General features: G+C 46.4%; 1 protein-coding gene and 1 non-coding gene across 3 annotated transcripts; one reads left to right on the top strand and one right to left on the bottom strand.

Annotated features, from left to right (window-relative positions):
- The first annotated feature begins 14,898 nt into the window (after positions 1–14,898).
- IRF2 (interferon regulatory factor 2) lies at positions 14,899–115,492 on the top strand. 2 transcript variants are annotated; one of them, XM_003933848.3, is made up of 9 exons: positions 14,899–15,103; positions 72,098–72,190; positions 82,704–82,803; positions 83,561–83,737; positions 84,080–84,126; positions 94,896–95,013; positions 103,850–104,014; positions 112,028–112,074; positions 113,706–115,492. In XM_003933848.3, exons 2-9 carry the CDS (start codon positions 72,104–72,106, stop codon positions 114,012–114,014), a joined length of 1,050 nt encoding a protein of 349 aa, XP_003933897.1. In that variant the 5' UTR covers positions 14,899–15,103; positions 72,098–72,103; the 3' UTR covers positions 114,015–115,492. The 2 variants fall into 2 exon arrangements, with proteins under 2 accessions (XP_003933897.1, XP_074252793.1); XM_074396692.1 differs by lacking the exon at positions 72,098–72,190.
- Positions 68,794–68,878, bottom strand: LOC120363804 (small nucleolar RNA SNORD79). Its single transcript, XR_005579242.1, has one exon. It is a non-coding gene; the product is annotated as a small nucleolar RNA SNORD79 (small nucleolar RNA).
- Positions 115,493–121,826: the final 6,334 nt, after the last annotated feature.

The raw sequence follows: 121,826 nt of genomic DNA, 5'->3' as shown, positions 1-121,826 counted from the left end.
GAGGATCTGGGCGGAGAAGCCCTCCTCTACTGTGTGTGTGTGTGTGTGTGTGTGTGTGTGTGTGTGTGTGAGAGAGAGAGAGAGAGAGAGAGAGAGAGAGAGAGAGAGAGAATGAGAGAGAGAGAGAAAGGGAGAGATCCTTTTCTTCGTTGGCCTCAAACAAGATATTCTCGTCTTTCCTCTTCTGCTGATCTGGCTGGGTATGGACATTGAGAAAGTGAAACAGGCAATATGATAAGTAAGTGCCAGAAAGAAGACCAAAGGACAAATCTAACATAGATGGCTGATATTTTTCTTTGAGTCCTCATTCATTTTTGTGATTTAAGAAATTGAATTTGATTGCTAAGAATATGGTAATTGAAATTTAATGTAAGTGAAATGAAATGTACAATTAAACAAGACACTTCCGTTGTTACAGGTTTCTTGGAATTCTGAAGCACATTTAAAACATATTCATCAAAACAAAATATTATTTAGATAGTGATGATAAACATGGGATGTATCATTTATTGATAGCTGTTGAGCTGGTCACACATTAATTGGTGTTATTTTTATACTTTGGGAGCACTGAATCCCAGAGAGTTTGTTCCTATACTAACTTACATTATTATAAGTTCGTTTGGAGAGTCAATATTTGAACTGCCAAGATAAAAACAAATGCTTTTAAAAAGGAAGCATTTTGATGAAATGAAAGACTGGGAGAAACTATACAGCATTTGTAGGAAAAAATTATCTCTAACTTGAATATCCATATAGATTTAAAAGTTCTTAAAAGACTATAGCTCAAGATGTCTTGGATGTATTAATCAGTGCTTTCTTTTTTGAAGCACTATGAAAAACCAGCTAAGCATTACAGGCAGTGAATATAAAAAATCATAAGCATATCAGGGATAGATTCTGAAATCACCTATAACATTATTTAATATTCTGTCTTTTTGTTGTTGTTGAGATGGAGTCTTACACTGTTGCCCGGACCAGAGTACAGTGTCACAATCTCGGCTCACTGCAACCTCTGCCTCCTGGATTCAAGTAATTCTCCTGCCTCAGCTTCCCAAGTAGCTGGGATTACAGGTGCCCACCAGCAATCCCAGCTAACTTTTTGTATTTAGTAAAGGCAGCGTCTCACTATGTCGGCCAGGCTGGGTCTCAAACTCCTGACCTTGTGATCTGCCCGCCTCAGCCTTCCAAAGTGCTGGGACTACAGGCATGAGCCACCACGCCCGGCCAACATTTTGTCTTAATAAAAGCAAAATCTATTCTAAAAAATGTTAACTTTTCAATAGGAAAAAGAATCACCCATGGCCCCATCTCTCAGAGACACCCACTGCTAATGTTCTCATGTGCTTCCTGTGGTTTCATGTATGTGAGCATCTTTACAGTGGTCATACTCTTTTGCTTTTACTCCCAGTGTACAGCAGAAATATTTCCAACTAATACACTTTTAAAAATAGGTTTGTAATAAGCCAAAGTATCAACAAATGAGGATGTCTATGTGGTAAGATATTTCTAAGCACTGTGAGAGATGACAGATGAGGGATAACGTTCCTCTAATTTCTCCATCCGCAAAAAAGATTTGTCAGAAACTGTCACAACAGTGTGACGTCAACTGCACACATTGTGAAACAAATGGCCATAATGCTGTTGGTTCTGTGGAGTCCAGATAAGAAATCAGCAATGAGGAAGGGGCCCGAGTGGGGCAGAACAATGAACAGTTGTGAGAGGTGGCTAATCACAAACATTCGTGGGCGCAACGACACCTGCTTTGCACATCATCCCCTCCAGCACGACCCTCTAGAACTTCCCTCCAGCCTCTGCCTCTTTGCAGACGGCCCCTTTTCTGCTGTAGTGCCTGTTGCAACCTTGCAACGTATTTTCCCACTTTCTCTAATAAATCTGCCTTTTTTTTTTTTTTAAATCTGCCTCTATCTTGGTAAATCCCTTTATCAACTGTGAAGCCCACCCTGGCTAGTCGACACATTCTACATTACTGGAAAGATCAAAAGATCTTCTCAAGATAGGAAATAAAACTCAAGAAAAATGGAGGCATTTTGAACACGATTTGATGATGATGTCCCTGTAATGTGGATATCTCACAAGGGCTGGATCTGCCTGGCTGCCCAACGAGAACTTGCTAAGGTGACGCTGGCAGAGGCTTCTGCTGTTGGCTGTGCTGTTTCTTCTCTCCTTCAGTCTTAGGGCATTTCAGTCATGCTTGTTTGTGTTTCCTTTCTTCTCTCCAATTATTTGAAAATGAAGTAAAACTAATAGTTGATATATATATATATATATATATATATATATATATATATATATAATTTTTTTTTTTTTTTTTTGAGACAGAGTTTCGCTCTTGTTACCCAGGCTGGAGTGCCATGGCGTGATCTCGGCTCACCGCAACCTCCGCCCCCTGGGTTCAGGCAATTCTCCTGCCTCAGCCTCCTCAGTAGCAGGGATTACAGGCTTGAGCCACCGCTACCGGCCTAATAGTTGATATTAACGACTTTGATTTTTTTCCTATTTTTTAAATTCTTGGAACAAAATATAATTGAATACTTGTTATAAGCATGTTTAAAAGAAATATGGAGGTAATCACTAGAAATAAAACTGAAATGGGTAATAGAAAAGATATGGAATCAACCCAGGTGTCTATCAACAAATGACTGGATGGATAAAATGTGGCACATACATATACATGATGGAATACTATGAAGCCACAAAAAGAATGAAATCATGACATTTTCTGCAACATGTATGGAACTGGAGGCCATTATCTGAAGTGAAACAATTCAGAAACACAAAGACGAATGCCACATGTTCTCACTTATAAATGGGAGCTCAACAATATATACACATGGACATAGAGTGTGAAATGATAGACACTGGAGACTCAATAGAGTGACATACTGGGAGGAGGTTGGATGCTGAGAAATTACTTGGTGGGTAAAATGTACATTATTCTGATGATGGATACACTAAAAGCCCAGGCTTCACTACTGTAGAGTATGGCCACGTGACAAAATTGCACTTGGAACTCTTAAATGTATCCACATTTTAAAAAAGCTGAAATGGTTAAAAACATTCACCTCTGGAAAGGAAGGGAAGAATCTCAGGGGAGGTGGCACAAATTGAATTCTGAGGAATGTGTTTGCAGCAAGGCAGAGGTTAAAAAATAGAAAAGAAAATCACGTGCACAAATCTAGAAGCATTTTGTTAACACCGCTAAGACAAAGAGGTATCTTCAGCTACTCAAAAGGCTTGCTTTCATCCAGGAGAAGGCACTTTACCTTACAAGGTCACTTAATGGCACACTTAAAAGCGGAAGTTTCTAATAAAACCATAGTAGCATTTTCTTATCAATAAAACAGCCATGGAAGGTGCTGGCCACCCTCTAGGAGTAGCACTTAACAGGAAACTAAATGTCCATCTTCAGGGAATTTCTTCATGGAATTCTTTGTGGAGTAAACAGTTGGTCTAACGGACCCCACCAAAAATTTCTCCCAAATCCAGAAGTCTATGAGTATCCAAAAGAAAAACGGAAAGTAGTTTTACTTATAAACAGATAGCTCTAATGGAACCCATCCTTTCAAGTTAACTGGTTTGTGATGATACTGCTATTGTGCTTTCTCAGTAGGGTGGGTCTAACTCCATAGGGACAGCCATGAATCACTGTTTAGCACGAGAGACACCCTTCCCACACTTGTTTAAAAAGTGCATACATACATACATACATATATTTATTTATTATACTTTAAGTTCTGAGATACATGTGCAGAATGTGCAGGTTTGTTACATAGGTATACACGTGCCATGGCAGTTTGCAGCACCTACCAACCTGTCATCTACATTAGCACAGCATTTCTCCTAATGCTAACCCTCCCCTAGCTGCCCACTCCCCGACAGGCCCCAGTGTGTGATATCACCCTCCCTGTGTCCGTGTGTTCTCACTGTTCAACTCCCACTTAGGAGTGAGAACATGTGGTATTTGGTTTTTGGTACTCGTGTTAGTTTGCTGAGAATGATGGTTTCCAGTTTCATCCATGTCCCTGCAAAGGACATTAATTCATCCCTTTTTATGGCTGCATAGTATTCCAAGGTGTATATGTGCTACATCTTCATCTAGTTTACCATTGAAGGCACTTGGATTGGTTCCAAGTCCCTGCTATTGTGAACAGTGCTACAATAAACATACATGTGCATGTGTCTTTATAGTAGAATGATTTATAATTCTTTGGGTATATACCCAGTAATGGGATTGCTGTAAATGGTATTTCTAGTTCTAGATCCTTGAGGAATCACCACACTGTCTTCCACAATGGTTGAATTAATTTACACTCCCACCGACAGTGTAAAAGTGTTCCTATTTCTCCACATCCTCTCCAGCATCTGTTGTTTCCTGACTTTTTCATGATTGCCATTCTAACTGTCGTGGTGGTATCTCAATGTGATTTTGATTCACATTTATCTAATGATCAGGGATGATGAGCTTTTAAAATATGTTTGCTGCCTGCAGAAATGCCTTCTTTTGAGAAGTGTCTCTTCATATCTTTCACCTACTTTTTGATGGTTTGTTTTTTCTTGTAAATTTGTTTAAGTTCTTTGTAGATTCTGAATATTAGCCCTTTGTCAGATGGATAGATTGCAAAAGTTTTCTCCCGTTCTGTAGGATGCCTGTTCACTCTGATGGTAGTGTCTTTTGCGGTGCAGAAGCTCTTTAATTAAGTCCCATTTGTCAATCTTGGCTTTTGTTGCCACTGCTTTTGGTGGTTTAGTCATGAAGTCTTTGCCCAAACCTACGTCCTGAATGGTATTGCCTAGGTTTTCTTCTAGGGTTTTTATGGTTTTGAGTCTTACGTTTAAGCCTTTAATCCATCTTGAGTTAATTCTTGTATAAGGTGTAAGGAAGGGGTCCAGTTTCAGTTTTCTGCATATGGCTAGCCAGTTTTTCCAACACCATTAATTTTTTCCTATTTTTTTAAGCAACATAATCTTTTTCCTAAATGGCAGCCTACCCAGAACTTCAGTATGTAAGACAGAAAAAAGCAGACCTTCGTTGTTTGGAAAGGAGTGGTGCCTAAAGCCAGGATCCACAGTTTTCAGGTTGAAAAATATATGATGGGCTCTTGAAACCAGTATTTTCTTTCAAATTATAGCACATTCAAATTTTACTTATACTGATTGTTTTGGCAACAAAAATTCAGTTTTGTAGAAACTATTTATCACACAAGGAGTTTCTGATGGAAAAATATGAAAGCTTTTAGAAATCAAAAAAGTGAAATACATTTGAAAATATTACAAGTTTGAAATGAATGTTGGTTTTGTGGTGACACAATCTCTGAAAATTATTACTGTTCATTCAAGATGGAATGAGGAAAATAGTGTGTGCCTGAAATCCACAGTTGAATATATCGTTTTCTTTTCTTTTTTGAGACAAGGTCTTGCTCTGTTGCCCAGACTAGAGTACCATGACATCATTGAAACTGACCCTGTAGTTCCACAGACAGTTTTTTTCTTGGAAAAACATAAATTGATCCTTCTGGTCTTAAAAGCTTGAAACTTACATTTGTTTTATCTGAGCTTCCTTTTCAGGAAAGGACCCCCAGGTCTGGCAAAAAGTATCTAAGAACTGAAACTTACCAGATCATTGCATCCAGACAATGAGATGCCAAGCCCTCATTCATCATGATTGCTTCCTCCCTAGTTCCTGCTTTCTTACACATTATTACACTTCTTCCCTGCTACATAAATCCATAATTTTAATGGTCCGGGAGATGGATTTAAAACTGATCCCCCATTTGGTTGGCTGCAACACCTGATGAAAGCCTTCTTCCTTGGCAGTAATTGTTGTCTAGTGATTAGCTTTCTGGGAGGTGAGCAGGTGATCTAGACTGAACCCCTAGCATGTTGGGGACATGATTACGGCTCACTGCAGCTTTAAACTCCTGGGGTCAATAAATCCTCCCATCTAAGCCTCCCAAGTAGCTGAGACCACAGGCTCGAGCCACCATGCCCAGCTAATTTTTTTTTTTTTTTTTGTAGAGATGGGCTCTGTCTGTGTTGCTCAGGCTGGTCTTGAACTCCTGGGCTCAAGCAATCCTCCTACCTTGGCCTCCCAAGTGCCAGGATTATACATGTGAACCAGCACACACACGTGGCCTGGCTTTTTTTTTTTTTTTTTTTTTTTTCTTTTAAAGTAGCCTGTGTATGTGTGTGGGTGTGTTTGGTAAGAGAACATTAATAAACTTTATTTATTTTTGGAAATAGAAATTGGAGAGAAAGTTAAAGGGGAACAAATATTTTGACTCAGAATTCAAAAATAAAAGTAAAAAGATTGGATTGATTTAGAGTGTTATAAATGTGTAAAGCAATAGATTGAGAGGGCAGTAAAGACTGGCAGTGCCGTGGCTCACACCTATAATCCCAACATCTTGGGAGGCTGAGGCAGGAGGATCATTTAAGGCCAGATGTTTGAAGCCAGCCTGGGCAACATAATGAGACCCTGTCTCTACAAAAAAATTTTAAAAATCACCCAGGCATGGTGGTGCATACCTGTGGTGTCAGCTACTCAGGTGGCTCAGGCAGGAAGAACACTTGAGCCCAGAAGTTCAAGGCTGCAGTGAGCTGTGATTGTACCACTGCACTCCAGCCTGGGTGACAGGGAAAGACCCCGACTCTAAAAAAATAATCTGGGGGCTCGGTCCCCACTCGTTTCTCTTCTTGGGTGCAGCTGGTATCTGTGAAGGGTTGAATTGTGTTCTCCTCCTGCAAATTCATATGCTGAAGTCCTAACTCCCAGTACCTCAGAACATGGCCTAATTTGGAAATAGGGTAGTTGGAGATAGAATTGGTTAAAATGTGGTCATAGGGGAGTAGGGTGGGCTTCTTATCCAATGTGATCAATGTAATTGTCCTTATGAAAAAAGGCAATGTGGACACAAACACACGTGCAGGGAGAATGCTACGTAACCATCAAGACCGAGCTTGGGGTGCTGCATGTACAAGCCAAAGAGTGCCCAAGCTTACTGGCAAACCACCAGAAGCCAGGAGGTGTGGAAATCTCCCGGAGCCTTGAGAAGGAACCAATTCTGTGGATGCCTCGTTCTCAGACGTGCAGCCTCCATAAGGATAAGACAATAAATCTCAAGGCCGGGCGCGGGGGCTTAAGCCTGTAATCCCAACACTTTGGAAGGCCGAGGCGGGTGGATCACGAGGTCAAGAGCTCGAGACCATCCTGGTCAACATGGTGAAACCCCGTCTCTACTAAAAATACAAAAAATGAGCTGGGCATGGTGGCACGTGCCTGTAATCCCAGCTACTCAGGAGGCTAAGGCAGGAGAATTGCCTGAACTTAGGAGGTGGAGGTTGCGGTGAGCCGAGACCGCACCATTGCACTCCAGCCTGGGTAACGAGAGTGAAACTCTGTCTCAAAAAAAAAAAAAAAAAAAAAAAAAAAAAAAGACAATAAATCTCGATGCTCTAGGCCACGCAGTTGGGGGACTTTCTTATGGCGGCCTTGGCAAACTAATACAGGACCATCTCACACTCCACGTCCTGGCTTAAATCTCATTTCCTCAGAGCTAGCTTCTTGACCACCTAGCTGGCACAGTATTTTCTACAAAGCTTCCGTTGGTTTTCCTTCAGAGCACTGAGACAAACCTGTAACGATTGTCTTGGTTTGCTTGTTTATTTGCCTGTTGCCTTCACCTGTCACTGGAGCTTCGGGGCACGTGCACAGGGGTCATGTTGGGCTCTTGCTGTCTTCATAGCAGCTCTCAGAGTGCCGGGAACATCCCAGCGCTTAGTAAACATGGATGGTAAATGACGCCAAGCTGTATCAAAGGTTAGGCAGACTGCACCAACAGCTGATATGTGAATGGCCATGCATATTTTGTATTTAGCAGAGATAAAGTTTTTTAAGGAAGTGAGAACATTTTAAAATACTCTCAATCCTTTGTTTTGTGACCCTCTTCTGCCTTTCTGATTGGCAAATTTCCAAACATTTTCAAATAGAATTAAAGTGTATTATTCAGAATACTATGAAGTTTGGGAAGGAAGAGAACACACTGAACATCATCACGCTTCATACGCTGTGACCAAAGGCTTACAGAGAAATAGTGAAATTTGTAGCAAATGAGCGAAGAGCCTGAATAGACATTTTCCATACAAGGCGTTATCAATGGCCAACAGGTATATGCAGAAGTGCTCAACATCATGAATCATCAGAGAAATGCAAATCCAAATCACAATAAGGTATACCTCCCACCTGTTAGAAGGGCTAAAAAAGGGAACCTCTGCACGCTTGGTGGGAATATAGATTGTTGTAGCCATTATGGAAAACAGTATGGAGGTTCCTCAACAAATTAAAACGGAATTACCATTTGAATGAAACTAACAAAGGGAACCGCCATGTGATCCAGCAATCCCACTTCTGAGTACATATCGAAAGGAAATGAAATCAGCATCATGAGGAGATGTCTGGTCCTTTTTGTTCACTGCAGAATTATTTCCAACAGCCAAGATATGGTAGCAACCTGTGTCCACCAATAGATGAATACCTATGTACAATGGAATATTATTCAGCCAGAAAAAGAGAAGGAAATCCTATAATTTGCAACAACATGGATGAACCTGGGAGATGTTATGCTAAGCAAAATAAGCCAGACAGGGAAGGACAAATATTTTAGGGTTTCACTTCTATGTGGAATCTAAAAATGTTAAACTTACAGACAGAAAGTAAAATGGTGGTTGTCAGGGATTGGAAGTGGAATGGAGAGATACAAAAGATATCTTTTTAGTCAAAAGATACAAAACTTTTAGTTACATAATATCAATAAGTTCTGGGATCTCATGCACAGCAGGGGTGGTGGTGGATGTTTTAATTCATTTGTGGTAATTGTTACACAATATATGTATATCAAATGATCATGCTGTTTACTTTGAATATATTTAATCTTTATTTGACAATTATTTTATTTTTACTTAAGAAAACTTATGTATGTATGTACGTAATTATTTCTAGACAGGGCATCCTCTGTCACCCAGGCTGGAGTGCAGTGGCATGACTGTAGCTCACTGCAGACTTGAACACCTGGTCTCAAGGGAGCCTCCTGCCTCAGCCTTTCAAGTGGCTAGGACTATGGGTGCCTGCTACGACACCCTCCTAATTTTCTTTTTTTTGTAGAGACAGGGTCTCTCTATATTTTCCAGGCTGGTTTTGAAATCCTGTCCTAAAGTGATCCTCCTGCCTTGACCTCCCAAAGCTCTGAGATTACAGGAATGAACCACCATGCCTGGCCGACAATTAAATATTTAAAAATAAGAAAACAAATACAACCACTATTAAAAATTTCTTCAAATATACAGATAACCAGGGAACCAAGGAGTCTCCTGAATTCAGGTTACAAATTTGAAATGTATTCTTTAAAATATCTTCAATACCTGAACCTATTACAATAATTGCTTCTATAGAACTTCAAGGCAAAGCTATAGATGCTGTGTCCATCTGTCTTTAAAGGTAAAAGGACTACTTTATAGTTTGTCACCATAGAGAAATAATGAATATTTCAGAATATTTCACAGCTATTTGGGAAATTATGCCAAAAAACACTTCATGAAGTTTTCAAAGTTGAAAGCCTTCCCTTGGGAAAGGAAGAACTCTCTCTCTCTCTCTTTCTTTCTCTCTCTCTCTCTCTCTCTCTCTCTCACACACACACACACACACACACACACACACACACACAGAGAGAGAGAGAGAGAGAGAGAGAGGGAGAGGGAGAGAAGAGAGAGAAATCTAGGCAATTTTAGAGAATGTGTTTTACCTTCAGAACCGGACAGAAGGAATATTACTAAACACTAGCAATATATTATTACTCAATGTAAACTCATGATTTTCAGAAAATAGTTGCAACAAAATGACCCCACTTCCCAGTTTCTTGTAAAATGGAAGTAGCCATTGCATAAAGTAATAGTCAAGCATCCTCAAGAATTTTCCAGCTTGAGGCCAGTGACCCTGAACTTTGACTGACGGCTTTTCAATCCCAACACAATTCTATCCTCACAACTCAAATGGAACTTGGCTCTGTGTTTATTCAACTTGGGACCTCACAATCATGTTCTTTGCAATGCAGGACTGTTATCTGTGGCTTTTGTATTGGCAACTGCTCTCACAAGCATGGAACCTTCCTTTTCCATGCCTTTATAACCTCCCGAATTGCAGCACCTTAGCGGAGAGCCCCGGTGGCCAAGACAGAAGTGGTCCCAGTGATCCTGGCGAGAAAACTGAGCATCTGCTTGCAGACCTGAGCTTCCTGATGGAATCACAGCTGTACATACTTAGGCTTTCATTTATATGCCTTCATGTTACGCTTCCCTGAGTTGAAGGTACAGGTCTACAGGCTGTGATTATAGGTGGAGATGATGTTGGTGCCATTACTGGGATGCCCGAGAGGAAATGAACATATCAACCTACCAGACTGTAAGAAAACGTCTTAGAAGGCTGGGACTTTCATTCATTTGCTTCACTGCTATATCCCAGTGCTGGGAAATATCCCTGAGCACTCATCAAATGTTAATTGAATGATTATTTTATGAAACTTTTTTTCAATTTTAGGAAACTATCAAATAGAAAACCCATTTAAAAGGGGTCAACTTTGAATGTGTCTTTGTATTTCTTCCTTAGTTAAGATCCACTCAGAGAGCGATCTGGCACTAGTATGCTCAAGTAATATTGTCCTTACCTGACTCCCCTGAAAAGAAATGAGTCCTGACGCAGCCAGGCAGATCTTTTAGGATGTTTCATTCCACAGGTGAAATATAAACACGCTTCACCCAGGTGATGACTCTAGTTTCACTCTACACGACCTTTCAACTTTCTTCACATCAGATTGAAGTGTTGGGTCAGATTTCCTCGGTATGGCAAAGGTTACTTTTTTCTCACAGCCTTCCAAAAAGGCTTAGTTTCCACAGAGATTTATTACTATATGCATCTTATTAAAGGGCTAAGAAATAATTCTTGACTGTGTATATCAATACCATGTAGCTGTTTTGGTTCACCTGAACATTTTTGGTTTGTAGTGACATGTCATCAAGGACCTAAGAACAGAAATACATTCTATGTTTCACGAGTTCAGGGGCCTGGAAAATTGGAAGCAACATCCGCGCTTCAGGGAGGCCCAGAGACTCAGGAAAAAGGGGAGTCTATGAGTCCTTCCAGTTTCCCAGATAGTCGATGAAGTGACCAGTGCAAGGTTGTGGAAAAGATGGCATCTCTCATTTGGGACATGGATAATTTGTTGCACTGGAGGCATATCTAGGAGTTAATGTGTCCAGAGCTCAGAAGTTACAGATTTTGGAGTCATCACCAAATAGTGATATTTGAAGCTCTGGGCGTGGAGGAGAGAACCCAAAGATAAAGCATGCAGAATGAGGAAATAAGAGGGTTGAGGACAGAACGCCTGGAAACACCATAATTTAGGGGGCTGGCAGCAGATGAGGAGCCAGCCAAGAGCTAGAATAGGACAGCAGGCTGTCACATGGGCATTGCAGAGAGCAGGCAGCACAGTCAGCATTCTTAAATCCTACACAGAGACGGAGGAGACGAGGGTCGGAAATGGTCCCTTAGAAAGATCACTAGAAGGAAACACATTAAAACATCCACAGGTCTGTTCCTGACTGGTGGGATGTCAGGTGGCTTATTTTCTTCTTTCACCGTTCTTGCATTTTCTAAATTTCTCTACAAAAAAGTTAGTTACATTTATATTAAAAAGCTGATAAAATAGAAAACAAACGCTCTGATCAAGTCTGAAGTATTTTATGGGAGCTTGATGAAAAGATCAAGTAATTATTAATTCACGAGTATTGCAGTGCCTGTGTGCTCGGCACCAGGCTAAGGATGAAACAATGAACAAGGGGACGGCTCTGTTGTTTGACAAAAAGGAATGGAGGCTGGTTTGGCAAGGGAGGGACGCAGGGCTTGCGGGCACAATGGCAGGAGATGAGGCTGGAAAGGTCGTTTGGTGCCAGATTACAATGGGCTTTATGTGTCTTATCAAATAATATGGCCTTTATTCTGAAGGCTACAGTGAGGCTTTTGAGTGGGCAGTGTTAGGATTGGAAATGTGCTTTACCTGAAGTTAACTTTCGACTGGATTTTGGCAGTAGTGTGGCTGCTGGCCTGGGGGAGCTGAAGCAGGAGACTGGGTCACGGTCGGCGGGCAAGTGCAGTAACTGAATGAAGGCAGAGCTCTGAGCGCCGGCCAGGCCGAGATGTTTAGGGGTAGCATCAATAGATTTGACCGACTGGATGTATGCAGCACGAAGTAGGATGTTAAAAATAAGGAATGATAACTTCTTCCTGCTTATCGAAGACCAGAATTAGGGCAATGCCCTTTCCGGAAACATGTTCCTTGGGAAGTCAAGCATGAGCATCACAATAGTTTGGAAGCTATCTGCACCCAGCCAGTGTTTCCAGTGAGCCTCATGCATGGCGACAGGTGGTCAGGATGCAGGACACAGGTGGGTGGCCCCAGCCCCGTCTGGCTCCCCTGAAAATATACAACAGAGGCATCTGCCTTTCATAAACACAAGGAGGTTAGTGCTAGCTGGTCCAGCTAGACCTCGTTCTCTCTCCCACCTGGGGCCTGTGCACAGAGACTGCTGGCGGGAGAGTGGAGTCCCACGTGTGCAGTGAAAGAAGTTCAAAGTGACACCCTGCATTTGTCCCTTCTTCTCCAGTCCTCTCTTTCTGCTCCAGAAAAAATAAAGGAAGATGATTGTTTTGGTACAGAAAAAAAAAAAAAAAAAAAAAAAAGAATGAATACTAGGTTTTTAACTCGTGTCTCTGGGTTGGGTAAAGAATGACAACTATTCTATAGTTTGTACAGAATTTCCCTTAGTGGTCATTGTTATATGACATAAGAAAATGAGTGGCTGGACCAGGCACTGGTGCAGGCCTATAGTCCCAGCTACTTGGGAGGCAGGAGGATCGCTTGAGGCCAAGAGTTCAAGGTGACAGTGAGCTACGATAGCACAGCCTGGGTAACAGAGCAAGACCCTATCTCTTCAAAAAAAAAAAAAAAAATGAATATTATAATAGAAGGGATAAGAAATAATACGTATGTGAGGTTTATTTCTGAGACCAGAGCCAAAAAACAGGATCCTGAACTCTTAGCTATTTCCTTACCACACACGTTTACTTGGGTACTTTCATTTTTTCAGTGTATATAATTGAATACTTCTGTGACAGAGAGGTGTTGGGACTTATTTTTTTTAGGCAGCTGTTTACATACAAACAGCTATGGTCTCCCAGGAAGGAACTTTCTCTGTTGAGTACAGAGGTCTGGGAAAAGACTGATCTCAGCTGACCTCAACCTCTGCCTCCCGGGTTCAAGCAATTCTACCTCAGCCTCCTGAGTAGCTTGGATTACAGGCATGCGCCACCATGCCTAGCTAGTTTTGTATTTTTAGTAGAGATGAGGTTTCCCGCTGTTGGTCAGGCTGGTCTTGAACTCCCGACCTCAGGTAATTCACCTGTCTCAGCCTCCCAGAGTACTGGGATTACAGATGAGAGCCACCGCACCCAGCAGTGAATCTAAACTTTTTTTTTTTTTTTTGGAACGGAGTCTTACTCTGTCACTCAGGCTGCAGTGCAATGGCGAGATCTCGGGTCACAGCAAACTCTGCCTCCCAGGTTCAAGCGATTCCTGCCTCAGCCTCCCGAGTCGTTGGGATTACAGGCATGTGCCACCGCGCCTGGCTAATTTTTATATTTTTAGTAGAGACGGGGTTTCACCATGTTTGCCAGGCTGGTCTCGAACCCCTGACCTCGTGATCCACCCACCTCCCAAAGTGCTGGGATTACAGGAGCGAGCCACCGCGACCTGCTGGCAAGGGACCACAAAGGGGTAGGTCCCAAGGAAGCTGCATTGCTTGCTGCACCTGTCATGCGGGCTGTACCGTCTTCTCTCATTTATTTCCATTTACAGCGTTGAAAACTGAGGCCTTAGGCTTTGGTTGAAAACCGAGGCCAACGGTGCCCAGCTATGAGTTAAGGAGGCCCAAGCCGAATTTGGCTGGAAGTGCTCCGCTATAAGCCTCTCTTCAGAACCAGCCGCCACCAAGACGTCTTTAAGTCGAAGCAACTCACACCCTTGTCCACCTCGCCCTGCAGTGAAGAAACTTCGGTCGTACAGGCTCCATAACTCGTCTTGGCGTGGGCTGTGACTTACTGAGGAATGGGCCTCCTTCTCGTTCTCGATCCTAAGCGGAGAGGAGCGCAGCGCCAGGTGGTGTCAGAGAGGGCGGCGGCCCCTCCAATGGTGGCACCCTCAGCCGCGGATGGCGTTCCAATTCGGTAAGGACGCAACTACTGCTGTCCTTTCGGTGGACGGCTCCTTTTATTCCTTGGAGGTGGTCAGTGTGACAAAACCAGTTTTCATCCTGAACACTCACACCAGCCCTGCTAAGCGGAGGGTCGGAGCCCCCTGCCTTGGCCGGACGCCCTCCTGGAACCTTCAGGCAGCCCTGAGGATGGAGAGTCGGGTGTCCGCGTTCCTCCCCTGCGCCCCCAGCCCCGGACCCCGACTCGGGCGTTCTGGAGGCGCGTGCGGGCGCCCCTGGGTGCGAGCCACGGACTCACGAGCCGCCGCTTGTTGCTCCTGCAGCCGCGACCTGGGGAAGCGAAAATGAAATTGACTTTTCCGAGAAATGATGAAAGCGGCGCTGCCCGCCAATGAGCGGCGGCGGCGAACTTCCGCACCTCCCGGCCGGGCCGCTCGCGCCCTCCCTCCGCCTCCACCTCCCGGTTGCACAAGCTTGAAACAAACACTGGGGAGGAAGGGCGGAGGGAGGAGGGCGGAGAGGGGAGGCGAGGGAGGGAGCGCGGCCGGAGGAGGGCGGGGGGTGGGGGGATTTCCAGCCGCGGCTCTTCGCAGTTTCCTCTCCCTGTTTTGCTTTCGATCTGGACTGTTCTCAGGCAAGCCGGGGAGTAACTTTTAGTTTTGCTCCTGCGATTATTCAACTGACGGGCTTTCATTTCCATTTCACACACCCTAGCAACACTTATACCTTGCGGAATTGTATTGGTAGCGTGAAAAAAGCACACTGAGAGGTAACATTTTTCAAATAATAGTTGTGACTGTGCGTGTGTTTCTCTCGAGGGCATGTTTCTGGTGACTGTGGGGGGCCGTGTGTGTCTGAGTGTCCTGATGCCTAGACACGGTGTTTTGCAGACGGGAAATGCCGGGGTTCATAAATATTAGTACCGGTTTTTGGAGGAACAGTCGGCGCAATTATGGATCATCTGATTTTAGGGGAAGCAGGTTCTGCTGCTATTGCTGCTGCCACTGGGGCTGCTGAGGCTGCGAGGAGGAGGAGGAGGAGGAGGTAGAGAGGGAGGAGGAGGAGGAGGAGGAGGTTGGTGGAGGTTTAATTTCACTTTTGGATTTGCAGATGCGGAGAGGTGGCTCCATGGACACAGACCTGCTGTGTGTGCTTTGCGCCCCAGGTGTTGTGTGTGGGGGTGCAGGTCCGCTGGAGTCTGGCCTCATTTAAAACAAAATTGTGTGTGCGTGTTTGTGTGTGCGCGTGTGTGTGCAGCTACCGCCGCCAGCGGATCCGAAGGAGGGGAGCGGGTCCTCGGTGCCCGCGGCGGCGCCACTTCCAGGCTGCCTCCAGAGTCCATGAGCAGGCACCGCCGCCCGCCCGGCTGCCCGCGCCCGCGCCCCGGCCGGGAGGGGCGCCTCCAGCCACCGCCAGAGGAAACTTGCTGGGGCGCCCCGCGGCGGTCCCGGGGCTCGCCCGCCCGCCGGGCTCGGGGTCGGGTCGCGGGCGTCGGGTGCCAGCAGCCTGGGCCGGAGGGCGGGTTCCGAGCCGGGCCTGGCCGACGCGCCCCGCTTCCTGGGGGCTGGGCCGCCGCCGCAGCAGCTCGGAAGGGACGCGGCGTCCTCCTTCCCGCCTGCCAGCGCCCGGCCGGGCCCCGGGGCTTTGTCACTGCACTTGCCCCGGAGCGCAAGGGGCTCGGGAGGCGCGTCCCGGGAGAGCGCGGCGCCGAGGGGTCAGCCGCCCGGGCCGCGGCCTAGCGCCGAACGCCCCCGGTCCCCGCAGGCGCCCCCGGCCGGCCTTGCGCGCTGGGCCTGACCCGCCTCGGCTACGGAGCGGCCGAGGTGGGGGCGGGGAGGCTCCGGGGACGGAGTGGCGCCGTGGGGGCCGGCGTCCCCTCGGGGTCCCGGGGCGGGGTGGGGACGCGAGTGCCCGCCCCGCGCCCTCCGACCCGGCTCCGGGCGCCGGGTGACATTCGCCCGCTGGCCGAACGTGGTTGGTGCAAAGCCGCGGCCGCCACTTCCTTTCCGCCTCGCCGGCAGGGCTCGCCCGCCGAGTGAAGCCGGCCCCGGCCAATCGCAGCGTCCGCCCTCTCCCGGTGGTACGGTCGGGGGGCCGGCGCCCGCGAGGGCTGGGGACCAAGTTCCAAGGGTCGCGGGTGTGATTCCTGCCCCTCCTAGCGCGCGCGCCGGCGACTCCCCTGGGCCGCCAGTCTGGGTGCGCTTGCAACCCTCTCCTCCTTGGACCGTAAGAAGCGGGGGAGGGGAAGGAGGCTGGCAGCCCAGGCTGGGCTCCAGGGCCGCAGCAGGGCACCAGGTGAAGCGCGGGTCAGTCCGTGTGGGCAGGACCCTGGCGATCGGCTGCGGGTGCGATCCCGGGGACTGGCCTCCCCGGCAGCTGAGAAGAGCGAGGTGGCGTTCTCTCATTTGTAACCCGGTACTGTCTGAAACTTGGGGACGGATTCCCCGCCCCCTCCCTCTTCAGCCTCCTCGCTCCAGTTGCGCCTTGTCCTTGGCTATGGAAGGAGAGAACGCAGTCGTTCTCAATGATGAAAAGTGGTGCAGGCGTTCGTCCTCAGCCGCCGGCCTCCCTGTGGCTGGGACTCGGTCTGCTTTTGATGAATGGCCAGGCGGGATGGAAGATAGTTAGATTTCCGGTCGTGGATTTTCAGGAATCCCAGAGACTGCTGTCAAGCCTGCAGTCATTGACTAGTTTTCGTATACTGCAGGTTTTCTTCGAACTGAGCAGTTCAGCTTCTGGTGCTTAAGGGCAGGTCCACACGGGGGTCTGGGGTTAGGCCGCGGTGGATGGTCATGATGCCAGGCAGATGCAGTTATCCCTACCAGGCCCCGAGGGTGACTCTGCTTAACTTCATCGCGCACACAGATTCAGGATTCGCTGATTTCCCCAACTTTCCTTTATTCTTGTTTTAGAGGGAGAAGGGGCAAAAATACAAACCTAAAAAATCCTGGGAAAACGTGCCTTTTCTGAGGAAACTTGAGCAGATGGAATATTTAAGACTTGAAGTGGCATCTCTAGGGGGAAAGTTGGAACATCTATTGATTGATGTGTCAAAGTCCGGAATTTCACTGTAATGAGTGAACGATTATAACTTACAGCTTTGCCCGTTGTGTAAGAAATCAGATTTTGCTCCCTTAGATCCAAGAGTTCTTGTCTGTTATGATTTGTAACTGCTTGTTAAAATTAAATATTTACATATTTGATTCTCAGTGAGTTGTCATTTTTCTGTTAGAGAAAGTTTCAGTAATTTCAGGTTTACTTCCCTGTAAAAATGTCATCGTAATCAAAAGTAAGGATTTATTTATTTATTTATTTATTTATTTTTTTGAGACGGAGTTTCGCTCTTGTTAACCAGGCTGGAGGGCAATGGCGCGATCTCGGCTCACCGCAACCTCCGCCTCCTGGGTTCAGGCAATTCTCCTGCCTCAGCCTCCTGAGTAGCTGGGATTACAGGCACGCGCCACCATGCCCAGCTAATTTTTTTTTTTTGTATTTTTAGTAGAGACGGGGTTTCACAATGTTGACCAGGATGGTCTCGATCTCTCGACCTTGTGATCCACCCGCCTCGGCCTCCCAAAGTGCTGGGATTACAGGCTTGAGCCACCGTGCCCGGCAAAAGTAAGGATTTATAGTCAAACTGGAAGCAAACCAGGCCAAACACACACTCGACATGAAGTTCTAACAGCCTTATGAACTACGGTCCCACTTTTGTCCCATTTTCTGAAACACTTTATTAGGCGAATAGTGTACCAGAGTGAAAGACGTTTAAACTTACTGGAAAAATGGAAACTTTCGATGTTTCACATTTGATGTGCATCGATTTTTCTCATGTTACCAAGGACGTTATATTCTTTTTTTTTTTTTTGAGACGGAGTTTCGCTCTTGTTACCCAGGCTGGAGTGCAATGGCGGGATCTCGGCTCACCGCAACCTCCGCCTCCTGGGTTCAAGCAATTCTCCTGCCTCAGCCTCCTGAGTAGCTGGGACTACAGGCACGCACCACCACGCCCAGCTAACTTTTTTTTTGTATTTTTAGTGGAGACGGGGTTTCACCATGTTGAGCAGAATGATCTCGATCTCTTGACCTTGCGATCCACCCGCCTCGGCCTCCCAAAGTGCTGGGATTACAGGCCTGAGCCACCGCGCCCGGCCAGGACGTTATATTCTTAACATCATCTTGTACAAAATTCTTGTTTTAGAGCATTTTTCACGTAATACCCTTTTGATAGTGAAAAACCACACTGTACTCTAAAGTGTTATGGTTCACTTCTCTGCCTTATATCAAAAAGGGCCTAATGCAGACAAGAGAATTTATGTAGACACCCAAATATCCGTAGAACGTCTGTGATCAGCCACAGTGCTAGTCTCCGTGTACTCAACTGACAGGGAGAAAGACAGCTTCTTCACATGGCGTTCTACGTAGTGACAGTGTTCTATGTAGTGAGCTGACCACAAACAACAAAAAATATGTTCAGTTATTACCTTTTGGGGTTAGCTGTAAGGAGGGTAATAATAAGTCTTAACTGTATCTCATAGGGTTGCTTTCATGAACAGTTGAGATACTGTATATGAGAACATCACATACATTATGGTAGTCTTCCAATATGTAAGGCGTTAACTTTAAAAATTTTATCAGATTATTTTAAATGTGAAAGGCCCAGATAATCATGACTGGCTTAGACACTGTCTTTCTCATAGAATTTCCAGCAAGGAGGGATTTTACTTCTGAGCATATATAAATAATGATAAAAGATTAAACATGGAATAACTTTTATGTAAAGTATCAAGAAAATATTCAACAGTGAAATCCCATATTGTCAGGGAATTCTTTCCTGTCAGAAGGAAAGTTAGATGGTATCCATGGAGACCAAATGATATGGAAATAACAGACCAATATATTTTCCCTCTTTAGAGCAGATTAGAAAATCTTCCCAAGCCTCTCTGCTTTAGTCTGACTCTTCTTCACTCTTGTGTCAGATTCTTCATTATCTGTCATTGCAGGTGGGCACTGGGCTGATTTTAGCTTTTCCCTTTTTTTTTTTTGGAGACAGGGTCTTTCTCTGTCATCACCCAGGCTGCAGTGCAGTAGTACAATTTCAGCTCACCGCATCCTCTGCCTCCCGGGTTCCAGCAATTCCTGTGCCTCAGCTTCCCGAGGAGCTGGGATTACAACTGTGCGCCACCATGTCGGGCTAATTTTTGTGTTTTTAGTAGATGAGGTTTTACCATGTTGGCCAGGCTGGTCTCGAACTTCTGACCTCAGGTGATCCACCCACCTTGGCCTCCTGAAGTGCTGGGATTACAGGTGCGAACCACCACGCCCAGCCTGCTTTACCATCTGTAGAGAGACTTGGCTCACGTGCATTTAATGAATGCTTACTGTGTGCCCAACACCATATATGTGACAACATACATGGAAGTAAATTTAACTGATAGTATATATATTTATAACATAATATATAAAATATATAATATATGCAAGTAAGTGAAATTGCAGTGAAATGTCAGTCATTATTAGTAAAAATTATTCTTTTCATCTGTATGGGGCACGATGTGCCTTGCTGCACAGGGGTAACTTCATGTTACCAAGAACATTATATTTTTCTTCTTAACGTCATCTCATACAAAAGTCTGTTGTTTTTAGAGCATTTTCACATACTGTTCTTTTGATAGTGAAAAATTACTTTACTCTAAATGGAGTATCTGGGTTATGGTTCCCTTATCTGCCTTATACCAAAAAGGGCTTAACGCAGACAAGAGAATTTATGTGGACACTAAATAAATATCCGTAGAACATCTATTATAAGCCAGACACAGTGCTAGCCTCTGTCAGGACCTTCCGCCTCTGCCTGCTCCATTGGTGCCCTGTGTCTGGCCCGAGTGTGATAAGTGGTTGGTGCTTGGTGCCAGCTTAATGCATAGTTGAGGAGTGGCTCTGGTGGGGGGGGGTGACTGATGGAAAAGGGGGTGAGGAGGTTCCATCAAATTTTAACTTATCAACAAAGAATGATGACTAATATATAGGACCCGGAATGAACATGAAGCCAGTATTTTTTTATAGAGTACCAAGGAAAACACACAAGCAGGAACTGCAGCTCACAGGTCCCCCTTGTTCCCAGGACTCCATGTGGGGCTTTGGATTCAGAGCAAGCAGCAGGACTTGTAGTCTTGGCATTGACCTTCAAAGATCCCCTGAAAATAATTTTCTCCCTCAGAAGCTCCATCTTCTGACAAACTGTTTCTAAAACAAATTGTGATTATTTAGGAAGACTTCATGTACCCCCCCCCCTTTTTTTTTAGAGTCAAAGTTTCACTCTGTCACTCAGGCTGGAGTGCAGTGGCTCGATCATAGCTCACTGCAGGCTCAAACTCCTGGGCACAAGTGATCCTCCTGCCTCAGTCTCCTGAGTAGCTGGGACCACAGGCATGTACCACCCGACATATTAAAAATTTTTGTGTGTGTAGAGACAGGGTCTTGCTGTGTTGCCCAGACTGGTCTCAAACCCTTGGCCTCATTATCCTCCCTCCTCGAAACCCCAAACTGCTGGGATTACAGGTGTGAGCCACCGTACCGGGCACTTGTGCCCATTTTCATTGCTCAGAAACACACACGACGTCCAGTCAGATTGCCTTGAAAAAACTGGTATTAAATCTAGTTCATCTCATTATAGCAAAGGTAGAGACACGCGGTGTGTTGGTCAGGCTGGTCAGCTCCATGTGAGAGAAACTCACCATCCCGCTAGGCTTTCTGAGGCAGTGAAACTAGCCAGGACCCTCCATGAATAACTTGAGGTCTGCTTGGGGATCTAGGGACCCCATGCGATTATTTTAAATGAATAATCGATCTTGTTAAATGTAGTAACACATGCAATAGTTTTCTTAAATGCACACGTTGTGTTATTCCATTTATTTATTTATTTTATTTTATTTTATTTTATTTCTCTGAGATGGAGTTTCGCTCTTGTTACCCAGGCTGGAGTGCAATGGCGCGATCTCGGCTCACCGCAACCTCCGCCTCCTGGGTTCAGGCAATTCTCCTGCCTCAGCCTCCTGAGTAGCTGGGATTACAGGCACGCGCCACCATGCCCAGCTAATTTTTTGTATTTTTTAGTCGAGACGGGGTTTCACCATGTTGACCGGGATGGTCTCGATCTCTTGACCTCGTGATCCGCCCGTCTCGGCCTCCCAAAGTGCTGGGATTACAGGCTTGAGCCACCGCGCCTGGCCCATTTATTTGTTAGTATTTGTTGACAGCCAGCTGTGTGCAAGGCTCTGCAGTGGAAGGTGCACGAACTCAGATTCCTGGAGTGGCCTTTTAATTCTCTAATCAATTCCCCTTTTGGAAGTTTGCACTCTGTAAAATGTGGCTGGAGGAGACAGAACCTATGTGTGTTATGAAAATTGCCTGGGGAAGGGATTTTAGAAATTACTCAGGACCCTTTAGATTTGAGACTGTCTATAGCCCCTTTCCCCTCCTGCCCCAATAGGGAGCCTCTATTCACCACTGGATCCCTGTCCCCCAGTCTCACTGAGGTATGTGGCCAGAGCCAAAATGGAAAGCCACTGAATCAAGCATCTAATTGATCTTATCCTTGGCTCAGGTGGAAACCTCTTCCCACATTTTAAAGAGCGCTTTGGACGGAGGCCTGTGGTCACTCTGTTGGCTTTGCCCACGGTGGCCTTCCTTGTTATAAAGAAATGGGACTCCTGTTAAGTTTGTGATACTTTGAATTTTCCTTTTTTTTTTTTTTTTTTTTCCCGAGACAGAGACTTGCTCTTGTCTCTCAGGCTGGAGTGCAGTGGCACAGTGTTGGCTCACTGTAGCTTCCGCCTTCCAGGTTTAAGCAACCCTCTTGCCTCAGCCTCCTGAGTAGCTGAGATTACAGGTGCCCACCACCATACCTGGCGAATTTTTGTACTTTTAAGAGACGGGGTTTTGCTATGTTGGCCAGGCTGGTCTTGAACCCCTGACCTCAGGTGATCCACCCACCTTGGCCTCCCAAAGTGCTGGGATCACCAGCGTGAGTCACTGCGTCCAGCCGAATTTTCCATTTTGAAGAGGCAAGAAGGACTTTATTTTATTTTGTGTATTTGTCTCTTTGTCCAGATAGGCCATGGAGAATTAGGTGCTTGGTTTTGTTTTGTTTCGGTTTCAGTTTATAGCTCCTTTATCAGTTTAATATTCCCTTTTGATAAGCAAGAAAGAGCGGAGTTGACAAAGAATGTCTGCGGATGAGAAACAGAAGGTGTGTGAGGTTCTTCGTCATGATGGACTCAAAGTATATTTATCCCAAAGGCAAGACTAATTTATTTCAGCAAAATATCTTAATTTAGGATTTCATGTGATAAAAGCCGATCCTGTTTTCATTAAATGAAGATTTTTGAGAATTAACTGCTTGCTTTGTAATTTTCATAAATAATTTCGTTTGGGCATACTTAACAATCTGTTGCTGTCTGCTGAGGGCCTTTGATACTCGTACACATAATGTGATCAAGGGAGAGATGAGCATACATTTTAATTTGTTCCTGTTGAGCATACATTTTAATTGTTCTTACGAATGTCGGAGTTTTGGAAGATCCAAAGAGTACTCTGTAGATAGAATATGCTGTCCTGGTCCCCTAAGCTTAGAATCTTACTTATTTTCCCATTTCATGAGATTGACCTTTTAGATGAGGACGAACTGCATACAAATTGCTTTATTTCAAGGACTATCTACCATGTTATTTTTGAAAGTTCTTTTGTCCTTTTTACCCTAGCTCTGTTGCAGAAGATGAGAAAGATGACAGTGGTGATAAGAGAGTGTCTTGACACCTAGTATGATGGGTGTGTCGGGTGAGAGGGTAGGGATGAAAGGCTGTTGGAAAGTGAGAGTTGGGGGATGGGGTGGTGAAAAAGGAAAGTGAGAATTGTGCTTCCTGGATTCTTGAATGGGAGAGAGTGAAGAGATAATCGGGCAGGTAGATTTTTCTGTCTTTACACAAATGTCATCGAAGGAGTTTTAGAGGTCGGCGGGGCAAGTTGAAGTTGGTTAGGCAGTTAGTGGTAACTCAAGGACCAGGCGAAAGACTGGAGGACCCTCCGCTTCTGACTTTGGGGTTAGAGCCTTTTGTCGTGGGGATGATAAAGGCGGATGGGAAGACTGCCAGGCAGCAGCTAACGTTCTACTACAAGGATACACGAAGTCGTCAGTGGCCACCTTTAGAGTACAGTGATGTTACTGCATCATGACATTTAGGTTAACAATGGAGCACATACATGGCAGTGGCTCCAGAAGATCATACCATACTTTTACTGTACCTTTTTCTATATACAAGTCCTTGCCGTTGGGCTCCAGCTGGCCTACGGTCCTCAGGGCAGTAACCTGCAGCACGTGTGTGCAGCCTGAGAGCCACAGGCCGCACCAGCAGCCTGGGTGTGTAGGAGGCCACACCATCTAGGTTTGTGTGAGAATACTCCGTGATGTTGAAAAAATGACAGAATTGCTTAATGGCACATTTCGCGGAATGTGTAACTGTATTGATGTGGATGCATTGTTTAGGGATGGGAAAATGCATACCCACTATGTGAGGCCCTCAACTAAATGTGAAATTGCCTTTGGGGGTAACCATGGACTCCCAGCTGATAAAATTTATCAGAAATACTGTAATAGCTATCTTAGGCCCTTCTCCCCCACACTGACCCTCCTTGGTACTGTTTTTATCTTATTTTTAAATTCTTAAATTAATACATAACAGATGTACATATTTTCAGGGCACATGTAATAATTTAATGCATTCATAGAATTTCTAAGGATAAATCAATGTAATTGTGCTATTCAGATTATGGGAGGTAAATATGGAATTGGGGAATAGAATGGGCTGATAATATGTTTTCCTAAAGAACGGACGGGACAAGTGACAACTGAACTATGAATTCCATAACTGGGTAGTGTAGGCCACTGATTTGGGCACTCAGAACTCCACAGTGGCTGTAGCTGGGATTCTACATTGAAATAAACTTTCTGGAATTTACCTTGGTGCTATATACTTAAAGTCTTAAAAATGTTAAGCTCTCTGTTCCAGTAATTCTGTTTCTTGGAACCGAATTATGTGAAGAAACCGGAGATGAGAACAAAGATTTATGTACAAGGATGTTTATTGAATTAGCTTTTGTTATGCAAAAACTTGGAAACACCCTAAATATCCAACAATGGGGACACATTTGAACAAATAATGGCACATCCAGACAGGACAGGTAGCTTATGAAGCTCATGTTTTCAAGCGGCGGTTAGTGATGTGAAAATATTTATGATCTATGTTGGTTGGGTGGGGGAAAAAGGATATGAAATTGTGCTTCTAATTTTATTTTAAAAACATATGTGTATATTGTGTATTTTTAAAAGCCTGGAAGAAAACATATCTTTCTGATGGTGGATTGTGGGTGTTCAGCTTTTTTTTTCTCCTTGAAACATTTTTGTATTTTCTAAATTTAAAACAGTAAGCAAAATTACCAGTTAATCCTTTAACCAGAAGAATATTCTCAAGACAGTGCTAACAGGTGGTCTCTGCCCTCACCTCTGGTCCATGAGGTTAGAGACGCGCTGGGCCATCCTCCAGCCTTTCACCTCCACCTGTGGACCAGCCTCTAGAGCTACTGCTGACCCCGCCAGGGCTAGGAGGTGCCCTTGTCCTCAGACAGCTGTGGCTACTTGAGGACAGTTAGATTGGTGGTGGTTCCTTAGTGAGGCTGGGATCTAATGTTTTGTCAGGAACTGTGAAGGGCTTGAGACGTGGTCTAACTTTACAGTTAACGTTCTTTGTACATATGAATACTGCAGAAATACAAAACTCCTGGGTAGGTAAAAGACTTCCTTGTTGATCTTTACAACCGGGGCAACAGCCGGAGTGAGACTGCCGTGCCAGGCCCCTAAACCTTGACCCTTAGGTGACGCTGAAAACTAATGGAATGTAGGTGTGGGCTACACTTTGTAGACAGGGACAGCTGCTTTGTCCAAAAGGAGAGAGAAAAGAAAAAAGAAGAAGAAAAAGGAAAAAAATAAAAACCTTGGCTCCCCTGACATGGGATGAAAAAGTTCTGGGGATCTCTCCTAACCTTTTAGAATGTGAGACGCTTATGACCTGGAGATGTCTCAAAGTCTGGTTTTCATTCCTTTTGAAATGCACATCCTTATGGAGATAGGTCTTCCCAGAGTCTTGGGAATCAGTTGGGGCTAAAAGTATTTGGTCCTCTTGAGGACATGAGAGGTTTTGTTATCCTTTTGGAAAAGAGCATTTAATGTACATAAATGGCTACAGATGTAATGCGCGTGGTAAGTGAAGTGTCAAATGTTTGTAGGGGAAGTGACAGGATTTCCTATCTTCAGGTCCTGTACAGTCCCTGTCTTCATGTCTGTACATTCCCTCTTCATATCCAGTATGGCTTCTGTCTTCATGTGCCATACATTCCCCACCTTCATGTCATATATGGTCCCTATCTTCATGTCCTGTGTAGTCCCCATCTGCAGATCCTATACAGTCCGTATCTTCATGTCCTAAATGGCCTCTATCTTCATATCCTACGCATGCCCTATCTTTACGTCTTGAACATTCCCTTTTTTTTTTTTTTTTGAGACGGAGTTTCGCTCTTGTTACCCAGGCTGGAGTGCAATGGCGCGATCTTGGCTCACTGCAACCTCCGCCTCCTGGGTTCAGGCAATTCTCCTGCCTCAGCCTCCTGAGTAGCTTGGATTACAGGCATATGCCACCATGCCCAGCTATTTTTTTGTATTTTTAGTAGAGACGGGGTTTCACCATGTTGACCAGGATGGTCTCGATCTCTTGACCTTGTGATCCACCCGCCTCGGCCTCCCAAAGTGCTGGGATTACAGGCTTGAGCCACCGCGCCCGGCCCCTACGTCTTGAACATTCCCTATCTTCATATCCTGTTGAGTCCCCATCTTAATGTCCTATACATTCCCTGTCTTCATGTCCTAAATGGTTCCTGCCTTCATATCCTATATATTCTTTTTTTTTTTTTTTACAACAAATCCATGGTATGTGTCCCAAGCTCCTTCTTCCTCTTCCTTTAGTGCAACATGGCGCAGCAGCCTCATGGATAGGGTCTGATTTCAAAAGATGTTCCTGAACCGTCACCTACAGCAGCACTCTAGGGGTCCCATTAGGGGTGGCTCCCTTTTTCTTCTGCAGCCGATTCTGAACCTTTCGAGATTTTACTACTTTCATTCTCACCTCAAAAACTTCATGAATGGCCTTCCGGAAGCAATGAAGATTATAGTCCATTAGCCCTTTTCTTTCAAAGCTTTCCTCTCTGACATATTCTTTACCTTCATATCCTAAACGGTCCCTATCTTCATGTCCTGTCATCATATCATCCGCATTCCCTGTCTTCATGTCCTGTATATTCTTTTCCTTTGTATTGTATTCATTTCTGTATCTTAGAGGGGCGAAGGGATTTTATAGGAGCTCTGAGGAGTCTGGAAAGAAGTCCGGGAAGTTTTATTTCCCCACACAGCTGCCTTTACAAGACGCCTGCTGGAGAACGACAGTAGAACTTAATCAGAGTGTGACCTCTGACTTTTCACAACTGACGCCCTCAAATCTCCATTTGTTTTTTTGTTTGTTTTTGAGATGGAGTTTTGCTTTTGTTACCCAGGCTGGAGTGCAATGGCGCGATCTTGGCTCACCGCAACCTCTACCTCCCGGGTTCAGGCAATTCTCCTGCCTCAGCCTCCTGAGTGCCTCAGCACATGCCACCATGCCCAGCTAATTTTTTGTATTTTTAGTAGAGACGGGGTTTCACCATGTTGACCAGGATGGTCTCGATCTCTTGACCTTGTGATCCACTCACCTCGGCCTCCCAAAGTGCTGGGACTACAGGCGTGAGCCACTGCACCCGACCAATCTCCAATTTTTATCTGAAAAAATATTAGAACAGTTTCACTCTCTTTGCGAACATGGAAATGTTTTTAGATGGCTATGGAAGTAGGACTGGGTGTAACCATTATGAGTTTGGAGGCTGAATGCCATTGCACATCCCCCGCCCCGCAAAAGAATATATACATACATACACACAACATTGTCCAGCACAAACATAATGTGAGGGCATGTATAGCTTTAGTTTCCTAGTAGCCACTAGAAAAGTAAAAAGTAGGTAAAATTACTTGCAACAATGTATCTCATTTAACTCATGTTATCTAAAGTATTATCTCAGTATGTCATTAATGTAAAGATATTAATGAGATACTTTGTATTCTTTTTTCATAATGAGTAGGTAAAATCTGATGTGTCCTTTGCAACTACAGCACGTCTTAATTCAGCCTAGCCACATTCCAAGTGCACAGTAGGCCCACGTGGCTGGTGGCCTCCGTCTTGGTTGGTGTGCCACAGGGCGTGAATGAAGGCGTGAAGAGAAGAGAGAGAGAAAGTTTTATTACAGGGAATAACCCTAGGAGGACTGAAGGAGAGCGGAGTTGGAGTGGTTGCTTTGGTCATAACTGCTTGAATCTTGTGCCTCTCCCCACAAACCATACCTAATCTCTTCAGCCTGAAACATGAAATGCTCTGAATTTCTGTAGAAGCAGCATACTCTATGTCCCATTGCTAAGGTAGTTAGCTATCTGCATCTCGATGAGATGAATGTTTTCTAACTCTTGAACTGTTAACGAAGATCTTTGATTATTTGGATTTTTTCATTTGTATCACCTATGTGGTAAGCTGTTAGAGAGCCAGGATCCAGCCTGATTTCTTTACATTCCTCACCAGTGTTTGATGCCTTTAAGAACTAGATAAATACTTGTTGATTCGATTTTCACCTGTAAAGCAGAGGTTGGCTTGGAAGGCTGAATTCCAGCTCAGGAAGGATGGCACAGATCTAGTTTGTACTGAAAACCTAGTGGGATATGAATTGAACACACAAACATTAGGATTTGTCACTTTATATAAGGGGTTCCACACCCAGAAGGTGAAAAATTGTTTGGTTTTTCTCCTTTGTATCTAGTCCTTTTAAAAATCTCATAAGTTCATTCCTTTGATGTTTAAGTTCCAATGATGGTACTAATACCTTCTTGTATGTATAAATAACTATATTTGGTGATGAACTCGAGATAAACATTTGGAAGCTGCTACTTTTTCCATGGGTTCTTTGTTAATAATAACTTTGTTATTAACAAACACAGCCCATAACAACTATGCGGTGAAATTCTTTTGAAATCAAGTACACTATTGTACATTTGCCTTCATTTGTTCTCTTTGACTGTAATTGTTGGGTTGAAGTAACAGACTTATCCGGAGAGCCAAGGCAATTTATTTTTACTGAAGCCTACCTAAGAACTGCTTAGGTAGCTTTTCTCTGCAAGATTAAATGCGACCTTCACGGAATCGTGTTAGCAGGGCCAGCAGCTAGAAAAATAAAGACTAAACCAAACCTTCAGCAACGAAATTCCCAGCTGCTCAGGGGCTCAGAGCTTTCCTGATTACTTTCTTCCAATGAAAACACTGTAGATTAGTTTTAAGTGAATTCCAGTAGGTTTGGGGATTTGCAACTGACAGAAGAACAGCAAAGCATAATCTCACTTTAAAATAATAGTCCTGAAGGTAGATCTTTATTGGCTCTTTCTTGGGATGCTGGGATTTTTGTTCGTATGGGAAAACTCAGCTCATACACACTGTTGAGCTGACCTTTGAAGGTAAGGCCCTCAGTGTAGGAAGGAAGAAAGGGGACAGAGAAGGCAGATGGTGGCTGGACACCTGGGATTGTGGGGCAGGACTGCTGCTCCCCTTTCTTCTCTCCATTGCAGCGGGGTGGAAACTTGGGGAGCCTGCGAGGAAGGCCCCTGTAGGGATTGTAGACGACCTGCTCTTTCCACTATTGGGTGCCGTCATCCTGACGATGGCTGAAGTCAGGGTGAATTGAAAATGTTACAGGAGAGGATTTACTTCTCTTACAGGTGCTTTTGACGCATTACATTTTTTTTTTTTTTTCCTTGAAAGTCATTGCAATTTGGAGATGGGGGTAGAGGAGAGCGCTTAGCTGAAAGAGTTGACTATTTTGATCATTCATCCTTTCAGTCATTTATTTAGCAGGTGTTTATTCAGTGCTCTCCATATGTAGAGGGAGCTATAAAACAAAAGAAAAGTAATCAGCTTGGATTTGAGTCAGCCAGGTGGGTAGCTGGGCTGCATTCCTCAGAGTTAGCAGCCTCATTTCTCCAGATAGAGAAAACACAGTCCGGCCATTAGGCAGATAACATGACGGTTCCAGAAACAATTTCAGTTATCTGTGAATCCCTTTCAGAGTTCTTCCATGGACCCCGTGGGGTTGTCTCAGATTGTAGGGGAAGCCACGGTGCTAATGTGACAGATTTTTTTTTTTTTGGCCAAGTGTATGCATTTTATTTAAAAAAAAAACAAAAAACAAAACAAAACAAAAAAAAACATGGATTCTGAATAGACTGTAAAATAGGCATAAAACAACAACACATTCTTCTGTTGTTCTTGCTGTTTCTCCACAATTCTCCCACGTAGAGTTTGGAATGTGGAACAGTGGCCTGGTGTCTTTTGTCATTCAGGAAAACGGATGGGCTAAATCCTGCTAATTATCTCCCCTCTCTGCTTCCCCTTCCCTGGACTGCAGAATCAGTTGTCCTGCTCCCCACGGTAAAGTGAAGGAAGCTGATGGCACTCTTGGTACTATTTTTGAAAATTTTAAGTGGATTTGAAATAATTTCAAAATAAAAAGGTTTTTTTAAGGCTTCCCATTAGTATTCAGAGTTACTGTTGCTTATTTAAAGTAACAGCCTAATAGAGTATATTTGTAAGTTTCTTTGGTCACCCACATCAATCTAAAAGGGATTTCTCATAGATCTTTTTCTAGGTAGGTCCTACTTCAGATACCATTTAGAACCCTCTCCTCACAGGGCTTGAGGGGACATCACCTTGAAGGGGAAACTGGCCCTTACTTAGTTTTGAAAATGCCTCATTTTCTCCATTCTCTCTCTCTCTTTCTCTCTCTCTCTCTCTCTCTCTCTCTCTCTCTCTCTCTCCCTCTCTCCCTCCTCTGTGTGTGTGTGTGTCCCCGTGTGTGTGTGTGTGTGTGTGTGTGTGTGTGGCCCCAGTGAATACTTTAAGTTGCCTGAAATTAAAGAATAATTATCATCCATAAAAGCACTGAAGAAAACAATGACAGCAAGTAGGGAATTCATACATGCATATTAAAGCATTTGTTGTGGTGAAATTTACGTAGCAAAATGTACCATTATAATCATCTTAAAGTGTATAATTTGGTGACATTAATCGCATTCACAGTGTTGCCTGACCAGCACCACAATCCATTTCCAGAACTTTTTCTATACCTGGATCAGAATCTCTATACCCATTAAACAATCACTCTGCTTCCGCAGCCCCTGGCAGCCCCCATGCTGTCTGTGAATTTGAACACTCGAGGTGTCTCATGTAAGTGGAATCATACAGTCTTTGTCTGTTTGTGTCTGGCTTATTTCACTTAGCAGAACGTTTTCCAGGTGCATCCATGTTGTAGCACGATCAGGACTTCATTCCTCTTTAAGACTGAATAATATTCCCACACTTGTGTTCATCCGTTCATCTGTTGGTAAACACTGGGATTCTTATTACTTTGCCTATTGTGAATAAGGCTGTTAAGAAGATTTTATAAAAGTATGTTTGAGTCCCTGCTTTAAATTCTTTCAATCCTGTTGAATGCTGGGTCATACGGTCATCCTATACTTAACTTTTGAAGAACCACAAAATTGTTTTCCAGAGTTACATCCCCATCAGCAGTGCTCACAGGTTCCAACTTCTCCACACCCTTTAGCAATATTTGTTATCAGCATATATTTTTTTTTTTGATAGGGTCACCCTCGTAGGTATGAAGTAGCAGCTCATGATGGTTTTGATTTGTATTTTCCGGGAACTAATGGTGCTGAGCATCTTTTCATGTGCTGCTTGACCATCGGTGTATCTTCTTAGGAGAAATGTGTACTCAAGGCCTTTCTTCGTTTTTGATTGTGGTGTTGTTGTTGAGCTGTAGATTTGAGTCATTCTTTTTACAGTTTTGAAAATGACACACGAGTATGGTCTGAAAAACTAACCAAGATTCTCCCCTGTTGCAGTCCGTGTAGCATGTGGCACAAAGTTCTGTTTTCGAACTTTGAGACACTGTAAAGCCGGTGAAGCACACTCTGGGGAATTAACTTATGCTGGAGTGAAGTAAATCAGCAGGCATGGGTAGGCGAGAAATCAGAAAGTACCTTCCCTTCTCACACTGTGCTGGAATTGGGAGTTTCTGTAGCAACTAGTGCTGGCCCCTTCCCTTCATTCTTTCGGCTGGAGAAATCAAGTAGCCTGCTCAATGTATTGTGACCAGGTTAAGTACTTAGTATGTTTTGTTGAACTGTGCGGTAAATAATTACTTTTTTTTCTGTTGCATTTTAAATGCAGAAATTTCTTGTGAGAGGAAAAATAGCAGTGCTTGAATATGGCAGCGAATTTATCGTAGTGGCAGCCCTTGTGGGAACCTCTTGGCTTGAGACTCATGAGAAAGACCTTAGGAGTCATCACTTCGGTGGTATTTCAGGATAAAGATCAGTAAAGTCAGCCTCAGAATAACATTTGGGAGCTTAAGAGAATTTAAATATAATCCATTCAATAATGGTTCAATACTATTACTGAGTAGATGAAAAAAATATTGCCATAATAACATCTGTTAAGTAAAATGAATAAAAGCACTGATGTATTTATTGTGAATTACGGACAGAACGAGAGGCCATTCATTTGTTCTTACAAGAGCTACAGGAGATGAAGAAATCCAGTGACAGACACATCACAACTATTTGGTGGCAGATTCATCATTGGTCTGGTTTTATGTCCTGCAGAAATTTTTCATTTCACTCAATCCCTTTGAAAAGTTGAACTTTATTGAATAATATACCCTGGCAGGATCATGTGTGGGTTGTAACTGAGTTGTACATAATTGGAGGAAGAGACATACTCTGTGTGCTATGCCACGGAGTGGGAAGAGGGGTTGCAAACATTTTTATTCTCTTGAGGCTTGGGGCAAAGATTTTAAAAAATCTTTAAAATTAGTTTTAAGTACTGTGAAAACAAACCCGATAATGATGAAATGAAATTGAAGACTCTCTTCTGCAAACAAATAAATAAAACCCTCAGAGGAATTCATTCCTTCAGCAGACATTTAACAGCTGTGTGTGAAGCCCTGTACTGTGAACATGTAAAGCTGAAAATTTCGGATGCATGCTCTCAAAGAGCTTATCGTTTGGTTAGAGAGACAAGCAGATAAATAACCATCCGTGGTCGTGAAAACAATGAAAGATGGACTTCATGGAAGCACCGCAAGCCAAAGTCTGAGGGAGCGAAGAGGAAGAAGCTGTATTTTCTTTTTATTTTTTTAAATTGCCTGGAGCTACCCATCATGAACTAAGAGCTATCTCTTTGACCAGAGAAACGGGCAGGTGCTTCACCACTGACTTCCCACTGGCCGGAAGGAGGAAGGCAATGTCATCTGGTGGCCAGTGGGCGGGCTGGGCGTTTTTGGTTGAAAGAAGAGCAGGAACAAAGACACGAAGGGTTGACAGTTTCTTCCGCTCCTGGTGGATGGACCAGGTTCTCCCGGGTGGCTGGAACAAAAACGGATGAAGGAGGGAGTGTCTGGGCCAGTTCCTGGTGGCCACCAATATCTCACTCAGGACATGTGTTCCTGTGTCACAGTAAGGAAGGGTTTTGTTCCAAGGATAGAGCCAGCTTTTTTTTTTTTTTTTTTTTTCCGTTTTTGGAAGATTATTGAGGATTTGGAACATTTTCCCCCGTGCATTTCAGAAGATGATAGCTAATGACTGTTAGCAGCGGGGCGTGTCGCAGCTGTGCACCCGCAGCGTTGGAGAGGAGCTGGAAGGCGTTTGCGTTTGTAGAGTCCGTGGTCCATTGCAGGAAGGACTAGATCGTCCCTTTGATAATAGCCAGGCCTGTCTTTGAGGTGCTTTCATAGAAGTTTCTAAGAGGAAGTGATGAATAGGTACAAAAATATTTTTTGTACTCTCTTTTATTTGTTTTGAATGGGTTTGTAAAGAGAGTGAAGTGATTATGAGTAAGTTTATAATACTCAAATGAGGAGGAATTAAAGACAGTTGACTCTAATCCAGGTAAGAAACCCAAGTTAGAGAATCAAAGATAATGGCAAGGTCCCCCAAAACAATGCCTTTGCAGGACAGAGGTTAGGACAGGGCTTCCTGTCTGCCCAGAGTGTCCCCAGGTGACCCCACACCAGGCCACTGGAAGGGCTGGGAGAACACCTGAGGTTCAAATCTTAGCCAGCGGGACTCAGAAACTGGAGGGAGCCCAGAGCTGGTCATACCACATTGAGGCTTCCTCTCTACATTGGGACCACCCGGATGATCCAGGAAAATTCCCCTCTGTCAAGGTCAACAGACAACGCATATTTATTTATGTATTTATTTCTTGAGACGGAGTCTTGCTCTGTCACCCAGGCTGGAGTGCAGTGGTGCGATCCGGGTCACTGCAACCTCTGCCTCCCGGGTTCAAGCGATTCTTCCTGCCTGTCTCCTGAGTAGCTGGGACTACAGGCGGGCGCCACCATGCCCAGCTAATTTTCGTATTTTTAGTAGAGACGGGGTTTGTTTATAGCCAAGATGGTCTCGATCTCTGACCTCATGATCCGCCCGCCTCGGCCTCCCAAAGTGTTGGGATTACAGGCGTGAGCCACCGCGTCCGGCCTTCAGACAACCTTTAAATCACCCGCCTCCTTAATTCCCGTTTGTCACATAACACAGTCTACCGACGGGGCGCAGAGGCTAGCATGTGGGACGCTTGGGAGGCGCTATTCCGCCTGTATCGTGTTTGAACCAGAGCCCCTCACACTCCTCATCCCGCGCAGCTAGAGTGACTGGGGAAGTGGGGCCCTCGGGTGCGGAGGCGTCACAGCTGGGGTGTCCAGCTGCCGCGGTGGCACTGATGGAACGTTTGCCCGACTCTTCACTTCCCTGTGCGGGGGAGGGGGTGAGGTGGGGGGGTGGGAGGGGAGATACATTGGAAGGTGTTATTCAAAGGCCTAGACATTCCTGTGGTCTATGTCAGTCTCTCACCGTCTACACTCTGTTAACTATCACTGCGTTTTTCGAACCGGTTATTCGTTGTAGAGGGCTCAGCGACATGCCTCGCGTAGACTCAGTACCCTCAGCCCGTGTCGGCTGAATTCAGCTGCAGTGATAGATGTGGTGCTTCAATGGTTGTTTCCTGTGCAGACACAGAGACGCCTGCAGCACCCTCGCGCAGGGGGCTCAGGCAGCGCGTTTCCCAGCGGGGAAGGCGGAGCGGGCCGCAGGTGGAAGCGCTTGGCCGGATGTGTGTCCGCTGCAGGGTGTGCGCCTTCGGTCAGTGTGTGCGCCCTCAGCCGGGTGTTCGCCCTCAGTCGGTGTGTGTGCCCTCGGCCAGGTGTGTGCCCTCGGCCGGGTGTGTGCCCTCGGTTGGGTGTGTGCCATCGGCCGGGTGTGCACCCTCTGACGGTGTTCGCCCTCGGCCGGGTGTGTGTCCTCTGCAGGGTGTGTGCCCTCTACCGGGTGTGTGCCCTCGGCCGGGTATGTGTCCTCTGTCAAGTGTGTGCCCTCGGCCGGATGTGTGCCCTCGGTCGGTGTGTGTTGTCGGCCGCGTGCCCTCGGTTGGGTGTGTGCCCTCGGCCGGGTGTGTGCCCTCGGCGGACTGGGGCATTTCCTCCACGCAGTCGGCAAGGGACCCTCACTGCGGTGCAAGGACATGTGGCCGACTCTGAACTAGCAGCCTCAGGGAAACTGTCCAGCAGTTTCTCCACCTGTTTCTCGTGTTCCTGTGGCGCAGCTTCTCCGTATCACGAATGGCTCAACCAAGCGGTCGTCGCCCTCCCCGCCCGTCTCTTGCCCTTGTCGTTATTCCTCTCTTAGTTGGGAATGTTCTTCCTTCCCTTCCACCTGAGGTTCGCCCTGCTTCCATGCCCAGATCAGATGCCCCGTCCTTCCAGAGTTCTCTGTTTCTCTGGGTTTTTACATAAAATATTAAAACTCCCGCATAAGCCTTTGAAAAAAGTTCTTTTTTTTTTTTTGAAACGGAGTCTCGATTTGTCGCCTAGGCTGGAGTGCAGTGGCGCGATCCTGGCTCACTGCAAACTCTGCCTCCCGGGTTCAAGCGATTCTCCTGCTTTAGCCTCTCAGGTTGCTGGGATTACAGGCGTGCACCACCACGCCCTGCTCATTTTTGTGTGCGTGTGTTTTTTTAGTAGAGACGGGGGTTTCACAGTGTTAGCCAGGACAGTCTCGATCTCCTGACCTCGTGATCTGCCCGCCTTGGCCTTCCAAAGTACTGGGATTACAGGCGTGAGCCACCGCGCCCAGCTGGAAATAGTTCATCTATTTAAAGTGTAGAGTCACATTATTGTGAGGCGAATGAACTAATGGGGGCGAGTCTGATGCAAAGAGCTAACCCTAACCAAATGTGTCAGATGCCTGTGATGAGTGATGGTGGGTGCGCTGCCATAGGGCAGGTTCCTGCCCCAGTGTGCCCATCCCCGCCGTCTCACCCCACTTCCAGTCTCACCTCCCGGATGCCAGCTTGCTTTAATGCTGATGGGCCTGCCTTGTCTTTGCAGGGTAAGCCCTTTGAGGCTAGGTGATGTTGGTGTACTCCGCGGAGCTTTAGATAATGCTTAGCACACAGTGATTTTCATGCGGTTGGCTCCGTGAGGTTTTTGGAACGAAAAGTTGAACCAATGTAATTCAAAAGTGTATTAACATCCTCAGCTGGACTCACTGGGAAAATGGCACGTGGATAGTAACATTTTTCTTTTTTGGGTTTCATGCTTTCTGTAGTCATTTTGTTTCCTTTGCTTACCATTTGTTCCTAAGTTTATCCGTGGCAAGGTATAGTTAATATCATCTGCCATATCCTCCTCGCCTCTTGCCCTCAGTGAGTTTTCCAGGAGAGATTAATCCACTTTCTTATCAATGAGTAATTACTACATGTCATTATGTGCAAGCTACTGTGCTTGATATTTTGGGATGAGTGAGATGGGACTCCTCACAGGATTTTAAACAGAGGTAACGCCTGTTGCCAAGTACCAGAAGCCCTAATATTTGGTTGCATCAGAAGGTGGAAGAGTGCAGTGGATTATGCCTGTAATCCTAGGACTTTCGGGAGGCTGAGATGAGACGGGAGGATCATCTGAGGCCAGTAGTTCAAGACCAGCCTGGGCCACATGGAAGACTTCTGTTTCTACAAAAAGAAGAAAAAAAAAAGGAAAAGAAAAAGGAGGCGGAGAGAGGGAAGAGGAGGAAGAAGGGAATCAGTGGGATAAGAAGTTAGAAGAAGAAGGTGGGGGGAGTCAGTGGGATAAGAGGTTCCAATGAGAGGTCAGAAGGGTGGGATGGGGATGAATTATGTAGCCAGCAGTCCAGCTTTTATTTAATGGGCACTGTGGAACCGTGGAAGGATTTTCTGCAAGATCAGGAGCCATTTGGGGAGATTAATCTGGCCAACAATGTGCAGGGTGGGAGAATATGCTTCTATTACAGAAGGTAGACCCTGGGTATCGCCCCACTCCTTGTGAGCACCCTGGCTTAGTCACTGCAGTTAAGTGGAGCACAGGCCTGTTTAAAATTTCTCTGGGGACGTCTTAGGGGAGACCAGTGAAATCTAACCTCCTACTTTTCCTCATAACATAAACTATCCTTTATCTATTTCTTCTCATGGTAGCTCTGCTAAGTTGCTGTTAAGATCTCTGTTTAGTGATGATGAAACTATGTGTTGGAGAAGTTAAGGGTTGTGAGCAGTGAGGTTCTAATTCAGGTGTGCTTGATGCCTGAACTGAGCTCCTGATACCATAGTGCAGGCGTCCCCAAACTACGGCCCGCGGGCCGAATGCGGCCCCCTGAGGCCATTTATCCCCCCCCCCCCCCCGCACTTCAGGAAGGGGCATCTCTTTCATTGGTGGTCAGTGAGAGGAGCACAGTATGTGGCGGCCCTCCAACGGTCTGAGGGACAGTGAACTGGCCCCCTGTGTAAAAAGTCTGGGGACGCCTGCCACAGTGTTTCAACAAGGAGGGGGAAAGAAAATAACCATTTCGGTCCCAGGAGGGGTTGGCAGAGAGGGGAAACTGACCAGCCGATGGATGCCACAACCAACCATCCAGCCTCTGGCTACCATTTGGAAATTGGTGAGAGGCAGTAGGTTTCTTCCAAAAATACTTGAAGACAGTTCTGCAGCTTGCAGGAGAGACATGCATTCTTGCTTTGGAGGTATTCCTGTACTTAGAGTGGGCAGCAGTTTTGGTTCTGCTTTTCCAGGTGGAATTCATCGGTAATCGGGAGGGTTTATCCCAGGAAGTGAATCAAACTAGTGGAAACTGTGGTGCATAAGTTTATAGTTGGTGTGTTGGAACTTGATCTGATTTGAACATGGAGAGTTACATTGGATCTCTCCATAATAATTCATAATAAGAATAACACCAATAATAACTGCTAACCTTTATGGAGCGCTTCCTGGCAGAGGGGACAGCTCAAAGGACATCCTCCAAGGAAAAGTGGCAGCAAGAATCAGACTGTCAGGGCCAGCCTGTGCTTATCGAGTGTGGGGGAAAGAATTTATTCTCATCTAGGGGAAAAGACAGTGCCCCTTCAAAATCAACCTTTCAGAATAAGTTATTTTCAGGCAACCGGTTTTTGGGAAAATGTTGGTTTTCAAGGTAGTCTGCTAGTGATGTGTTTGAAATCAGTAGCAATTTTCTTCCTCTATGCAAGTAGGTTTTCGACTCGCTGTGTCACCAGACTGGAGTGCAGTGGCACAATCTCGGTTCACTACAGCCTCCACCTCCTGTGTTCTGGCGATTCTCCTGCCTCAGCCTCCTGAGTAGCTGGAATTACAGGCGCGTGCCACCACACTCCGTTAATTTTTGTATTTTTAGTAGAGACGAGGTTTCACCATGTTGGTCAGGCTGGTCTCAGTCTCCTGACCTCGTGATCCGCCCGCCTTGGCCTCCCAAAGTGCTGGGATCATAGGCATGAGCCACCGCGCCCAGCCCCAAATAGGTTTTCCTGGGCTCCAGTTCCAGTATGCTGGCTCTTTAAGAGTTTCTGTTACTTGACTTTTCGCAAATACTGAACACATTGACATCTCCTCTCTCTTGTCCCCTCGTCTTTTCTATGTTCCTGATGGGGCGAAACACACCTTTTGAGGTCTGTGGAGCTTCAAAAGGAAGTCGCAGGTGATGGGGTGACATAAACTTCTAATTGAGATCCTGCCTTTTCTGCCACGCTCCTCTTCCTCAAGCTGGCAGGGCTCAGTTACCCACTTTGATGTCTGCCCTTTTCCCACGTGCCTCCCCTTACTGAACTTGTTCTCTATACTGTTGCTTTCCCGGTGTCTGTACCAGAGGACTGGGTGGTCTTTTATGGCTTGCATACTGCGGGCTGACACAGTCTTAAAGTTGACTCCCCACTGCACTCCGAGGAGGGGAGTTGTGCCTTCCCGAGTGCCTTCACTGCAAAGGCAGTGCTCAGAGGACGTGCTGATTAAGGGAAATATAGGATCACTTCTTTTCCCATTTTCCATATGGAAAGAAGCTTTGAAAATGCAGTATGTGCCTGAGTCCATATGCTTCGAAATCTGTGCATGATTCTTGCTTTGCTGAATTGCAGAGGCTGTTGCCATCTAGATGCTTCGATCCAGGTCCAAACACACCTAAGGGTCCCAGCATGAGTTTAAATTTATAAAATACTTTAAAAGGTCGGTCTACACTTTTAGGTCTTAATTACCTTGCATAAATTTTTCCAGAAAATACTCTTTCAAAAAATGATAGAGTGAAAAATACTCTTAGATTTTCTAATTTACATGTATCTGGAAAGTAATTTATCTGCAATTCACAGTTTTCTCATGTTATCTGTTTTTTTACAGAAAAGAAAATTACATTTCTATCTGCAGCCAATTTAATGATCATTGTAGATTTTTTTTTTTTAAATTTTAAGGAAGCATGTTTCATACATGATTAGATTACTTGGGAAGCGTTCCTGAAAGTGACAGGGCTGGGTCCAAGGGTGTGTTTTTTAAATTTTTGATACCTATGGCCAAGCTGCTATTTGGAAATTTGGTACCTATTTATACTCCCATCCATAGTGCATGTAAGATGCAAAACACTATTCTAGATACTTTACGTCTCCCCAACCCCCCTTTCCTTATTTTTTGAGACAGGGTCTTGCTCTGTTGCCCACACTGGAGTGTAGTGGCATGATCATAGTTCACTGTAGACTCTACTTCCTGGTCTCAAGCAATCCTCCTGACTCAGCCTCCCAAAGTGCTGGGATTACAGGTGTGAGCCACCACACTGCCTTATTTTACATGCTTCTTTATTTAATCCTCACAAAACCTGATGAGAACCGAGAAGGTCAGTAAGCTGCCCCAAGTCACAGCTGGATGACAGAGCTGGGGGTGAGAGCAGGCAGTGCAGCAGACATCCACAGTCCATGCTCCTGGCCCGCTCTGAACGTCCATGGCCGCCAGCATGAGAACATGAGCAAAGGGAGGCTGCGATGAGACTCCTTCCTTCTGGGAGCCCCTAGATATGAATACGGCCTCGTCTCTCACTCTCCTCCTTGATTCATCAGGTGGGATCGGGGCAGAATGCTTTTCTTGGGGCAAGGCCTGAGATCTTCACATTCTTTGTGCAATGGTATAATCTGGAAAGCAGCAGTGGTCAATTTGGAGAGCCAGCCCCTTTCCTCAGCTCTCCTGTGCCCCTGTGCTCCTATCTTTGCCCTTGTCACCTCTGCTGGCATCATATCCCATGACTAAGGTGCTGGGGGGCTTGGGCCTGGCCTGGTTCCCCACATCACCTGAGGAGGGTCTCCAAATAGAGGGGTGAAGGTTTACAGAGCTTGTGTAGGGATTTCAGGCTTTAAACCCATGCTTTGTTTACTGCTGCATTTGGTGCGATGGATTGCAAAAAATGTGTCTGTTTTCATCGGTGAAGGCTAGGGTCATAGAGGGTCAAAAGACTTCCTCTTTTAGGAAAAGTCCCAGACAGCTGCTCACTTATCTTCTTGTCACATCCCTGTTTGTGGGTGATGTGTATTTTTAATTGTCTTTCGCTCTGAACAAAGACTGAGCAAGCAGAAAGTGTTGGGAAGGGCCTCGGGGAACATTCTGGCTTTGTGTTTTCTTTCTGATCTGGGGGCCTGGGGTACTTCAATGTTCATGTTCCTGACAGGAGGAGACAACCGTAGGAACTAGTGTGGTGACCAAGGCCAGCTGGGGAAGCACACCAGTTTCCTACCATTTATGTTTGAGGACCAACCGCACATGTAGAAAAATACTATTTCCCAGGGGGTTTCTGTTACTGAGAATACCCCTGAAGACGAAGCCCATTTTTGGATGCTCAGTTCTCAGGATAATGGAGTTTGATGACCTAGAATCAGCTTTGGCATGGGCTAAAGCAGAGCACCCTCTTAAAATGAGGACAGTAACGAGACCAACCCCATGGTGTTACTGTGAGGGTAAAATGAGGTAATGTATAGAGCTTAATGCTGGGTGCCCCGTGGATGCTTAGTAAATAGTCATTGCTCTCACAGTCCCCACCACCACTATTATCTCCTGAGGCATCAGGAGAGCATTTCTGTGAAGCAACTTTGGACTTTTGCTTGTCTAAATCTATAAACAATTCAGTGCCTGCAAATGTAGAAGCTGATTTAAGTACCTTGGCCCTTAGGGTAGGAAGGTTTCTGGGGTTACCTTCAGTGGTTTTCCTTTCTTCACTCTTTCATAAGGAAGAATGCGCCTCTCTGAACTGAATTTCTACCCAAGTACCGTGGAACCTAAACAGTTCAGTGCATTTTATACTTCTCCTGTTGCATGAAACATTTGCCTTTGCATTCAAAATTACGTGATAGAAGAAATGGAGGAGGTAAACGTGCCAGACAGTTCCTCCTGTATGTTTGAGTTTGTGCCTCTAGGTATTTGTATTTTTGGTTTTGCACCAAAGCTTCCGCCGAGTTTTGTTGTTGTTGTTTTTGAGATGGAGTCTCACCGTGTTGCCCAGGCTGGAGTGCAGTGGTGCGATCTTGGCTCACTGCAACCTCCGACTTCCAGGTTCAAACGTTTCTCCTGCCTCAGCCTCCCAGGTAGCTGGTATTACAGGCATGCACCATCATGCCCAGCTAACTTTTGTATTTTTAGTAGAGATGGGGTTTTACTATGTTGGCCAGGCTGGTCTCGAATTCCTGACCCTGTCATCCACTAGCCTTGGCCTTCCAAAGTGCTGGGATTACAGTTGTGAGCCACCACACCCAGCCAATAACTTTAGTTTTTAAAGCAGATATTTAGAATGTCATGGAGAAAGAACAATGATATTACAAATGCCATCATAAAGGAACCATAGGGAGACGATTTTAAAGAAATTTAGAATCTAAGTATTTAAAGCTTTTCTTATTTTTTAATTAAGTATTTTATGTATTCCATTGGTAAGGTAAAGCACATACAGATCGTTAAGTAAACCCGATTTAAAGGAAATAATAATTTTCAATGGCTACTTAAGATTTCAAATTTTATAAAAATATTCAGGAAAAGTATTTTTCCACTTTCCACTAAGCAGAAGTAGTTTGCATTACACTTTTTCATTTCAGAACTAAACAGTGCTATTATTCACTACATTAAGCATCATGTGTGCCAGATTAATTTGTAATATAAATACAGTTTAAGGAAAATGATGCTGATTTTTCTGTATTGCATGATAACAATAATATATTCCAAGGATTGAAATAACTTGAAATCTACTGCAGGCCCCAAATCCCTGATTTGCAATCCAAAATGCTCTGAAACTGAAAGTTATTATCATGACTCATTTGGCAGGATAGTCTGCCCTGAATTGACATGAAGCTATTCATAGCTTTTATTTATCCCAATCAGTGTGAATGTTCATGTTTTTCGCTGCAGAAATATTACTGTGTTGGATTAAGGGGTTCTGCCCTTGATACTTTTTGGAGTGTTATGTTCCTTGTGGTATACAGTATGTTTACTGTATTATCTTGTTAAAATCCACACACTTTGGCATTCTGAAGACTTTATCTGGCCGCAAGATTTTGAATAGAAGATGGCGAGCCTGCATCAGTGCACCTAGCCCCTACAACCAGAGGCGTGGCTTTCCCAGGGACAGTCCCTGTTTGTGTCTGTTTCAGGTATAAGTATTAATGAGACCCCACTCACACCCAGAAGTGCTCCATTTTGAACACGGTCACCACACTGACCACAGACCATAGTTCTTGGTAATGGCCAACACAGTACTGGTGAACATTGACACATTTCCAATGAATTCCCATGTATCTAATGAACAAGATTGCGATTGTCTCTTGAAAACCTAAAATAATTGAAAGCGTTATTGGTCAGGTATCCCCCACTGCCTGCCTAGGCAGCATTTCCCACGCGTGGGTACACGCTCCTTTTGATGGTAGCTCATATTTAGTGGGCATTGGCTTTTGCCATACTCTGGGCCCTGGGAATAGCGTGATGAACAAAACAGAATTGGTTTGGGTCCTCATGGGGATTCTCGCCTATGGATCTGGGGCCTGGCCTGGGGAGATGCACAAGGCTTGCTATGGAGTGACTTTGAAGCCAAACCTGAAAAATGAGTAAGAGTTAGCCTGTGAGGGGGGGTGATCTTGAGGCGGAGGGGTGACAGGCGCAGAATCTTGGGACAGACCCTCGCTGGAGGCTTGTGGGGTAAGGACAGGCTTTAGGCAGCGGAATGACGAGATCCTGTTTGTGCTTTTGGAGGGGTGTTCTGGCGGGGTCGGGGTTGGGGGTGGAGGAGGGCAGTCTGGCCGGCTGGCCCAGGCTTTGTGGAAGGAAGGAGCAGCTCTTCACCTCTGCTTTAGGTTTCTGTTCTGAGTGTGGGACCGTTCTTGGACAGTGCTGTGTGCTCTCCTCCAGGGTCTCAGGCCAGGGGAGTGGCCGCGGTATTCAGCCAAGAACGAGCAAGTGGAACTGAAGGTTATTCAGGCTTCCGCCTTGCACACGTCGAGGCCACGTGGAGGAGAAACCGAAAGCAAGCCCTTACTCACAGTGGGTCTTCTCTGAGCCAAGTGCTGGAAAGGCCGTGGGAGTGGGACCTGTTGTCATGAGAGAAAATGAAACTGTTCTGGGAATGCCAGCTTTGGGGCGCTGGGAACACTGAAACTTCCTGCAGAATTGGTGGCGGAGGGCCTCTGGAGGACAAACATCTCAAATCTGCAAATCAGTGGCCCAGCAACGACACTTCTGGCGGTTTTTCTTGCTTCCACCTTAACTTCGAGGTGAGGCAGTGTACCCGGAAACCAGTTCTGTGCCTTAAAATAGAAATAACTTCTATTAAATTAGCACAGAAGTCTGACTGGGGGTAAATCTTTGAGGCCTAAATCTGAGAGCTTTCTCTCAAATACGCAGGAGAGCTCTTTGGTAGTCTTATTTTTCCTCTTTACACAATCGAACAATTTAAATGAATTATGGACCATCCCTCCGCATCTTCTCCAGGAAATGAAGCTTAGAGGCTCCTTGTTCAGCTCATTGTGGCTCGATTAAGCTGCCCCTTATGGATGGAGAGATAAAGAGACTGAGGCATGTGCTTATTAATACCGTCCTGGGGCACGGATGAAGAATAAACCGCCAGCAGCTTAATTCAAGCACCACAAAGGGGGCTTTCTAGAGTTTGTTGTATTTGCAGAAAGGCTGTCCTCTTTCCCTCTGTACTGGAAATCACTTACCTACTCTGGTATTGTCTTTCTCGCCAAGTCTTTTTCTTTTGAGCTAATTTCAGACTTCCACCACAGTGGTAACAATAGTACAAATGATTTTTCTGCACCTGTGGAGAGGAACTTGCCAGTAGGGACATCCCATCACTCCCGAATACTCAAATGTGTCTTTTCTGTAACAAAGACACTCTCCGTTAGGACCACAGCATGGCCGTCAGAATCAGGAAGCTCGCGCCGGTGCCTGAGTCCCCTCTCACCCGCAGAGCCCCCGTCCCGTTGGAACGTCTCAGTCATTTCCCTTGCAGCAGGAGAATCGGAGGCAGAGCTAGGCGCTCAATTTTGGTGCCCTGCCTCCTTCTTTATTCCTTGACTTCCATTAACTTGACACTTTTGACAGTGACGAGGCAATTATCTTAGAGAATGTCTATCCCTTTGGGTCTGTTGACGTTTCAGGCTGTGCATTTCTTATAAGAATATCATGGGGGGGAGGCGCTCTTCTCAAATCCTTACAGGTGATCTGTGCTTTTGATTTGTCCCTTAATAGATAACGTTCATTTGATCTTTTAATTAAGGAGTCATCAGTCAGGCTTCTCCATGGTAAAGTTAGTCTTTTTCCCTTGGTAATAAAAAATATTTTGTGGGAGGTATTTTGAGGCTATTTAAGTACCACCCTTTTCACCAACCTTTTTCTCACTGGTTAGCATCTGTTGGCTGCTTTGATAGCTACCAAAGGTCGATCTTCTAAGTCCATCATTCTTTCTACGTTTATTTGTTGGCATTCTACATTATGGGAAAGCTTTCTCATTCCCCTGTTTATTTATTTGTGGAATCCTATTTTGTTCAATGATAGAAATACATTTCAGTCATGTAGTTGGGTGCTCCGATTGTCTTAGATGTGGCCAGTAGGAGCCCCATCAGGTTGCCTTCTGTGTGTCTTTTTTTTTTTTTTTTTTTTTTTTTTTTTTTTTTGAGGCAGAGTTTCTCTCTTGTTGCCCAGGCTGGAGTGCAGTGGTGCGATCGTGGCTCACTGCAACCTCTGCCTTCTGGGTTCAAGTGATTCTCCTGCCTCAGCCTCCGAAGTAGCTGAGATTACAGGTGCTCACCACCATGCCCAGCTAATTTTTTGTATTTCACAAGTAATTGTAGAGATGGGGTTTCACTGTGTTGGCCAGGCTGATCTCGAAGTTGTGACTTCAGGCAGTCCACCAGCCTCGGCCTCCCAAAGTTCTGGGATTATAGGCCTGAGCCACCAGGCCTGGCCTCTTGTCTTTTTTGATATGTTGTTGTCACCTTTTGAGTCCTTCCTTACTTTCTGTCACAGGCTGGGCTTATCTTTTGCTTTTCCTGGCCCAGCTCTGGAGTCAGCCATTTCTCCCAGGAGCCCTGAATCCTTTAGGTGGAGGATGGTGTTTGGAAGGCAAGATCCAGGCTCTGCCAATGCTCATTGCTGTTGGAGTCTTGCTGTTTCTGGGCCCTTTCAGTGGCAAGGTTGGAGAGGATGTGTACTAGTTACGGATCCACTTACACATGTGCATGCTTTTTTCCTCTGCATTTATCTCTGTGTTTACTGAGATATAGGAAAAGCCACGAATTCAAATCAAGCCCTCTTATTCTAGTCCAACAGCCTGCGTTATTACAGTTTGCTTTCCTTCTGTATTTGTAACTTCCTCCTCCGGTAGTCACAAACCTGGCTCCCATTACCCTGGTGTATAATATAACCTACGCAGCTGCCCGTGTGTCTGCGATCTTGTGTCCGCATGGCTGCCCCACCGCAGTGACGAGGCCCTCCTCACCTCCTGCTCCAGCTCCCAGCCCTATGCAGGGCTGTGGTCTCCCTCCTGTGTCTATTCTCGCTGCCCACATGGGCTTTCGGATTCTGTGTGCCAGGCTGCCACTGCCCCAGCCTTCCTCACAGGGTCCCTCTTTCTGCCGAAACCTACCTCGGCTGCACCTGCCCTCCACCCCTAGTCTCTACTCTGTGAATTCCCTGCGGCTGCCGTAATAAATTACCACACACTGCGAAGCATGAAACAATGGAAATGTATTCTCTCACGGTTTTGAAGGCCAGAAGTTTGGAATTAAAGTCTAGGCAGGGTTGGTTCCTATTGGGGACCCTAAGTGAGAATCTGCCCCGTGCCTCTCTCCTAGCTTCTGGTGCTGCTAGCAATCCTTGGCCTTCTTTGGCTGTTGGAGGAGTCACTGTAATGCCTGCTCTGTCTTCATACCACAGCCTCCTTTATAATAACTATGTGTGTCTGTGTCCAGGTTTCTCTCTTCTTATAAGGACGCCAGTCATATTGGATTTGGGGCCCATTCGAATCCAGTATGACCTCATTTAACTTGATTATTTCTGCACAGACTCCATATTAAGAAAAGGTCACATTCACAGGCTCTAGGGGGACGCAAATGTTGGCAGGGGAGGGGGGCACTGTTCAACCCAGTACATCTTCTTTGCTGCATTGCAGTGAATGGACTTTTGGAGTAAATCATTCATAAAGGAAGGCTGGAGGAAGGAAGGTTAGAGGGAAACTCGGTTGTTTTGAGGAGAATATTTTCTATTATCATATTGTTCTTACTTTCTTTTCTTTTTGAGATGGAGTCTCGCCTGTCACCCAGGCTGGAGTGCAATGGCACTATCTCAGCTCACTGCAACTTCCTCCAGGGTTCAAGTGATTCTCCTGCCTCAGCCTCCCAAGTAGCTGGGATTACAGGCATCTACCACCACACCCGGCTAATTTATATATTTTTAGTAGAGACGGGCTTTCACCACGTTGGCCAGGAACTCTTGGGCTCACGTGATCCGCCTGCCTCGGCCTCCCAAAGTGCTGGGCTTATAGGCGTGAGCCACTGCGCCTGGCCTATTGTTCTTATTTTCCCACTTAAAAAATTAGGACACCCTGCTGACGTCAGCACCGTCTTGGAAAACTCAGGACTTAAGAGTCAACACAGGATGGCACTTAGTGTGATGACATCGGACAGTTCAAGAAACATGTTCACCTTCTGTGCCGTGCCAGCCCGGCGTTGGGGCACACCCCTGCCCCCCAGAGGCCCAGTTCCAGGTCAAACAACTGTCTCTTAGTGCATGCTGTCAGCCTGGGCATGCTCTGAGTTCTGTAAGTGTGAGTGAACGGAGAACTCTTAACCATCATTGGTGCTGTGGGAGAAGAGAGCAGTGTGTCCGCACGTGGACCCAGCCGGCCGTGGGGCAGCCCCGTGGTGTAGCAGGCCCTGGAAGTTTGTGCATCGTCCTTGGTTGCCCTGGTGGTTAAAACCACCTGCTCCATCTTTTTTGCATTGTGTTCTGTGCATTCCTGCACAAATTAAATAAATTAAGTAAACAGTAGTCCTCCCTTACCCATGGTTTTGCTTTTTGGTGGCCGCAGTTACCCATGGTCAACTGAGATCTGAAAATATTAAATGGGAAATTTCAGAAATAAACGATGATAGGTTTTAAATTGTGCACTGTTCCAAGTAGCATGATGGAATGGAACATCCCACCTCTTCCTGCCTGGGACACGAGTCATCCCTTTGTCGAGATAAGGGGGTCTGCTGTAGTCCCAGTACTCTATTATTTGACTCGATTACATTTTCTTTAAACATCTTCCCACTGTCTGGTATTTTCGGATTAGTTTGGCTGTTATAAATAATGCTCTTTGAACATCACTGACCATAAATTTGTGTCTGCAGAAACTATTGTTTGTTAACTATCAACTATTGATGGATCAGGTACTAGGCGAGGCACTTCCCACATCTTATTTAATCCTTATCACAAACCCTGTGGAAGTTACCCCGTTTTACAGAGAAGAAACTGAGGCCTAAGGGGCTTGGGCTTCGTCACCTTCTGTGTTTGGTTCCTGAAACAGTGCCCTGGGAAGTGGCTGTAGCTGCCGGATGGAGACCTGAACGGCTTCTGTAGTTGAGGAGATGGCATGTTGATTTCTCATTTAACGTCACATGTTCCTATCCTCATCTCATATACAGTCTCGTGGTTAAAAAAAAAAAAAAAAAAAAAGCGCCACTAGCCAAGGCTGGCTCCTGCCCACTTGTCACGGAAGTCAAGTGGAGCCACTGAGTCAAGTGTCACGGAGCCACTGAGGTCTTCCGTGGTCTCTGCCCCACCCGTAGGGGGCTGTGCTGTCCTGGAGTCATGTGGCTGTCAGACTTTGGGTACCATCCTGAGTCCTGCATTGCAGCTGCGTCCTACTCCATGATGAGGAAGGATAGGCCTATGAAGGGCCTCATCACTCATTAGGAAGTTGCATGTTGTCAGATTGATGAACTAAGGGCCAGACATGATTGATCACCATTAATACCAAACCATTTCTTAGGGCCGTCGTCTCAGCAAGAGTTGTGGTCACAGATAAGTCTACAGTGGCTGGGGAAAGCTTTCTGGGATGGGTAGATTTAAAACTGTCTCCTGGATTTCTCAAAGAACTAAAAATAGAACTGCCATTTAACTCAGCAATTCTGTTAATGAGTACATACCCAAAGGAAAAGAAATGGTTTGACCAAAAGATACCTGGACTTCTGTGTTTACTGCAACACTATTCACAATAGCAAAGGCATAGACTCAGCCTAGGTCCTCACCGGCAGTGGACTGGATAAAGAAAATATGGTATATATATACAGTGGAATACTACGCAGCCATGAAAAGTTTGAAGTCGTAGCTTTCACAATAACAAGTATGGAGCTGGTGGCCATTATCTTAAGTGAATTCATACAGAATCAGAAAACCAAATACTACCCCATGTTCTCACTTATAAGAGGGAGCTAAACATTGAGTGCACATGGACATGAAGATGCAACAAGAAACACTGAGGATTCCAAAGGGGAGAGAGAGGAAGTAGGGCAAGGGTTGAAAAACTACCTGTGGGGTACTATGTTGACTACTTGGAAAGGGGGATCCTAGGAGCCCAAACCCCAGTATCATGCAATATACTCACGTAACAAACCTGCACATGTACCCCCTGAATTTAAAGCTAAAAGCAGAAACAAAACTTGTAATCCCAGCACTTTGGGAGGCGGAGGTGGGTAGATCACCTGAGGTCAGGGGTTTGAGACCAGCCTGGCCAGCATAGTGAAATCTCATCTCTACTGAAAATACAAAAATTAGCTGAGTGTGGTGGCACGCACCTGTAATCCCAGCTACTCGGGAGGCTGAGGCAGGAGAATCACTTGAATCTGGGAGGCGGAGGTTGCAGTGAGCTGAGATCACGCCACTGCACTCCGGCCTGGGGGACAGAGCAAGACTCTTTTTCAAATAAAACAAAACAAAACAGCACCCCCACCCCCCACACAAAGTTATCTTCTGAAGACCAAGAGAGAAGTACTTGGTATCAAGTGGTAAAGAACAAACAGGGCTGAGAGATTTAAGTAGGATGGAGTAAAGCGTTTTGGGCACAGGGGTTTTATACTTTGTAGAGGTCCTGATACTAAAAATGAGGTCATTTTTAGAGTGGGAAGCAAAATGTCCCCATAGTGAGGTGTTTGCTCTTCATAGGCGCTGAAATGGCAGGAGATGGAAATTGACAAATACTAAAGATGTTTAGTACTGTCGGTGGTTTTCAGTACCTTAAATAAATGCCAGTGTGAAATTAACGTTAAGATAGTGGAGCATTTGCCTGCTATGGGACTTATTGTGCTCCTGAAATAGTTCTCCAGGTTAATCAGTAATGGGCTGGTCAGGGCACACTTTCCTCCCCTTCTGCCTTCCAAAGACCCTGTAAGCACCCGGGTGACCCTGCTTTATGGCAGAAGCAGCAACTAAAATGAAACAACTGGAGAATACACCCCAGCGATGCAACGCAAGGAAAAAGCCCCGCTGGTTCTCTCTTGTTGTTTGCTTAAAGACAGCATGGAGGTGAAGGGGTGGAGCGTGGGCGAGTCTCTTTATTTTGGAGTATGGGACTGTTTTCCTACTCCAGACGACAAAAGGAAAGCTCTGGCTGGCCAGGAAACGCAGCTTGTTTTGTGGATGCCCACTGGCCAGGAAAGTATTAAATGGGGCAGGAAGTGTGACTTTAAAAGGGGCTACATGAGGGAGGCTGGGAAACTGCTTCCTGTGCACCAGGGCCAGCCCAGAGCTGGAACGGCGCTTGCCAGGCTGCGGGGATCTTGTGGCCCTGGCTGTGTCCCCTTCCACACAGGCTTCCAGTGCAGATGCCAGGTCAGACGGAGGTATGGGGCCCTCTCTACCTCTTGATGGGAACCCCAGTTTTTCCTGCCTGTGTAAGCCTCACATCCAAAGGGCCTATGACTCCAGTTCAAATATGAGTTCTACCACTCAGTAGCTCTGTGACCTGGGGAAGTTACTTAACCTTATGTGCCCCAATTTCCTAGTCTCTAAAATGGGGACCACAGTAGTACCCACCTTCTTGGGATGCCATGAATCAGGTGAGCTTATCCTCCTAACGTGCTTAGAACGTACCTAACACTGTTAAGCACTTAATACTCCTCAGCTATTGTCAGTACCCTCATGGTGGAGGATATTGACAATATCCTGGTACGTGGGACACTCCCTGCTTGCCAGCCGGTATCATTTTCAAGGATTTGCAGGTCTAGACTTGGATCAGGCAGGTACTCACACAGAAGCTCCCCTGCTTACCAACAGGTTGTGTTCTAAAGGTGATTAAGCTTTCAGAGTGTGCGTTGGGCATTTAAAACTAAATTTTTTTTCTCAAAACAGAGCCGTTTCAGTGTCAGGGGTGTCACAAGCAGGTATCTTCTTTCCAGACACCTGACCACTGACTGTGATTTGGAAAGATTAGAACTGGCTTTGAAACAATGTTTCCATCTTTGATGACAAAGTTTTCCTCATTTATAGTAGCCACCTTTCAGGCATTCAAGAGCTGCCTTGTTGACTGCCCTGATAAATAACAGGTCAACTATTGCAAAATGGCTACTGGATAGTGCTGGTCTATACTCACTGGGTGTTTGCTGGGTGCAGAGCACAAGACTGCTTCGGCCTACTTAGTAGACAGCTTTCCATCTCAAAAGGAGCATTGGTCTCCGTGGATTAAAGCACGTAACAACTGGTGACTTTAGGGCAGTGTAAGATGTGTGCTCACCCACAGGTAGAGGCAGTGAGTTTTCTGCCTTCAAGAGAAGGGGGCAGGTATGTGTCTTGTATTGGTCACGCGAGGCATTGTGGAAGAGATGGTATTTGAACCGTCTTCCAAAGGCATGGCTGGACGTCTCGGGGCTGGACCTTTCTCCTGAGCTCCAGCCTCATACCTCTGCTAGCCCAGCCGACACCCCTTTTTGGATATCCCATAGATCTCAGACTCCGTAGGCCCCAACACTCTGAGTTCCTCTCCTCAGACAGCCACATCTTGGCTGTTACAGAGTGGCCTTCCTGCCCATCCAGACTAAGAAAGGGGAAAAGGTCACACTCAGAGGAGTGTGAAGAGGAAGGGAGGTAGACATTCAGAATGGAGAGCCCTGTAGATCTCTTTCCTCTGTGAAGCAGGAGGCCCGGGGGGATCTGAAATTGCACCCATGGAAAATGGGAACAGGAGCAAAAAGGATCTGCAGAGGCTCCGAGAGCTCAGATGAGGCGATCGGCCGTCCATCTGTTGTGAGGCTCTCCAGCCTGTCGTGAATGTTTGCAGTGTGAGCGAACAAGAGGCAGGCATGAGGCCCGTGTGTAGTGGGAAAGTGGTCAGGCCACTCTGTGGGAAGGAGAATGGGGCCAGGGAATGGGCATTCTAGGGAGGGGGGCGGGAGGCTTCTGGAGCTGGAATCCCATGTTAACATTCTTGCCCATGTTAATATATAGGTCTACACAGTCTTGTACTCTCGTCCAGCAGATGCGCGGTAAGTATAGGCCTCCACCGTGTGGAATGTGGAAACGGGTTGGAGGGAGGGCAGCTAGGACAGGGTTGCTGCAGCAGCTCAGGGCAGAGCGGAGCAGCCTCTGAACGGGCCGCAGCGGGAGCATGGAAGGAGCCGTGGGTAACAGGGATGGTCCGATGGATGGAGACCGCACCCCTTAGTGGCTGACGTGGCGAAGGGTGGGAGGGCCAGGGAGGTGGCTACTGAGCCAGGAGAAGTCAAGAAAGTGTCAGCAGAGAGGTCTAGCTGCTTTGCTACTCACGTTCTTGCACTGTATCTCTTACCTCTGCCTAGGGAACTGCCCTTTGAAAGCTTGTGGGGGCCTTTCTCAGAATAGCACGCATGTGGGTGAACGTAACACGGTGCGTGCATTTTTAAGGCTTGATCTCTGGATGAAGATTTGCTGTTCTTGTTCGGCTGCATTGAGAACTGTTTTATAAAATGACCACTGGGTCATCTGCAGAACCAAGATCCAGTGATAGACAGGTGGACAGGTGGCTTTTGTACACACACATAGAGGCCCTAAGTCAGTTTGTTCGATTACGGTTGTGATGCCTCCCATGGTATTGTGAGGCCTCACACCGTAAAAATCACACTGTTTCAGGTTCCAGAGGAGTCTGTGGTCAGAGACAAGGTAAGTTGTATAAAGTAGCTATAGCTGCAGGAATAACTTCAAAAGGATACAGGAAACACTCCTAATAGGAAAATTGTGCATAGTGTGGCAAATATGTGAAACTATAATCTTGATGACTTTCAGCCTGGGAAACTAGTTTTGTGGTATTTAAAAGCATTATAGACTTTTAATTTCATATAGGTTTATAGTCCATTAAAGATGAAACCTCTTCACCACCGGCCTCCTGTTTTCCCATGACTCAACTGGAGATGTTTATTAAAACATCTGCAATCTGGATTCCTTTGGGTCGATGGATACTAAATAACAGTGATTTTCATACTTAATTGCTTATCAGAATTACTCTAGGATAATTAAAAAAAAAATTCTCAGTTCTTGTTTCATTAGAGCAGGGCCAGGGATTTTTTCAAGTCCCCCCCCCCCCGCCCCCGCTTTTTAAAAGTTTTAAGGCAGGCGTCCCCAAACTTTTTACACGGGGGGCCAGTTCACTGTCCCTCAGGCCGTTGGAGGGCCGCCACATACTGTGCTCCTCTCACTGACCACCAATGAAAGAGGTGCCCCTTCCTGAAGTGCGGCCGGGGGGGGGGGGGGCGGATAAATGGCCTCAGGGGTCCGCACGCGCCCCGCCTGCCGTAGTCTGGGGACGCCTGTTTTAAGGTGATAGCATTGCAAGGCGGTTGTGGGACAGTGGTATGAACAGGGTTGTGATGTATTTGGAGTAGGAGTCTTGTCCCATCCTTCATCCCGAAAAATCTACGTAGTTGGAGAATTCGTGGTTGAATTGCTTAAAACTGGATGGGGAAAACTGGCTGGAGACTCCCATTCTTAAAGGAATCTATGATATATATCTTTTCCAGTTCAAGAAAATAAAACAATAATTGCATGAAACGAGGATTATATCAGTGATACAATGGATGTGCTATAATTGACTTCCATTGCTTAGTAACTTTTCTACAGTTCAACAAAACTTACAAGAATCAGTTGTGCCTTGGTGGAGATAGTGTGTACACTGAGAGGCATGCTTTTTTTCTGCGTCTGGCCCTCCATCCAAACGTTAAACGTCTTTCTGATTTCAGGGCTGGCAATGGCTGACTTTGGCCTCTAAGGTCCCACCAGAGTCTGGAGAGTGATTTGGATGGTGCCGGCAGAGTAGGATTAAGCATGGCCACATGGGAAGGTCCCAGGGCACCTCTGTAATATACAAGGTCCTGTTATCTTTGCTCTGAACATGCTATTTTCCTGCCAAGCACGTGCCACGAAGCTCCTCTTGTCCATTTTATTTCTACCTCTTAGCAGTCAGGACAGCTCTCAGGGTCTGCTTCTCCTTGTTTTCACATACCCTTCGTTCCTGCATTCTGCTTCCCACAAGGCCCCCCACTGCTCTCCGCCGGCCAAGTGCTCACACACACCTGCACACACACCCTCGGGAGGCAGCCCAGCCTAGTGCAATGCTTTTCATGCCCTTCAACCCCAGTACCAGTCTAATCCAATGCGACTTGACATTAAATGGGAGCAGACGTTTCATAAAACAATGCTTACTTCACTTTTTTGGGTGCTCTCTCGTTTTCCATCCTATCACACCGTAAATTAAAATTAAATTAAAAGTGCTAATCTCAATGCGGTAAACTGATTCCATGACCCTCCAATGGGTTGTTACCAGAGACTTGCAAAACACTGGTCCAGAGGTTTCTGGAATATTCTTTGGAGTCAGATCTAGATCTGAATGTTTGCTTTACCACTTAATGAGTGTAAGTGGAGCTTTGTAAGGAGCTTCATTTCCTCTTCTGTAGAATGGAGGAGATTAGCTACTCTGCCTCGTGTGGCTTGTTGGAAGATTAAATGAAATAAGCGTGAAAGGCATTTGGCTGAGGGTCGGGCTCCTAGGAAGGGCTGGAATGGTGATAATGTTGGAGATGATCATGATGATTCCATTTCGAACTCAGCTTTCTCTCAATTCATGTAACTTTCATGGAAATTCTCACTTTTGCTGAAAAAGCACACAGAAGTCATTATGAGGAACTTGCAAGAGGAACCTGCATTTGGGAAAAGACTATTGTGTGCCCAGGAAAAGTTATTACTAAACACTGCCGTTAGAGTCCTGTACATGCATCATCGCGCGTTTGTTTTGGTTTTGGTACATTTCCCATCGCCACAGTCCTGAGCCAGAGCGGTGGTTTCTAGCTCGCCTCCTTTCTTCCATGTGGCTCTGCGTAGAGTGCTGCATGGCTCAGGAGGCAGAAGCATGGCTTCTCCCAAGTCAGGCACTCAGAAGTCGTTAGCAGCCGGCATAAACAAGCTCAGATTCCGGCTGCGCATCCGAGATCCCACAAGGTTCAAGCCCTGGCGCCTCATCTAAAGGAATGGTGACTTGGACATTTTCATTTCTTTCTTATTTTTTCTTTTTATTTTTTGTGGGGGCTGCCTTTTTTGGCTATGCTTTTCCTCCTCTCTAAAACGAAGATAATAGGCTGGGCATGGTGGCTTATGCCTCTAACCGTAGCACTTTTGGAGGTCGAAGTAGGAGGATCACTTGAGGCTAGGAGTTTGAGACCAACCTGGGCAACATAGGTAGTGAGACCCCTCTTTCTACAAAAATATTTTAAAAATTAGCTGGGCCTACTGGATACATCCTGGGTACTTGAGAGGCTCAGGTGAGAGGATCTCGTGATCCCAGGAAGTCAGGACTGCAGTGAGCTACGATTGCACCACTGCACTCTGGTCTGGGTGACAAGAGTGAGACCCTGTCTCAAAAATAAAATAAAACAATAAAATGGGGATACTAGTATTTAACTGGTTAGAGCTATTGGGAGAGTTAAAGATGATTGATGTGAAATACTCAGTGCTTGCTTCTCACACACCCGTGACTCTTATGAAGACACCCATGTTGGTGCATAAGACGTTTGCTCTGCTCACATCAGCAAACACATCTTCAGTCCTGCTTTGGCTGCTGATGCCAACCTTTTACCTCGCCTGGCTCGCCTGCCACCTTCTCCCTGCCTAGACAGCACCTCCCTATCCATTAAAATCTTCCTCTACCATAAAGCTTTCCCTTACAAGCCCATTTAATAATGATTTATGTATTCCTTATGAACTAGCTAACTTAGCTGGCAATTAATAAGATGCTACCTTTTGATCTTTATTACATCATCTTTTATTATTATAATTATAGGATTATTAGTTGGCTTTATGTGATTGATCTCTCACATCCTCAGTTAACTTATTCGTTCCTCGAGGGTAGTGATCATGTCTTACCCGTCTTTGAATCCCCACAGCACTCAGCACAGTTCCTCCTAATAATATAAATATTTGCTGATCCACTTGCCTGACTGGGTACCAAGAAAACATATGCCACAGAACGAGAGTGCTGGTGCTGGTGGTGAGCACTGAGAGAGAAGGTTTGATACGTCAAAACACACTGGAGCTTGCTTTTGTTGGAAGGGTAAAATATCTGTAGCTTGATAAGAGAGGAGAGCATGGCCTGGCACGGCGGCTCACGTCTGTAATCCCAGCACTTTGGGAGGCCAAGATGGGAGTATCACGAGTTTATGAGATTGAGACCATCCTAGCCAACATGGTGAAAACCTGTTGTCTACTAAAAATACAAAACTTAGCTGGGCGTGGTGGTGCATGCCTGTAGTCCCAGCTACTCAGGAAGCTGAGGCAGGAAAATCACCTGAACCCAGGAGGTGGAGGTTGCGGTGAGCCAAGATTGTGCCACTGCTCTCCAGCCTGGCGACAGAGCAAGACTCCGTTTAAAAAAAAAAAAAAAAAAAAAAACAGGGAAGGGTACATGGCTATATAGGAGGGTAATTAGGTGACAAGAGCCAGTTTTAGAAATGATGTAGCTGCAAAAGAAAAGGAGTAGAGCCCTGCAGGGGTCAGCCTCTGCGACACTCGGATCGAAGCCCTGTCAGTGACTCAGTTCCCAGCCCTCTGCCCTCACTCTGGCCCGTGTTGAATTGTCTCCCACGACTCTGCCACCATGAACTCATGAACTGTGGCTGGCTCCACAGGTGGAGAAGTCTCTAGTTTTAGTCTGAGTGAAAATGCCTTTATTTCATCTTCCTTCTTGAAGTATTCTCTGGGAATAACATGCTTAATGGCAGCTGTGTTCTTTCAGTATTTTAAAGACATCTTTCCATCGTCTTCTGCCTTCCATTGCTTCTGTTGAGTAGTCACTGTAAGCTGTTTACAGATTTGTGGGGTGTGTGTGTGTGTGTGTGTGTGTGTGTGTGTGTAAAAGGTGATGAGTGTGTTTCTTTTCCTGGCTGTTTTTATGATTTTTATGATTTTGGCTTTCAGCAAGTGTACTGCAATGTGCCTAGGAATGGTTTTATTTGCATTTGTCCATTTCGGGTTCGTAGCAATTCTTAAATCTGAGTTTGGAACAGAATTGGTCATGATCTCTTCAAATATTGCTTCTGCCATATTTTTCCTCTCATCTTTATGGAAGGCCGAATTGCTCACGTTTTAGACCTTTGCAATGTTTCCCCTACGGATTTTGTATATATATATATATATATATTTTTTTTTTTTTTTAATTGCATTTTAGGTTTTGGGGTACATGTGAAGAACATGCAAGATTGTTGCATAGGTACACACATGGCAGTGTGGTTTGCTGCCTTCCGTCCCCTCACCTGTATCTGTCATTTCTCCCCATGCTATCTCTTCCCACCTCCCCACCCCCCCGTCCCTCCCCCATTTCCCCTCAATGGACCCCAGTGTGTAGTGCTCCCCTCCCTGTGTCCATGTGTTCTCATTGTTCAACACCCGCCTATGAGTGAGAATATACGGTGTTTGATTTTCTGCTCTTGTGTCAGTTTGCCGAGAATGATGGTTTCCAGGTTCATCCATGTCCCTACAAAGGACGTGAACTCATCGTTTTTGATGGCTGCATAATATTCCATGGTGTATATGTACCACATTTCCCCTATCCAGTCTATCATCGTTGGGCATTTGGGTTGGTTCCAGGTCTTTGCTATTGTAAACAGTGCTGCAGTGAACATTTGTGTGCACGTGTCCTTGTAGTAGAATGATTTATAATCCTTTGGATTTATACCCAGTAATGGGATTGCTGGGTCAAATGGGATTTCTATTTTTAGGTCCTTGAGGAATCGCCACACTGTCTTCCACAATGGTTGAATTAATTTACATTCTCACCAACAGTGTGAAAATGTTCCTATTTCTCCACATCCTCTCCAGCATCTGTTGTCTCCAGATTTTTTAATGATCGCCATTCTAACTGGTGTGAGATGGTATCTCAATGTGGTTTTGATTTGCATTTCTCTGATGACCAGTGATGATGAGCATTTTTTCATATGTTTATTGGCCTCCTGTATGTCTTCTTTTGTAAAGTATCTGTTCATATCCTTCGCCCATTTTTGAATGGGCTTGTTTGTTTTTTTCTTGTAAATCTGCTTTAGTTCTTTGTAAATTCTGGATATCAGCCCCTTGTCAGATGGGTAGACTGCAAAAATTTTTTCCCATTCTGTTGGTTGCCGATTCACTCTACTGACTGTTTCTTTTGCCGTGCAGAAGCTGTGGAGTTTGATTAGGTCCCATTTGTCTATTTTGGCTTTTGTTGCCATTGCTTTTGGCGTTTTGGTCATGAAGTCCTTGCCTACACCTATGTCCTGAATGGTTTTGCCTAGATTTTCTTCTAGGGTTTTTATGGTGTTAGGTCTGATGTTTAAGTCTTTAATCCATCTGGAGTTAATTTTGGTGTAAGGTGTCAGGAAGGGGTCCTGTTTCTGCTTTCTGCACATGGCTAGCCAGTTTTCCCAACACCATTTATTAAACAGGGAGTCCTTTCCCCATTGCTTGTTTTTGTCAGGTTTGTCAAAGATCAGATGGTTGTGGGCATGTTGTATTTCCTCTGAGGCCTCTGTTCTGTTCCATTGGTCTATATCTCTGTTTTGGTACCAGTACCATGCTGTTTTGATTACCGTAGCCTTGTAGTATAGTTTGAAGTCCGGTAGTGTGATGCCTCCTGCTTTGTTCTTTTTGCTTAGAATTGACTTGGCTATGCGGGCTCTCTTTTGGTTCCATATGAAGTTTAAGGTGTTTTTTTTCCAGTTCTGTGAGGAAGGTCATTGGTAGCTTGATGGGAATAGTGTTGAATCTGTAAATTACTTTGGGCAGTATGGCCATTTTCACGATGTTGATTCTTCCTAACCATGAACATGGAATGTTTCTCCATCTGTTTGTATCCTCTCTTATTTCGTTGAGCAATGGCTTGTAGTTCTCCTTGAAGAGGTCCTTTACATTCCTTGTTAGTTGTATTCCTAGGTACTTTATTCTCTTTGTAGCAATTGTGAATGGCAGTTGGTTCTTGATTTGGCTCTCTTTAAGTCTATTGCTGGTGTATAGGAATGCTTGTGATTTTTGCACATTGATTTTGTATCCTGAGACTTTGCTGAAGTTGTTTATCAGTTTCAGGAGATTTTGGGCTGAGATGATGGGGTCTTCCAGATATACAATCATGTCATCTGCAAATAGAGACAATTTGATTTCCTCCTTTCCAATTTGGATACCCTTTATTTCTTTTTCTTGCCTGATTGCTCTGGCTAGAACTTCCAGTACTATATTGAATAGGAGTGGTGAGAGAGGGCATCCTTGTCTAGTGCCAGATTTCAAAGGGAATGCTTCCAGTTTTTGCCCATTCAGTATGATACTGGCTGTTGGTTTGTCGTAAATAGCTTTTATTGTTTTGAGATACATTCCATCAATACCTAGTTTATTGAGGGTTTTTAGCATAAAGGGTTGTTGAATTTTGTCAAAAGCCTTCTCTGCATCAATTGAGATAATCATGTCTTTTTTGTCTTTGGTTCTGTTTATGTGGTGAATTACGTTTATGGACTTGCGTATGTTGAACCAGCCTTGCATCCCCGGGATGAATCCTACTTGATCATGGTGGATGAGCTTTTTGATACGCTGTTGCAATTGGTTTGCCAGTATTTTATTGAAGATTTTTGCATCTATGTTCATCATGGATATTGGCCTGAAATTTTCTTTTCTTGTTGAGTCTCTGCCGGGTTTTGGTATCAGGATGATGTTTGTCTCGTAAAATGATTTGGGAAGGATTCCCTCTTTTTGGATTGCCTGGAATAGTTTCAGAAGGAATGGTGTCAGCTCCTCTTTGTATGTCTGGTAGAATTCAGCTCTGAGCCCATCTGGACCTGGGCTTTTTTTGGGTGGTAGGCTCTTTATTGCGGCCTCGACTTCAGACCATGTTATTGGTCTATTCAGGGTTTCGGCTTCTTCCAGGTTTAGGCTTGGGAGGATGCAGGTGTCCAGGAATTTATCCATTTCTTCCAGGTTTACTAGTTTATGTGCATAGAGTTGTTTGTAATAATCTCTGATGATGGTTTGGATTTCTGTGGAATCTGTGGTGATATCCCCTTTATCGTTTTTTATTGCATCAATTTGGTTATTCTCTCTTTTCTTTTTTATTAATCTGGCTAGTGGTCTATTTTGTTGTTCTTTTCAAAAAACCAGCTCCTTGATTTATTTATTTTTTGAAGGGTTTTTTGTGTCTCTAGTTCCTTCAGTTCTGCTCTGATCTCAGTTATTTCCTGTCTTCTGCTAGGTTTTGAGTTTTTTTGATCTTGCTCCTCTAGCTCTTTCAATTTTGATGATAGCGTGTCAATTTTAGATCTCTCCTTTCTTCTCATGTGGGCACTCATTGCTATATATTTTCCTCTAGAGACTGCTTTAAATGTGTCCCAGAGATTCTGGTATGTTGTGTCTTCGTTCTCATTGGTTTCGAAGAACATCTTTATTTCTGCCTTCATTTCATTGTTTATCCAGTCAACATTCAAGAGCAAGTTGTTCAGTTTCCATGAAGCTGTGCGGTTCTGAGTTAGTTTCTGCATTCTGAGTTCTAACTCGATTGCACTGTGGTCTGAGAGACTGTTTGTTATGATTTCTGTTCTTTTGCATTTGCTGAGGAGTGATTTATTGCCAATTATGTGGTCAATTTTAGAGTAGGTGTGATGTGGTGCTGAGAAGAATGTATATTCTGTGGATTTGGGGTGGAGAGTTCTGTAAATGTCTATTAGGTTTGCTTGTTCCAGGTCTGAGTTCAGGTCCTGGATATCCTTGTTGATTTTCTGTCTGGTTGATCTGTCTAATATTGACCATGGGGTGTTAAAGTCTCCCACTATTATTGTGTGGGAGTCTAAGTCTCTTTGTAAGTCATTAAGAACTTGTCTTATGTATCTGGGTGCTCCTGTATTGGGTGCGTATATATTTAGGATCGTTAGCTCTTCTTGTTGCAGTGATCCTTTTACCATTATGTAATGTCCTTCTTTGTCTCTTTTGATCTTTGTTGCTTTAAAGTCTATTTTATCAGAGATGAGAATTGCAACTCCTGCCTTTTTTTGCTCTCCATTTGCTTGGTAGATCTTCCTCCATCCCTTTATTTTGAGCCTTTGTGTATCCTTGCATGTAAGATGGGTTTCCTGGATACAGCACACTGATGGGTTTTGGCTTTTTATCCAATTTGCCAGTCTGTGTCTTTTGATTGGGGCATTTAGTCCATTGACATTTAGGGATAGTACTGTTATGTGTGAATTTGATACTGTCATTTTGATGCTACCTGGCTGTTCTGTTGGTTAGTTGATGCAGCTTCTTGATTGTGTTGATGCTCTTTTACCATTTGGTGTGTTTTTAGAGTGGCTGGTACTGGTTGTTCCTTTATATGTGTAGAGCCTCTTTCAGGAGTTCTTGTAGAGCAGGTTTGGTGGTGATGAAATCTCTGAGTGCTTGCTTGTTCACAAAGGATTTTATTTTTCCTTCACTTATGAAGCTTAGTTTGGCTGGATAGGAGATTCTGGGTTGAAAGTTCTTTTCTTTAAGGATGTTGAATATTGGCCCCCAATCTCTTCTGGCTTGTAGGGTTTCTGCTGAGAGATCTGCTGTGAGTCTAATGGGCTTCCCTTTGTGGGTAACCTGACCTTTCTCTCTGGCTGCCCTTAGCATTTTCTCTTTCATTTCAACCCTGGTGAATCTGACGATTATGTGCCTTGGGGTTGCTCTTCTTGAGGAATATCTTTGTGGTGTTCTCTGTATTTCCTGGATTTGAATATTGATCTGCCTTGCTAGGTTGGGGAAGTTTTCCTGGATAATATCCTGAAGAGTATTTTCCAGCTTGGATTCATTCTCTTCATCACATTCAGGTACACCTATCAGACGTAGATTAGGTCTTTTCACATAGTCCCACATTTCTTGAAGATTTTGTTCATTCCTTTTTGCGCTTTTTTCTCTGTTCTTGCCTTCTCTTTTTATTTCATTGAGTTGATCTTCGACCTCTGATATCCTTTCTTCTGCTTGGTCAATTCGGCTGTTGAAGCTTGTGCATGCTTCACGAAGTTCTCGTGTTGCGTTTTTCAGCTCCATCAATTCACTTATATTCCTCTCTATGCTGTCCATTCTCGTTAGCAGTTCGTCCAATCTTTTTTCAAGGTTCCTATTTTCTTTGCGTTGGGTTAGAACATGTTCTTTTAACTCACTGTAGTTTCTTACTACCCACCTTCTGAAGTCTGATTCTGTCATTTCATCACCCTCCTTCTCCATCCGGTCTGGTTCCCTTGCTGGTGAGGGGTTGTGATCCCTTTTAGGAGGAAAGGTGTTCTGGTTTCAGGAGTTTTCATCCTTTTTGCGCTGGTTTCTTCCCATTTTTGTGGGTTTATCCACCTGTTGTCTTTGTAATTACTGTCTTTCAGATTGGGTCTCTGAGTGAGCTTCTAGTTCGTGGATGCTGAAGTTACTTCTTTTTTTTTTTTAAGCTTTCCTTCTAACAGTCTGGCCCCTCTGCTGTGGGACTGCTGAGGTCCTCTCCAGGCCCTGCTTGCCTGGGGGTCACCTGCAGCAGCTGCAGAACAGTAAGGGTTGCTGCCAGTTTCCTCTTCTGCTATCTTTGTCCCAGAAGGATGCTCGCCTACTGTCAGTCCGTTCTCTCCTTTATGAGGTGAGTCTTTGGACCTATGGGGGTCAGGGAGCTACTTGAGGAGACAGTCTATCTTTTATTGGGGCTTAAGTCCTGAGTTGTGAGCTCTGTTGTTCGTTCAGAGCTGCTGGGCAGGTATGTTTAGGTCTGCTGCAGCTGAACTCATAAAGCACTTTTTGTTCCCAGGTGCTCTGTCCCAGGGAGTTGGAACTTTATGAGTTTCCATTGCACTACTGCCTTTTTTGATTTTTCTTTCAGGTCTGACCCGCCCAGCTAGCAGCACGCCTAGCCACTGCCTGCCCGCAGGGGCTTTGCTGAGCTACTGTGGGCTCTGCTCAGCTGCCCTGAGCTCTTCCCTGCAGTCCTGTTTATATGGGCGTAGTTAGAACTGTCTCAGCAATGGTGGCCCCGCCTCTGTTATGGCGGACTCTCTCTGTTGTGGCAGGTTGCCTCGGCAACGGCAGCCTGCCTCCGTAGCGGTGGAGAGTCTCAGTAATGGCGGAAGCCCCTCCCCCACGGAGCCGGACCCTCCCGGTTCAGCTGTGCTTGGTTTGAAGGGCTCAACCCAGAGGGTTTCCAATTACTGTTTTTGTTTTCGTTGTTGTTGGGGGTGGAGGGGTGGGACCAACCGAGCCTGATCACCTGGCTCCCTGACTCAGAGTCTTTTCTTTTAAGTTGAATGATCCCGTGTTCCAGTCGCTTGTTGAAAAGGCGCCGGGATCTCCCTGTGCTGCGACTCACTGAGTCGGCTCGAACTGCGGCGCCGGCTTCTGGAGGATTTTTTGCCTAGGAATCTCCTGGCCTGACTCGCTATTTCAGATGAATGGGCTATTCTGCCGTCTCAGGGCTCTGCTCGCCAGCTAAGAGGGCTCCCAGACCAGTGGCTTTTGTACGGAGAACCGCAGCAACAGGGCGTGGTCACAGCAGCCGCGTGGGCGGAATCAGCCCCGCGGGGGCCAAAACAGCTGCACCGGCTGGGAGTGCGACGCTGGCGACCCCTCTGCCTGGGTATCTCCTGGTCTGTGGGCAATTAAGAGTTTGTCTGGAAATGCGGCGTCCACTCACCCTCTGCACTTTCACTGGGAGCTGAAGTCCTGAGCTGTTCTTAGGCGGCCATCTTCCCAGCATCGGATTTTATATTCTTTTCTCCATTTTCCCACTTCCGTCTCTCAGTGCTTCATTCTGTGTGTTTCTTCTGATCTGCCTTTAGGTTCACTGGCTATTTTTTCTATCTATTGTTAAAACCATCCATTGAAGGCCGGGCGCGGTGGCTTAAGCCTGTAATCCCAGCACTTTGGGAGGCTGAGGTGGGTGAATCAAGAGGTCAAGAGATCAAGACCATCCTGATCAACATAGTGAAACCCCATCTCTACTAAAAATACAAAAAATTAGCTGGGCATGGTGGTACGTGCCTGTAATCCCAGCTACTCAGGAGGCTGAGGCAGGAGAATTGCCTGAACCCAGGAGGCGGAGGTTGCGGTGAGCTGAGATCGTGCCATTGCACTCCAGCCTGGGTAACAAGAGTGAAACTCCGTCTCAAAAAAAAAAGAAAAAAAAAATCCATTGAGTTCCTCTCAATTGTAATGATTTCTCCTTTACTTCTAGAGTTTCTTTTTTTATAGTGTTCAGTTTTCTGTCAATGTTTTCCATATTGTGACTGTTTAACATATCAGCATAGATATTTAAAGACTGCGTAGGAACACGTTTGGTATCTGTATGTCCATTTTCTCTTTATGAGACCTGTGTGTGTGTCCCTATGCGTCTGTCTCTACTGTCTGCTACTTCCCTTGGTTTTCTATTTTGTTGGATTTTATCTTCGTGTTCCTAGCTATATTAATTGAATGCTGGCAATACTACCTGAAGAGCTCCAGACATAATATAAATCCTAGGATAATGTTATGTTCCTCAAGATATGATTTATATTTACTTTCGGTAGTTTCAGGTCGTTTTTGTTTGATCAGGGGTTGAGGTGATTCAAAGCTGGGCCTCAGCCTTTGATATTAGTTTATTTCTACTTAGTTGTATTACTTACAAAGCTTGTGGGGGTGTTTCCAGGAACCCCTTGTCCTAGCTGGGTCCTGATCTTCAGTTTTTGTCTCCTCAGTCACCTGAATGTGTCAAAAGCTCTGCTCAGTTTCCAAGTCCCACAGTCCCCTCTTCAGAAATGAGCAGGTGCGTTCGAACTAGGATTACAGCAGCCCTAAGTGTCAGGTTCACCTTCCTGGGTTTCTTTTTCTCCCAGATCTTGCCCCCCTAATTTTTAACTATTTTTTTAGCTGTCTGATGCATTTAAATGAATTTTAAAAATATATTTTGTCCAAGTTTCTTAGTTATTCAGCATGGGAGTCAGGTCTGAATTACCTATTGCACCATTATCAGAAGCACCACCCCCGTCTCAACTAAGGAATTTATTACCTTAAATCCAGCCGGCACATTTAGAAGTCTCTGGAACAGAGAATTCACATGATTAAAGTGGTATTTTAGGGAGATGACTGTGTCAGTGGAGCGCAAGACAGAGAGAAATTTGGGAAGTCTCAGTGAGTAGAACAATTAAGAGGTCATCATAACTCATAAGCCTGGGCTTTTCATGTTAGATAGGCCTGAACTCAAATGAGAGTTTTGGGTCTGCACTTACTAGCAGGTAATAAAGGATAATAAAGTCCCTAGATCCTAGGGTTATAAGAGTTAAAGACAAAACTTGTAGAAAACCCGAGGTTTTTTATTTTTTTATTTTTAGAGAGGGGATCTCTTTCTGCCACCCAGGCTGGAGTGCAGTGGTGTGATCATAGCTCACTGCAGTCTCGAACTCCTGGGCTCAATTGATTCTCCCACCTCAGCCTCCCAAGTAGCTGTAACTACAGGTGTGTACCACCACACCTAGCAAGAAAACCCTAGTTTTAATGCCTGGCATATAGTAAGTGCTCTGTTAATGGTACCCATTGCTGTTACTATTCCAAGAACCAAAATGCAGTTATTTAGGTGAAAATTCAACCTTACTGTCCATAGCACCAATCATGGCCAGATTACTGTCAACTTCATGGGGGATCATTCATGTCTTGTGAATCACGATGAATAGCTTGCATGCCTTTATATAGCAGGCTTGGCACCAGTAGGGGTGTTTCAGTAACCACTGTAAGGTGAATTGACTTATAGCCAGATGCCACGTTTTTGAAGCCAGTCCCAACCTCAAATCTCAAAGGTGTAATGACAGGGGATTTTACAAAGTGCCTTTTGTCAGGCTGCAGGGTAGATGGTTCGACACTTTTACTTACTTTGAAGTACAGGTTGCTCGTATATTAGGTTTGTAGAACCATAAACAAGCCGATGTATAAGAAAAGAAGCTTACAAAAAAGATGACAATTCATCCTATCATGGATAACTGCAGAAATCATCAGTTTAAAATGTCCCATTTTTCTCTTCTTTTCTTTCTTTCTTTCTTTCTTTCTTTTTTTCTTTCTTTCTTTCTTTCTTTCTTTCTTTCTTTCTTTCTTTCTTTCTTTCTTTCTTTCTTTTTAATGAGATGGAGTCTTGCTCTGTTGCCAGGCTGGAGTGCAGTGGCATGATCTCGGCTCACTGCAGCTTCCGCCTCCCGGGTTCAAGTGATTCTCCTGTCTCAGCCTCCTGAATAGCTGGGACTACAGGCATGTGCCACCATGCCCGGCTAATTTTTATACCTGGTTTCATCATGTTGGCCAGGATGGTCTCGATCTCTTGACATCGTGATCTGCCTGCGTCGGCCTCCTAAAGTACTAGGATTACAGGCGTGAGCCACCACACATGGCCTAAAATGTCCCATTTTTCTAGATGTTCAAAGTGTAGACCAGAAAGATGGAGTGATTGGCCCCAGGACACACACCAGCAATGGCAGAGTCAGGGCTGCGACCCAGCTGTCCTGATTTCTGTGCATTTTGGTTCTCTTATATGCACAGTCAGTCTCTGTGTCATGCAGTCAGTTACCTGCCTTCTCTAACTCTATTCTGGGTTCACGTGGCCTGGCTGTTAGTGCCTGTGGGAGGCTTGCCTTGCAGAAAGCCCAGCGTGTCACCTTGACTTTCAGTAATGGAAGCTAGATGACACGTACCGAGTAAGCATCTTTCTTTCAGTCCTCAGTCCTCTGACCCTGTGTGCCCGTCATCTGTCTTTTAATCTCTGGAAACATAATGAATCTATTTTTACTGGCCGACTAAATGATCCATTTCTGGTGCTAGGCTTGAGGTAGATTCTGCCTTTGCTGTTTTTCGAAGCAGTAAAAATGTATTCTCACCCTCTGGTAGCCATGAGCAATCTATGTCAAATGGCAAACTTTTTGTACTGTGCCGCGTGGCAAGCTCACTGCTAATCCACTACCTGCCCAGGCTTTGGGAGACGGGTTGCCGAGAAACATCAAGTTACGGAGAGGGGCCTTCTTATGACTGCATGAGCTTTTCATTGAGTCTCACAGGAGATGTCCTAGCTACAAACAAAACCCAAACCGACAAAACCTGAAATAAGTATAGCCCTTTTTACGGTTTTTTGTTTGTTTGTTTGTTTCTCTGATAAAATACTTGTTCGAGTTTTTACTTCTTCTGAAAGTTGACTTACAATTAATAACAGTCCTATTTAGGATGATGAGCTTTTCTAAAAAGTTTGAGGTCTGGCGGAGCCGCCTCCTTACCGGATGGGCACAGTGCATAAGCGAGGAATGGACCCAGCCGGCGAGCCTGGCAACGCGGACCAACAGACGAGTCTATTGGAGTGGCCAAAATGAGCAGACTGCAGGAGCGTGGGAGAGCCGGGAGACTGAGCGTCGAAGATAAGGGGACTCTAGAGCTTTGCTTCTCAGAGTGTGACCCAAGGACCAAGGGGCTTGTCAGAGACGCAGACCGCAGGGGTCGCCTAGAACCCACGGACTTGGGATTCCCATGTGCATTCAAGTTGGTGGAGGGCTGGTCTGGATTTCACAGTCAGCTCTTGCCTTTACTATTGGCCAAACTGACCATGTCGTTCTCTTGCTAAAATCCTTCGGTTTCCTCTTTAGTCTTGGGTTATGGTCATGACCGAAATCCTAGGCATGGTCTTCTGGGTCAGCCGGGTCTCTGGGCCCTCCCTGTCACTGACTGCCTCCACAGGGGCCACCTTGCCTTGGGGACTTTGCAGCTCTCCCTTCTCTGCTAGCTGCTCAGAGCTGCCATAACAAGTGGCTTTAACACAACAGAAATTTATCCCATCACAATTCTGGAGGCCAGAAGTGTCAAATCGAGGCACCGGCGGCACTCTGCTCTGCCTCAGGGCTCTTGGGGAGAATAATCTGTCCTTGTCTCTTCCAGCTTCTGGTGGCTCCAGGCATGGTCAGCTGCAGCAGCCTCACTGCAGTCTCTTGCCCCTGGCTTCTCGTGCCCATCCTCCCTGTGTGTCTGTGTCTTCACGTGGCAGCATTCTGTGTGTGTCCCTGCCCACACTTCGCTCCTTATAAGGACATTGCGTTCCTGTGAGCTTCTGGTCACAACATTTTTGTCAACTGATCATTGTATATCCTTGTCTTATGTGTTTCTGTTTAAAGACACCCTCCGTATATTTCTTGTTGATTAATTAGCATTGAACTCACAGCACTATAATGCCCGCCTGAGCAAAGCTTATCTGATAAACGTGTTTTCCCTGTAAGACACATCACCACCTTCTGGTTCTTAGGAACCCGGGAAGGCACTTTGGTACAATGCCTGGGGGCCATTTGAAACAGCAGAGTCACCAACAAAAAGCACAACGATGTGAAGAAAAGTGTCACACTCTGTAGACCAGGCGCGGGCCGCATGTGGCCCCCTGAGGCTATTTATCCGGCCCCCCACTGCACTTCAGGAAGGGGCACCTCTTTCATTGGTGGTCAGTGAGAGGAGCACAGTATGTGGCGGCCCTCCAACGGTCTGAGGGACAGTGAACTGGCCCCCTGTGTAAAAAGTTTGAGGACGCCTGCTGTAGACTGTGAAAAGGACACTTATTTGCCATAGGAGAGCAAGAGCGGGAAGGCAGAGTGTGGCCCTGTTCAGCCCCAGCTGGGAGCGCGTGCATCAGAAGACTTGAATTCGGCACACGTCTGAGTGACCACAGACGCATCTGTGTATTGACTTGGGGGTTATGGGCATATTTTAGCGAGTAAGCAAATTCACAGATACAGAATCTGCGCACTGTGTGGATGGAACGCGTCTTCCCACACAGGCTTTAGTTTTCAAGACAGAAAGTTGGGTTCTCGTCTTGGTGCTTTGCTTTCCCTAACAATGGACTTTTCCAACTACTGTTTCAGTTTAAAGTTGATCTTCATTCTCTTTCAGAGTGATTCCCATCTGTGTGAACTTGAAAAGCCGTCACATAAGAACAGGGACCACTGTGGGCTGGTGGAGGGGCACCTGACAGGAACCATACCATATGGCTTTTTGAACTGTTTTAGGGGCGACCATTTTTTTTTTCCAACTGGTTTATTTGTGAGAAAGGTAATGGAGGAGATACGATATTATTTTGAGTACTAGCTGGAAGCAGGGCCCTTACACATGTGTCTCGCGTTTCCATATTGCTCGACTCAGGCTTAGCTGCAGTGCTAGGGACCACGCACAGCGGTTCTGAGTGTCAGGCGGTTCGGAGAACTGGCATCTGTCTCTTGCGGGGCAAGGCTTTGTGGGGTCACCAGTGCACTCCTCTGTGCGCAGCTTTCCTTGGTGCTCCCCAGACTCTTCCGAAACTCTTTTTTTGTTGTTTTTGAGATGGAGTCTCGCTCTGTTTTCCAGGCTGTAGTGCAGTGGCATGATCTCGGCTCACTGCAACCTCTGCCTCCTGGGTTCAAGCAACTTTCTGCCTCAGCCTCCCAAGTAACTGGGATTACAGGCACCTGCCACCATGCCTGGCTAACTTTTTGAATTTTTAGTAGATACGGAGTTTCACCATCTTGTCCAGGCTGGTCTTGAACTCCTGACCTCGTGATGCACCTGCCTCGACTCCCAAAGTTTTGGGATTACAGGCATGAGCCACTGCGCCCAGCCCGGAAACTCTTTATCATCTTGTACCCAGGACTTTTCATGGGGCATGGTAATTCCTTTCTTTCCAGTGTCCTGTTAGATTGGGAGTTCCGGCAGGGAATGTCATCTTTCCCTGTTCCTGGAGCATCATTCTCAATCTGTGATCTTTGAATGGGTGGATGAACGAATGAATGGATGAGACCAAGAGCAGCAGTCTCTGCAACTCCTTGCAGCCATTCCACGTCCTTTTGAAATAGCTCGAAGGTTCCTGTTTCTGTCTCAAAGAATGGTGGCGGGAGCCTCCATATGAGTGGATGAGGCCAGCCTCTGATGGCACCCCACCTAGGTGATCTTCAGAGCTGGCCTGGGCCTTGTAGCCAGTGTTTCCTATGTGGAAGGCAACATTTGGACTTTATGTGACTAGCAGAAGAGCTAGAAAGAGGGCAGAGCGTGGGAGCTCACGTCTGTAATCTCAGCAATTTGGGAGGCCGAGGTAGGAGGATTGCTTGAGCCCAGGAGTTTGAGACCAGCCTGGGGAACATAGGGAGACCCCATGTCTGCAAAAATTTTAAAACATTAGCTGGGCGTGATGGCTCACACCTGTAGTCCCAGCTACTCGGGAGGCTGAGGTGGGAAAATAGCTTGAGCCCAGGAGGTTGAGGCTGCAGTGAGCCATGATCATGCCACTGCACTCCCATCTGGGTGACAGAGTGAGACCCTGCCTCCAAAAACAAGGTGACGCTCTTCCTCCAGTAGAACTTCAATTTGGTTAGAAAGAGAGAGTGGAGTGTACACTGCTGAGAAGCGTATAGGTAAAAAAGGGGATAAGATGGAAAACCCAACTGCCCTAAAGCAATGTTTGATTTTTCAGAGGAGCAGTACAAATGAGTGAGTGTCAGGAGCTAGAGGTGGAGGGACTGCTTTACGTGGGAATGGTCTGGGAAGCCCTTGTGGAGGAGGAGGAGGCTGGGTCTTAGAGGACCGGCAAGGCCAGGGAATGAAGAGCAGAGGGCATGGGATGAGCACGGAGCGGGAGGTGTCTGCAGCAGCCAGTGGGCCCCGGAGGCCTGCAAGGAGAAAAGGCTGGGGGCTCCTGCAGGCGCAGGGTGAGGCCCAGTGGGTCATGAAAGGATGCTTGTACACTGGCATGTTCTGGGCGCAGGGAATAGAGGAGAGAGGAAGTCCATGGCAAGCTGGAAAGGGGAGTTATTGAGACATCAGCCCAAATTCCAGTGAAGAGAATTTTCAGAGCACAGTTTTGGAGGAAATGAACTAAAGAAGGAAGGGACAAATCAAGATTGAAAGAGGATTACAGTGCCACGCTGTCTGTGAGGTCTTAGAGAATGGAGGTGGGCCGGGCATGGTGGCTCATGCCTGTAATCCCAGCACTTTGGGAGGCCGAGGCAGGTGGATCATCTGAGACCAGCCTGGCCAATATGGTGAAACCCCATCTCTACTAAAAATACAAAAAATTAGCAGGGCGTGGTGGTGGACATCTGTAATCCCAGCTACTCAGCAGGCTGAGGCAGGAGAATCGCTTGAACCTGGGAGGCGGAGGTTGCAGTGACCCAAGATCACACCACTGCGCTCCAGCCTGGGCAACAAGAGCGAAACTCCGTTTCAAAAAATTAAAAAAAAAAAAAAAAAAAAAATGGAGGCCTGTATCCACACCATTTTTGCTTTTGGACCCCAGATTAGATGTAAATGCAGGCACAGACAGGGTGAAGATGAGTGAGGGACAGTGTGGAAGGTACTTTGTGACTGACTCCCCTCTGGGTCTGTTCTGATTGACAAGGGGAAGTCTGTCTTAGGAATCTGGAAGCCACTGGGGGCATTGTGTGGACTGAAGAGGAAGGGTGGTCTGACCATGAAAACGACTTTCAAAGGGAAAGTCAGTTAAAGGAAAAGCGTCAGAGGGGAGGCTGGCATTGAGAAAGATATTTGAGTGAAAGATTGTACTCGGGTGAAAGCAAAAGTAAAGAGACCCGTGCAGGGCGTGGGGGAGCTCTGGAAGGAAAGTCGGGAGGGACGGGTAGCTGGTGGAAAACGTTGGGAATGCCAAATGAACGGATTCCTTTAGCTTCAATGTTAACGTGGGGGTTGGAAGCGTTGGTAGAACCGAGATTCTCAGGATGAATGGCTTGGCTATCATAACACTTTCCCACAGCTGCTTTTCTGCCCACTCCGAAGCTATTGGAAGAAGAATCCCCAAAGGCATTGTAAACACTGGGCCTCTGAGCAACCGATGCCTCAAAACAGGCCAGGGTAGGGGGGGACGAAGCCTCGCTCTAGGCAAAGTCCGGGGAAGGAGTGAGGGTCCTGGCCTCCAGTGTTCACAGGACCCTCCCAGCGGAGGGCAGGCCTGGACCGCCCTGTGTCCCCAGATTGCCCCCTGGCCAGTGCCAGGGCTGGGCTTGCACAGGTGGCTCTAGGGCACAGCCCCTGAGTACACACCCCACCAACCCCGAGTCTCCAGCCCCAGGACGGGAGAGAAAGAAAGGGTCAGGCGGGTGTAGAACTCTGCAGCGCAGACACCGCAGTGAGCGGCACCGACGCGACGCCTGACGCTGTGTTTCTCTCCCGCAAGGGCACCATGCCGGTGGAAAGGATGCGCATGCGCCCGTGGCTGGAGGAGCAGATAAACTCCAACACGATCCCGGGGCTCAAGTGGCTTAACAAGGTGAGTGCACCAGGGTGGGTGTATGTGTGAGAGAGGCCCTGGCGGAAACAGGCCCACGCGGACTGCCACAAGCAAAACTGTGCTCAAAGTCTTAGGCTCATTCATGATAAAAATCAGCCAACCCCACGTGATCATAAAACATCAAGTTATCATCTGAAAGACTTTTTTTCCTTTTAGAGGCAGGGTCTCACTCTGTTGCCCAAGCTCGAGTGCAGTGGTGCAATCGTGACCCTCTGCAGCCTCCACCTCTTGGGTTCAAGTGGTCCTCCCACCCCAGACTCCAGAGTGACTGGAACTACAGGTACACATGCCACCATGCCTGCTAAGTTTTGTGTGTGTTTTTTTTTTTTTTTTTTTTTGAGACGGAGTTTCGCTCTTGTTACCCAGGCTGGAGTGCAATGGCGCGATCTCGGCTCACCGCAACCTCCGCCTCCTGGGTTCAGGCAATTCTCCTGCCTCAGCCTCCTGAGTAGCTGGGATTACAGGTACGCGCCACCATGCCCAGCTAGTTTTTTGTATTTTTAGTAGAGACGGGGTTTCACCATGTTGACCAGGATGGTCTCGATCTCTCGACCTCGTGATCCACCCGCCTCGGCCTCCCAAAGTGCTGGGATTACAGGCTTGAGCCACCGCGAGTTTTGTGTTTTTAAAATAGAGCCGGGGTCTCACCATGTTGCCCAGGCTGGCCTTGAACGCCTGGGGTGAAGTGATCCTCCCACCTCTGCCTCCCAAAGTGTGAGGATTACAGGCGTGAGCCGCTGAACCTGGTCTCCAAAGCATTGGCATCCTCTGGGACTGTAGCAGCAGCCTGGAGCCTCCAGTGACGGCTCACCTTTGGTGTTTTGGCCGACTGCCTGTGGAAAGCTCTGCCTTCTCCAGACTCCTTTTTTTGCTTCTCCCCACCGTTTAGGACCAGAGGACATGGAAACTCCGGAGTTTTATATTGGGAGTGGAGCATTTTCATTTCAGTGTTCTCTATTTAAAGAAAGCTTGTTTTTGTCTTTTACAAAAGCTTCCTTTTTACCTCTGTAATGAAGGCCTATCCGTGTGCCCACCTGTCCTGAGAAAGCAGATAATCATTTACAGCCTACCCCTCCATGCATAAACACTCCCTTACTTTGTTAACTGAAAAACTCTTAATTTACTCGATCCTAGCTATTAGGGGTGAATCAGAAGGAGTTAATGTAGGTAAAAATGAAAACCTTCTAGAACTATATAATCTAGAAAAGCAACTGAATATATATATCATGACTTCTTTAAGGAGGCCCAGGAGAGAAGTTTCTCTTCTACCAGGAACAGTTCTGAGTAAATGCCTTTTTCCTCTTTCCCTACTCCCTCCTCTTTTCTTTTTGAATCTTAAGGACACAATGAATAATTTAGCTGGCTAGGCTCTATCTTTGTATCAGGTGCAAGAGCTTAGAGCCAGATTGCAGATTGGAGCTGCTTCCAACAAGTGAACAGGACAGTGCACTATAATTTACTAATATCACTCCTGGCCTTATTGGGTCTTTTCAGATATCTTTTAAATCTTATTTTTTGATTATTTTCCTTTTATCCACTTATTTTGATTTTTTTTTTTTTTTTTTTTTTTGAGACAAGGTCTCCCTCTGTCACCCAGGCTGGAGTGCAGTGGCGTGATCTCAGCTCACTGTAACCTCTGGCTTAAGCATCCTCCCACCTTTGCCTCCCAAGTAACTGGGACCACAGGCATGCTCCCGGATAATTTTTATATTTTTTGTAGAGATGGGGTTTCACTACGTTACCCAGACTGGTCTGGAACTCCAAGACTCAAGTGATCTCCTCTGGCTTGGCCTCCCAAAGGGCTGGGATTAAAGGCATGAGCTACAGCGCCCGGCCCGATTTTGAATTTAATGTTACTGTGTTGAAAATGTCTGTCTGAGCCTTTCTGAAACAAGGTGGGGCACTAAGTAAACAGAAATGAAGAAGCCATCTGCTTATTTCCTGTGACCTGTCGCATATCTCAAGGTCTTACTGCAAACAATGTATTTTTCTAAGGTTTTCTGTCTATAGTGTTTTAGATTTACATATGTAACCAGCTTCTTCCAAAGAAACAGACCAGAAATGGAGTTGCTCCTTGGTCAGCTCAGTTAGCAAGGGTGCCACGGAGGTTTAAGGAAGTGGGGGACCAGAGTAAAGGGCAGCTGGAGAGCCAGGATAGCGACGCGTACTCGGCACGTCCTGCCTGCAGGTTCTCTTTTAAGCAAGGTAGGTGCGTTAACTCACGCTCCGCCATCATGGGGTAGGTACTGTTTGTATTTTCCATTTTCCAGACAAGGAAACTGAGGCACAGAGAGGTTAAGTAGGATTCTGTTTTGAGGAACAAGGTAGCATTACTGTTGGATGTGGGAGGGAGAGGAAAGCGAATGCTCCTGCGTTCTGAAGAGAAGTAAGCTGTCTGTTTTCGCTTTTCCTTTTTTAAAAACACCTCCGCGGCCGGGCGTGGTGGCTCAAGCCTGTAATCCCAGCACTTTGGGAGGCCGAGGCGGGTGGATCACGAGGTCAAGAGATCGAGACCATCCTGGTCAACGTGGTGAAACCCCTTCTCTACTAAAAATGCAAAAAATTAGCTGGGCATGGTAGCGTGTGCCTGTAATCCCAGCTACTCAGGAGGCTGAGGCAGGAGCATTGCCTGAACCCAGGAGGCGGAGGTTGCGGTGAGCCGAGATCGCACCATTGCACTCCAGCCTGGGTAACAAGAGCGAAACTTCCTCTCAACTACAACAACAAAAACACCTCCACGGGTTTGGGTTGGCTTGATGCAGTAGAGAACAGGCAGCGTCTCGCACCGCCCCTGTTGAGCAGGCCCTGACATGCTGTCCGCCATGACTGGTTTAGACTAATCATCAGTCCCTTCTTGGCGCTGCGGTAGATGGAGCTGTGGCCCCCCAAGAAGCTAGATCCACATCCTAACTCTCAGAACCTGTGGATGTCACCTCATTTGGATAAAGGGTTTTTGCAGATGTAGTGAAGTCCCTTGAGATGGGATCATTCAGGGCGGGTCCTAACTCCAGTGAGGAGTGCCTTTTATGAGAGACAGAAGATGAGAAGACGCACACCGAGGACAGGGGCGTGTGTGGACTGGGGCAGAGACGGGAGAGCGGCAGCTACAGCCAGGGACTCCGAAAAGACAAGGAAGGATCCTTCCCAGAGCCTTCGAAAAGCATGAGCCCTGCGGACACCTTGATTTTGGACTTCTGGCCTCCAGGACTGGGATGGAATGCGTTTCTGTTGCTGTGAGCCACCCAGTTGGTACCATTTTCCACGACAGTCTTGGGAGATCGATGCACCCTCTGAGGCTCACTTCCTTACTGCGACTCTCTGCTGAGATGCGTTTTCTTCCCTCTATTGTGTCCGTGTTTTTCTGAGATAGGACCAGAAGGCAAGTGGATTTTTCTTTATGCAGATGAACACTTGGCCCTTCCAGGCAGCCCTTACCTGCCGAGCGTCACTCATCTGACTGTCAGCTTGAGAGTTCTCATCCCGAGGCATGGAGGGAAAGGAGACCTCTGTGCCATGTCACTGGGCTCCTCTGCCAGAGCTGGACACGAGCCAGGCTGATGAAGAAGAGTACGCTTGTGGCTGCCAGCCAGTGCTGCCTCTCAGCACCGCCCTGGCTCAGAGGCCAAAGCCTGCACTGTGGTCTCGAGGCCCTGATAAGCTGCATCCTACTGAGGCCTAGCCAGAGTGGGCACGTGGCATGGCTTGTGCACGTGGGCACTGCCATCACTGTCACTGCAGCCTCGGCTGGCGTCAGGATCTCTTCTCTCCATACCTGCACTCCCACAGGGCATCTTATTATAGGTTGCTGCTAACTTAGGGTTGTTGGCATTCATCTGTCCGTATAAATACTTAAACCGAGCGCCTACTGCTCCCTCCCATTCACAAGCATTCTGCCTGGAAATCCCTGTTCATATTTTGAGAGGTTTGAGGTCATTCCAAGACCCCTTTTGCCACTGAAGCCTGCTGCAACTCTTAGAAGAAACTGTTCACAAGGCTGTGAACAGAAGAAACTGTTCACAAGGCTGTGAACACTCACTTCTGCTTCAGTCGGCTTTCAGGATGAGTTCATGTTTATTGTGACGTGCTCCAGGCTGCGAGCCCCATGCACTGGTGCCTTGGCTGTCTTTCCTCATTACTGCATGTGCAGGGCCAGGCCTAGTGCCTGGTAAGTGGGAGGCGCTCTATAGAAGTTGTTCTGGGGATACATGAATGAGTGCTGTGGACTTGAAGGGGAGCAACATTGGTGGCTGTGTTTTTGTTCTGTTAGGATAATCAGATTTATGAGCACCGGGTTGGCATTTGTCACATGGCTCTCAGAAAGTCCATTCAACCTACTACATTCTTAAAGAGAAAGAGCTGGTTAATTAATGCCTTAAATTTCTTTCCATCCCCTGTTGTCTTAGTGTGTTCTCTGCTGCTTATAACAGAATACCTGACTCTGGATAATATATAAAGGAAAGGAATGTATTTCTTACAGTTATGGAGGCTGAGAAGTCCAAGGTTGAGGGGCTGCATCTGGTGAGGGCCTTCTTGCTGTTAGGTAGTGTCTGCAGAGTCCTCAGGGAATGCGGGGCATCACATGGTGTGGGGGATGAGTGTGCTCACTTGCTAGCAAAGGTCTCCCTTCCCCTTAAAAAGCCACAATCCCACCCCTATGACAACCTATTAATCCCTTAATCCCTGACTGGATTAATCCATTCATGAGGGCAAGGCCTCCTGACTCTCACCTCTTAAAGGACCCACCCCTCACTACTGCTCATTGGGGATTAAATTTCAATATACATTTTGTAAGGGGCAGATACTCAAACCATAGCACCTACTTCTAATAAGTTTGAAGGAGAATGGGAATGGAATAGGGTCCCTTGGATTCCTCTGAAGGAACGGTAAGGAGGGTTGGAAAAGTGTGTTCTAACCAGCTCATGAATGAGGCCTTGGCTGGGGCCATTCTCCCTTGATTATGAGTATTTGCGAATGTGCATAGTATGTTTGAGTAGCCCAGTGACTAAAAACAAATAGGATAGCAAATTTCCATATATTCATACATCTAGATGCAGGCAAATTTCCATATGCATCTAGATGTATGAATGTATGAATATTTTGCCTTATCTTTGTGTGTGTGTGTGTGTGTGTGTGTGTGTGTGTGTGTGTATATGTATCTTTGTGGTATTTTAAAGCAACTTCCTGACAGTGTACATTGTAAGACATAAGGACATTTTCTTACATATCCGTAATATCATTATTAATTGGACAATTAATACCGTTTAATATCATCACTACTCCATTCATATTCAAAATGCCTTGAGTATTCCCAAAATACCTTTTTATGGTTGATTTGCCCAAATCAGAATTCAAAGAAGTATACAGGTTGCGTTTGGTTTTATGACTGTAAGTAGTTTGGTTCTGCAGACTGTGGGTAGTACCCTCTGTTTTTTTCCTTCTTGCCATTGACTCGTTGAGACCAGGTTAGTTTTGGGTTTGTCCACATGCCTGCTTGTGGTGCCCTGGGCCATTTCTTGAGGCAGGAAGGAGGCAGCCACATTCAGGGTCCCAGTTCCTCTGGTAGCTCTGCCTGACCCCCACAGTGCGGGTTGTTGATGTTCTTACTTCCTGTTGGAGATCGTCCTGGATCCATGCACTAAGGCAGGGAATCACTGGACCTTTCCTTTCTTCCACTTTGAAAGTACACTTGTGTCTGTGTAAACATCGGGCCATCTCTGACCAGGGTAAGGAGTCCAGACAAAAAAAGCACACTCGTTGGAACATCTTAAAAATGTCGGGGGGAAGAAGAGGGAGAGAAGATAGCAGAACCAGTTTCCATGTGGGGCCAAGGAACCCTTATTCTGCATTGCTCAAGATAATCTCAGATGCTTCTCTGAAGTCAAGCAACACTCATCTCTCCCGCTTTCCTTCAGATGGGCAGAGTTCTGCACATACACAGGGCGTCCATCCATACACGGCGTGTGCCCCCACCGTGTGTGCACGACTGGTCACTCAGGGATGAGACACCTGACATGTACTGAAATCACAGGGTCCACACAGACAAACAGCAACACCTTCATGTCCCATGGAACACACGACTTGTGACCAGAGTGTTTACTGGTCAGAATCTCTTTCAGTTTCAAAAGGAATCTCACTTTCTTTTTCCTTTTAATAGGGTCTTCTTTAAAAAAAGAATCTGTGATGTGATTTTAAAGATATTTCTGATAAGTTTCTTAGTTTTTTTTTCCCTGCAACATGAAAAACTAGTTAAAAGTTAAATGTACTTTAAAAAATATTTACCATTTTAAAGTGACCATCGCAATGTCATGCAGGCATCACCACTGTCCAGTTCCAGAACTTTCTAACCCTCCAAAAGGAAATGCTGAACCCAGTAAGCAGTCACTTCCCATTTCCCTCTCCCCTAGCTTGTGGCAACACTGATCTGCTCTGTGTCTCTATGGATTTGCCATTTTTGGATATTTCAGGTAAACAGAAACATTCAATATTTGGCCTTTTGTGTCTGGCTTCTTTCACCCAGCATAGTGTTTTCAAGGTTCATTCACCTGGTAGCAAGTGTCGGAACTCCATTCCTTTTTGTGGCTGAATAATATTCCATTGTATGGATATACCGCGTTTTGTTTATCCATTCATCAGCTGATGGACACTGGGTTGTTGCTATCATTTGGCTTTTGTGGATAGTGCTGCTATGAACATCTGTGTTTAAGTTTTGGTTTGAATGTTTGCGTAGAATTCTTTGGGTATACATCCAGGTGTAAAATTCTTGGGTCATCAGGTAATCTGTGTTTCACTTTCTCCAGAGTGGCTCCACTGTTTTACATTCCTACAGCAATGAGTGAGGCTTCCAGTTTCTCCACATCCTCACCAACGTTTGTTATTTGTGTATCTTTTTTTTGGAGACAGGTCTATGGAGTAGTCTGTTTCGTGTTGCTGTGAAGGACTACCTGGGGCTGGGTAATTTATAAAGAAAAGAGGTTTCTTTGGCTCAGGGTTCTAGGCTGTACAAGAAGCATGACGTTGGCATCTGCTGCTGGTGAGGCCTCAGGATGGAAGGCAAAGGGCATTGCCTGGCAAGAGAGGGAGGAATAGAGAAGGGTGCAGGTGTGAAGCTCTTTTGAATAAACAGCTCTCACAGGAACTAACAGAGGGAGAACTTACTCATTGCTATGAGAACGACACCAAGTCTTTCATGAGGGATCCTGCCCCATGACCCAGACACCACCCACCAGGCCCCACCTCCAGCACTAGCAATCGCATTTTAACAGGAGACTTCGAGGGGACACACATCCGACCTATGCCAGCCCACTCAGGCCTGTTGCACAGTTCAAGAAGATGCATAGTGGATATTGCCAGGTTCAGTCAGTGCTTTTGTAACTGGATAACTTTTGCATGGTAACTCTGGAACTAGGTTTGTGTGTGTGTGTGTGTGTGTGTGTGTGTGTGTGTGTATGTGCATGTATGTGTGCATGTGCACACCTGTGTGCATGTGCGCACGTGTGTATGTGTGCATGTGTGCGTGAGTATGCATGCATGTGTGCGCCTGTGTGCACGTGTGCGTGTCTATGTGCATGTGCGTATGTGTGCATGTGTGCATGTGTGTGTGCACCTCCACACGTGTGTATGTGCATGTGTGTGTATGTGTGCATGTGTGCACCTGTGTGCACGTGTGCACGTCTGCATGTGCGTGAGTATGCATGTGTGCACCTGTGTGTGCACCTCCACACGTGTGTGTGTGCATGTGCGTGTATGTGTGCATGTGTGCGCCTGTGTGTGCATGTGTGCATGTGTCTATGTATGTGCATGTGCGTGAGTATGCATGTGTGTGCCTGTGCACACGCCTGTATGTGTGCATGTGTGCATGAGTATGCATGCGTGTGTGCGCCTGTGTCCATGTGTGTGCATGTATGCGCCTGTGTGTGCGTGTGTGTGCATGTGTGCGTGTACATATGTACATGTGCGCGAGTATGCGTGCGTGTGTGCGCCTGTGTGTGCGCATGTGTGCCTGTGTGCACGTGTATGCGAGTGTGTGTGCACCTGTGTGTACGCATGTGTGCGTATGTATATACATGTGCGCGAGTATGCATGCGTGTGCGCCTGTGTGCATGCGCGTGTGCATGTGTGTGCGTGTGTGTTTGCGTGTGTGCGCCTTGTGTGCGCGTGTATGTGCATGTGAACGTGAGTATGCGTGCGTGTGCGCCTGTGTGCGTGTGTGTGTATGTGTGCATGTGCATGTAAGTGTGCGTGTGTGCGTGTGTGCACGTGTGTGCACCTGTGTGTACGTGTGTGCACCTGTGTGTGTGCGTGTGTGTGTGTGTGAGCGCGTGCGTGTGTATGCATGCACGCATGCCTGCAGCTGCTTAAAAAGCTCTACTTTATCTGTATCAGTTTTGTGTCTTGCAAGATAGACTTCAGATTGTGTCACCCTAGAACTCCTTTGACCTAGAAAAAAAGTACAACAGGAAATTCTTAAGAATCTCTGCGTTTAAGCATAAAGCTTTAGATTCTGGGCATGCACTTCAGGAAAAGTTCTTTCACTGAAATCAGTTTTCACCTATATCATTTTCATGAACATCAAGAAACGGCATTTAGTGATTTTGCTCTCTGATTTTTATCTACATTAAAGCATAAAATGTCACTCAGCCCTTTTCTGATTACCGTCCTTTTGAAATTGGCTAATCTGAAGCCCTGCTACCTCTGTGGATGATACAGAATGAACACCGAGGAGCTGATGAAAAGGTCTCTCGCTTTCAGTTCTCCTTTAATAACTGACTTCTTAGAATATGGTAGAATTTTCCTTTTAACAGGTTTTGGGAAACTCTCCAATGTTCTGAAATATTCTTAGTCCTGGCTTTGTGATTGGTTCTGTGGAGAGGCACCGAGTCTCTTTTGGGACAGCTGGGACCCTTTCTGCGTTTTCATTGTGTGAGACTGAAGTGGTGGAAACTCCCTCCTGACATTTCATTCCTTCCTCAGAGGAAGGGACTCGCATACCTAGCAATTACCAGAACTGCCTTGAGAGCTTTAAAAGAATACAATCTCCTGGGCTTTAATCTCCACAGAATCCAGGTCTCAACGGATCTGTCACAGAACAGGGAATCTTCCAAATCTAAAAGCTGGGAGACAATGGGTGGGTGATTAAGTCATAGTATATGGAGTCACATGACCTGGGTTTTGAACTTAAGACACTCACTACCCTGTAAGTTCCTTGGCTAAATAGTTAAAAGTCTGTTTCTTGGTTTCCTCGGCTATACAATGGAAATTGTCACATATACCTCACTCATTAGGCTGTGGGAGGAAAACAAAACGGAGGTCCATGTGGACATGGGCAGTCAAACGCGCGGCGCCACTGTGACCTCGGTACCTGCCGGTCCCACCACAAAAGCTGGTTGGGCCAGGTTCCTTGCTGGTAGCTTCACGAAGAGTATGGCTTTGTTTCTAAACCAGGGATTTCCAATCCTGTGTTTTTCAGGGTTGCTTGAGGCGGTTTTGAGTCACCTCTCTGGCTGCCAGAGAGATGTACAGATAGGCTGCTGTAAGGATCAGACGGAGAGATGTTGTTCTGGAAAATGTGTCGTCTCATAACCTCTGCCTCTTTGTTTGCACTTCTTGCTACTTCTGCAGAGACAGTGGACCCAGAGGGATTCGGATGTTACTTTCTGTTTCTGTTGGAGATACTTGGTTTCTGTGACAGTGGCCTCAGATATACCTGACTTCTCTTAAGCAGCATAAAGGGGTATAATTTTGGAAAGTTGCCTGACTTTTAATTTTTCCTAAGATAACTGGAGTTACTGTTTACCAAATGATGGGAATACATTATAAGAGTAAGCACTAGAAGTTTCCGTCCGTGGCCATTTTTCTGTGGTTTTATTAAAAAAAGATGAACGGGGCTGAGTGCAGTGGCTCACCCCTGTAATCCCAGCAGTTTGGGAGCCCGAGGCGGGCAGATCACTTGAGGTCAGGAGTTCGAGACCAGACGGGCCAGTTTAGTGAAACCCTGTCTCTACTAAAAATACAAAAATTAGCCATGCATGGTGGCGCATGCCAGCCATCCTAGCTACAAGGTAGGCTGAGGTGGGAGAATCCCTTGAACCCGGGAGATGGAAGTTGTAGTGAGCCGAGATCACGCCGTTGCACTCCAGCCTGAGCAACAGAACGAGACTCCTGTCTGCAAAAACATATATTAAAAAAACCGAAAAGAGGCAGAAATAATAGAACACATTGGCATATCCCAAATCATCACCTTGGACCTTGGAAGACATTCCTGCTCTGCAGGACTTCATGAGACTGACTGTCACCCAGGGTAGGCTATCAAGATTTGGGATCCAGTGGGGAAGTGGGTTTGGTTTACAGTAGATCTTCCTGTCAACAGTCAACACATTCAGTGATGCTTGGTGGGAAATCTTGCTAGCCAGCCCTTCAGAACCCTTTGCAATGGTGAGCCAAAACCCGTGACCACAATTCTTCTTTCCTTTTTTTTTTTTTTTTTTTTTTCCAGGAAAAGAAGATTTTTCAGATCCCCTGGATGCACGCGGCTAGACATGGGTGGGACGTGGAGAAAGATGCACCACTCTTTAGAAACTGGGCAATCCACACAGGTACTGAAAGGCCCTGCGACGTGTACAGAGGCAGGCACTCACGCTTAGTTTTCTTTCTATTACACATAAAATATCCCGGCTTATGACCTCACGAAGATGGCTCTGAAAAACCTGTGACTTGTCCCTAGGCACTTCCTGGACACATGGGGTACAAATTACACCTCTCCGAAGTGATGTCGCACTCATCCCATAGAATCTTAGTCCTTAAATTTCCTACAAAGGTGGTATTCTAAGAAGTTCTCTAGGTGTTACCAGGGAAATATAAACTCATTGTTTGTTTGATGCTATAAACTTTGATCGAATTTATCTCCTCCCAAAAGGTAATCAGAAAGAAATTCATTTATTTCATTTATGTAGGGAGCTATTTACAGGAACGGAACTTGTATGGGATGTTGGAGCGTTAGATGGAAAGAGGCACTCAGGCTCCCTCTGCCTGTTGACTTTTCAGCCTCTCAGTCATCTGTGTTTCTTACGTTGATGCTCCGTTCATTTATAGTTTCCTCAAGCTGTGTGGTAGAACCAGGGTGACCAGCTTGTCCCAGTTTGCCTAGAACTGTTCGGGTTTTAAAAACAAAATTCCCACATCCCAAGAACCTTCTTACCCCCAGGCACACCAGGACGATTTGTCACTGGAGATATAGCCTGGAGTGAAAAGGTTTCCTTGTACTGCCTCGCCAGCCATACCGTGTTTCCAGAAATGTCTTCCTCTGTATCTAATGTTTTCCCTCTTTTTCTTAACCTTTGTCTGTGCTGTTAGGAAAGCATCAACCAGGAGTAGATAAACCTGATCCGAAAACATGGAAGGCGAATTTCAGATGTGCCATGAACTCCTTGCCTGACATTGAAGAAGTTAAGGATAAAAGCATAAAGAAAGGGAACAACGCATTCAGAGTCTACCGCATGCTGCCCCTCTCGGAACGGCCTTCTAAGAAAGGTAAAGGTGTTTACAGACGGAAGAGCGGTCACTCAGTGTGCATCATCGTGCCTTCGTGATTTCTTCATTTCTACATCTGCAGTCGCTTCGCAGGTGGAACAGCGTGTTCATGCTGTAGGGGATCATTCCGCCCCTACTGGGCTTGGAAATAAAACTTTCAAGTGGCCAAAGGTAGTAAAAGATGCATGTGGAATTCTGACCACGCACAGACTAAAACAACAGGTTCATAGAGAGGTTCAGGAAGAATTATTTAACCTAAGGGAAAGGTTTCTCTGGAGGTACTTCATGAATTAATCCAAAACTACATATTTTTTTTTTTTTTTTTTTTTTTTTTTGCTACAGGAAAGAAACCAAAGACAGAAAAAGAAGACAGAGTTAAGCACATCAAGGTAATCTTGGGTGGTTCAGAAAGTCGGAGTGGGATCTTATTAATGACTTACGTTCTGCCTTATAAAAATGAGTCGCAGGCCCTTTGTGGAGTGTGTCATCTTTCTTCCTTTGCCCGCGTGTCTTCTGTGCTTTACGTGTTTGCTCTTCGGCATGTATCCACTTGCAGACATAGGTACACGGGCCCCGCCTCATCCCGTCTCCATGGGAAATTTATGAATGAAGTCACAGATTGACACAGTGTGCTCGGCAGGCTGAGGCCTCCATCTGGCCACCACAGCCTCTGCCAGCGGTCACTTCGTGCCAGCTAAGCTTCACACTAGCTTATGTCTCATACTCTTAACTGTATTTTCAGGCTATTAAATATACTCTAATATGTGTGAAATGTTATATGCCTCTATAAAATGTATGAACTGTATTTTATACACATTTCATCATGGGCCCTTTGGTGGGGGGCACCGTGGTCAGCCTCAGTACTCCATCAGCACAGCTCTCAATGGCTGCCTTCTGTCCACTGTGGAATTGTCTCTATACCCCACAAGGGTTTTCCATGGGATGTGCGTATGTGTGAGCTTCTCACTAGGCTGTGTAGTCTGAACTCCCTGCAGCTTAAGGATCTTCATGGACAGATTAGGTGGCCCTTGTTAAATAGGGAGAGAAGAGCCAAATATTCCCCGCAAAACCGGGGACAAGCTTCACTTGGTGAGCAGAAAGCAGACACTGCAGTCACAGACCCAGGAACCTCAGAGAGACTATCTGGCTCGATGGCCTCTCTTTGCAGATGAAGAGATGGTGGCTTGAGAGAGTTGAGTGACATGAACCCAGGGTCACCTGGATACTGAGAACTGAACTTGAAGGAGAGGCTAATTATACTGATTTATAATCTAGAATAAATGTTAAAGAAAAAAAAGAAAGCAGACCATTCAGACAGCACAATGTTTACAAACAAGCCACTACTTTAGAATTAAAAAAAAAAAAAAACCCCAAATAATATGCTTCTGATATAAAGTTAGACTCATGAAGGTAGTTAGATTGTGAGGAAAGACTTAGATAAATTGTTGAAGTTTTAGAGATAGTTACTTGTGCAATGGAAAAATAAATATTTTAAGCAGGTGTTTTTGCAGTGATACTTTCAGTTTCACTTTCTATATATATACATATATATTTTTGAGTCAGAGTCTCATGCCGTCACCCAGGCTGGGGTGCAGTGGTGCAATCTTGGCTCACTGCCACCTCCACCTCCCCAGTTCAAGCAATTCTCCTGTCTCAGCCTCCTGAGTAGCTGGGATTGCAGGTGCTCACCCCCACACCCAGCTAATTTTTTTATTTTTAGTAGAGAGGGGTTTCACCATGTTGGCCAGGCTGGTCGTGAACTCCTGACCTCAGGTGATTAGCCTGCCTCAGCCTCCCAAAGTGTTGGGATTACAGGCGTGAGCCACCACACCTGGCCCCAAAACAGTTTTTTATAGTTCAGCTTAATATAACGTTTGAAGCAAATTCCATACCTCTTCCATAATAGTTCAGTATATGTATTTAAAAGTTAAGTGCTCTGTAAAAATACCATCATTATTGTACCTGAAAAAATAAGCAACTTCTCTCCATATCAGTGAATATCCTGCCAGCGTTAGAGTTTCAGTTGTTCCATACATGTTTTAACTTTCATGTGGTTTGTTTACTTATATTGAGACCCATATAAAATCCACATGTGATTTTTGAATGTCTTTTAAGTATTATTTTTTCTTCTTTTTTTCCTTTTGAGATGTAGTCTCCCTCTGTTGCCAGGCTGGAGTGCGCTGGCGCGATCTCAGTTCACTGCAACCTCCGCCTCCTGGGTTCAAACGATTCTCCTGCCTCAGCCTCTTGAGTAACGGGAACTACTGGTGTGCGCGACCATGCCCAGCTAATTTTTGTATTTTTAGTAGCAACGGGGTTTCACCATGTTGCTTAGGATGGTCTCGATCTCTTGACCTCGCGATCTGCCTGCCTTGGCCTCCCAAAGTGTTGGGATTACAGGCGTGAGCCACCGCGCCCCGCCAAGTATTTTTAAGTATATATGTTTCTCCTATATTACCTCTTAAAACATTTATTTATTTATTTATTTATTTATTTTACAGTTGAACAAACTTCGTTGTTAACCATATCATTTCTCAGTTTTTGTTATGTTTTGTTTTGTTTCTCGAGACAAGGTCTTACCCTGTCACCCAGGCTAGAGTGCAGTGATGTGATCATGGCTCACTGAAGCCTCAACCTCCTGGGCTCAGGTGATCCCTGCCTTCGCCTCCCTTTAGTAGTCAGCTCTACAGGTGTTTGTCACCAAGAATGGATAATTAAAAATGTTTTTTTAATAGAGGTGAGGTCTCACTCTGATGTCTAGGCTGGTCTCAAACTCCTGAACTGAAATGATCTTCCTGCCTTGGCTTTTCAAAATATTGGAATTACAAGTGTGAGCCTGGCTGAGTTTGTATTTTTAAGGCCTACGTTTTGATTCATGCTATTTAGTCAGAAAAGTATAGCTTCCTCACAAATGTGTGATTTTGAAGAACCTGCTACAATTTTAAGTGTGACCGAAGCGTACTTACTACTATTTTCCTGTCATCTAGCTGAGTTCCTGGCCCAGAACAGATCTCTAATAGGAATTTGATCACTGATGAGATGCATGAGCATTTGTGGACTAAACAGAGGCATAAAGAAGTAGGATATAGCCGGGCGCGGTGGCTCAAGCCTATAATCCCAGCACTTTGGGAGGCCGAGGTGGGTGGATCACGAGGTCGAGAGATCGAGACCATCCTGGTCAACATGGTGAAACCCCATCTCTACTAAAAATACAAAAAAATTAGCTGGGCATGGTGGCGTGTGCCTGTAATCCCAGCTACTCAGGAGGCTGAGGCAGGAGAATTGCCTGAACCCAGGAGGCGGAGGTTGCGGTGAGCCGAGATCGCGCCATTGCACTCCAGCCTGGGTAACAAGAGCAAAACTCCGTCTCAAAAAAAAAAAAAAAAAAAAAAAAAAAAAAAAAAAAAGAAGTAGGATATGTGGGGCGCAGGTGAGGGGTTTTCCATTAGGATGCAGATTTCATTTCATAATCGCAGTTAATGGAGAAATAAGAATGAACAGATGTCACCTTTTCAGCACACTTCGCTCACATGTATCTGCTGTGTTCCATCGAATGCCAGATGCCAATGTTGCTAAGATGCACCGTTATTTCATGTATGTCTTAGAGAAACTGCTTCCGATGAACCCATGACACATGATGGATCGTAAGGCACATCCTCTTTCAGGGCTGTGGCAGTGTGAGGAAATGTGCATCTTAGAGTCCATGCCACGTGGTGGTCCCTTCGTTTGAGATCTCTGCGGCCACATCAGCATTGCGGTGTCTTCACATGACCACCAAAATGCGCAAGTTGTGGAAGGCACAGTCCTGGGTGGGCTTGGTCATCCTGGCCCAGGGAAGTAAGTGAGAGATCTTAGGTACAGCTGTGAGGGTCAAGATCACCTTAGCCAAGTGTGTTTTATGAAGTCCTTGTGCCATAAAGATATGGCTCATACCTGAAACTTTCCCCTCCAAAGGACCTGATTCCTTCAGCAGAAGGCAGATGATTCACCAGACCTAAGCCAGCCTAACTTGAATTTAAATCTGCTTGCATTGTGCTTTGCAGTGTAGCAGGGAAGCTCGGAAGTAGCCAGCGGGCTTCCGGAGTTCTGGACTTCCTGGCTGTTCAAGCCATTGTGTGGACTCAGTGTCTCTGTGGAGTGTTTGAAAAGTGAACTCCCAGGGCATCTGGAATTGGACAGTCAGAGGACAATTATTAGCTGTTAATATATTACTTTTTAATTGTACATCAAAATACCCAAGCACTGGCCGGGTACAGTGACTCACACCTGTAATCCCAGTACTTTGGGAGGCTGAGGTGGGCGGGTCATTAGGTCACGAGTTCGAGACCAGCCTGGCCAATATAGTGAAACCCCGTCTCTACTAAAATACAAAAAAATTAGCCGGGCGTGGTGATACATGCCTGTAGTCCCAGCTACTTGGGAGGCTGAGGCAGAAGAATCGCTTGAACCCGGGAGACGGAAGTCGCGAGCCAAGATTGTGCCACTGCACTCCAGTGGGTGTGACACAGTGAGATTCCATCTCCCTCCCCTCCCCCCAAAAAGAAAAGAAAACCCCCAAGCACTGAGTTAATATATTCTGCGCAAATATACTAAACCTACTTAGTCTACTCAAATATGTAACTGGATAGACTGTAGATTTCTTCTGCTGAGAAAATTTGTCTTTTATGTGGTAACTAGGTATGAAAGTTTGCTGTTGAAACAAGCTTTTTCCAATCTTCAGCTCAAGTTGAAGTTTTAATTAGCAAACAGTGTTTACAGCATGTAGGCCAAGTGTTAGAATTTTCTTGGGGTCACTCATGATTTATCTCCATGCCTTATGTCCCCCAACAAATCATTTCCCCGAGACTGGAAGACCCAAGGCCCATTGGCCATGTGGTAGGTGCAGAGACTGCCTGAGCATTCTCTGACATTTTCTTTTGTGAGTATATCCCTACATGCTGAGTGAGCCATGTTTTCCTGGAGCTAAGCCCCACCTGTGCGGCAGGAACTAGATATCTAAGGAAATAAGAACAAGAAAAACAGCTGGGTACAGTGGTTCATGCCTGTGGTCCCAGCTACTCAGGAGGCTGAGGTAGGATTGAACACAGGGGTTTGAGGCTGCAGTGAGCTATGATTGCACCACTGCGCTGCAGCCTGGGCAACAGAGCAAGATCCCTTCCCCGCCTCAAAAAAGAGAAACAACAGTGAGCGATCCTGGATTCTACATCATCAGTGCATATATATGTTTTGGAAAATAGCACGGAACGGTTTGCTCTGTGGGACTTCAGACAAGGCCAAGAACAGGGTAGAAGTAGTTAAAACAGAGGGGCACTGGTTGATATTTTTGAGCTGATTCCAAGTTCCCAGCTATGATTATTGTCTCTGAGTTCTCCCTGTGAGGGGCAGGTTCATCTCCCTTTTATACGTTTAGGAAATGGATGCCCAGGGAGGCTGATTGATTTTCCCAAGGCTGCACTGCTTTACAGAGCTGAGATTTGAATCCAAGTGTGTCCCCTTGGTGCTTCATAGCCTCTGGGGCCTAAGCCAGGCCTTGAGGGATGGACAGGGTCAAACCGTGGTCCTTCCCCAGCACTAAGGGCCTCAGCAGTGAAGGCCTTGGAGGTTAGAGTTGGCTTGTCTTTCCTGGATGAGACAGGAAACTGGCTTAATTAGAGCAGGAGTTTGTGTGAGGGAACAATGGGAAATCCAGGCGTAGGTGGGGCGGGTGGAAATGGGTACTTCCTGCTTCAGAGGGTTGTTTGCAGCTGAAATATACATGCCTTGAAACTGTACAGTACTTCCTGATCAAAGCGTTACTATTGTGAAGGCGATAGAATTGGGAAGGGCTGCTAAAGTCACTTGGTGAAGATCAGGCCTGGTCTGTATTTGTTCTGAGCGCAGACCTATGGGGTAAGCAGATAGGCATTCAGCTGCTCTTTCTTATAGAGCTGTTGGCTCTAACAGTGACATGAGCTGGATTAAAACGCGGTGCGCTCCCTGGCAGGGCTGCTACTGCTGATCCTCTCACTGGTTGGAAGAGGTCTTCAGTTTTGAAACTTTAATAAAATGAAAACGCATGCCAGCAGCTCACTTGAAAAACAGATAACACGAGGGCTGCCCTGGGTGAAGCAGCTTATCGGGCTGATTCTGCCTACCCGGGATACTCCCTTCCCATGTGGTGGCTCAGGAGGGGGCTCTGAGTCCTGTTTGAAAAGCTTAAGGACAGTTGTATGAAATGACACAGTTGAACTCCTTGGAGCACTCAGAGCAGGAGGGAATTGATACGTAAGGGAGGCCTTTCTCACCAGGGTGGGAAGGAGTCCAGGGCAGGGGCGGGAGCTGGGCCACTGGCATGGATGGGAGGAGACGATTCTCCAGAAGGTGGAAGAGGGTTTAGAGGATGCGCATAAGAGCGGCCTAAAGAGGTTCTCGCCCCTGCGGTTCTCGCCTTCAGAGGGGATGTTGGGAAGAGAAGTCGTTTTGTGGAGAGGATGTTTCACTTTGGACATGCTGCCTTTGACGTGACAGAGCACGCTGAGAGCAAATGCCAGCTCGAAAGTTGGAGGGCATGCGCTCGGGTGAGTGCCCCAACCAGCAGACGTATGTTCGTTTACCTGAGAATGGCGCTGGTGGCTTTGGAAACCGATGCCTTCAAAGGCCCACGGAGGAGAGGCAGAGAAAAGTGAGCCAAGGAGAAACGTCCAGAGGGAAGTGGCAGTGACAGAAAGGGGGACGAGAACGGCGATGGCCTCTTTCCGAGGAAGGAAGGTGGCTGTGGGACCGGGCGGGAGGCCCCAGTCTGGCTCACAAGAGCTGCTGTTCTCAGTGGCATTGCAGCCTCTGTGCTGGGTGTGTGCACTCGCCGAGGGCCAGTTCCCTTGGACTTGTGAAGTCCAGCTGTCAGCTGACACGTTCTGCTAGCACAGACCTAGAGATGCCCTCACATTTGATGTCCTTAAACTTAGCTTCAAAGAGACTGGCTTTGCACAGATGAATTAGAGCATTTGGGAAGGTGGAAGGTGGGCTTGCGGCCCATCATACGGGGCTTCAGGGACAAGGGGCATTAGCTCAGCGTTGAAACAGCATGGGCTTGGAGTCCCTCTGCTGTCCTCCACCGCCGGTCCTTTCCCCAAGCCCATTCAGCAAGTGTACCTGCAAGACCGGCCGAAGGCGTATTATTTTACCCGTCTCGGGAAGCCTGCTCCTGCCCTTGAACTCTCTCGTGCCAGTTTGCTTTGACTTAAAATCCCTTAAACTGTGGACCAAACCTTGGATTCTGTAATTATAGCAAAGGTCCTTGAGCATCAATGCATGCACGGTGGGCGGAGCTCATGCACGGTGGGCGGAGTTCATGCACGGTGGGCGGAGCTCATGTATCCATGGACACCGAACCTTGGGTTTCATCGTTATAACAAGTGTTTCAGAGCATCAGTGTTTGGTGCGGTTCATGCCCCACAGAGGAGTCTGCACCCAAGCACAGTGTTGTTTTTTTTTTTGGCGGGGTTGTAGGGGCTATCTTTGGAGCAAGGTGAGAAAATTAAAAGCCAAGAAAGCTACGGGTTAGTCGATTTACAGAAGAACCTATATCTAAAGTGAGAAAGGGAACAGAAAGAGGAGATAGGAGTCTTGGCCAGGATGAAGCAGGCCGCGATATGGGGCAGCAGAGCAGGAGGCAGTTGAGCCAGGGCAGGAGTGGCGTGGGGGCATCGGGGCTCGGAGGGGCTTCCGGTGAAGGCCGTCAGGGTCTGCAGGATCTCTACGTGCATTTTACACGGAGAACTCCACACCCCTTTCCTTCATTTGAGATCCTTGGATTTTAATATAGCTTAGATTTAGATATTCCTACTTCTAATCATTTCAGACACCTTGACCCAGTTTAGTGAAGATCCTTCTCTCCTGGGCCTGTTCTGCATGGAGGCGTTTTAGGGAGCTGGTTCCGTTTCACTGTGCCATTGCCTGTACTGAGCGACAGTATCAATGAAATGATTGCACTGATGGCATTGAAATGACAGCGTTTTGGCCAGGCACAGTGGCTCACGCCTGTAATCCCCGCCCTTTGGGAGGCCGAGGCGTGTGGATCACGAGGTCAGGAGTTTGAGACCACCCTGGCTAACACGGTGATACTCCATCCCTACTAAAAATACAAAAATTACCCAGGTGTGGTGGCACATGCCGGTAGTCCCAGCTACTCAGGAGGCTGAGGCAGGCCAATTGCTTGAACCCAGGAGGCGGAGGTTGCAGTGAGCTGACATCACACCACTGCATTCCAGCCTGGGTGACAGAGTAAGACTCCGTCTAAACAAAAAAAAAAAAAAAAAGAAAAAAAAAAAAAGAAATGTCAGGGTTTCTTTTGGGGATGAGGGGAATAACAGTGTAACAGTTCTGGGGGTAGTGTCTCCCAGCCTCCGCTGTAGAATAGACGAAGCCATTACAGAAGTGGTCAGTGCAGGATGCAGGGTAGGAATGGAGAGAGTGGAACAGTGTTCAGAAGAGTGTCTCGGTCTCCACTGGATTTAGGGCAAGATACAAGGGCTTCTTAAGACATAAACCTCCTGGAATTTAACCATAGTTCATGACCAAAGACAGACTTCAGCTGCCATGTCTCCTCAGGCTAACAGTAGCATGATCTTGGAAAATTAATTTAGTCTCTGAGTCATCATTTTCTCAAGTGATAAAAGTATCACTTGTTGCTAATTAAACTGTAGATCACGTGTAGCACTTAGAGATCTTCAATGGAGAAATCAGAATTAGTTTAGGTTTTAAAATATGTGCAAGCCTGTCTGCCTCATTACTTTTATGGGAAACCCAGAAACAGAATGAATTTAAAAAGAATAATAAGGTCAGACAGCAACAGAAACCCATACAAATGAGCTGTTCTCTCAGGACTTCTTCAGGGGCCTGTGTTTAGTCCTTTTTGAGGGAGCTGAGGAAAGGGAGGTGGGATAGTGAAGCGTGGGGCATGCATGACTCGGGGTGGGGAGACCCCGGTGTCATTGAGGATGCCATTGAGAAAGGAGGCTGACATCAGAGAGGCAGAGAATCGTAGCAGTGTCAGACAGCTCAGGCTGACACACAGGGACAGCATGCTCCTTCCCGTCAGAGGTCAGAGTCTGGGGCTGCAGGGGAAGCGATTTGAGAAGAGGCCACTGCATTTGGGAGAGCAGAGTTTAGCTGGGGACCTTTGGTAACGGTGAGTACTTACTAATAATTGCCCTGTACGTAGTTGGTTCATTGAATCTTCTCCTTATCCCTACCACGTGGGTCCTATTACTGTCCTCAGTTTACAACTGTCCGCAGTGCCCTGGGGTGGCTTGCAGAGGTTGAATAAGGACCCGCAACTAGTGTGCAGTGAAGACCCCAGGCTTTGTCCCAGGCCCTTCTGATTCCAAAGCCGGATCTCTGAAGACCTGGTGGGAAGCTTGATTCTGCAGGAGGAGGGCAGTGAGACCGCAGGTACTAATGCGGGCCCAGGTGGAGAGGCGAAGTCTGGAAAGGCAGATGCTGGGTGGGAAGTGTGGCTGGAAAAGAGGAGAGAACCTGCTGGCTCACTCAGGTCACAGGCAAGTGGTTTTTTTCCGGAAAGGGCAGACTTTTTACAGGGACGTGATCATAGCTCACTGCATGCTCAAACTCCTGGGCTCAAGGTATCCTCCCACCAGCTCAGTCTTCCAAGTATCCGGGACAAGAGGCATGCACCACCACACCCGGCTAATGTTTTCATTTTTTGTAGAGACAGGATCTTGCCCTGTTGCTCAGGCTGGTCTCGAACTCCTGGGCTGAAATGATCCTCCAGCCTCCGCCTTCCAAAGTGCTGAGATTCCAGGGTGAGCCACCATGCTTGGCCCAAGAAAGGGCCGACTTCTTCTTTAGAACTTGTAAAAGAGAAGAGTGCAAGATACTGGGGAGAGAGTAGAAGTCAGGCCTTGTAGGGATGGAGGTTCTGGGCCTGCCCCGACCTTCAGGACATCTGGTAAGCCAGGCAGTGTGTGGTTTCTTTAAAAACGGAGCTCCACAGTGAAGGGATGCCTTTGAAGTCATGTTACTAAGGTGGGAGTTTGCCAGGTAGGATTAGGAAGGGGGAGGTTATTTCCCCTTCTTCCGTTAGTGACTTTTTGAGGATTTGGGGAGGATTGATTCCAAGTAGTGTCTAAATAAGCTGATAAGAACACCCACCGTGTTTCAGAGCCGACCACTCTGGACCTTTCCAAGCACAGTCGCGTCTACTTGCATGCACCTCTGCTTCCAGTCCGTGCTCCTTCTGCTCTCCACCCTCTTCTTCCGCTTTGGATTCCTTGGGTGTTGTCATGTGTGGCTTTTGTCCGACTTGATTGCTATCAGAGCAGCGGATGCAAGCTTCCCTTGAGTGCTGCATGTCAGCAGGCACCTCGGGGCTGGCTTTGGCGGAGCTGCTTGGTACCTCAAAGGGAATGGAGGGTTCTGATTCACTTGGAAAAAAGCACACGTTAAGAGCTCCCATAAGGGAAAAGAATTCGTTCTCATTATTTTATCCGTGTGCACGCGCAGCGTCTTGGGCTGGATGGGATATTCAGCCACCCGAAGGGCGCTGATGTAAGGCCATTGTGTGGGGCTGGCCGGCTGGGCTCAGGCCAGGGTTAGGCCCTTGTGCTCAGCCAGCCATCGAGTGCAGGGCACTCAGGTGGCCACAGGCCATGGCAAAACCTATCTGCAGGGAATTCATCCACAACTTCCTCTAGGTTCCTGTCCTTGGGCCAATCATTGAGGCAGAGCTTTCCCTAAGAAATAGTTATGAAAGAGGTGGCACGATTCCTTCCTTAGGAGAAAGCCAGGCATTGATTCTTTTGAGCTCGAGGGGGAGAATGTGGAATCCCCGCAGTGCACATTTTACAGAGACAGCAGTGCAGCTCTGCGTAACCCCATGGCTATTGTCTGCAGGTGGAAGCATTTCCTAAAGGCAAGCCAGATGGGCCGGTACCGTTTCCTGGAAGTGAAATAGAAGGAGCTATATACCCAGCAGCGTACCCTGTGCAGAAATACGCTTTCACACAGGCCAGTTTAAAGAAGCAGGGAACGAATGCATTCAGCAGCTGAGCATGAGTGACTCTAGTGTTAAAGAAAGTAGGCAGAGGGTAGAATTTCAGCTAAGAGAAGGGAGGGGAAAGGAAGTGTTCTCAATTCTTTTTTCTTTTCTTCTTCCTAGCAAGAACCAGTTGAGTCATCTCTGGGGCTTAGTAATGGAGTAAGTGATCTTTCTCCTGAGTATGCGGTCCTGGCTTCAGCTATAAAAAATGAAGTGGATAGTACGGTGAACATCATAGGTAAACTGTTTTGACATCTCATTTTTTATACATATGAGCAGCCCCACCCCCCCGCCCGGGGCCTAAAATTTGTACAACAGTGAACTTCAAATAACATAGTCAGTGGGAGGAGGTCTTGGAATCATCTCAGAATGCAAGCTCCAGCCCCCAGATTTCCAGGCTGAGAAATGAAGGCTTTTGAGGATCAGATGATTAGACGGGTCAGTCTCAGTGGAAGAAGGCTGGGGTGATCTCCCAGGAGAAATTGTTAGTTTCCCAGCGGCTCGTGGCTAGCGATCCCAGTCTTTCACTATTTGGTCACATGGCCAAGAAAGTATTTATTTAACTTGGGAACCAAGGAGAGGAAAGATTGTCCTCACGAGTCCTCTCAGCAACCGCTTCCTGGCAGACAGAGAAACTGAGGCACAGAGACATGTTGCCAAAGGGCCCACTGTAATTCAGCAGATACTTTTGAGCACCTTCTGTAGATCAGACTCAGTACGAGGAGCAGGAAATAGTTGGAGGAGGGCCAATTTCTCTTTTCATGGAGGGACACAGATAGTCAACAAAGACACCCACAGATAGCTGCAGCATTACCATTTGTGGTAAATACTGCAAAAGAAAAGAAAGGAGAGAGAAAAACCAAGGAACCAAATTTAGATTGGAGGTCTCAGAGGAGCAGTGCTTTCCCTCCTTGGTAATAGTTGAACAGCCTCCAGATGTAGCTGGCCATGCCCACCCCCGAGGAGGGCAGCATCTTTACACTGAAGAGACGTGTCATTCCTTCTCACTTGTGTGGACAAATGCACAGGTGTGGTGCCCAGTAGACCTCACCCTGCTTTCCCTTTAAGGGGAAGGAGGAGAAAATAAAGTCCTGGTTATTTTTACTTTGTTTTAGCATTGAATTTTTGTTGTATGTGTGGTGCCTCCTGTTTTTAGGAAACAGAAGAAGCCAGCAACACGCTGGCTTGTCCTGACCACTCTGCTGGCCTCTTGCCGAGGTTAGCAGTGCTTTTTTGTATTGAGACCATCTCCCGGGTAGTGTAGAAAGTTTACAGGTGCAGACGTCCTGTCTGACTGGCCGAGGCAGTGCTCTAGAACCCTGGTGTGTTTCTTGATAAAAGACAGCCCCACCCTTCAATAAAGCAAAGCTTGCTCCGAAACCAGACAGAGCAGTCTGTAGTGACTAGGCATATGGCAATTAGGAAGTCATGGTGTTGGGATTTTGGTCTTAATTGTGGCTGCCCAAAGTGCCCCTTATAGGACATTCTTTTTTCTTTGGTGATTGTTTCCAGATTTGCCTGTCTTTATCTATAGTGAAGCTCAAGCAGCTTTTTAAGGCAAGCCTGTCAACCCACATACCAACGTGGGGTCCCGAAGGCGTAGGAGAGCGGATTCCCAGCTCACAGACCAGCCTTAGGGTCCCCCTGAGGGCCTCGCAGTCAAACACAAGCTTGGCAGACTCTGGCCCCAGCACTTGCTGTGGTTTCAGGATGCCCGGAGGTGACACAGGCTGTGAAACTGGGTCTTCGCCTCTTCCCATATCCTCTGCTTCCCCTTCTTTTTGCCGTATTTTCTTGTGCTTCAGATAGACACTTTATTTATAAGATAAAGAGCAGCTCTGGGGCGAGTGTTTAGATGGAGGGCACCCCGTCTTAGGAGGTCACTCATGCTGTCAGCTGTGCCCCATGCCTTCTTCCTGGAAGCCGAGCTATTCACCCCTTAGGAGAAGGGACCTGAGACAAGGCGTTCAGTGTTATCCACACCCCTGGAACGCCGTCAGCAAGATGAAATCCCTATGAGGTGTGAGCTATTACATCGCAATCTAACCAGACACAGAAGCCGTGGCAGACTTTATTCTCGGCTCTGGGTGCCAACCAGCTACCTGGGCAGTGGAGTTGGGCTGCTGTGTTCTCAGCCTTAAGAAGTTTTTATTTATTCAAGAAAGCTGTCATCTTTCTGTGAGGCTGTGTGTTATCTTCTCCTTTCCCCGTCCCTGGCTGCCGCCACTCAGTTATTATCACCTGTCAGCTCCTCCGATCTTCTCTCACCATTCTTCTCAAGCCCATCCCCTTCTGTTTCTGATACTGCGTCTGGTCCTGCGGTGGCTGTCACCTGGGCTCTGCTTCCATTCTGCCTTCCCGTGATTCTTCTCACAGAATACAGAATGCCAGTGTCATCATGTCACCGCTGCCCCCGAGAGAAGGACTTGAGTTCCCCCAGGGCCCTGGGTCTGGCATGACCTGGGCCCTGCCTACCACTTTCATACCTGTCTTTGAACTTGAATTACTCTGAACAAGTTAAGCTCCCTATGGCTGCACATAGAGACGGTGAGGCTGGTGGTGGGTCTCCTTACTGTGACATGGCTGCAGAGGCTCTGCCCCCAGGCACAGTGAGGAGGGGACCTGTGGCAGTTCCAGCAGGAAGTGTAGCTCCAGCCCAACACATCTCATCCACATGTCCACTCCTATAGCATTGAGACACTGGTGAGCTCTACGGAGTGTTTACTGGGATACGTGCTGTGCTTCCCTTTGTGTGGTAGCCTGAGATGCTGTTTGCTCATGGGCTGTAGGGTGCATGCTGCTCCACGCCACTCTCGCCTCCTCCGTCACCCTGGTGAGGTGTGTGCAGTCTGCAGTCGGGGGCAGCCTGATCCAGGCACCTACAGACCCCTGTCTCTGACTCATGGCTCTCGAGTGCCCAGACCAAATCATGGCTGTATTTTACACCGAAAGAGCTCGAGATTAGAAGTCAAAAGACGTAGGTTCTAGACCTAGTTCTGAAGTTTTTCATTGACCACGTGACTTTGTGGGAACTCCTTAATTTTTTGAAATTCAATTTCTATGTAGATTGGAAATCATATGCAATTATTTATAAAATGGAAATATTTACAATTTAAAATTACGTAGAAAATGGATAATCATACTTTTCCTGCCCATCTCACAGAGTTATCGTGAGGATCAAATGAAATGTACAGATAAACTTCTCTGGGGCTAGAAGGGGGTAAAATGATATGTTATGATTATGATATTACCAAAATCATATTAAAATATATTTGATTAAGAGAAATAGCCTCCATCTGTGCTGTGTCATCAGGGCTGGTGTAAAGTTTAACTACTGAAACTTTCAGACGGGGTTGGGGAAATTTCCCTGTCTGATGCCCTGCTGATGGCCTGATTTTATATGCCTGCTAATAAGTTTCATTCTTGACTCTGCAGCTACCTGGGTAACCTTAACAATTTACCTGACCTCTGGGTTTTAGCTTTTTTCAACTGTAAAATGATAGGACCAGACCACCTCTAAGGACCCCTCTGTTTCTAATAATCTGCTTTAAGCACTTTCTGTGAGGTGTGGGAGCAAGCTGCTTTCTCAGGTGGAGACCTACATTAAGTCAACAATTGCTGATAAAGTAAGAATGACCTTTTGAGGAATCAAACCGGTTCATCAGTAACCAGCCATAAATAATATTGTTATAATTCTCAGCAGCTAGATTCAGATAAAATTGCATTCCTGTGGGTGACTCTTTTCAGATGTGCTGACTTTAATAAACTGGATAAAGTTAGTGGATTTCTAGTTCTTCTGTTTGGGAATTTCCCTGGCATGCAATAGAGAACTGTTGAAAAGAAATGTCACTATTAGCTATGAGCCCGAGGACTCACTAAGGTGAGATTCAGAAGTTTTTATCCTGAGAGGGACTAAGAAAGCCAACAGTAGCTCAGTTTTGACTTCATTAACTCTCTCTGTTAGGGAGACCTTAGTATAAAGAGTTGAAATTTGGAGTCAGGTAAGGCTAACCTTGAATCACGGTTCTGCTGCTGATTGGCTGTCTGACCTTGAATTATTGACATAGTTCTGTCTGGTACCGTTGTTTCAGATTTTCCAGACTGGGATCACTATTGTGCCTTCCTCGTGGGTTGTGAGGTCTTGGGAGGTGGTAGGGAGAGGCAAAGGTGAGTTCTCAGAAAGTTAGGTTTTGTCATTAGTATCAGCCAGGACACTCTTTTGTACCCAGAGGAGTGACACTTCTGACCTTACTTGCTGTAGCAGGTAAGTTTGTTATTCATGTGTCTTTTCAGCCGTCAGGAGTCAGTGCCGCTGTCTGCTTTGTCTCTTGGTCATTCAGGGAAATCAGTTGACATGGCATGTGAAAGAGAGAGAGAGAGAGAGAGAAACAGAGACTGGTTAGTGATAGTGCCGACGCGCATCTAGAGAGCATTTCGGTACTGGGATTTCCCTCCTTCTCTGATGGGCATTCACTCGAGAGTTGGAAAGTTTCTAAAGTACCCACAGTGTTTGGATGGAGAGAAGCCATTGTCCTTCACTAAGGCATAAAACAACACACTCCTGTGGGGGAATTTGGCCTGATAGGTAACATATTAACTTGGTATCCAGATCGTTGCCCAGAAAACAAAGACTGACTTTTCCGTCCTGGGCACCCGCATTCAGAATACACCTAAAATCTGCATGGACATGCTTATCTACTTTTCCCCCAAGTCATGTATATTAAGTGAAATACAGTAAAATTCACCCCTTTTTAAGGGGCGAATACAGTTCTATAAATGTTGACAGATGCACTCATTGGTGTAACAGCCACCATACTGAAGACAACGTTTTCATCACCCCGACATGTTTCCTCCCTGGTCCCCGGCCCTAGCACCCACCTCCTGCTGCCTTTATCACTTCTTGTAGGTTTCAGGAGTCCACTTGCCAGAAGTCTTGACATTTTCTGGAAAACATTGTCACGTCCCGTATTTGCAGATTGTCACCAACCCCTGCAGGACTCAACTCCGGTTTCAGTCAGTGAGCCTCGGCCCCTTCTTGTGTCCGTGTATTCAGTGGAGAGTTCCTGAGCACCTATCTGATGGGTGCTGTGAGCGTGTTCATACTTTGGTTGAGGAGAGACACTGTTGACCCATTGAGAGCTCCTTCCGGGTATATAGAGTCAACTGGCAGAACGAGGCCGGAAGTCCAGAAGTGTCTCAAGGTCTCTTCCCGTTGTAATTTCGGCAGAGCAAGGGGGACAGTGAATGAGAGGCACCCAGGGGAGAGAGGTCAATCCGTGCTGGGGGGTCAGGAAGGGGCTCCAGAAGGCAGGGGCATCGTGAATGCTGCCTGTTTCTCAACCCCTACCCCCAGCCCCCTGCCTCACTGAAGGCTTTGATTCCTCAAACTGGAAAAACCCACTGCACTTCTTCAGCTTCCATCACATGGCCCCCTTCTTTTTCTTTTCTTTCTTTTCACGTGTTCATGGCCTTAAACTTACTCTCTGGATGGTCAGTCGCTGGCCTGTAGCCATGAATATGAACTTCTTATACCCTGGATTCGTGGCTGCATTGACCGGCTGCTCCTCCTAGCTCTGGGTGGCAAAGTCTGGTGCAGGTGTTCTCAGAATCTTTGTTAGTTGAATAACTGACTTGGGCATCATGGGGAAAAGCAGTGAGAGAAAGAATTTCCGGTTGGAACAAAGGGATCTAACTAGGGGGATGCTGGAGCTGCTGGCACTGTGGGTAGCCCCAGCTAGCTGGCTGGCTTTCTGTTAGGAGCGGCATGCAAAGGAGAGATGGGTTTTGAAGTACTGGAGGTTTAAATGGCTTTGACTTAAACTTATCTAAGACCTTCACTGCCTTAGCATGCAAGGTGTCACTGTGCCCTGCCTCCTCAAACGCACACACCCCATTTGCTTTCTCCCTCCACCCGGCAGCTGCTTCTTAGGACCTGGGGTAGGGAAGGACATTATCTCGTTTTCCTGCCATTTTATTTTACTTGGCGGGAAGAGGCAGAAGAAACTGGAGATGAGGGAGGTCAGTGTCGGTCTGTGTCCAGTGACCTGCATACCTGATGTCCTCACCCTCAAATAGGATGGTCCAAAGGATGAAATAAACGGGCTTGGGAGTCTGCCTGCCATATAGAGCCTGCCTGCCTTTTCTTTAATTTTATCCCCGCCAGGAAAACCAAAACAGGACCCGGTTTCCCTTGCATTCCGTATCCTGTGGCTTTTGGACTCTTTTATCACAGCCCCAAATCCCCTTTTTGAGCTCTTTTTGTGCCTTTCCTTTCTTTATTAAGGGACCTATGAGTTGCCACTGCCCTCTAGAACCTTCCCTGCATAGAAACCAGATAATGTGCTTATCGCTCTGCAAAAAGCAATTAAAACAGGACCTTGTTTATAAAGAAAATACTTCAGAAAATAAAATACTTGGAGTGATTAAAACAGAAGCTTCTCCCTGACGCCTGGCGTCTCGAGGAGACTGGAATGCGGCCCCTTCCTGCCTAACCTGAATACTTTGCTGGTTGGTGAGACAATGGACCGGAACATAAAACACCTCACATCCTCCAAGCTGTGTGAGTTTGGACAAGTCACTCTCCCTCTCTGTGCCTGAGTTTCTTCATCTGAAACAGGATAACGATGCGTTCTCTGTCATTTTTATGGGTTAAAATGTTAAAATAACATACACAGTTATGAGTAAAATGTTGATGATGGTGGCCAAGTGCCTTGAGGACTTTGGGAATTCTTTCTTTACCTTTATTTACTGAAGCTAGTTTTCAGGGACATTTTGTCCAACCAACAGCCATATGAAGTCAGTTCTGTTTAAAATTCGGGCAGGAACTTAGGGACCTTTAGATTAAAATTGCAGTGAAATATCATTACTTACCTACGAGAATGGCCAAAATAAATAAACAGTGACAATGCGAAATGCTGCCGAGGCTGTGAAGAAATTTGATGACTCAGATGTTGCTGGTGGGAACGTAAAATGGTACGGTCACTCCGGGAAGCAGTTTGGCAATTTCTTGTAAAATTAAACATGAAATCATCATATGACTCAGCAATTGCATTCTTGGGCATTTATCCCAGAGAAATGGAAACTTATGTTCATAAACAACCTGAACACAAACGTTCATAGCAGCCTTATTTGTAATAATCAAATGCTGGTATCAGCCCAGATATCCTTCAGTGGGAGAATAAACTCATTGGTATATCCATACCGTGGAATACTCCTCAGCAATAGAAAATGAACCAGTGACTGATACACACAACAAGTTGGGTGACTCTGCAGCGAATTATGCTGAGTTAAACAAAAAAAGCCAACCCCGGCCGGGTGCAGTGGCTCATTCCTGTAATCCCAGCACTTTGGGAGGCCGAGGCAGGCGGATCACGAGGTTAGGAGATCGAGACCAGCCTGGCCAATGTGGTGAAACCCCGTCTCTACTAAAAATACAAAAATTAGCCGGGTGTGGTGGCGCGTGCCTATAATCCCAGCTACTCGGGAGGCTGAGGCTTGAGAATCGCTTAAATCCAGAAGATGGAGGTTGTAGTGAGCCAAGATTGGGCCACTGAACTTCCAGCCTGGCGACAGAACGAGACTGTCTCAAAAAAAAAAAAAAAAAAAAAACCAACCCCTAAAGGTTACTGTATGAGTCCATTAATGTAACATCCTTGAAATTAACAGGTTATAGGAATAGTTGCCCAGTGGTTACGGACAAAGAGATGGCTAGGGAGGTACTGAAGGAAGGTGGCTATTGTTACAAAGAGTGACGTGAGAGAGATTGGTGGTGATGGAACTGTGTGGTATTGACAGTGGTGGTAGGTACATGAAACTTCATTTGTGATAAAGTTGCTCTTAGTCCTAGCGCAGGCACACACTCACACAAAAGAGTGCAAGTGAAACTGAGGAAATTGGAGTAAGATGGGTGGATTGTTATTGATGTCAATACCCTGGTTGTGATATTGTATTCTAGCTTTGTGAGATATAACCAGTGGAAGAAAAGGAGTAAAAGGCATACAGGATCCCTGTATTATTTCTTACAACTGTACGTGAGTTTACGGTGATCTCAAAATAAATAATAAACAAATCGAGGCAGGTTTCAGAGCCAGGGTGGTCGGATTCCATCTTATCAGTGTTCTGGGAGCTGATGCTACTAATGTTTGCTGGAATTGGAGAGCTGACTCTATTCCACTGTGCTGAGATTTCGGCCAGCTGGACATGTTGCCCGCAGGGCCGGAAGAGAGCTGGGAGTGTGAGCAGAGCTCCCCACAGCTAGATGCGACACAGTTGGGTGGATTTTCATGGTCCTTCCTCCTTAGTAAGGTTTGATAATGTCTCTCTGGATCATAGAACCCAGAAAATAAGCACAGCACCTTCTTTCTTTCTTTTTTTTTTTTTTTTGAGACGGAGTTTTGCTCTTGTACCCAGGCTGGAGTGCAATGGCGTGATCTCGGCTCACTGCAACCTCCGCCTCCTGGGTTCAGGCAATTCTCCTGCCTCAGCCTCCTGAGTAGCTGGGATTACAGGCACGTGCCACCATGCCCAGCTAATTTTTTTGTATTTTTAGTAGAGATGGGGTTTCACCATGTTGACCAGGATGGTCTCGATCTCTCGACCTTGTGATCCACCCGCCTCGGCCTCCCAAAGTGCTGGGATTACAAGCTTGAGCCACCGCGCCCGGCCAGCACCTTCTTTCTGAGCAAAAGCAGGGAGCAGAAATTGGTCAGGTTCAGAGTCCTGTCATGTCTGCCCTGGGGCTGGGGCTGGATGCCGCCTCTGGTCCTGAGGCCTTGGCTATCACAGGGTTGAGTGTGGGATTCTGCTGAGCTGGATAGGACACGGCCATCTGTGCATGCCATTGGCAGGCATGCTGGAGACAGACCTGGGGAGCCAGGTGTTGGCCTGCTCTTCCCTGGAGACATCACCCCAGAGCTACAGAACTCAGGCTTGTTCTTCAGCCCCACGGCAGGGGACAGGTGGTGAGGGGAGCCTGGCGATCTGGCTCTGTTGGGAAAGGCCCTTCCGTCTTGAGAAAGTGTGCTAGAATTGTTAGGTCGGGAGACTTGGCATGATGACTCTCTTCTTCTCTGAAGTCGTAGGACAGTCCCACCTGGACAGCAACATCGAGGATCAAGAGATCGTCACCAATCCGCCCGACATTTGCCAAGTTGTAGAGGTGACCACTGAGAGCGATGAGCAGCCGGCCAGCATGAGCGAGCTCTACCCTCTGCAGATCTCTCCCGTGTCTTCCTACGCAGGTGAGCAGCAGGAGGAGCCTCCAGGGCGCGACGGAACTGGCCGCGCAGTCCTCCGGTCTAGGGTCTCCCCTCTCGCCACCCCATGGAGTGTCTCTCCTCTGTCCTAGAAGTTGTTCTTTTCGGAATTTTTCATGCTTTAATTTCTTGATCAACATCTTCTTGGACACTTTCGTTCTCAGAGGACAGGATCAGGATCACAGCATTTCTTTACTAAGTCACCCATAATGTTTTTTTTTTTTTTTTTCTTGAGACAGAGTCTTGCTCTGTTACCCAGGCTGGAGTGCAGTGGGATGATCTCAGCTCACAGCAAGCTCTGTCTTCTGGGTTCAAGTGATTCTCTTGCTTCAGCCTCCTAAGTAGCTGGGATTACAGGGGCGCACTACCATGCCAGCTAAGTTTTGTGTTTTCAGTAGAGACCGAGTTTTACCATGTTGGCCAGGCCTGTCGCGAACTCCTGACCTCTGGTGATCCAACCACCTTGGCCTCCCAGAGTGCTGGGATTACAGACGTGAACCACGGTGCCCGGCCTCCCATAACATTTTTATGTATGGTTAACAGATAAGATTTCTCTGGGGCAGCGGTTCATCAGAGTCTAATTTATTTGCCCAAGTTGTCAGAAACCTGGCACCGTGTTTTAATGGATTCTCAATTTGAGCAGGCTGGATAGGACCTTAGAGATGATCTCTTCCCATTCCTTCATTTCTGGACAGCAAGAGGCTTGCTGAATTGAAGGTCGTGCAGTCAGAAGTGTTTGGGCCAGGACTTGACCTCAACCTTCAGACCCCAAGCTCACTACTGGACCCATTCCATTCCACGGAGCTTACTTGTCTCTTCCACGTATTTTCTCTTTCTTTTTCTATCTAGTACAGGTTCTAATTAGGCCACTGACTGAGCCCATTTCCAATTCCCCAGGGACTTGGCCACATAATGACAGGAGTTGGCCTGGCCAGTCCCAGGAGGAAGAACAGATCCAGTGGGTTCTTCCATTCTTACAGAGTAAAAGCACGGCCCCTCTTGTTCACTGGCATTCCTTCTTCATCTCCTCCTCTCTTCCTGATGATCTCCAGTAAATTTTGTAAGAATCAATTGTAATTAGGAAATATAAATTCGGAGTCAGTGTTATTGCTTGCAGATATTAAAAATAAAAAGCAGAGGCCCCATGATGGGAAACTGCAGCTCGGCTCTAGTCAGCAGCTCAGGGATTCTTCCCAGGGCTCTTCACGTGCTACTAAACGGGCGTCCTCCAGCAGATACCACCCCCAAGACCGGCTCAGACCAGCGCTGGAATTAGAGTCGACTCAAAGGACCGGTTGCTTGTGAATTATCGGCCACTAAATCTAATCTCATTTTCCCTGAAGGCCAACTTTCTTGATTTTTTTTTTCCACTTTTAAAAATTGTGGTAAAATACATCAACATAAAAATCACCATTGTAGCCATTTTTAAGTGCACAGTTGAGTAGCATGAAGTGCATGAATGTTGTGCGGCTGTCACCGGCGGCCGTCTTCAGAACGTTTTTCATCTTGCAAAACTGACTCTCTGTCCCCGTTAAACACCAAGTCCCCTTTCCCTCCTCTACCCTAGCCCTTGGCAACCTTTTACCTATTTTCTGTCTCAATGAATCTGGCTATTCCAGGTCCCTCGTATGAGCGGAATCATAGTGCTTGTTGTTTTGTGACTGGCTTATTTCACTTAGCATAGGCCGTGGTGTACATTGACGCTAGGAACACAAGTGAAATGTGAGAATAAACCTTGGCTACAGAAAGGTTATAATCTGTCAAACAGGATAAGCTTGTCATCAGTGATTTATTCAGCGAATGCATTTTGAACTTTGTCGCCCAGGCTGGAGTGCAGTGACGCGATCTCCGCTCACTGCAACCTCCACCTCCCTCGTTCAAGCAATTCCCCTGCCTCAGCCTCCCAAGTGGCTGGGATTACAGGCGCGTGCCACCACGCACGGCTAATTTTTTTGTATTTTTAGTAGAGACAGGGTTTCACCATGTTGGCCAGACTGGTCTTGAACTCCTGACCTCAGGCAATTGCCTGCCTGGGCCTCCCAAAGGGCTGGGATCACAGGTATGAGCCACCGTGCCCGGCCCACATTTTGAACTCATATATGCCAGTCCCTGTTTGTTCCTTGCCAGTATGCCATCACAAGAACTACTATTTGTTGCAAGTTTATTGTGCCTTTGGAACTGTACTCAGTACTCGGGTGCAGTTGACTATTTGTTGTTGTTGTTTTTAGGGTTCTGCCATGTTGCCCAGGCTGGTCTAGAACTCCTGGGCTCAAGCTGTCTGCTCACCTTGGCCTCCCAAAGCGCTGGGGGTTACAGGCATGAGCTGCCACGCCTGGTATAATACAGCTGACTCGTGTAATTATAATTAGAGTAACCCTGTTGGCCTGGGCACCATCATTATCCCCATTTTAAAAGTGACAAGTCTGACCGGGCACAGTGGTTCACGTCTGTAGTCCCAGCCCTGGAAGGCCAAGCTGGGAGGATCGATTGAGCCCAGGAAATGGAGACCAGCCTGGGTGACAGAGCAAGATCCTGTCATCAAAATACGTGTGTACGTGTGTGTGTGTGTGTATGAATATAAGGCTGATGTGGGTAAAGCAGTGTGTCTAACACAGGAACAACTGGGCGCACAGCTAGACCCCCTGTGCAGTCGATGCCAAGGGCTGTCCTTGTCCCCCACCCTGGGTTCTGCCCTGGACAGCTGCACGGCTGTCATTCAGAACACAGCCACATCCTGTGACCTCATTTGATTCTCACAAGGACCCACCAAAGGAGGCAGAGCAGAATGTTTATGCCTTAATTTTACAGTAGAGCTAACTGAAGCGTGAAACACTCAGCCACTTTGCTTATATTTACATAGCGATGGCTAAAAACTCGTGACTTTCTTCTGGAACCTGCTGCCACAGGCCTCGTTGCACTCCATGTGGTTTTCTTTTTCTCCTCTTTTTTTTAGGGGGTTGGAGCTTTAGAATAGACTCGTATGTTTATCTGTTGAGTAAGACTTTTCTGAGGTCTCTCTGGGGATTCTGGAAAGACGTCTTCTTGCTGTTCTGCCAGCAGTGGCCTTTGCTCAAGCAAAAGAATCCGGAGAACAGTAGATCCATGCGGAGAGAAATGAAAATTTCATTACTCTCTCCAGGACATTTGCATGGATTTGAATGGCTTTCGGTGCCAGGATGGCAGTCAACAGGAGGTGTTGCTGGAGCCTGGCTTTTCAGCCTGGCCTCTGGTTCTTTCCGTCCATTGTTTTCGTTGTCTGGTTCTCCAGAACCTTGGCGAGGGAAGTTGACCGGATGGAGCCAAAATACTCCATCGCTGCTGCTTTTCTAGACCTCACAGTGATGTAAGAAATTTCTCCGTTACTGACTGTGGCTAATTTTAGTTCCTCAGTCAGAAATTGTATAACATTCTGCCAGGAAAGGCAGCTTTCTGATTGTATTCACCTTTCTGGCTTTATATTCTCCATTAGAGTCAGCTGTTCGCCTGTGTTTCATGGCAGAGTTCCTTTGTTTGGGCTTTTCATCTAAATTTCAGCCTCCTCTGACCACCTTTATTCATCTGTTTGGGAAACGGATGAATAAAGCTTAGTGGCTGCTGTTTGCTAGCTTTTCCCACTACTGATCATTGAACTATAATCCCAGTAGTATTACAAAGACACGTTGAGTTTTGCAAGTCTGTCTTCTCCTCTGTGATCTAAGTATTATGGTGGGAAAGAGAAGAGACAGTAAAACTTTCATACTAGGGAGGGATGTTTCAAAGGGCCACCTTGGGAAGCTCTGGCAGAAAGCCATGTCATTTAAAGGTCCATTCTAAAGTGGCCCCTCGCCTGATCTGTGGCACCAGGATTTTATTAGGCAGTTGATGGTTTAGTAAAAGAAAGCCACAGTAGAATTATGGGGGAGGATGGGTAAGAGGGGCTGGGAAGTAGACTTGAGAAGAAAGCAATCATCTGAAGGACTCACTGGCTGTAATGAGAGAGTGGAGGTCACCTGCTGACCAGCAGCCATCAGTAAAGCACCATCTGAAGGACTCACTGGCTATATGAGAGAGTGGAGGTCACCTGCTGACCAGCAGCCATCAGTTAAGCATCATCTGAAGGACTCTGCCTATAATGAGAGAGTGGAGACTGCCAGCTGACTGGTAGCCATCAGTAAAGACTTTGAGTCCTTCAGGAAACCACACGAGGCTTGCATTTTGTTGCATGGAGCAAAGACCCAATAGCTTTGAGATTAAGAGGACTCTGATTGGAAAATAATTTACTCCTGGCGAAAGTAATTGAGAATAGGGTCAATAAAAGAAATCTTTGTCAGTCTTCTTTAATCAAACTTGTACAAGAGCCTTCCAGAAAGTGCAGCAGGATGTCAGAGTGCAAAAAGGCTTTCAAGTAAAATGTATCCTCTCCCTTCCTGCAGTGTTCCCGGGATGTTTAGAAAATATGTATAGACCCAGAGAGGCATTCAAATCTGGACTGGAGTAGTGAACTAACAACCAGCATCACCCTAGAACTGGAATAGCCTTTGAGATCATCTGATCCAAGTCCTCCCGTTCCGTCCCACCCCAGATGCTTTCAGGCAAACAGACCAGAAGGGTGAAGTGAATCACTCATGTGCCTGTCGGTACTGTGCAAACGCCTTCTGCTTTTTCAGCGTGTTGGGAGTGGCGTGTGCAGCAACTCCAGACTTCTTTATTCCGTCGTATTCGAAATAAGTAAAAAACAAAAACAAATCCGAACTGATCAAAAGGGAAAGTGAAATAACTTACGTTGATAGTTTGGCAGTAACTGACCTGGAGGCGTGGCTGGAGTCGGCTTCCTCGTGTAACCGGTCAGCGTGGAAGTGGCCCTGGTGCAGTGAAACAGGGATTCAGAGGAATTGGGGCACGGGGCACCCAACAAAACACTTGGAGCCCCTGATTCCGGGGTTGCAGAGAGAAGCGCTGCCCTCGGGGAGGTTCAGGGTTCTCCGCCCCTAAGCTAAGGTACTCAAGGCCCCTTTTGAAAGCCATCAGTTTCCTATTATGCTAGGTCTTCCTAACTGCTTCAGGAGCCGTGGAACTTCAGACCTGCCGCTCTTCAACTCGCATTTGTGTCAGCTGAACACGTAAGTTCAGGGCATGTGCATCTTTTCTTATCTGCAGCTACTTCCCCGAAGCTGAAAACTGGGTACTGAAAGGAGGTTAGCATTCCAGTCCCTTTTATAGACTGTGCAAGGTCTTACCCCAGGATCTGACCTCCAGCCCCTCCTGCACCTGAGACTTGGGCTGTGCTGGAATCGCAGCCCCGAAAGCATGCTTAGTGGCGGTTCTTTGTCTGTATTTGGAGGGGAAAGGAAAAGAAGACAATGATATTTATGTAAGGTGATTAGGAGTGAAAGGCGCCTGAACATGTATGAAAGGAAGAGAGACCTTGGCTTTGGAGCACAAAGTGTAAAATGGAAAGTGGATCGTGGAATTCCCTGAGGCCCGAACAACAGGGAAGCAGGGCTGCTGTGTGCAGTGCGCAGACCTGGGATCAGAAGAGCAGTTTTGTTTTCTCTCTTCTGTGCTGGCTCAGTTGGCAACTTCGGCAAGTTTCTCAACATCTCTGTTTCTCCTTTTGTTTCTTGGGCGTGGCGGTGCTGATTCCTGCCTCCTTGGGATACTGAGCTAGCACGAGGGTTTTGTGAGGAGGGAAATTGTCTTTTTCTGTTGTTTTTCATACGTTTCTGCGTGGAAACAGTTCTTGTGCCCAGCAATGTTACGCACCTTTCCTTTAGATCACAGCTCATCTTCGTAGCTGGGATCACCGTCAGCCGAGACTGAGGGCCTCTCTGGGCATCTGAGGCTCCCAGCGTGGGATGTTTTGGGGAAACATGCCCAGTCCAAGGAGTGGTGAGATCTGTCTTCCACCTGATTATGGTCAGCCCTCCACAAACACCCAGGCCTGTGTGAAGTCACTGGAGAACGGTGGCTGAGAAGCAGGCACAGAGACTCCAGGCTGGGACCAGTGCAGTCAACATTCTTGCTGTCTTTGTTTAAGGACTGCCCTGGTGGCACGGTTTGTCCCCTTGTTCTTTAGCTTTTAATTGAGAGAGCCTGGTTTGGGGCTGATGCTGTCAGTGGAGGAATGGGCTCTGTCTGGGCTGGACCATCTCATCCCAGCTCTGCCACCAGGAAGATACGAGATAGAGGCCAGCCCCTCACCAAGGACAGGGTGGAAGGCTGGAAGGCACTAGAGCATAAGAGCTCTTCTGCGTAACGGACGATGAGAGCAGCTGCTTCCCAACTCAGGATCCCTGTGAGACCTGCATGCAAAGCCTCTGGCATGGCACTGACCCATAGGGCTCCCTAAATGTTCGCTACCTTTAGAACACGAGCTTCACCTTTGGATTCTCCTGTGTTGTGAAATGTACATGACCTAAAATGTACCATACTTTTGGGTATGGGTTATAAAATTCAGCATTGGAACTGAATGGAAGGAAGGGCAGTTAAATGTTCCCATCAGGAGGAGAAGCTATTGCAGTTACTCCTTAAGCCTTGTCTGCAAAATGAAGGGCTCAAGCTAAGTGATCTCTAAATGCCTAAATATTGCACAAACTCCGTCCTCTGTGATTTCATGTCTCAGTGGTTATGGACACTGAAAACGTTACCCACCGTTGGCATTTTATTTTACAAAATCAAAATGGTTTGACTTTTGAAAGCCTTTTTTTAAGCATAGGTCATGTGTAATCACTAGACTTTGATTCCATTAGTCCAGCTTGTTGTGCAAACCCAGTGTTAAGCAGTGCTGATACATGGAGTGTGTGCTGTGCATCGGGCCCTTGCTAGGCCTTTTCCATTTATTCTCTCACTCCCTCTTCATGTAATCCTCTTAGCAGGTGGCCATGCCCTCATTTTACAGGCGAGAAAACTGTAGCTCAGTAGAGTTGAGAAACTTGCCCAGTGTCTCACAACTGGCAGGCCAAATGGGGATGGTAACTGATTGGCTGCCATGACTGTGCAGCCACAGACTTAGGGGCTTGGAACAACACACATTTGGATCTGACAGTTTCCGTGAATCAAGAATCCAGGCGTGGCTTAGCTGGGTCCTCTGCTGCAGAGTCTTGCAAACCTGCCACGGAGGTGTTGGCTAGGGCTGCCGTCTCATCTGAGGCTCAACTGGGGAAGGGTTCATTTCCAAGCTCACATGGTTTTGGCAGAATTTCGTTTCTTGCAGGTTGTTGGACCAAGGAATGGCCTCAGTCTCGTGCTGGCTGTTGGCTGGAAGCGGTCCTTAGTTCTTTGCCATAGGAGCCTTCCCAGCATGGCCGCTTGCTTCAGCAAGGCCCGCGAGGGAGAGCGTTTCCTCTCCCAACAGGTTTCTGTGTCATGTAACATGATCGTGGACACAGGATCACATCCATCCCATCCCCTTGGCTGTACCTTATTAGTTAGAAGCAGAGGTACATTCCACCCGCACTCAAGGGAGGCAGTCCCAAAGAAAGTGAACCCCAGGAGGTGAGGATCGTGGGGAGCACCCCAGACCTGTCCACCTGCAGTAACCTATATGGCAGATGCAACTCTAGAAATCCAGGATCTAAGTCCTAAAGGGCTGAGAGTAAAGGAAGGATCCGAGCAGGAGGGGGATGACGTAGGAGAACTTCTCAGAAACGGTCAACTCTGCACTGGGACTTAATGAATCAGTTGGCCTGGGTTGGAAGAGAGGACCCGTGTGGGCATCGTGGACAGAGCTGCAGTGAGGAGGGCACCAGGGCTCAGCACCCCCTCGTGGGAGGTATGCCCATTGTAGACACAGCCCAGCCCTGGCCAGGGGTGGCTCCTCGTAGCTCTCAAGCCTGCTTTCTCTGAAGATTACAGAGTTGATATTCACTCTAGCTTCTCCCATGTAGACTGTTTGACTTTACAAAGGGAGAGAGGTGATGCCTTTAGTTACTCAGTCCGCTTTTTTATAAACACTGCCTGAGGCTGGGGGCAGCTTGATGGATAGGAATCATGGCCCTGTGTTTTTCTCTCTGCAAACAGAAAGTGAAACGACTGACAGTGTGCCCAGCGATGAAGAGAGTGCCGAGGTAAGCCGCCACCCTGCCCGCCCGCCTGCCCACCTGAGACACTGCCAAGGAAAAGCCTCCAGACCAGCTCTGGGCTTTCCTTGCTGCTGGTTACGCACCTTTCCTTTAGATCACAAGCTTCGCTTCAGGATTTTCTTGTGTGATGAAATACACATCGCCTAAAATTTACCATACTTTTAGGTTCGGGGTTATACAATTCAGTGTTGGAAGTGAATGGGAGGAAAGGGAGTAAAATGTTACCATCAGGTAGAGAAGCAGGCAAAGGGACTTGAAGTGGAGGCCAGGAAATGCTGATAACTCTTACCATTTAAACATCCGATTTCACCGGCAGAAAGAAAACAGCCTTCCCAGCCAAAAGCAGTGACCAGAAGTACACATCAGAAAATGCTAAGCAGAAGCCTCTTCCACGTGTGCGTGGCTCCCCGCCCTCTGTGACCCATGTCCAGAGCTGCTTGTGCCCCATCTTGATTCCGAGGGGGCCCTTCCCCGTCTTTGTCCCATAGATGGGGTGTGCACAATGGCGGAAGTGGCTGGAATGGAGATGGGAAGCATTCCTGCTGGACACCTGCTGGGGGTCTGTGCCCGGGTGAATGAGAGAGAGGGAGGGAGAAGGAGAGAGAGAAGCGCAGGGTTTTTGAATCCGTGGTTTCCCATGTATTAAACACTTTCACATAAAGTGCAGGCGTTCTGAAAAGGCAGATGTCCCGCTCACACGCACCCTGGCCTGATTTCTTCGAGGTCGAAGCTCTAGCCCCTTCTCTGAATGCAGCCAGCCTTGAGGCTGCTGATGCTGCGCCCTGTGGCACTGTAAGCCACCCCCATCTGAAAGCGGTCAAGCGGCATTCATTGCCCATCACTAAGTTCCTCACTGCCTTTTCTCTGAAGATGCAGGTTGGCTCTGGTTGATTGGGCCAGCACTGAGGGACTGTGAGTCACGGTGTCACCCTGACCATGGTGGCCTGGAACCTGTCAAATGATTGGGCCGAGCAGCCGGAAAGTAGGGGGACCAGAACCCAAGCTGCCGCCTTCTTTTCTTGCCTTTATAGAGTAGTCTGGTTACTGTTTCTGGGCAGTAGCAAGGGGGAATTGATTTTCAAAACAAAAGAGAAGAAAAACCATTACTTGGAGTATGACTAGCTGGGTGTAATCAGTTGAGGGATGTAGAGGTGCTAAGCCTTTGTTCATTCTGCAGTTCTCAGAAAATTCAGTTAAAGCACCAACACATGGGAACAGTGGTGCATTTTTATTTTTTCAATTTTATTTGTGGGTTGTTGTTTTGAGACAAGGGCTCGTTCTGCTGCCCAGGCTGGAGCGCAGTGGTGCGATCACAGCTCACTGAAGCCTTGGCGTCCTGGGCTCAAGCGTTCCTCCCGCCTCAGCCTTCCGAGTGGCTGGGGCTGTAGGAATGCACCTCCATGCCTAGCTAATTCTGATTTTTTGTAGAGTGAGGACTCACTACATTGCCCAGGCTGGTCTCAAACTCCTGAGCTTAAGTGATCCTCCAGCCTCAGCCTCCCAAAGTGCTGGGATTATAGGCATGAGCCATACCACACCTGGCCAGTGATGCGTTTTTTAAAAAGCCATCTAGTAGAAGGAGAAGGAAATACCTATCTTAACTGCTTTCTTTAAAGGGGCGGCCACACTGGCGGAAGAGGAATATTGAAGGCAAACAGTACCTCAGCAACATGGGGATTCGAGGCCCCTACCAGCTGCCGGGGATGGCAAGCTTCGTCACTTCCAGCAAACCGGACCTCCAGGTCACCATCAAAGATGAGAGCCGTCCGGTGCCTTACAACAGCTCATGGCCCCCTTTTCAAGACCTCCCCCTTTCTTCCTCCGTGACTCAAGCATCCAGCAGCAGTCGGCCAGACCGGGAGACCCGGGCCAGCGTCATCAAGAAAACGTCGGATATCACCCAGGCCCGCGTCAAGAGCTGTTAAGCCTCTGACTCTCCTCGGTGATTGTTGGGGTTTCTTGGCTTTGTTTGTTGTTTGTTTGTATTTTATTTTTTTCTCTCTGACACCTATTTTAGACAAATCTAAGGGAAAAAGCCTTGACAATAGAACATTGATTGCTGTGTCCGACTCCAGTACTGGAGCTGCTTTTTAACTCAGGACTCCAGCCCCTTGGTAGACGTGTGTTTCTAGAGCCTGCTGGATCTCCCAGGGCCATCGCTCAAGTTCAAGGACCAACAAGGGCAGTGGAGGTGCTGCTCTGCCTGTGGTCAAGGCCAGCAAGGTGGAGTGGATGCCTCAGAACGGACGAGATAATGTGAACTAGCTGGAATTTTTTATTCTTGTGAATATGTACATAGGGCAGCACTAGCGACATTGCAGTCTGCTTCCGCACCTTATCTTAAAGCACTTACAGATAGGCCTTCTTGTGAGCTTGCTCTATTTCACAGCACATTCTCTGCCCATTACCCAGCCTCTCCTCCCTCCCTTCCCATCTCATCCCTTCCCTTCCCATCCCATCCCATCCCTTCCCATCCCTTCCCTTCCCTTCGCATACCATCCCATCCCATCCTATCCCATCCCATCCCATCCCTTCCCATCCCATCCTATCCCTTCCCATCTCATCCCATCCCTTCCCATTCCTTCCCATCCCATCCCATCTCATCGCATTCCATCCCATCCCATTCCATCCCTTCTCATCCCTTCCCATCCCTTCCCTTCCCATCCCATCCCATCCCATCCCATCCCATCCCTTCCCATCCCTTCCCTTCCCATCCCATCCCATCCCATTCCATCCCTTCTCATCCCTTCTCATCCCTTCCCTTCCCATCCCATCCCATCCCATCCCATCCCATTCCATCCCTTCTCATCCCTTCCCATCCCATCCCATCCCATCCCATCCCATCCCATCCCATCCCATCCCATCTCTTCCCGTCCCTTCCCATCCCTTCCCATCCCTTCACATCTCTCTCTTTTCCTACTTTTCCTTCCCTCAAAACTTCCATTCCACTTCCAGAGGAGAAGAAGGAAATGAACTTCTCTACAGACGTCCCATTTTAAGACTGCTTTTAAAAAAATCCTTCTAATCTGCTATGCTTGAATGCCACGCGGTACAAAGGAAAAAACTATCATGGAAATATTATGCAAATTCCCAGATTTGAAGACGAAAATACTCTAATTCTAACCAGAGCAAGCTTTTTTATTTTTTATACAGGGGAATATTTTATTCAAGGTAAAATTCTAAATAAAATATAATTGTTTTTTATCTTTTCTACAGCAAATTTATAATTTTAAGATTCCTTTTCTTGTTTATCAGCAGTTGTTATTACATCCTTGTGGCACATTTTTTTTTTTAAATTTTGTAAAGGTGAAAAAAGCTTTTATGAGCTCATGTAGCAATCAGATTATCCTGTGGATTGATAATAAATGAATATGAAATATAGTTCAATTTTTAATGGGCATCACTCCTGGCTTTGTCTGTGTCTGCTTTAAAAGAGCACAATCATGGAATAGGATTGACAAAAGTATTGTTGCTTCCTGGGGACCAAAACGTTCTCCCTTGTTGACCACAAGAAACCCTGGAGGTGCCTACCGTGAGGCTGCAGATGAGGCTTCTCGAGTGCTCGCCGGAGCAGGGCCTGTGCTGAGTGTTTCGCATGAGTTCCCCTCTTCATTTGTCACCGCGGTGCTATAGAACGGGCATCCATCTCCATTCCATGCGGAGGAAGTGAAGACGTGAAGAGGCCTTTACTCAGCTCACAGAGGCACCGAGAAGCAAGGGCACAGGTTAGCCCATGCCTCTGGGCTGTGAAGGGGTCTGTTTCTCTTGTAAGCATATGCACACGTCGGCATTCCTGTGCTTGGGAGCATTCCCTGTGGAGGAGGGAGTACTTTAGCCGCTCCAGTGTTTTCCTTCTCTGCTATGAGTAAGCTTCACCCCCCCTCCGCGTCTTCCCTACGTAAATCCTTAGGCCTCCACTTAACGACTGACATTCTGTGTTTATGTCACGTAGAGGGGTACATGGATGAGACATTTTCCGTAACAGGAAATAGGTGTTGGGTTCCGATTCTATGTCTGTCACTCCTCTTTTCTAGGACCCGAGGCCTTGCACATAGACCCTGCCCTCAAAACTTGGGGTCTGTCTTGTGGAATAAAAGGGGTGATTTGAACAGCAGTCCTTATCATCCACTTGGTGCTGAAGGTGTGGACTTGACCTTGAGAAAGCCGCAGCACTGACCTCCCCTGTGTCCCCGATATCTTACTCTGTAAACTCAGAATATGAAAACTTAAGCTGCCTGCCTACTACCTCTGGGGCGTTGTGGAAGAGATTGCTAAGTTAATATTTGAAGACGTTCCTTGAATGAAAGGACAAAGGGCTATTTTTATGCCTGTCTCCACCTGTGGCTGCAGATAAAAGTAACGGTCATAAAGTTATCCAGCCCTGAATGGAAATCAACTGAAGCATTTTCCTGTCGAAATGCGGCCCGCGGAGGCAGGGCTGCTCCTGGGAGGAGGCCTCCCTTGGCTGGCTGGCTCAGTTTCTTCATGCAAGGGGAGTTATCGGGAGGAAAGGGGTGCTCCCTGGCTCCTTGGCACCCTGCTTTTCAGTTAAGACCTGCTCTTCCCCTAGATCCTAAATGGAGGAGTTCAGTTCTTTGAGACTTCTATCTAAAACCTTTTACTGAGTCATCTGTTTTTAAATAACAAAGCAGTGACCCAAGGTCGCCCTGAGTCCCTGGCCTGCTTATCAGAGGGTTTAAGGGAGCTCAGGCCTCCTCCCCCTTCCTTCCTCCCAGCACAGACGCAGGGCTGCTTCCTGCATCGCAGGTCCCAAATGCCCTTCCCGCTGCCCTCCCCTGCTTCTGTAGTATGATCAGACTTCCAGAACCCCGTCAAGTGGAAGGAAATTCAAGATTTTGAAATGCACCGTTTAAGTACCAGAGATGATATTCCACTGCTAATAAGGCCATGAAAAACAGAATCAGGTTTAAAATACTTCTGAGAAAGCCTGTATTGTTTCTGAGCGATATTTGCCAGCAATGTAGGCAAACAAGCCAGTCTCAGGACGCCTGGGCCTGACATGAGGAAGAAAACAAAGCTGATGGGGCAGCTCATGGACTCAAGTCTCTGACCTTGTCGTCACTAGAGGAAGTGCCAGGGACACATGCTTTTGGTTGGTGTTTGTGTGAGCTGATACGCTCTTATGATGGGCTTGGGGGTGTGAGTGTGCACGTGTGCATTTAATAGCAAGTTCAAGTTCAGTGTAACTGCCTTTGAAATAATAGTTTCCATTCTCTGCAGCCGGTACCTGGGTCACGCCCTTGATAACAGGCTCACTGCACAGCTGTGCACTGTGAATTCAGGGACAGGTACTTCTGCCCCGCCGTGAGGTTGCAAGCACCCAGCACATCCACACACCTTGACAAAAGGGGCTTCTGGAATGCCATTTGCATACTTAAATAAATCCACCACCATCAACCGTACTGTTTTGTCCGTGTTTTGATGAGCCACTGCCAAAGCGGTATTTAGTCTATTTAAAAGGATTTGTAAAAAAGAAGAAATATCCATGGCTATGGAATACAAATTCTTTGGACATCAAAACCCTAAAACAATATCCTTTCCACACCCAAATGCAAAGTGTACCGCCCTATCATGTAACCTGTACTGAGACAGAGCTTTTAGAGGTGAAGAAGATGAGTGGTTTGGTTTCAGGAGTCTGAGTTTTCAAACTTGTGCTTTTGGAAGTATTTTGCACGTGAATGAAAAGGCGGTAAGCCACAAATGGCCTCCTGCTCCTAATGCAGAGAGATGGAACGTGAGACTTTCCTTCTCTTTGAGGCCACTCTGTAACCTTGACTTCATTAGGTTTTAAAAGTCCCCTGCTATTGTTGCTTTGGACAAATAAGACCAGATAAAAGGTGGGGAAAAAAAGAACCCTACTATTCTACCAGATTTCTCTCGATAAAAGACAAAAGCTAGGGAGAGGTTTACACGCAGGTAGCCAAGGTGAGTTCCTGGCAGTCGAGGATCAAACAGCTAATGTCTGAGTGCCAGTGTCGGTTTGGAGGCAGAAACTGGGTTTTACGTGGTGCTGTTCAGCTGTTGCTTCACACTGAAACTCCATCCTGGAGCATGCCTGGGGCCAGAGTGATCAGAGACTGTAGGACATGACCCTGACTTTCCCCTGTCCCCAGGCTGCAGTGGACCCCTCCCAAGGGGATTCCAGTTGGGCTTTTCTGCCTCCCAGGACACTGTCAGCTTCTTGAGGCTGTTTCTCAATCTCATCTGCACCTCAACATGTGAATCAAGGCTGCGTACTACTGGGCTGTCATCCCGGGATCTCCTCCTCCCCTGAACCCCACCATCCCGGTGTCAAGAGAACAGGGCTGGGACCCTTGGCTTTGCCCCCTTAGGAATGTGTCCAACCACAGGCCTGGGGAGGAGAGCCTGGCTGTGTGAAGCTTCAGGTCGGGAGATGGCAGGAAGTTGACGGGTCGGAGGAGATGCTTTTTCCGGAGGCTGCCTGGCCTCTGGCCCCACTGGCCCCACGGGATACTGGTACCATCCCCATTCTCTGGGCTTGGGCATCACTGGTCCTGCTGTGCAGACAAATGAGGGTTTTGTAGAGGTTTTCTGCTGTGGCCACACGAGCAACAGGTGCAGAGGCACTGTGTCTCTGCTTCCGAAAATAGTGCCTGGAAGGAAGGAAGTGGTCAGGACTAATAGCTGGTTTTAGCAAAAATGTGAAGTCTGTCCAAGAACCTGAGTTGTGCTGTGGAAGGACCAAGATGCAGGACATTTCGGAGTTCGTGTAGTCTGAAAAGAGCATGTTCTGGAATCTGACCAAGTTTCTTCAGAAGAAACGCAGTGTGTGTGCCTCTGTTCCTGTAAGCACACTGCCCTTTGGCGGTTTGGTCAGTTTCCCCACATCTGCTTTACAAACACGTTCAGAGATTGCTGGTGCCATGGTATGTCGTGTGCTGGGACTGTGCAACTGCTGCCCAGGTTAACCCTTACATGCGTGGCTGGAGAAACACCAATATCACGGGCAACAGCCTCTGTCACGAAAACAGTTAATTTTAAAGACACAACCGTTTTTTGCAGGTGCAAACAAATTCCAGGGCGATAGCATCTTCAAGTTTCACTTTTGGTTGAGAAGCACATTTTAAAACCGAAACACCCAAACATCTCTTCACGTGAATTATCAGGGAGAAGGTATCCAAAATGTTCTCGCAGCTTGGATCGTGTATCTGAGAATACTCGTATTCTCCAAATTTTCTCCAGTGTGCCAGTTCAAAGGCGTTGACGTTTCGAATCCACACATTGTACCGGAACTCACTGCCTGAAGTTTCAGGATAATGTTAGCAGCGAGAGATGGGAGTGAGTTCCTTAACGGCAGGAAGGTGATGACTAAGACTTTATTCATCCCCAGAATTAACATTGATCTATATTCTCTGCAGAGAATGTAGATGAATCCTCCTGTCTCCCAAAGAGACTCCCCAGTGCTGTAAATCTAGAGCACATTTTTATGTTGCAGTATCTTTTCTCTGGGAAGCTCATGTTTTTAATGTAACTGAGCTGCAGAAAAGATGTCATAGGCTCAGGTCTAAAATATCCCGGTTACAAGCAACAGAGATTTTAGTAAAAAGCATCAAATACAGCCCAAAGCCATTGCTTGGATTTTACGTGCTGGTCCCAGGGATCCTGTACATCCCTGGGAAGGAGTCCACTTTTATTTGCAAAATTGATCCAAAGTAATGCAATGACAGTGCCTTTCTCAGCATCGAACATATTTAATTAGGGTAACCAATCATCTTTGTCTGCCCAGATCTGAGGGGATTCTCGGGAAGTGGGACTTTTAGTGCTAAAACCAGAAAGGTCTCAGGCAAATGGGGAGGGGATGTCACCTAAATGTAATGCTGAGTTACACAGCACAAATGACATTTTGTGTTTCTGGAGGATTTTTAAAAACCCAGGTAAATGTTTCATGAGGAGTTATTATTGAGGATAACGCCTTATTGATGAGCCTATTAATTCATTAATTAAATGTGTTTTTTAAGAAAAGTGGATTTTGTTCATTCAACCCTATGTACTGAATTTCCGCTATTTTCTAGTACTGTTCTAAACATGAGAGTTGTTACAGAAGTGAAGAAAACAAAGTCTTTGTTCTAATGGAGCTTAAATTATAGTAAGGTGGACAATCAACAAATAATAAAAGTCATCTTTGGGTGACAGTCAATGCTATGAAGAAAAAGCAGGATGTGAAGCGATGAAGATACTCAAATCTTTCATTTTAGAGCTTAAAGGACTGATTGCAGGGTTGGTGGTTGTGAAAACTAGCAGTTAGAGAGGGAAAGAAGGAAAATAGCATATATCAGTGGGGCTCAGTTTCAGGAAACCAAAACCACACCAGCTATTTTAAGCAGAAAGGCATTGTCTAGAGAGAAGCAGGTGTTTACAACATTGTTGGGAAGGCTGGAGGGGCCGGCTGGCGGGTATTCCCACATCTGCCACCACTGAAAGGTAGGAAATCAGGAGTGCGTTGCTGGAAATAGTGACTGAAGACATGTTGCTTTAGCTGAAATCTGTTCATCAGAAAGTTCTGTCACCACCACCTTAACTGTCTCTCGACACCCCTGAAACCAGTGGCTGCGCTTTCAGACGTGGCTTCAGAAAGCCTCGACGTTGCCACGGTCATGCTTGCCCGTGGTTACAGCCAATCAGTAGGAAATGGCTTCTGCCTCCATTCTGACTTCCAAATCTTTGCCACGTGCGTATAATTGGTTGAACCTGATTCACAGTTAGAACCCCAGCTGCAAATAAGATGGGAAAAATGCCTCTCCAGTTCCTGCCTCCCCCGTAGAGGAAGGCGCTCCAGAAGGAGGGGAGGATGGGTGCTGAGCGCCTCCTCAGGGCGTCCGTCACACCTCAGGAAACCTGCCAAGAATACCAGAGGGAGTGCAAAATCCAAGGTAGGGCTATCCAGAGGATGAAATCTGCATCCCATGCGTGGAAAGCAACCTATGTAAGTGGGAAGGGAATACGTTTTTGAAATCAGATAAACCTGGGTTCAGTCTGCTCTTGTTTGCTGATGACTTTGGGCAGATCTCTATGTATCTGAGAAAAAGTTTCTTCACATGTAAAACGGGGGTATTAACACCTTACTTGCAAGGTGAGCATTAGATGATGCTATTAAAGCATGAAGTATATAGTAGGCATTCAGCGATGGCAGCCATACCGTCTGCATATAAAATAGCTAAGATCCATACTTTGGAGCACTGATTCCAAATGACCCATCCTCGTCTAGACTTATATTAATTCAAGATTTGACCACTGAGGATCTCAGAGCTCAGACATACGACCCCAATTTCTACATAGCTAAAATTAGTCTTTCCTTCTCTGACCTATCCTTTTCTGAGCAAGCCTGATTCTGTTGTCGTGTGGCTTAGAAGGAGCTGAGAATTTATTCCTTTCTGGTAGTAGTTGAAGGGGATATGAACCTGCTGGCAGTTGGTTTATTAATTTAATTTTCATTTTCTAGACAGGTCTTGTTCTGTCACCCAGGCTGGAGTGCAGGCTCACCTCCTGGGCTCAAGCCATCTTCCCACCTCAGTCTCCTGAGTTGTAGCTGGAATACAGGTGCATGCCACCATGCCCAGCTTATTTTCTTGGTGTTTTCTGTAGAGACAGAGTTTCACCATGTGAAGCTCAGACTTATCTCAAACTCCTGAGCTCAAGTGATCCACCTGCCTCAGCCTCACAAAGTGCTGGGATTGTGAGTGTGAGCCACCATGCCT

Source organism: Saimiri boliviensis, chromosome 3, assembly GCF_048565385.1.
Source record: "Saimiri boliviensis isolate mSaiBol1 chromosome 3, mSaiBol1.pri, whole genome shotgun sequence".
NCBI lineage: Eukaryota > Metazoa > Chordata > Mammalia > Primates > Cebidae > Saimiri > Saimiri boliviensis.
This window is presented reverse-complemented; position numbering and strand designations above follow the sequence as displayed.

What these genes read in the sequence shown, in the direction of transcription:
- IRF2 (XM_003933848.3), top strand. Translation starts at nt 72,104, where the DNA reads ATGCCGGTGGAAAGGATGCGCATGCGCCCGTGGCTGGAGGAGCAGATA. An exon ending in AAACTGGGCAATCCACACAG is followed by an intron (nt 82,804 to 83,560) that starts GTACTGAAAGGC and finishes CTGTGCTGTTAG; the next exon opens with GAAAGCATCAACCAGGAGTA. An exon ending in GCGATGAAGAGAGTGCCGAG is followed by an intron (nt 112,075 to 113,705) that starts GTAAGCCGCCAC and finishes CTTTCTTTAAAG; the next exon opens with GGGCGGCCACACTGGCGGAA.